This window comes from Pinus tabuliformis, chromosome 2_2 (assembly GCF_031772625.1).
Source record: "Pinus tabuliformis cultivar Carrire ecotype Pingquan chromosome 2_2, CPIR1, whole genome shotgun sequence".
NCBI classification, from domain to species: domain Eukaryota; kingdom Viridiplantae; phylum Streptophyta; class Pinopsida; order Pinales; family Pinaceae; genus Pinus; species Pinus tabuliformis.
This window is the reverse complement of record NC_142300.1, coordinates 417,764,970-417,909,148: the sequence shown is the minus strand read 5'-3', so window position 1 is coordinate 417,909,148 and position 144,179 is coordinate 417,764,970. Positions and strand designations below refer to the sequence as shown.

Here is a 144,179-nt window from a genome sequence, read left to right as displayed (position 1 = left end):
ATAGTCTCGACAAATGATCTTGTCCTCAAGTCTTTATGTTGATCTTCTAAAAAGTTTGTGGCACCATCTGTGGGAATCGAACCCGTATTCACATCAACATAATTCACTTTAGCATCATCATCGTCCTCATTAAACATCAGTCCTTGTTCTAGTTCATAAATGCATACATTCATCTCGGTTATCCGGAGTGTTTCCGCTCCCCTTAACAAAGCTTTCAACTCGTGTTTATGTCTCCTTTCAATCAACAACTAGATTTCCCATCTAGATGTCTTATTCATTATCTATCCACGTTTCTAATTTTCAAGCAATTCCATCAGCACATCAAGTCGTGCCTTCAACTCAACGATCTCATTCTCGAACCCTTCATCACTTACGCCAATTGTTATGCCATCGTTGTGGTTTTTCTCTTAATTATGCAAATGACTATCCATAATCATATTCATCTCCTTTTTCCCTTGTATAATCTTCTTTGTAGTCAGCTTCCTTTGCTGCAAACAACTACAATATCCCTTGTCTTTACAATACATTGACCAAACTTTGGGTATCGAGCTCTACCGATCATGCACCCATTACACTCAATGGCTCAAACTTAAATGCACTTTTGACTTGACTTACGACTCTTTAACTCCAGACTTCTAATTTGACATCAACTCTTTAATGGAGCTTGAGTATCGGATACAACCAAATATGCACTCTTTTTTACAATATATAAATGTCTTCTTCATGACTCAACTATACAACTTAGACATTGACTTCTTGATTAAATTTTCTCCATTGACCTTTTTCATCACCCTTAACACATTCTTTACATAACATGCACTTTTGATCTTAACACCATAAACTCACACTCTATATTTATACACCCTATTCATTATCTGACCTCCTTATTACTCCATACAATACTTTCACGTGCTTTATATTAAAATAATTTAATGTTTTATAAAGTCACTTTATAAAAAGTGATTTACACGTTTCTCTTTTTTTAAAGCTTATAATTTAAGCATGTAAAAGCATTATGCTAACCTTTCATAAACCGAAGGTCAATACTTATAAACTCCACGTCAATGGGAATTTCAACAATAAACTTTTCCATAGAGTTACATGTCGTCTATGTTCCACGAGGGTCCATGTAAGGTACAATTCATAGGTTATTGCTTTATAAGCTTCATACGCAACTTTCACACAAGTTTCTACAAACTTTCTTCACACGTCTTTCAATCATCTACTCAGTTCTGCTCTCTAGTTGTAGACACAAGTTCACGTTTGATCGAAGCATAGGTTCTAGCGTTGCACACATGTATCCATCGTATTAATTATATATAATTGCACAATCCTCATATTTTTCATCACAACCAAACTCATAATGTTTACAAACCAATGCTCTGTCGCTTCGAACCCTGCCTACGCCTAGAAAAACACTTTGAACTTAGCCTTATATGGATATTTGTGGCTTGCTTACAATGCTCACTTAACAATAGATGACTTGGACTCCACCTTGCACTTAGCTTTCAATTAATTCAATATCAACGCCATCTGCATTTTCTTGAGCTGCAAGAAATAAATCCACATGCTCATTTGGCACATCAAATACGACACCAGTTCCATCTACAGTGAGAGACATGCCCTTAATCCCAACAATATTTTCTTATGGTATAACTCTTCTTAGTATGGTAAAATCATATGATGGGGTATGCATAATCCTTCCAGTTTTAAGAATTAAGGTTGAAAAACCCTCTTGAGAGGACAATAATGATCTTCTCTTGCATTCTGTGTATCCTGCAATCTTTGCTAGTGCTTTTGAAATGATATCCACAGGTGAAAGATCAGATTTCTTCACCAAATCCTCAGTTGATTGGTGAAAATGGGAAGCACACTGTCACTGACACTCATAATACTTTCTGCAGCAGTTGATCCAGTAGCTTTAGCAACCTCTCCTGGCTGAGGAGCAGATACATGCTCAAATTTTATACCAGCCTGCCTTTCTATCTGAGAAATCATATATTACTTCTTTCTATCATAAAGCATCACAGAGACTCCAGTGTTTCCTACTCTACCAATCCACCCAGATCGATGAATGTATGTTTCCACATCTCTTGGTGGTTCACACTGAATTATAAGTTGAACATCATTGATGTCCAAACCATGTGCTGCAACATCTGTCACAACTAGGAGTGGAAACTTTCCCGAATAGAATCCAACAAGAATCACTTCACGTTGTGATTGTTGTATATCCCCATGCAAAGCACAAGCATTTGGCAAAGATCCAGCGAGTTCAGATGCGTCATTCTTTGTCTCAGTAAAAACAATCACACTTCCCCCACTACTATAGCAGTGAATAACATCTGGTATAACTTGTGTTCTTGCTGAATAAAAACAAGGAAGAACGATGTGTCTCACACTTCTACTAGCTCTGATACCAAAAATGATGTCGCGGGCTATAGTGCCTGCTAATAAAAACCCACATACACATAAAACTAAAATCCATACACACAATGAATGCATACAAATATTCAGAAATAATTCATTAAAGAAATAAGATATTTACAAGAGAACTATTGGCCTAATCATTAGCCACTCATTCCTCACTCTCCTTCACTTACATGCCTCATGGGCTCACCTAGATTTATACAAGTGGATCTGAACCCAAAGTAGGTTCTAGATCCTAAACAAAATCCCACAATATCTCTCATGATCCATAAAAAATCTCATCTAATCCCTTATCTCTAAATAAAATCTAACTAACCCACAAATCTCTCAACTCTTCCAAAATATTCTCGAACTCTCTCCTATTTACAATAATTCTCGCTCTCTCCTAAAACTATAGTAAAATACAATAAATAATTAAATTCTAACTTAGGAAACTAACTCCTTTAGTAAACATTCAACCCTAGGTTAGATGTTCCTACATCAAATGCTTTCAAAGGCTTCTTAACATTTGGTTAACTAGCAAAAGATCGACTCTTTCGCTAGTAGAGAGAACAAAGGGGAAGCAATTTTGATAAAATCCTTGATGAACCTTCCATAGTGCAAGGAAAACGTCTAACATCCTTTTGTTTCTTAGGGATAGTCGATTGTTTGATGATGTCTACTTTGCTAGGATCTACCTCAATTCCCTTGGAGGATAGGTAATGTCCTGAGACAATCCCCTCACTCATAAAAAAAATGACATTTCTCATGATTAAGTGAGGTTCATATATTCACACCTTTGAAGTACTCTAGTAATATTGGTGAGAGCTTCTTGAAAAGTTTTTCCATAGGGTTTAAATTCATCCACGTAGATTTGTTAGAAAATTAAGTCACAGAGCAATGGAACACATAAAATATTGTGAAAACAAAAACACCGAAACGCATAAAACAAGAGAGACACAGATATAGGTGGACCACCTAATTTGGGCTATGTCCATGGAGAAACAACCAGTCCTTCCTTTTATATTATCTAGAAAAATGAAGAGATACAACCTACAATAGATCTGTTGTAATTTCCTCTTCGCTCTCAAACAACCTCCTCTCTCTTTCTCACTCAAAATAATAATACACAATCGTAATACAATTCCCTCATATAAACCGAGGGTTTCCTTTTAGGGAAAAAAACCATAAAATAACATAACTTCTACCATCACATAATATGCCTAATGAATGACGCAAATTGGCTACGAAATTACAATATTTTACAAGGCGATTTTTCATCTATTTTTAGCTTCAAGGGCGTTGCCTCCGAATCCCTGTCGGGGACCTACTAGGCCCCGAACCCCCCAACAAGGGGGACCAAGTCCCCCCCGGCGTGGAAGGGTGTATAGTCTTCCTAGGGTATACACCCAGCTGAAACAATACCTCTGAATCAGGAAGATAATTAGGCTCCGCACCCAGCAATCTCCCACTTGGAGACTGATTATAACAAATCCATCATTGCTTCACTTGTTTGACAATGCTTCCACATTGGACCTAGTTTTTTCTCATATTCACCATCATACTTGAACACCGATTGAAACTAAGCAGAATCTCAGTTTCTCCCTGATTACAACTTTTGTTAACATATCTACAAGATTTTGGCTAGTGTGTATCTTTTCCAACTTCAATTATCCATCTTACAACACTAACCGTATGAAATGGTACTTGAGTTGTTTATGTTTAGTCTTAGAATGAAATGTTGAGTTATTTGCAAGATGAATGACACTCTGGTTGTCACTGTATAACCTTCCCATCTCCTGCTTCTTGCCCAATTCATCCATAAACCTTTGTAACCAAATCATTTATTTACTAGCCTTTGTAGCAACAACATACTCTGCTTCCATTGTTGAAAGTGCAACAATATTTTGCAATTTTGAAACCCAATTGATAGTTGTTCCATCTACAATAAATGCATACCTGTGGTTCTCCTCTTGTTATCTCTATCACTTTCCATATCTTCATCAACATATCCCTATAGAGCAATGTTAGAACCACAAAAGCATAATGCTTGATTTGTGGTACCTCTTAAATACCTGAGAATCCACTTCACTGCCATCCAATGCTCTTTTCCTATATTGTTCATATACATGCTTACAACTTCCATTGCATGTGCAATATCAGACCTTGTGCAGACCATTGCATACATTAAGCTTCCAACTGTTGATGCATATGGAACTTTACACATATAATCCATCTCTTCCTGAGTCTTCGAACACATATCCTTCCTTAGTTTGAAATGGCTAGCCAAAGGTATACTAATTGGTTTTGCATTCTGCATATTAAATATTTCCAACACCTTTTCTATGTACTCACTCTGAGACAATGTTAATTTGCGATTTTTTTTTCTCTAGTTATTCTCATACGAAGGATTTGTTTTGCAACACCCAAATCCTTCTTCGCAAATGAATTTTCCAATTTTCCTTTGAGCACATTTATTTCCCTCATGTTAGACTTTGCAACAAGCATGTCATCTACATACAAGCTCTTTTTTAATTTGCACACTAATTTTTCCTCCCCTTTGAGCTCATACCCTTGTGGTTGTTGCATATATATATATATATATATATATATATATATATATTTCTTCCTCCAAATCCCCATGGAGAAAGGTTGTCTTTACATCTAATTGCTCAAGATGCAAATCTTTTGCTACCACTAGACTTAAAATAGTTCTGATTGAATTCATTTTAACAACATGAGAAAATATTTCATCAAAGTCTATACCTTTCTTTTGTGCAAACCCCTTCACCACAAGTCTAGCCTTATACCTATGTTTACCTCCATCTTCTTCCTTCAACCTGTAAACCCATTTATTCTACAATGTTGTTTTACCTGCAAGCAACTTGACTAAGTACCAAGTCTGGTTATGCATCAAGGAATCCATCTCTTCTTCCATGGCTTGTTCCCACTTCTTACTGGTTTCTACCTACATTTCTTCTTCACATCTTTCCGGTTCACCAGAACCAGTCGACAATACATAATATAATGAAGGAGAGTATCAGCCAGGGGGTCTACTTATCTTGGTAAATATTCTAACACCACTTTTAGGTGTTTGAGGTGCATGTTGTTGTTGTTTTTGTTGTTGTGGTTATTGATCATTATGATTTTGAGGCATCTTTACTTCTTTTTTTTCTTTTCTTTTTTTACCTCAACAAGCACTGTGTATTTTTTGTTTTCCTTTTCATGTTTCTTTCCCTGCATATGGTCCTTATACAAGGCCTTTTCATTGAATATGACATCTTTTCTCCTAATGACTTCGTGATTTTCATAATCATATAAGTAATAACCAAAATCATTTACACCATATCCAATAAAAGTACATTTCTTTGATTTTGCCTCAAGCTTTGTTCTATTTCCTTTATTGATGTGGACAAAGGCTTCACAGCAGAAAGTCTTTAAAAAATAGTAGTTTACTTTTTTACCTATCCATGCCTCCTTTGGAATACCACCATCAAAGGAACTTGAAAGCCCTCTATTTATTAGATAAAAAACATTATCTACAATCCTGCAATCTTGCATGCAATCTCATGCACCTTGCATGCTCCATGATTGTCCTATTCATCCTTTCTGACACACCATTTTCCTATGGTGTTCCTGGAATTGTCTTCTCTCTATGAATTCCATGCTCTAAACCTAAGTTATCGAACTCTTTTCTATGGTATTCACCTCCATTGTCTGATCCGAGACATTTCAACTTCTTTCCTGTCTCATTCTCAACCAAATCTTTCCATTTCTTGACAGTATCAAATACATCAGATTTATTATGAATACAATAAATCTAGGTTTTTCTAGTTGCATCATCAATAAAAGTAACATAATAACGAGAACCTCTGAGAGATGATACCTGAGTAGGTCCCCATACATTTGTATGCATAAGCTCTAATTTTTCACTCTTCTTTTCCTTCGCAACTCTGATAAATCTCACTCTTTTATGTTTTCCATAAACACAATTTTCATAGAAATCCAAATCAACGTGATTCAAACATGACAACAAATGTATTAAGTGAAGAATTTGCATCCCCTTTTCACTCATGTGCCTGACTCTATGATGTCAGAGTGTCATATTTGCTCTTGTGGAGGTCAAAACATTAACAGAATTAGAAATACCATTGCACAAATACAGTGTACCAACCTTTTCTCCTATTTCTATCACAAGGACTCTTTTAGTGACCTTCCAGGTTTTGTCTGTAAATGTAGTTACTCAACCTTCACCTTCCAACTGCCCTATTAAAATTATATTTTTCTTTAGATCTAGAACATGCCTTACCTCCTTAAATTTCCATTGGTTTCCATCTTGTTGATTTATAAAAACCTTACCCATTCCAACAATTTTACAGGGTTTATGATCACTCAAATGAGCATGTCCAAAATCTCCTTGAACTTAGTCATGAAAATGTTTCTTATCAAGTGTGGCATGGAATGAAGCCCCTGAATCTACCACATAGGCATCAATAATATTCTCTAATGAAAGAATCAAATCATCTTGCAATACATCACCTGTCACATTCACTTCATGATTGTTCTCTTGTTATCCATCTCCTTCTTTTCCCTTTCGAAATTTAAAGTCTTTCTTCAGGTGTCATTTCTTCTCACATTCCCAGTACACTATCCTTGATCTGATTTTGGATCTGCATTTCTTGACTTACTGCGATTTCCTGGGCTCCTTCCTCTTCTGATTTTTCTTCCCATAGTCTTTGCAGTCAAAACATTACCTAATGTCTCACCAGAGCTTTTCCATCATGTTACACAGTAATTTGTCACTGTCTCCCTGTCAGTTACCCTACTGTGTCAGGAATTCACAATAATCAAGTTCATGCCTTCTGAACTGGCCAAAAACCCACTTTTCCAAAGTTTTCCTCATCAGCGCGTCTGTTTCTAAAATATCCGCGATGACTGGCGCTTCATAATAGACCACACGCGCTGCCAGCGCAGAAGCACACGACTTTTCCGCGCTGATCGAATTTCATGACCAGCGCAGCCCCTGTTTGTATCTACCCGCGCTGACATGGCCTTTTCCATTATGTCTTTGCGACGTCAGCGCGCCAGACCAGTTATGCACCCGCGCTGATCCAGTTTTGGCGAATTTGTTCCAACAGCCAGCCTTCCAGATAACTCCAGACTTGGTTGTTGGCCTTGTGAGTATCGACTCCCTTCTATGGCATGTCTGTTCGACCCTTTGCAACTACTTCCCTTGAAGATAAGCTCATCCTTCCACCCTTTTAGGAGGCTCCTTCTCCTATATAAACTTCCACCATTACCATGAGCAGCTAGTTTGGAATAGCTTGGATTGTGCAGAGCTTATAGTGCTCAGATTGCTGCTATTATAGGTAGTTGGTGTGATAAGTGTGGAAGTGCTTGATAGCTTAGGGAAGGTTGTTTTGTGTTGCTTGTGTGAGAGAGAGAGATTTCTTGTCTTGGGAGAATCATTTCCAAAGGTGAATGCTTGAGACACTTGCTGACTGGCCCCTCCTGAGAAGGATACCGACGTCAGAACATTTGGTTGTACTCTTCTCTGCTTGATTAATAATAGATGACTACTATTATTGTTCCATTCTCATTTGTCTATGCAATGGTTAAATGTGAATTACATCCTTTCTGACTGATGTATGGTTGCTTTTATTAGATTTCACGCTTGTGTTTGTTTCCTCTTCGTGTGTGCAGGTGTCTATTCGCGGAGATCGCAGAAGATCGTGACCAGCCAGAGCGGAGGAGCGAAGGTGGCATCTCTTCATCAAACAACAGCGCTGGAATCCAAGTAGGTGCTCTTTGCCTCTCGTTTAATTGCAATTAGGAACTTGCATGGTAGCATTGACTGATTGTTGCTAGACCCGTCCTGGGCTAGTAGGGATCGCCTCTATCCGTAGAGGGGATTTACCTCTCCAACACATCACATTTCCTCACTAAGGATGGGACCAACAACATCATCAAACTTTAAAGTACTGGATCCAGAGACAAAGTTACTAATAGCCATAACTAAGCCATTCCAACTTTCTGGCAATGAGCACAGAAGTAACAGAGCCCTAACTTCATCATCAAAATCTACCCCTACATAACTTAATTGACTCGTAACCGTGTTAAATTCATTTAAATGACAAAAAACAGATCCACCTTCTAACATCTTCATATTAAATAGATGCTTCATAAGAAATTCCTTATTTGAGGTCGAGGTTTTTTCATATAGTTTGACCAATGTCATCATTAAACCTTCTATTTTTGTTTCCTTTGAAATGTTGAATGCCACCGACGCTGCCAAACAGAGTCGTATTGTTCCTAGTGCCTTACTGTCAAGAATATCCCATTCTACATCCGTAATACTCGTCGACTTCTTTGATTTTTCACTCAATGGTAGGTACAAATATTTCTAATACAAATAATCTTCCATCTGCATCTTCCACAGTTGGTAGTTTTGGCCATTAAATTTCTAGACCATAGACCTACCATCTTCTGCCATTGCTCCCATTCGAACTAGGAACCCTTCTCTCCTGCGAGTTTATCAACCAAATAGACCTTTGGCTTTGATACTAGTTGTTATAAAATTAAATCACAGAGCAACGGAACACATGAAATATTGTGGAAACAAAAACAAAAAAAAGCATAAAACAAGAGAGACATAGATATACATGTTTCACCTAATTTGCGCTAGGTCCATAGAGAAACAGTTAGTCCTTCCTTTTATATTATCCAACAAAATGAAGAGATACAACCTACAACACTGTTGTAATTTCCTCTTCACTCTCACATAGTCTCCTCTCTCTTTCTCACTCAGAAAAATAATACACAACCACAATACAATTCCCTCATATAAACTGAGGGTTGCCTTCTGGGGCAAAAAACCCTAAATTAACATTTAGATCATCCGCCTAATGAACGACCCAAATTGACTACGAAATTATAATATATTACAAGGAAAATTTTCATCTATTTTTAGCTTCAAGGGTTTTGCCCCTGAACCCCCTAGCCAGGGGGGATGGTGCCCCCCCCCCCCCGGCCTCACGTGGAGGGGTGTACAGTCTTCTTAGGGTATACACCCGCCTGAAACAAGATCTCTGAATCAGGAAGATAATCAGGCTCCACACCCAACAAGATCTTAATTATATCATGAACAAGATCATAAAATATACACACTTCTTTAGCCCTCTTCCTTCACTTCGCACTTTTTCTGGCTTCCAGAGAGATAAAGAACTTGCTTGAGATTTTCTCTTCCAAATGAATTCAAATTGCTTCTTTTATAGTCTTTAGGTGTGGTCAAATAGCCCTCCTTAATGTTGACTTGATCGTCTTAAGGCCGACATGGTTTAGAGGTAGCATATTTCATTTTTGACTCAATACTAAACCTTTTTACATGATTCAGAAGCCCGAGAAGGGTCTCTTTAAAAGTACAATGAGTTTATTAACTCAGAATAAATCCTAGAAGTCCTCAATGGGGACTTTGACCTAAAACATGATGACCCAAGCATGAAACCCATGCTTTAATAAGTCATAATAATAATAATAATAATAATTTCATTTATTCTTTTGACAAGTACGTTACATGATGACTTAAATACATTAATGAAGACCGAACCTAATTACGTTTTCCAACACTCCCTCTTAACTAGGGAGGTATTCATCATATACAAGTACACGGAAGATCTCAACTATATGAACCATGTAAAAATTTTAGGCACCACAATGCCATGGACTAGATTCCTGACCAGGGGAATCTATCCATGTGGGACTAAGATGGACTCAAGCTTTCAACCTCTCTAGGTACCATTAGGATTACTTACTAACCATCAACCCAAGGATCCAAGTGTGTATCTGAGGTCAAATCTTTATGACCAACACCACCCTCCCAACTTCGGGACCTAGACATCAACACAAAGTTCCGACCAGATGTCCTCTAGGGAAATTCTTCACTCACAAAGCCTCAACACTCCTTGATCCAATAGATCAAGGACAACAAATCTCTCCCGACCAAATTGATAGGTAACCAGCATGCTATCAAAACCTTCGAGAGATTTACATGTACAAACACAACCCCAATCAATAATATACTTTCACATGTTCATAAACAAACACAAACCTTTGAGGTCTTTCAAACAACTGATGTTGCTTCTCAACACAATAGGACTATCACCTAAATCTTTGATAGAATATTCCTCAATCATGCACTTTCCTTTCCTACTTCACATGCAACAATGTATCCTTCAAATTGCATTCTCCAATCAAAACTATGTTATTCCCTTCCTCTCAACCAGGGAGATTTTGTCTATCCAAGCTCCCTCTTAATCTCAGTGAGATTTCTTCTATCTAGGCTCCCTCTTAACCCAGGGAGATCATCTTCTTCTTTTTGGAGAATCTTTCATGGCTTCCATCTTTCTTATCATATTGATTCATATATCATGCTTATCACATCAACTTTACTTGTAATCATCATCTCCATCTTGAAGATGATGTACCTGCACAACTTAGATAGCAAGTACAACCAAAACTATAGAAGCATGAAGTTAGCCATATCAAAATCTTATAATAATGGAAGCATTAGACTTTACAAACATAATTAGCAAGAGACTATACTTCAACTTCTTGCCCAAATTTTGTTACAAACCCTAAATCACATCAACAAATCAAAATATTAAACTCATCTAGGGTTTCAATATTCTTTCAACAATATGACAAGTTCTTTCATATAGCAAACCCTAGAAACAATTCAAACAAGTAATGTGTGTTAGGTCCCTATACTACTAGTGTAACCACTTATTGTTATTAGTACAACCCCCTTATTATATTTTTGTGCCCATGTAGTCCCCATATTGTTATTATTGTGCCCCATAGAAGACCACTATTGTTATTATTGTGCCTTTACATTATTATTGTTATGTCGACTTTGATTATATTATGACCCCTTAGACTCCTATATAGAGAAAGGAGGTCTTGTCATTTGTATCATCCAGGAATTGTTCATTTGTGTAATGTAAAGGAGGTTGCCCCCTCGAAGAGGCTTATTTCTAAGGCATTTATCTTTCTTTTCTATCTTTTTATGAGCTGGTTTCATAACATTTGGTATCAGAGCTTGGATTCTAGGGCTTCCCTGCTCTAAACAGGCCATCGTGGAATTTTTGCTATAATTTTTTTTTCTGCGACGTTTCAGAACCGAAGAAAAAAAAAAAAAACCCATTTGCGTTGAAATCTCTTTGAACTGTGGGTCCGAATTTCAAATCTTGTCTCGCTATATTTTCGGAGATTTGATCTGAGGAAGTTAGGGTTTTTGCAAGCTCCAAAATTCAATCTCAAATAGGTCATCGTGGAATTTGCGCTATAGCTTGTTTTCTATGACGTTTCAGAAGCTAAAAAAAAAACCATTTGAGCCGAAACTGTTCTGAACCTCGGGTCCAAATTGAAGATCTTGGTTCGCTATATTTTCAAATATAAAGTCCAAGACATTTAGGGTTTTTTTTAGGCTCTTGATTTACATCCCAAACAGGTGACCTGGGGAAAATCGTCATAACTATCTCTCTAAGCATCAGATTGAAATTTCATAAGAATTTATAGAAAGAGGATAGACTGTAGTTTTCTGTGTATCTTTTTCAAATACGAAGGTTGAAACAATGACACGTGGCACTTTGTACAAGTTCGCTCTTCTCAAAAGGTATATAATCAGGTCATCTTGGGAGATTGTTCATAACTCTTCCTTGCAGAATCCAATCTTGATCAGACTTGCGGGGTTAGAAAGAGGACTCATAGGGCTACTGCAGGACGAAATTTCAAAACTCGGAGATCTGAAATTATAGAGTTACAGTCGTTTCAATATCGAGCTCTTAAAACGAAGAAAAGACAATATGAGGAAGTTTGATGGCAAGGATCCGGTAAATTGGATACTATAGATGGAGCAATAGTTTAATCTACATGAGGTGCAACTGTTACAAAAGGTACTTATTGCATCTTCATATTTAGAACTGGGTCAATTTTTATGGTATAAATGGATTTGTTCTCATATACTACTTGTTACGTGGTCAATTTTAACGAAGGAAATGATAGCACATTATGAGGATATAAAGAGCAACACCTTCTTTAGCAAATTGATAAATCTCAAACAAAGGTGCTCAATGGAAGAGCACATAGAGGACTTCCAAAAGTTGAATATAAGGGTAAATGATATTCCAGAGAAGCAAAGGATTGATGTCTTCATAGGGACTTTAAAGGATAACATTCAACATGAGGTTCGTCTTTGAGATCCTGATTCATTAGAGAAGGCATTCAAATTGGCAAGAAAAATTGAAAGCAGAATTATGGAAACAAAGAATCCTACCACTCACAACTATAAATATGGAAATGTTTTTGCTCCTAGCCTTCCACAAACTACAAGGTTTACACCACGACAATTGGAAGAAAAAAGAGAAAAAGGGTTTTGTTACATTTGTGATAGCAAATACACTAAAGGTCATAAGTGTGTTGAGAATAAATTATTTTACATAGATTGTGAAGAGGAGGAAGAAAAGGATCAAGAAACATCAAAAGAAGGGGATATACACCAGGAGCCAACCCCAGAGAAAGAATAAATTAATCTGACCATATCTTGTAAAGAATTGGCAAGAATTACCACTCCTCAAACTCTCAAGATAGAAGGACATATCAAGAAGAAAAAGGTTCAAGAAGTGAAATATCACACAGAGAAAGAAGAAATGAATCTGACCATATATTGTAATGCATTGGCCGGAATTACCACTCCTCAAACTATCAAGATAGAAGGACGTATCAAGAAGAAAAATGTTCAAGAAGTGAAAGATCACATCGAACATTAAGAAATGAATCCGACCATATCTTGTAATGCATTGGAAGAAATTACCACTCCTCAAACTCTCAAGATAGAAGGACATATCAAGAAGAAAAAGGTTCAAGAAGTCAAAGATCACATCAAGAAAGAAGAAGTGAATTTAACCATATCTTGTAATGCATTGGCTGGAATTACCACTCGCTAAACATCAAGATAGAAGGACATATCAAGAAGAAAAATGTTCAAGAAGTGAAAGATCAGATCGAGCATCACGAAATGAATCCAACCATATCTTGTAATGCATTGGAAGAAATTACCACTACTCAAACTCTCAAGATAGAAGGACATATCAAGAAGAAAAAGATTCAAGCAGTGAAATATCACATCTAGCATCAATAAAAAGTTCTCCAACTTTTAAAGGATAACGCCACTTTGGTGCAGAATCGAATGAAACAACAGGTAGATCAACATCACAGTGAAAGAAGTTTTGATGTAGGCAATTGGGTATTTTTACGGCTACATCTCAAGAAAGCTATTTATGAGAAGGAAATGTTGGCAATACTACATGCACTTAAGAAATGGCGACTTTACCTAATGGGAAGACACTTCAAGGTAAAAATGGATCATGATAGTCTTAAATATTTTTTAGAACAAAGATTATCTTTAGAAGAACAAAAAAATGGGTCACAAATGTGTTGGGTTATGACTTTGAAATCATCTACAAAAAAGGGAAGCAAAATGTTGTTGCAGATGCATTCTCAAGAAAGGATGAGGATGTGGAAACATTGTTTTATGCTATTTCTATTATCCAACCAGATTGGATAAACAAAGCAAGGGATGAATGGAAGAAGGACGAAGAAGTGTGGCCACTCATTCAAAAGTTGCAGAAGATCCTAGTTCAAACAATATTTCTAGAACTTGACGAGGAAGGAAAAATCATATTGGAACCTGGAGCAGTCACAGAAACAAGAACTCGATAGCTACGAAATCGATCAATTTCAGAGTATCTCATCAAGTGGAAGAACTTACCTGCTGAAGATTCCACATGGGAGGACAATAATTTTATACAGAAGCATCAAGAACTACTTAAGCGTTGAGGAACCCACTTTTTGAAGGAGAGGGGCATGTTAGGTCCCTATACTACTAGTGTAACGACTTATTGTTATTAGTACAACCCCCTTATTATATTTTTGTGCCCATGTAGTCCCCATATTATTATTATTGTGCCCCATAGAAGACCACTATTGCTATTATTATGCCCTTACATTATTATTGTTATGTCGGCTCTGATTATATTATGACCCCTTAGACTCCTATATATAGAAAGGAGGTTTGCTATTATTGTGCCCTTACATTATTATTGTTATGTCGGCTCTGATTATATTATGACCCCTTAGACTCCTATATATAGAAAGGAGGTCTTGTCATTTGTATCATCCAGGAATTGTTCATTTGTGTAATGTAAAGGAGGTTTCCCCCTTGAAGAGGCTTATTTTTAAGGCGTTTATCTTTCTTTCTATCTTTTTGTGAGCTGGTTTCATAACAATGTGTCTAATAACTATTGGAATTCATATGTTATACTCCTCACTGGGATTTCATACATATCCTAGATTTCATACAATAGCTTTAACAATCAACACCGATCACAACTTAATTAACAACATAACTAGCTTCTACTAGGGTTTGATGTACACCCTAGATTTCTCATTTACATAATCTCAACAATCACTATATAGATTCATAGATTCCAGATTGTCATATCACACATACTAGATAATTTAACTACTACCAGTGTTTAGTTGCAAAACCCTAGATTTCATAAACAACATCATCTTATAATATCAAACTTAGACAAGGGCTTATATTAGACCCTAAAACTTATGACCATCAATAATTAGGTCAACACACATATCTAGGAATTCATTATCATGCATAAGCATATCATATGTCAGATAACATTATTAGGGTTTTGACAAAATGGACACATATACACCTAGGGTTTCATTCCTAGGATCTTATTCTAAAGACATAACAAGGGTTTTTCTTATAGGCCCAACCAAACCCTAAAGATTTAGGGTTTCATAACATAGCAAAGCAAACCCTATTATACCAAAAATTCAAAGGTTTGGGATCTTAGACAACATCATTCAACCCTAACAAGTTAGGCTTTCATGATCATACCAAAACCCCAAACATCATAAAAAACTCAAATAAAATTTCCAGAAACCCTAAGAAGGTTAGGGTTTCACACATTATCATACCCTTAAGTTAGGGTTTTCTAGAGAACCTTTCTAGGGTTCTATATAATCAATCAAGAATATGAGGAGGGTAGATTTATCAAATGATGAATCACCCAAAACAAGAATCATTATGATTCAATACAGCTAGACATAATGATGTTAGTAATAGATTATCAAATGAATAAACCTTTATTATGAAGAGATCAATGTTTTGTAGTTTAAGGCATACCTTTGTTCCTTGACAAACCTTGTCTTGGGAGGCCCTCTTCTATACTCCTTGAGGATTTAGCAGATGTTTTCCTAATCAAGACAATAGAGGTAGAATGGTGATTAATATTTAATATAACCAAAGCTTAAAGAAGTACATGAAACCAAAAGCTAAAAATAAATGAGAAGTACATGAAACCAAAAGCTTGAGGGATATTTCTAAACTTACAAAAACTTTCCAAAAACATGTTAAAACCTATAAATACTAAACATCAAAAATAAAAAATAGAATATCTAAGACTAAAAGCAAAGGACTTAGTAGTGTAAGTCCCTTATGTCACAATCTTCAGGTTTGGCTTTCTTTAGGGCTTCTTCTTCAGCAATATTAGCTTAATCTCTTTCTCTATTCTTATTCCTTGGATTGTCTAGACAGTCACTCCTGTAGTGACCCTTCTTATGACATTGGTAGCATTCTACCTTGGACATGTCCACCTTCCTTTTCGGTCCTTTTGATTTCTTGAAGTTTCCTTTGTGACGAGCAATGTATGCATTTGAAACTTCTTCAAGGTTGGAAAATAATGAGATCCTTAATCTTCTTGGTTGCAAGCATTCCATAGTTCTTCAAAAGTGGGAGCTACCTTCCAACTGTTAAGTCCTGCAACAAATTCACCCCAAGAAGGTGGCAACCCTAATAGAGCAGTGATCACAAGTTCTTTGTTTGGAACAACTTCATCAATGGACAAAATATCATCTCTAATTCTTGCTATCTCACAAAGAAGGAGGCCATTGTGTCTTCTTTAGCCATCTTTGTGGTCCTTAGTTCATTATTCAAGCTTACTACTTAAGCAATGTTTTCAATAGTGAATAACTCTTACAAGGCCTCATACATTTCTTGAGCATGGTCAATGTTGGCTATGTATGGGACAAGGTTGTCCTTTATTCCTTCTACCATTAGAGTCATGGCCACTAATTCTAATTCTCTAAACTTCACTTTATCAGCATCACTAGAGTCTTTTGTAGGCTTCTTTACTTTTCCTCTAACCAAGTCTAGTACCTTGTTCTTTTCAAGAATGAGGTCAATCCTCTTCTTCCAAGACCTGTAGTTTGAGGCTCCTTCAAGTTTGTTCTCTCCCTTGATTGAGTTAGACATTGTCCTTGAAGATAGTAGACTTCTTCCCTTGAATAATCATTTTGAATGATTCCTTGATCAAGTACTTGAGACTGCCTTTTTCTTCTTTCTTCACTAAAGCTCTGAAACCATGTTAGAAAATCAGAAAGGCAGAAATATTTTCTTATACTTGATAATTACTTGTGATGTTCTTGATTTCTTATTAGATTTCCTTTATATCTTCTTTCCTTTTAGTTCATCAAGCAATTACCAAAGCAATAACACATAAATCAATGGACACCAGATATAGGCACACAACCAGGGAAAAACCCCTCTCTAAGGGAAAACCCAGTCAATAATTATTCCTTCAATAGTTTTACTAAGATAACCCAAGACTCTAGACCTTGACACAAAATTTCCTCCACACCAAGTGAACATTCTTCTTCCTTTGTAGATGATCTTATTTGACCTGGCAGTAGCAGCAGCGGTAGCAACACTATGCAGAACTTTCTTGGAACCAATAACTTCGACCTTGCTTTGAAGACTTTGATCTTGGTTGAAAGCCTTCGATCTTGACTTAGGAACTTCAATCTTGGCCCAATACAACTTCGTGAGGCAACAACACCCAACAACAACAACTCCGACCTATACTTGTTCTAGCAACATCAACAAGAGAAACTCGATCTTCCAATTTAGGGCACGAGGGAGAGAGAGAGATGCACCAAAATTTCAATTTTCCTTTCTTTTGTCATCTTGACCAAACTCTCACTTCTTTAGCCCTCTTCTTTCACTTCTCACTTTTTCTGGCTTCTAGAGAGATAACCAACTTGCTTGAGATATTCTCATCCAAATGAATTCGAACTACTTCTTTTATAGCCTTTAGGTGAGGCTGAATAACCCTCCTTAAGGCCGACTTGATCGTATTAAGGCCGACATGGTGTGGAGGCAACACATTTCATTTTTTACTCAATAGTAAACCTTTTTACATGATTCAAAAGCCTAAAAGGGGTCTCTTTAAAAGTACAATGACTCTATTAACTTAGAATAAATCCTAGAAGTCCTCAATGGGGACTTTGACCTAAAATATGATAACCTAAGCATGAAACCCATGCTTTTATAAGTCATAATAATAATAATAATAATAATAATTCTTTTATTTATTCTTTTGACAAGTACATTACATGATGGCTTAAATACATTAACGAAGACCGAACCTAGTTACGTTTTCCAACAAGATATTTATAAGCAAATGTCCCCCAGAAGCTAATGAAAGTGGTCTTAGCTTGGTCTTTTTTACTAATTTGAATTTGGTTATACCAAGTAAACCCATCTAGAAACTAGAAGAATTTCTTCCTTGACAAAACATCTTGAACTTAATCAATGAAAGTTAAGGCTAAGTGATCCTTTCTAGTGGATTTGTTTAACTCATAGTAGTTTACACATATTCTCCACTTCCCATTTTTCTTTATGAACAATAACCAAACGGGACACCCACTCATTGTCATAAATAGGATAAATGAGTCAAGCATTCAAGAGTTTATGTAGTTTTTCTTTGACAATGTCCTTTAGTGCAAGGTTCATCCTTCTTTGGGGTTGGCAAATGGGCTTTTGACATTGTTTAGTTTCCCTTTCATCCCCTTATAATCCTAGGGAAAAGAATCAATGTGCTTCCCCAAAGTAGTGGCTAGTTCTTGTTCTTGATCAATAGTAATAGTGGTGTTGATTTTTTACAGTTTAGAGGGGCGAATTTTAATTATTTTAGTGTTATGTTTTTCAGATCCAACACTGAGTTATTGTGTCCAGTCATGGTTCTTTGAATTGGTAGGTTGTCTTATAGGTTGATCACAATTTAGGCCATTGCTTCACATAATATTAGGGTAGTGGTTTAGAAAATTATCAATCAAATCATCTTCATCAACTTGTTTTCTACTAAGAGTTTTTTCAATTGTACAAACATGATGGGATAAGGAGAGGATGAAATTGTATTCTTCTCCATCTTCTACCCAAAGAGGAAAATCTTCCTAAACCAAAGTTTGAGAAAGAGGTTACAAGGTTGTTTCCGAGATTGCCCATTAGTGGTACAAGTTTTTTTTATTTTTGTTCTTCCAAAAAGAAAATTGTTCGTTGTTTTTTTCTATGAGAGAAAAGAATAATTGCAACTTTGACACCTCCTCGGCAATAGGGCCAAAAAGTGATGGGCCTCGCTATTTGAAAAATAATGTTGTAGCCCTGAGGGACTCAACTTTATTATGCTAACTCGAGGTTCATACAAACATAAGAGGTATCATGCATTACATATGCAATTTACAATTGTTTCCTTTCTTTTAATGTACACTAATCTATGTAATATTTGACTTTTTTAATCTGGTGAACGAAGCGGTAATGTTAATCAACTATTACTTTATCTTGTCTAGCCTAGTAGGAGGTGAAGATTCAAGCATCTAAGTGCAAAAATAAAGGTTGTAATAAATCAAGGAAAACAAAGTTGCAGAAATAAAAGTGTTAGAAAGTAGAGCTATAAGAAATCAACTACAATAATGGCATTCTAGAAACTACTATATGTTGCAAGGAAAACAATGCTACACTAATGTTGCAAATAAAGTAAAGCAATCCAATCAGCAAAACTGAAATAAGACAATCCTACAGACAATCTTGTAGTTGCAACAACCTCCTTCTCAGGCCCTACTCATTCATTTAATCATACCAAATTGACTAACTGAGATGTTTTGCAAATAAACAATATGGCATCCTAAGGAATAAATAAAAAACAATGCTTCTAGGTTTGTTCTATAGGAAGCCTCATATATGATAAAAAAGTAATAAATGAATAAAGGAGTGGTGGAATTAAACTGTGAGACTAACAATAACTTATGGAAACTAATATCAACACTCAACAAATTTTATCTATAGGCATCTACATGAACATGAAATTATGTAAATATCATTTCGCAACAAACATAAATTATAACAACTTGAATAAACAAGTGGAAATAAGGTATAGAAAGTACAATAAGTGTTTCAGAGTGCCTATGGGTAGGTCCTCCCTGAGGTGCTCAGGAACCTTAAGCAAAATCAACTCAAGAAACTTGCAAAAAAGGTTTTTTTTTTTTTAATAGAAAATTGTCATTACAGAAAGTAGAAATGTAGAAGTTGGAAAATATACAAAGTAACAATATCCTTTTCTTCACACTTCAGTAGCTCTCCTACTAGCTCGAGCTCCCCTTCTTATGCAAAATGTGAGGGAGCGACTTCCTCAATAGTTGTGCTATGTTTCCCTATGAAAATCCCCAAAATTATGGTGATTGTCTCCCTAGGGCTTACTACACAACCACCTTGCCTTTAACTATTGATAGCCCTAATTTTCTAGCGATCTTGTAGGTAGCTATTAACAGTCGAGGGGACAGGGCCCCTATCTTCATGGTAGGTTGTTGGAGGAACTCATTGATCTTCAAAGAGGTTTCCAAAGGTCACAAAAATAATCAATATGGATAAATACTTTGGGCACACATTTCAACATAAGGAATGACATGTAAATTAACATAATGCAAAATAATCAAGGTTAGAAGTACATGAATTCCTAGGTGACAGAGGTTATAGATGGGCCTTTAGATGTACAATTCAAAGGCCCATCACAATCAAAGGGTTTTAGGATGTTCTTATCAATATCTAGTGATATTAGGGGCATTCTTTAATATCCCATGAACATAGGTCCTATGACATAGGTTGACTAAGTGGAGACCTTGTGGTGGCTAGTTGGTGATTAAATTCCCAAAGAGATAAGTGTTATGGTTTAATTGTAATTATTTGAATTAATGTTATTATGTCATGAATTGAACTATGAACTATTCCACGTGTTTAAGCTTTCATTATAATTGTGGTATCATTTTCCATTGGATTTTTTATTGTGTTTTTATGAGACTTATGCACTATCATGCTTGCATTCATTAATTAGTTGATAACAGGATAATGAATAATACGATATCATAGCTATAAGATGCATATTACAACCTTGTAGATGGCTAGTATAATTATAATATGGTAGAAAAGCAAGAAGAGGAAGGAAATGTATGGTTTCAAGAAACACCCCATGTCCTCAACTATGTACAATGAGTACTAGGTACATTGCATGTAGAAATTAATAAAATTTTGCTACTACTGATGTATTGGAACTTAAAACAAGAGATTACAAATTTCCTCTATTATTCTGTGGAATGGAAATCACAATTTAGAAACACATGAAATGACATGCAACCATTAAAATGCCACAAGAACACAATGATTTACAAGGGAACCCAATTGGGAAAAACCCCTCCATTACTTTTCATTATTAGATGAGAATGAGAAACTATTATAGTGTCTTGCTTCGAATTTGAAGCACACCCTGCACTGTAAACCTATTCTCCTGCTGAGTGTCCTGCTTTGGCCAATACTTAGCCAATTTAAGACCCCATCTTGCTCTTATTTCCTTGTGCAATCCTGAAGGAAATTAGCTCTTAAAAGATAGGAATTTTCTCCCATTTGCTTGCGCAATTCCCAATAAATGATTCACTTGTTTAATTGCTAAGGTTGTACACTCAACTAGTATACAATTGATAATTACATTGTGCCTTTTCCTCCACTCTAACTAGGCAATTCAAATTCCATACATGTATGGGTTATTTTTAGCTTATTTATTAGTTTAAATGAGAGATCGTTGAGTTAACAACAATTCTACTACTCAATTAACTTAATTAGTTGCTTGAGCTCAGTTAACTGAGTCAAACTGAACTAGATTGCTAATTTTTAGCAATCACTACATTCATAACTCTACTTCTAGCCTATAACTCGAATTTATTAAGTAAACAAGTAGACAAAGCCATGTCACACAAGTTAACTGCCATCCAAGTCATCCTGTTGATGTGGATAATCGAATTACTAAATTTGACTAAGGCACAAGTCAAATTTAGCCTTTCTTGCTACATTTTCTAACACTCCCTCTTAGCAAGAAAGAGATTTTTCACCACCCCTATCCTACATCTTTGGAATTCAAATTTGCCTCTTGACAATGCCTTTGTCAACATATCTACATCCTACTCGTCAGTTGGAATGTATTGTAGCATCATAATTCTCCTATGCACACAATCTCACGAGTGATGGTACCTAATATCAATGTGCTTAGACCTGTCATGACATACTAGATTCTCAAAGAGTTTGATACAACTCTGATTATCACAATAAATCATTGTCGGTTCCATCTGTTGAATGAAAATACCCACAAGTATTCTCCTCATCCATATGGCCTCACATGTTGTTTGACTTACAACCATGTATTTAGCCTCTACTAAGCTGAGTGCCACATACCTGTATCTCCTGCTATACCAGGAAATAGTTGTAGACCCAACACTAATGATAACACCTGAAATGCTTTTCCTGTCTAATGGACTCCCTACCTAATCTGCATCGGTGAAGCCTTGGAGCTTCACTCCCTTTGTCCTGCTGCACCATAACCCACACTCGGTTGTGCCTCTAAGGTACCTCAAAACATGCTTTGTTGCCTTCCAATTCAACTTGGTAGGCTTCACCATGGCTTGATTCAACTAATTAACTACATAACATATGTCGGGCCTTGTGTTCACCAGATACATCAAGGATCCCACAAGCTGTCTATAGATAGTAGCATTTATTGCTTCACCAAAAGAAACACTCTCCTTCCTCCAGTTTGTAGTTAGAGGTGTGTCCATAGGTTTGTATTTCTCCATGTGAAATCGTTGAGGTATTTCAGAGGCATACTTCCCCTGACTCACAAGAAGCTCACCATCACCCTGCTATACTTCCAACTCAAGGAAGTAATGCATCAAGTGTTGAAATATGTAACTAGGTTCGGTCTTCATAATGCCATATATAATCATGATTTTATGTATTTAATGTAAAAAGAAAAAGAAAAAATTATTATTGTTATTCCTGAGGCATGGGTTTCATGCTTAAGGGAAATTTACTTTTAGGTGAAGCACCCATTGAGTGCTTCTAGGTTTGTCATAAAGTCAATTGAGTCATTGTCATCTATTGAAGACCCATTTGGGCATGTTACATATTGTAAAGAAAATTTATTTGAGTCAAAAGACTCTCCAAGGCCTCGTGCAAAGATAAAGTCGGCCTACATGAAGGGACATGTCAACCTACAGATAGCAATTTGTACCTGAAACAAGCCTATAAATAAGAAGGAACTGGACCTCATTTGGGGACTCACTCAAGCAAGTTTGAACTTCTCAAGATAGAAGATGGAAAAAGATGAAAAAGAAGGAGAAGAACTAGATCAAAATTTTTGGGCCTCTCTCTCTCTCTCTCTCTCTCTCTCTCGTGTTAGGGTTTCTACATTTGTTGGGCAAAAGAATTTGTTGGACAAAAGAATTTGTTGGGCATAAGAATTTGTTGGACAGAATAATTTGTTGGGCAAAATAATTTGTTGGGCAGGTTGAAGTTGCAGAAGAATTTGCTGGGCAGGTTGAAGTTGCAGAAGAATTTGCTGGGCAGGTTGAAGTTCCAAAAGAATCTGTTGGGTAAGTCGAAATAAAAAAAGTTAAACAAAGTCTTTCGGTAGAAATCACATGACATAATTTTTTGGCCAACGCATTTCGAACCAACAAGTGTAGTTCATCATCAGGACCAGATGAAGAGGCAGACCATGACAAAGGCTTGAATAGAGAGCAATGTAGAGACATAATTTCAAGTAACGACTATATTTGAACAATAATGTTTCAATTATAATATTAATTTATTAATATATTAAAAACAAATATTATTAAGTAACGACTATATTAAACGGCTAATTTTTTGAAAAAAATATCTAAATAATGATATTATTCCATTAATTTATTAAAATTATTAATAGGTAACGGCTATATTAAACAACTAGTTTTTGAAAAATAATATTTAAAATAATTTATTAAAACCAATTATTACTAGTTCTTGAAAAATAATATTTAAATAATGATATTAGTTTATTAATTTATTAAAATATTAATATGTAATGGTTATATTAAAGCAGTTGTCTATAACGCGACTTTTTGAAAGCCTTTCCGGCGGGTTTTTCCGGTCGAAATCCGGTAGGAATTTATTGGAATCGCAAGTTTATAGCTAGTTTCTGCACAATGAAAGCGTCCCAGGGGTTTTCCAGGGTGCTGAATCCAAATATGCAGTTAAAAAACCATTTTAACTGCAACAAATCAAGATTTAGCCTCAATTTCTTCCGCCGGATTCCGTCACCGGAATCTCCAAAAAGTCGCATTATAGACAACTCCTATATTAAATGGCTAGTTTTTGAAAAATAATATTTAAACTGTGATATTAGTTTATTAATCTATTAAAAACAAATATTAATAAGTAATCGCTATATTAAATAACTAGTTTTTAAAATAAATAAATAGTCAAAGTCAAACTTTAAAGGAGGGGAGTCAAAAATTATAAAAACGAGTGACGGTCCTAATCGAGACAAGATCATTTGATAAATAAAATAAAATAAAAGAAATTAAAAATAATTAATGGAAAAATAAATAAAATGAAACAAAAATATACAAAACTCAAATTATATACATATAAATAATAAATAATAAAATAAAAATAAATAAATAAAAACAGAAACATATATATATATATATATATATATATATATATATATATATATATATATATATATATATCCAAAAAAAAATCAATAAATAAAACGAGGTCAACAATAAAATATGGGGCTCAGGCCCATTAAACGAATAACAAAAATACTAAAAGGAGTTAAGAACGAATAGGATGATAAAATACATAAAAAACACAAAGGATCGAGAAAATAAATCTAATGAAGAATAAATCAACACCAAATACTATAAAAAGAATGTTAATACCTACCAAAAAAAAAACCAGGAGGACAAGACAGGGACCCAACTTCTACTAATATTCCAACCATCATCTCTATTCAAATTATTGGGTTTTTTTTTTCATTTTTTAGGGCCTTCCTCAATTTACGATGATGAAAATGACTAACCTTAGCAACAACTTAGCAACGACTTGGGCCTCCTCAATGTAGATGTGATGCTTAAATTTATCTACATGCTTCGCCAAAGCAAAGAAGCGGGTCCTACCATGCTTGATGTCAGCAGCATGCTCACAAATCCTTTGATTAATCGAGCGACCAGTCTCACCAATGTAGGGAGTCCCACAAGAGCATGGGATAATGTAAACACCCTTCATATTCTTAAGGTCCACTGGGTCTTTTACAGATCTAAGGGAGCTCCGTATGGTATTTAAAGGCTGAAAGGTTGAAGCCACCTTACGCTTCCTTAGGATCCTTGCAATCTTGTCAGTAGTCCCTTGGATAAAAAGGAAGATGAACACCAGAAAATCGATCCTTGGTATCTTTCTTAGCACTAGGACCTTTTTTAACTTTGAGGAAAGCCTTAGTACATTGGTGTCTATTATACCCATTATTAAATAAAACACTTAGGAGATGTGCTTTCTCTTCCTTGAGATAGTTCTCATTAGAAACTCTTAAAGCTCTAATCGCTAAGGTGTTGAGAACACCAAGCTTTTGAGCTGGGAAATGATGAGAATTAGCATGAAGATATTGTTCCGTATGAGTTTTCTTACGATATACTTGATGAGAGAAAGAGCCATTATCATTCGTTGAGAGGAGGACGTCAAGGAAGGGAAGACTACCATTACATTCAAATTCCATGGTGAACTTTATAGAACTAGATTGATTGTTAAGATGGAGGAAAATTAGTTCCAACTTTTCTTTACCATGGGACCAGATGACGAAAGTGTCATCCACAAACCTCTTCCACAACTTAGGCAAAAGACAAGAAGAGGCTAAGGCCTTTGTGTTAGAAAATCAGCTCACAAAAAGATAAAAAGATGGATCAACACCTTAGAATTCAGCCTCTTCGAGGGGCAACCTCCTTTACATTACACAAATGAACAATTCTTGGATGATACAAATGACAAGACCTCCTTTCTATATATAGAAGTCTAAGGGGTCATAATATAATCAGAGCCGACATAACAATAATAATGTAAGGGCACAATAATAACAATATGGGGACTACATGGGTACAACAATATAATAAGAGGGTTATATTAATAACAATAAGGGGTTACACTAGTAGTATAGGGGCCTAACATGCTCCTCTCCTTAAAAAAGTGTTGTCCTCAGCGCTTGAGTAGTTCTTAATGCTTTTGTATAAAAATATTGTCCTCCCATGTGGAATATTCAGCGGGTAATTTCTTCCACTTGATGAGATACTTTGGAATCGATCGATTTCGTAGCTGTCGGGTTCTTATTTCTGTGACTGCTCCAGGTTCCAATATGATTTTTCCCACAGTGACCTGTTTGGAGCAGTGAAACCCTAGAATCCAAAGCTTTGATACCAAATGTTAGGAAACCAACTCACAAAAAGATAAAAATATGGATCAAATCCTTAGAATTTAGCCTCTTCGAGGGGGCAACCTCCTTTACATTACACAAATGAACAATTCTTGGATAATACAAATGACAAGACCTCCTTTCTATATATAGGAGTCTAAGGGGTCATAATATAATCAGATCCGACATAACAATAATAATGTAAGGGCATAATAATAACAATAGGGACTTCTATGGGGCACAATAATAACAATATGGGGACTACATGGGTACAATAATATTATAAGGGGGTTGTACTAATAACAATAAGGGGTTACACTAGTAATATAGGGGCCTAACACATTGATTCAAAATCCTCCATGAATAGATTATCTACCAAAAGGGAGAGGGGGGAACCCATGGCAACACCGCAAGTTTGCTCATAGAATTCCCCAAGCGACATCGCAAGTTTGCTCATAGAATTCCCCATCGAATGAAAAGAAAGTATAAGTAATACAAATACCAACTAAATAAGTCGTATCAGGATCTGTGATGCGCTTGATGACTTTGATGCCCTCGTTGATAGGGATATTAGTGTAGAGAGAGACCACATCGAAGCTCACAAGCTTGTCATCTGGATCAAGCTTGAAACTCTTTAACTCTTTAACAAACGATGCAGAGTCCTTGACGAAGGATTTTGTATGGCCAACAAGGGGCTTAAGCTTATGGGCTAAATATTTAGCAAGGAGATAAGTTGGCCCTCCTATCGTGTTGACAATGGATCTCAAAGGAGCCCCTTCCTTATGAATCTTTGGCAGACCACAGATTATGGGGGTAAGAGGGCAACTTTCAATAAGCTTATGACTGAACGGGTTGACTGAGCTACTAGCCTTTATAGAAAGAGCCACAAATTTGGAAATCTTCTTCAGAGGATCCTTGTTGAGTTTCTTGTAGCTCCCACTATTATGGAGGTGCTCCAACATCTTTCAACAATAATCATCTTTATCAAGAATAACCACAGCACCACCTTTGTCGGCTTTGAGAACAACAATATTCTTATTATCGTTTAACGATTTGAGAGCATCTAAGTCAGGTTTGTTAATGTTATTCTTGGGGGGCTTTGCCTTTCTAAGGACAACCACACAGTCTTGACGAATGATATCTTTAGTGACGTCTGGTAAGTCTCTAATACCATATTCAATGTCACAGATGATATCATCGACCGGGATCTTTCTAGGAGCAAGAGAAAAATTTAAACCTTTCTCCAAAAGACTAAAGACAGGGGGGTCAAAAGAAAAGCTAGAGAGATTGACAACCCTACTACTAGAAGAGGAAAGAGAATTAGAACAACCAATATTATCCAAACTTAGAGTCTTATTACCAATCCTATTATTACCAAACACAGAAGTTGTTGGAAGCAAGGTTTGACTTGACCTTGGTCAAGGGTCATAGGTCTTGAAATTCATCAATTGAAGTTTTATAAGAAGAGAAGAATGCTTGTGGGTTTTCCTGTCATTTGGAAAGGTTTTGGCCCTGGTCGATCGCTTACATCTTGTGGCCAAGTATCTCATCAATTTTATTGTTTGGTAGCTATTTGATGATAAATAACACTAATAATAATCAAGTAAAGAAGAATATAATCAAGTTAAGTAAAAATATATCACAAGTTATCAAGTTAAAGAGAAATCATCCACTCTAACTACCCCTAGATTTCTCAACATGGTATCAGAGCTAAGGTGACAAGACAAGGAAAAGTAGCTTAAAGAAGGACACTCAAGGGCCAAAGCTCTAGAAAAACATCTAAGAAGCATCAAGAAGTTCAATCAAGAAATAAAAATAAGCCTAAATACCCAGTGAAGGAAGGAGGAAGGAGAAGCAAAGCATTTTCTGATCTATTTTTGGGCTAAATCTTCTCCACATGTGCGAAGGTTAGGGCATCATCCTACATCAGTAGAAGTTGAAAATTGCAGTCACCCATAGGAGCCAAAGTTTGGGTTAAATAAGGAACATTTAGCAAGATGAGTTGTCAAGGGAAGTATTCAAGGTCAAGTGACATCAAAAGGAGGAAAATATGTCCATATTCTAGCCACACATGTGACCAAGGGTTTCTGCAGGAAAAGCCAAAAATTGCAATCCTGCAACAAGAAGTCAAAAATCTGAAGAAGGGTCGAAACCTGAAGTTGTAAGAAGACCTCAAAACCCTAGCTCATCTAGAAAAAACTACACATTGAAGCATCTAAAAGTCTCTACATTCTAGAGAAGCAAGAAGAAGCGTAATCATCATCATCAAGGGATCAATGTGATCTCTCTCTCATTGAAGGACCACTTTTGAAGGAAGACATCTTCATCAAAAAGACATATTCCATCTTCAAAATCAAGAAGGCATGAAGTTGAAGATATTAACATCAAGGATCATCTTCACTTGACAAGTAAGTATATATATATATATATATATATATATATATTTGAATCTATCAAATTGACTTCATTTTTCAAGGAGAGCAACGAATTGGTTGGGTTGTCAATCTTTCTTGCATGGAAGAAGAGGATAGATTTGATCCTCATAGAAAATGGAGTCGTTGAGCATGTTAAGGGTTCTGTCACTAAACCTCCAAAGAAAGAAGCTCAATTTATGAAAAGGGAAATAAGAGCTCAAAGAATCCTTATGCAGCAAAATTGAAAAAGTCAAAAGACATCTATGACAAAACTTGTAGAATTGTTCTCTGCAAGCACTATAGGAGAAGTGATCTTGTTAAGACAAAAACTCTACAAGATTAAGATATCAAAAGAAGAAGGAGTAGCCTCATACTTTATGAGGGCATCATAAATAAGGGACCAACTATAAGATTTGGGAGAAATAATGACAAATAATGATAAGGAAATGACTACTATAGTGTTAAATGCACTACCAGAGGAATGGGGTAACTCTACATCAAGCATCTATGGAAAGAAGGAAGCTACTCCATTCAATGAATTATGGTCACTATTCAAAATTGAAGAAACCAGGGTGAAGGCAAAAAGTGATGTAGGATCAAACGAGAAAACTCAAGAATATAGAAAATGAAAGTTTGGAAAATTTGGTCCTCATAAAAGGAAGAAGAATATGGTGAAGATCCAATGCTATGGTTGTTAGGAATATAGGCATCACAAGAGAGATTGTCTAAAATTCAAGAAGGACAACAAGAGGGAAGAAATAAATAAAGCTCATATCACCAAAGAAGTGGAAGAATCTGATGAGAATAAATCCAAATGGATAGATCTTAACTATTAGGGTTCCTCCAATGCATAACAAGGAGAAGTAGGAGGTGAAAATACCTCCACCATGGCAATGAATATGAGAAGCATTATGATTAAATGCATCTTAGTAGAAGATGGCATCATATTAGAAACATACCGTTAAAATAAGCGCTCATTAGAAAAGCCTGAAAGGATAGCTGATGTATAAGTCTACATGGTTGTAGATGTTAGCATAGAAAGGAAATATCTATTGGTAACCTCATTGAAAGCATAAGTAGTACTTATGGGAAAAGAAAAGTCATCTAGCATAGAAAGAACTCATTGTGTATCATCATCATTAGGAAGGAGCATTTGCAGGATGAGGGTAATCAAGATCCTCCATTGGAATCTTCATTGGAAGGTTCACCTCTCTTGGAAAAAGTAAGTGCCGTTATGAGACTTCCATCTTGTATGGGATTCATGGGATGGTGGTATGATGACAAAGAAGTGCAACAGGTTAAGATGGTTGAAGTACTCGCAATCAAGGAAGCTGCAAAAGGAAGTCTAGATGACCAAAAAGAAGAAATGAGGTATGTATGCATGTAAGATTGAGTCATGTCATCATATAGTTGCAAATAACATGGATCAATGCTCTATCTCATGAGCATGATCGAAGAAAAGGGAAAGATGCATGAGGGCATGGTTCACATATTGACTAGATGATATCAACATAATATGTCCTCATATGGAATATGTAGTTGACAAAGATGAAGGAACTATGGATAAAAGTTCCTGGGGAGCAATATGTGAAGAAAGAAATAAGAGATCGTGAAAGATGTAACTATGAGCACGTAGAAAAGGAAATCAACATCCGATGGCTAGGAGAATTTACCATGACATCTCCATGGAAAAGGTATGAAGACACTGATGAAGTCTAGAAAGAATGGAGACCCTTGACATTGAATATCTTGGAGATGTGTCAATATGTGTGCAAGATGTTGATGTTGCAACAAGAAGATGTCATGATGAAGGGCCATCACAAAAGGTAACTTTGATTTGATGTTCATTTTTATTTTTGAACAACATCTAGATGGGTTAATGCAGGGCTACTAGAAAAAGAGTTGTGGATGTCACCTACAACTAGCACTCATGTGGTGGGATGGAAGATCCTAAAGAAAACATGATGTGAAAGAGGTAGTTGTATGAAGGAAAGCCAGATGTGGACTAGAAAACCACTTTCCAATAAGGGGAAGATGACATGACTGACTTAAGGAAAGAGATGGATGGTTGATTCCCTACAAGATGAAGGCTCTATAATGTCAAAGATGAAATTCATGACATCAAAGGGAGGAGTGCTACAAGGATTTGAAAGTCCCATAATCTCCACCAATGAATAAAGAGTTGCTGCTAATAAGTCCCCGGTAAAGAGGGATCCTGGAAGCAAGATTTTGATTTAGTAGAAACTTGGAAGCAAGTCCCTAAGCCAAGAGGGAGTTTGGGTACATTCATTTTATAGTAATGGGTACATTCCTTCATTGGAATGGGTATATCCTCCCTAGTTGAGAGGGAGAGATAAACACATCATTCTTGTCTTCACTTGGAAAGAAATAATGGAGGATTGGGTAAGCATCTGACATCCGATACTATTTGAGGATGTGGTAGGGTATCCAAGATAAGAGTAGTCATAAAGGACCGATATTCTTTGAGGACTAGGAATCCAAACTAAGAATAGTACTAAAAGGACATACCTTGTGAACATCGGGTGAGGTATGCTCTTTGAGAGACAATGATGAAGGTGTCTATAAATCATTGGTCTCGCCAACATTGTGCTCTGATCTTGTGGAGAGATAGAGTTGTTAGTCAAGGCCTTGCTATGTGACAATGTTGGATGATATGATGCTATACAGATGGGTTACCAATCCAAATCTTTTTATGAGAATCCTTCAGATTAAGAATTCCCAAGTACCTTGTATGGATTATGAATGCCTCCCTAGTTAAGAGGGAGTGTTGAAATATGTAACTAGGTTCGGTCTTCATAATGACATATGTAATCATGATTTTATGTATTTAATGAAAAGAGAAATATATACATTTATTACTGTTATTCTTGAGGTATGGGTTTCATGCTCAAGGAAACTTTATTTTTAGGTCAACCACCCATTGAGTGCTTCTAGGTTTGTCATAAAGTCAATTGAGTCATTGTCATGTATTGAAGACCCATTTGGGCATGTTACATATTATAAAGAAATTTATTTGAGTCAAAAGACCCTCCTAGACCTTGTCATGGATCAAAGATTAAGCCGGCCTAAAGATAGCAATTTGTACCCCTCACAAGCCTATAAATAAGAAGGAGCTCTGCCTCATTTGGGGACTCACTCAAGCAATTTCAATCTTCTCAAGATAGAAGTTGGAAAAGGATGAAAAAGAAGGAGAAGAACTAGATCAAATTTTTTGGGTCTCTCTCTCTCTCGTGTTAGGGTTTATACATTTGCTGGCAGAAGAATTTGTTGGGCAGGTTGAAGTTGCAAAATAATTTGCTAGGCAGGTTGAAGTTCCAGAATAATCTGATGGGTAAGTCGAAATTGCATAAGTTGTTGGAAGCAAGGTTTGACTTGGTCTTGGAGGATCCTGGTAAAGGGTAATGGGTCTTGGAATTCATCAATTGAAGTTATAGAAGAAGATAAAAATTCTTGTGGGTTTTCCTCTCAGCTGGAGAGGTTTTGGCCCTAGTTGATCACCTACATCTTGTGTCCTATTATCTCACTGATATTATTGTTTGATGATAAATAACACTAGTAATAATCAAGTAAAAGAAGAAGTTAATAAAGTTAAGTAAAAATATATCACAAGCAATTATCAAGTTAAGAGAAATCATCCACTCTAACTACCCCTAGGTTTCTCAACATCAAGCCCATGTCTTTCATCTCAAATTCTTTTGCAAGGTCCTCCTTGCAAGAGCAGATCAACTACCCATCCCCCGTAAGTATGAAGTCATCAACATACAAAACTAAGATAAGCAACTTGCCATCTAGCATAATGTGATAGAGGTTGATATCTGCTTCACTTCTAGTGAATCACAATCCACTGAGATATGTATCGATCTGAGTGTACCATGCTGGGGGTGCCTGTTTGAGACCATACAAGGCTCTCCTGAGTTTACACACATGTGTCTCCCAACCATATGTCTCAAATTTCTCTTCCCACTCTATGTAAATTTCCTCTTCAACAACACCATTGAGAAAGGCAGTATTCACATACATCTGGTGGACCTTCCAGCTCATCTACACAGTCAATGCTAGAATGGTCCTCATTGAGGAATATCTTGTCATTGGGGAAAATATTTCCTCATAGTCCACTCCCTCTACCTGTGAGAAGCCTTTGGCCACAAATTTAGCCTTGTACTTCTCGATGCTCCCATCAGTTGCATGCTTCACTTTGTAGATCCATCTAGAACCAACCACTGACTTGTTCTTTGGTCTCAACACCACCTCCCATACATTGTTCTTCATGATGGAGTCATACTCCACCATGGCATCAACCCACATTGGTTGAGAAACTGCTTCCTCAAATGAAGAAGGCTTTGATTCAATGAGTTCTATCATGAGAGCCATATACCCAGTGTACCTATCTAGTGACCTCCTCTTCCTGCACTGGGATGAAGGAGCTCCCACATGCTCCTGTGCATACTGTACCAATTTTTCAGCTTCTCTGGTTCTCTTCCTCCCCTCTCTTGAAGATTTTGGTTGAGTGGGTGCCTCCACTCGACCTCCTATCTACTCCTCTGTATGTGGCTGCTCCACAACCTCCCAAAGCTCTGTCTGAGGCTCCTCCTTAGGAAATAGAAGCTCCTCCTTTGGTGGGATACTCAGCTCTCTCTCTAGAGAGCATTTCATAGCCTTCTCCTCATCAAATTTGACATCTCTCCTTGCTACTGTCACCCTCAGTGAGTAAAAATACATTGTATAGTTATGTGGTGTCTCTGTGTATCCTACAAAGACTCCCATATCAATTGTAGGCTCAAGTTTCTTCCTGATATCCTTGGAGACATGAAAATACACAATAGCTCCAAAAATTCTGAAATGAGATACATTTGGATTCCTCCCAGAGCAATCTTCTTCAGGTGTGATCATGCCAAGTATTCTATGAAGACTCCGGTTTTGCAAATAATGTTACAACATTATTTGCATGCTTTTGCCAACAGATGTAATGGGAGCCCCTGAGCATGCATCATGGCTTTAGCTACTCCCACTATGCTTCTATTCTTCGTTCCAACCACCCCATTTTGCTGTGGGTTATGGGGTGTTATCAATTCTCTTCTAATACCCTATTTGGCACAAAAGTCCTTGAAGGTGTTAGAAACAATTTCTCTTCCATTGTCACTCCTAAGGGCTTTCAATTTCTGACCAATCTCCTTTTCAACCAATGCTTTGAATTCAACAAATTTTGAGAAAACTTCATCCTTCTTCTGCATGAAGAAGATCCAACATTTTCTAGAAAAGTCATCAACAAAAATCACATAATACCTGTGTTTTGTTGTAGAGGTTGTAGAAAATGGTCCACATACATCAGAGTGGACTCACTCCAAGATTGCTCCCACTCTGCTATCTTGGCCCTGGAAGGTGGATTTGACATATTTTCCTAATGTGCATCCCTTGTAGACATCATGCTGGTCAAGGGTGCATTTCGGGAGACCGGTGGTAATCTGTTGCATGATCTTCAAGGCCCCATGGTGTAAGTGTCCCATGCCAGAGTTCTTTGACATCCCGACTCTGCACTTCTCATGCCTTGCTACTCAGTGCAGTGCAAGCTTCCACCTTCCACCTCAAGTTTGTATAGGTTCTTCACACGAAATCCAATTTGTTTCACCTGCCCATTAGCTACATGTCTCAAAAAGACTTTCCCTTTACTGAAAACAACATCATATCCATGATCCTCCAATACAACTACAAAGATCAAGTTCTTCTTCAGCCTAGGTACATACATGACATCTTTCAGATGAAGATGGGAGCTCAACTCCCTCTTAAAGATTACGGTACCAATTCCTTTGGTACTGTGCCGCCCATCATCCCCAAGTTCAATGTGCATATGGAGATCCTTCTCCTCTAGGCTACTGAAGAATTCTTTGGATCTTGTCATATGGAACAAGGCACCTTAATATAGATACCACACACTCCCCTCATAGTGCAGCGCATGCATGTAATCAGGGTGAAGTCTAATTTGAATTTTGAGGCAAGTGCTTCAACTCCTGCTCCTCCTGAAGGCTTCTTGTTATACTTCTTTAGCGGACACTTTGTTTCATAGTGCTTGAATTCATGGTAGTGAAAACATTTTATCTTGCTCAAGTCCTTCTTTTTGAGATTAATTTGGTCAGTGTCTGGTTTTCTTTGGGCCTTCTTGCCCTTTCCAACCAAGGAAAAATTATCTTCCTCCTCAGATTTGGATGTTACTCCATCTCTAGTGTTCCTCTGAATTTCTTCTTGCACTAGATCATACCACAATCTCTCCCAATTTGGTAATTTGTCCCTTCCATTTACAGAGTCTTGGTAGCTGTGCTAGGATTTTGGAAGGCCTAAGAGAGCTAGGCTCACTAGTTCTGAAGAGGGAATATTTTCTCCAACTCCTCCAAGCTCATCTCGACACTGAGTGAACCTGGAGAGGTAATGTGGAATGGTTTCTCCTTTTTGCATGTGGATGTTTCTGAGCTTGTCCCTCAATGCCAATTTCCTGGCATCACTGCTATTTTTGAATAGCTCAGTGAGGGTCTTCCACATAGCAAAGGGAGTCTCCTTTCCATGTAAATTCGAGACTATGTGGTCTCTCACACCCTCCAGGATGATCATCTTAGATTTTGCGGTATCCTTCTTCAACTGAGTTAATTGTTGTGCATCTGATATTGTTTGCTTTGGAATGTCAGTTTTGGTGTACTCCAACACACCATTATCATCGAGTACTACTTCCATCTTGTCCTTCTAAGCTACGAAATTCGAGGTTACTCAAGGACATACTCCAATCTCAATTGGTTGAAAGACATTTTCCCACACGGAAGAAAACTGCTTCATTGAATCTGCAAATCAAAATCTATGAAGGAGGGGCTCAATAGACTAGTTTCTAGTGTGATTTTGGCTATGATACCATGTAGCAATTAATAGAAATTTTCTACTACTAATGTATTCGAATTGAAAACAAGAGATTACAAATTTCCTGTAATGTTCCGTGGAATGGAAATCACAATTTAGAAACACATGTAATGACATGCAAGCATTAAAACACCACAATAACACAACGATTTACAGGGGAACCCAACTGGGAAAAAACCCTCCACTGATTTTCATTAATCATATGAGAATGAGAAATTATTACAGTGTATTGCTTCGAATTTGAAGCACACCCTGCACTATAAACTTGTTCTCCTGCTCTGATCAACACTTAGCCAATTCAAGGCCCCAACTTGCTCCTATTTCCTTGTGCAATCCTAGAGGAAATCAACTCCTAAGAGATAGGAATTTTCTTCTATTTGTGTGCGTAATTCCCAAGGAATGATTCACCTGCTTCACTGCCAAGCCGATCCACTCAATTAGTATACAATTGATAATTACAATGTGCCTTTTCCTCCACTCCAACTAGGCAATTCGAATTCCATGCATGTTTGGATATTTTTATCTAAGTTATTAGTTTAACTAAGAGATCACTAAGTTAACAACAATTCTACTACTGAACTGACCTTCAACTAACTCAACTAGTTGCTTGAGCTTAGTTAACTATGTCAACCTAAAAATAACTGAACTAGATTGCTAAATTTTAGCAATCACTACATGCATAACTCTACTTCTAGCCTATAACTTAAATTTACAGAGTAAACAAGTAGACAAAGCCATGTCACACAAGTTAACTACCACCCAAGTCATTTCGCTGATGTGGAAAAACAAATTACTAAATTTGACTAAGGCACAAGTGAAATTTAGCCTTTCTTGCTACATTTTCTAACATTATATTTTCCAATTTGGTGTCACTATTTCCCTAAAATATTCTTCTTCAAGCTACTCATTATCAAATTTAAAGGGTGTGGGGTTTCTATGTCTATTTGTAGGAAAGATGACAAATGATAAGATAATCCCCAATTTCCCAAGTGCACTTTTAGCATCTCTATTTCCTCCATCGTTATCTTAGCATTAAACAATCTATCGAATCCCTTTGAAATCCCTACCCTACAACTTTTTGAATTCCTCCAGATGGGCACCATTTGGACTGGTTCCACATCACTAAGTTCAAATCATCAAAGATATTAACAAAATAATTTGTCAGTGGAGCTAAGCTTATAGTTTCCCTTGGATTTGACACACTTCCATAATCATATTTAGATCACCTTTGATGGTCTCAATGTCTTCTCTTAGGCTATCTCGATAAATTAGTTTATCCCACGAACTTTTGTGCCTCCATGGGATGCATATGAATTAATAATTTTGAATTATTCATCTGCATCTTTGGTATGTATTCCACTATTATTACTACATTCAGCACATATATGGAGATTAGGCCAATATTAATACTCTAGCCTAAGACCAACACCATGGACAAACCTTTAACACTAGAAAAAAGTCTAATTCAAGGAATGAAAATAAGACCTCTACAACTTTGTCCCCTTTGCACATGATTTCTTGAATTAAATCAACATTAGGCAAATGAAAAAAATGTCCTTTAAGGGCTAATTCCTTGGAGGCAACCTTGATCCCTTTAATGTTTAAAGCCATGTTCTTCATTAGTGCTTATTTTCCCAAGCCACCCTTGCTCCAAGGACCCTTTCTATTATTAGTTGTTTACCCTCTCTAATTTCCTTCTTTTTGGGCCTTGGGTTGTATTTACTTATAGTGCGATTCCTATACGAAACCTCACTCTCATTCCCTTTTGATTGGTGAGGAATGTAAGGGGATGATCCATTACATTCAAAGATGGCACCATATGGCTTGTCCTCCACAAAATTTTGAGAATGGGAAACACTAGAGGTGATTGGAATCTCCATCAACTCCCTTTATAGGTCTAAGAAAAAGTCACATAGTTTGTATTGTTATTTTTAATTTCTTGAAAAAGACTCAGAGTGAGAGTCAAGACATTAAGAATTCATAGTTGGATTCTTTGAAGCTAGCGGGGATTCCTACACTTCATCCTTTTCTACAAGCTTTGTTTGAGGCTTTGCTCATTTTTACTCTAAGCCATGAGTGGCCTTGAGAGTGACCTCTTGTTTACTAAGTCCACAATCCCCTCCCATCAAGATATGGCCTTCATCCTTTCATCTTAATTACCTTCATAGATCTCCATACGTTACTCAAACATTATCAAAGGCCTAGTCTTCTTCTTTTTCCTCCAACCTTGATCAATGTTGGTATTTTGAGCCTGTAAACTTAATTGATCAAGAAAGGAAAAATGCACACAAAATGGGAAACTAATTTCATAAACAAGACACAAAATATATGTGGTAAAACCCTGACAGTGTGTCAAGTACACCTCCACGGGGCAAGGGATTGGAATACTTTTATTAATCAAGGTCAACAATGAATCTCCAATACAATTTCCTCTTGGTTTACAACATTTTAATTAATAGGCACTGTTACGATCTGCCTATCATTACACAACCACCTAATTAGTAAAATAAAACTTACTAGGGTAAAAATTACATTTACAAAATCTTTTAATTGTTGTCATTTCTAACAATCAAGGCCTTTTTTTAGAGTAGTCTCATTAGAGATGAATTATTTTGCGGTAGGATAGGCATCCAAAGGCTAACTTCCACTAATCTAATACTTGGACATGGCTTAGAATCCCATTCCAAGTCCATTTTATTAGGAAAACCTTCTTGCAAATCAAACCCTACCATGGTCTTCACAATTCTTTTTATCCTCCTTAGACCATAAACCATTCTCTGCCATGATGATTTATCCTCAATTGTTTCCCATCTTTTTAAGGACATGATTAAATTGTAAAGACAAACCTAATATCAATACAAAAAATTGTTGGGTAAACTCGGGGTCAATCCTTGGGTTAAATTATGGTTTTCAAAATTTTAAGGATAGGGTCAAAGGGCCCCAGAACTACTTCTCGTTTTTGACTTTCAACTACATCTTTGGTTGAATTGAACTTGAAACATAACTACTTCCTAGCAATAAATGAAATTTGGGTATATGTCCTAACAATTATGCTCAATTTTCCTCTAGCTACAACCTTGAGAATCCACTCTTGACTAATTTTTTTGTAAAACAACCTAAAAAGTCCTTCTCCATCAATGTCATGACCTCCTCCAAGTCTATATCTCTAGCCAAAACCATCTTTACCTTTTCTTTTTCAATTATTGTACACATAATTCAACATTTATTCCCCACTAATGTTTTTCCAAGTTCATCCTCAATTGGTCTCCCTCTAACTTCCTCCTTAGGATTTTTTATTCTAGATTGACTAAATCTCAGTTTTATCTCCTTGACTCTTGGACTACCTCAATATGACCCCAAACTGAACATTTAGAATGAAAACACTCATCTTCTAATGTTGCTTAACCATTGTAACCCATCAAATGGATTTTAATAAGACTTGTTTCTTCACTTAACTCCCTAGTATGGGTTCTTGGCTCCCTGTCTCCAACAAGCTACAAAACAACGACAAAAGGTAGCAAAGTTTGTATCACATGGCCCTTGTAGGTGCCTTGAATCTTTAACTCCTCAACAGTCTCCTCATTATTTTCTCGTCTTGTTGCATCTACTATTCTAATATGATCCACTTCTCCAAAGTCCAAGCACCTTTGTCTGGTGTCCCCCTTATCTAGCCCTAGGGCAAATTCCTTTGCTCAAACCTTAGAGGCCCACCATATCTCTATTAGGTCCTCTTTATACTTGAAAATAGTTATAGCACTGAAGTACGCCACCCCCCTTGTCCACAATCCATTAGGTTGAGATCCATCACCACACTTAAAACCAATTAAAGATAACTTGGGTCTCTTGTCTTTTATTAGACACAATTTACTTATTTGCGAGCGTAGGCTTACCTTTCACAATGCAATACATGTCTTCTAGTTTTGAGTAAGTTACTAAGCTCAACTGTACCTTAGTTATTAACTTACTAAGTTATTATAATGAATGAATTGTTTTACAATATATTTACAAGTGCTCAAAGTAAATGTCCCATGAAATTTTTTAAGTGGTTTTTATGGATATCCGAAGTCATAATGTACTTAATAAATTTAAAATTACATCAAACTTAATAAGGCTTAGATCAACCTTTCTAACAAAAGGTTGATTTCATGTTAACTTAATAAAGTCTCGATAAGATCCTATAACAAAAGCTTAATTATATGTGGGGTTAATCTAGCTGATAAGTTCTTAATAATCTTGAAAAAGTTGTAAAACCTCCCTTAAACTATGTTTAATGATATAAATTCATCACTTGAGTTTTACAAAGAAAAAACCTTTCAAAACCTTCAATGTTCAAATCTACCTTCAAGACTTCACTTTAAGTTTCTTAAATCCAATCTTGTTAGGCTAAATAGAATCCTTGTCAAGGGGCAATAATTTAAGTGGTGGGTGTGTAGGTTTTGCAATCTCTACCCAAATTCAAATCCCTAATGAGGTTTGGCTTATTTTGATAAAGCTAAACGAGTAGGTACCTCCTAAAAATAAAACTCCCAAAATTCAAATTTGTTTCTAAATATCTTCGTCTTTACTAAATCAATCTAAATGGCAAGTTATTAGATATCCTAATTAGTTTAAATAAGACATTTTAAGAGCTTTCTTTCCCTAAACAAAAGTTGAGGAGGTCGCGAAATTGATCTCCAAGGTCCGGGGACCGCTCCCAATAATTAGAGAAGCGAAAAATAAACGCCCTAAATGGCAGCAAAACCTTGAAACACCTCAAATGCTTATTTGCAGTGTCATTCTATGGAATGATGGCCGGGCACTGAACTTGAAGTCTCCATACACCATCAAACACTTGTAATAACCTCGTCCTATATACACACTGTCAAGCCAATGGGAACTTGCGAGAGATTATGTTATTTGCAAGGAGAAGCAAGTTCGAGATCACCATTGACCCGATGGAATCTTGGCGGCAAATATACTTAAAATCGGGTGGAATTCAATTTCAATAAATACGATGCCATGCTATCCATATAAAAGTCTTTTTAAAGTAATGAAGGAGAAGCGGTGATGCCCTATACTGAAACACATTAGATCGCCTAAGCGTACATACTGAGAGTAAGCACCCCAACGACACCAGGGGCTTTAGGCTTTACCCCACTCCACCCCTACTACACCTACACACCTTCACTTTTAACTGACTGGTTCGCTATATTATCAATTTCTCCATTCTTTGGCTTGCGAAGGTCATTAAAGCCTGCGAGTTACAGCATTTGAATCCTTCCAACCACCATTGGCATGTCGATCAGGGAAGTCCAGATTCAGAACACAGACTGCAGAAGGTAAGCACTGTGTTTTCATTATAATCTGGCATATTAGAATACAAGTTTTTGATATACCCAATGCGTATACGCAGCAGCACCGTTTAAACAGACTGTTCTTTATAGCTATATATTCATGCGAACCATTTCATGTCAGTCCGATATAGATTGATATTGGGATTGGGTTTCTGCCTTATTTTGACATTGGAGAAACTCGATCATCCGAAACCCTAAACAAAATTCCGGAGGCAAAAGCCCTAAAAGGAAATTTGGGGTCTAAGTGCTTCGTTTCCTCTGTCATGCGCTTACCCCAGACCTTTGATTCATTGGCGAGCGGTCGCAAGAGGAGGAGGTCGCAGCCTCGAGCATGTGATTGCGAATGGGACTGTGATAGGGCTACGGCTTGCAACAAACACAAGAAGGTCGAGGATAAGGGTTTGGCTAGCCGGAGCCGAGAAGAACATTCCAGCGAAAAGGGCAAAGATGACAGCAGTAGGACGTCTCCAGGTCCGGTGCAACGCCGGAGCTTGCGGATTCAGGAAATTTTACAACATCACGAGCATTTGGAAGAGAAGAAAGACTGTCCCTCGCAGCCGGAAAAGAAGAATGGAGAGGGGTCAAAACCTTTGAGGGAGGGAGCGAAATTAGAAAAAAAAGAGAGATCGAGAGATGATAAACCAGAATCGAACACCATGTATTGCAGTGATCGCCCTTCTTGCAATGGAGTCTACACAAAGCACGGCGAAAGTTGGGACACTAGACTTAGATACAGGCTTAGGAATTCAAAACATGATTATACTAAATTGCAGAGGCAGGAGGTAAAAGACAATGAGGAGCAGGAGGAGAAGGCTGAACATCCGGAACAAAATCGGGGTGTGACGACACGGGGCAAGAGACAAAGAGAGCAGGAACTATATGGTTGCAACGACTTGATTCTTCCTAAAGAGGAAGATGATCCAGAAACTGAGATATTTAAATTGATGCCTTGGGCGAGAAAATCAAGAAGGAAACCTCGAGCTCGAAAGATATTTAAGGCAGAAACTGATAATGGGGATGCAATTGTAGCCAAATCAATACCTGATCTGAATTTGTCGCAACCTGATATGGCATGCAAGGATTCGGAAATGTTTCAGCTGGATTTGGTGTTCAAGGATTCAGATTCATTGCGTCCAAGTTTGGTGTCCAAGAATCTACACAGGCATAAGAAACGAGGTGCTTCTCCAATGCACCCAGAAATGGCTGATAAAAGCTATGATGAGGGTAATCGGACACCATGGAGCCAGAAAAAGACAGATCGTATAGATGTTCACAAGAGTGTTTCTTTGTCATCTATATATGCGTCAGCTTTAAAAGATGGAGAGAATCTTGCTAGCAAGGCAGCCTCAGACATTCTTCTAATGAAAAACTCCGTAGTACCTGATGTTTTGCAAATTAGAAATGAGATCCCTGTTGCCCAGGACCCAAATGATCAGCTAGAAGTAATGTTGTGTGAAAATACCAATCGAAAGTTCCAGGGTAAAAATCATTCTTTGGGCAAGGATTTGAAAGACCCGATCTCTAGAAATTGCATCACTGATGGAAAAGGTATTCATGGGGGAGATGTGGGTTACAGCAATGAAATTTCTCCCTCTGAAGCTTGTATCAAGGGGCAAGGCTGCCAAGAAAATCCTCCAGAATCTGGAGAATATAGCAGGGATCTTGGTGGCCAAGAAAAACCTCGAGGCTCCAAGGATTCTAGCAGTGACATGATTAACCAAGCAAAACCTCTCAACTTTGAGGATTCACACACCCACACAAAATCCCAGAATTTGAATGGCAGTTCCAAGCCTGTTCTCGAATCAACCATTGTGGCTGCAAATGCGACTGGGTCAAAGGAGGGAATAGCACATGCATGTGATATTAATTCAAGGGAGAGGATTTTAGATGACCACGTAGAAGATATGAATATAGATGCAACACTATTAGAACCTTCAGAGATGGATGCCAGTGTGAGGCAGCATGGAATTTCTCTTAGTGAAGCTATGAAGGATATAACAGAGACTGGTGCCAGACACTTTGAAGATGCCACGGTTGAAGTTGCAAATGATATGACAGAATTGAATAGTAAGCGTTGTAAACTTGCTCAACTTGAAACTGCCCAGGCGACAGAGAAAACAGGTAGATTAGATTCAAGGGAAAGTGTAAAACCTAATAGCAATGTGTCAGCACAAAAGGCAAATGATACTGTGAGTTTCAAATTTGAGAAAGCAGCTATAATTGAAGGCCGTAAGTGCAGCCTGTGCGGTGTGGGCAATGATGGAAAACCCCCAAAGAAACTTTCTCAAGATGGCACGGACAGTGAGAATGAAATGTCTGCCAACCTGCAGGCTGCTACTGAGGAGCCAATGTATCGGGAGTCTGATGGATTTGGACATGATCCAGGTTGGCTTGGTCGCCTTTTGGGTCCCCTCAGTGACAGATTTGGTATTGCTGGAGTATGGGTCCATCGACAATGTGCAGTGTGGAGTCCTGAGGTACTCTAGCATCCTTTGCTACTACATTTAAAAGTCTTTTGGTTTTGTGAGATTGCTATTCATTGTATATCCCATATATTAGTCTTTGATATTGTTGATTGGCTCAGTTTGTGGGTGGTTCTCATTCCTTTCACTTGTACATTCAAGAATCTATTGGCAGTCTCTTACTGAGTGACTATTTATATTCTAGATTAGTGGTATGTATTATTTATCTTTTAGATGAGGGGTATATAGTCGAGTCTATAGGACTTATTGTGTACTAATTCCTCTGCTATTTCTTCGCAGCAGATTTAGCCATGGACCTTGCTATTGCAGACAAGTACCCAATAAATTGTGTCCTGTATTCCTGAAAGGCATTTTGATTATCTTTAATAAAGTCAATGTTAGGCCCAAGGTTACAAGTATTTTTATTCCAATTTCAGTTCTTTTAATTTGCAGTTCTGTTTTTCACCTCTCAATAGGATGTGTTTGGGGTTTTAGAGAGGTTATTTATCACTTCATGTTTTTCACTTGCATTCCTGACTTCTTACCTTTCTTCTCAATGCAATGATGCTTGGGTAAATGTTTGTGGTAAGTGTAAACGTTGTATTTGCCTAGCTCATTGTTAACATATTTATGAGCTTTACATCCTAAATTTTGAAAACAGGGGGCATAGTTGTAGTTTTAAATCAAATCCAGGCTGGATGTAATTTGGCTCTTAACTGATGGCCACGCAGGTCTATTTCTCAGGTGTGGGCTGTCTTAAAAATGTCCGAGCAGCACTTGCCAGAGGCCGAACGCTGAAGTGCAGCCGTTGTGGGCGACCGGGAGCAACGATTGGGTGTCGAGTTGATCGATGTCCACGGACTTACCACCTTGTTTGTTAAACTGTCTATCCTTGTATTCAATTCATTACGATCTTTTTTATAAAGTATTTGTTTCAGACAATTACAAGTCTCAAGAATCTTTTTTAACTTATCATTAAGTTAGTCTATGTATAAGATGCCTTTTAATTTTCTATTTAGTTATATCTTTTAATGCTTTTAGGTTACAGGTAGTGTGTTTGAAAATCCAATATCTGCAAAAATGGACCCGTGTCCAACTCATTTCAGGGAACTTTGTTTTGCTTGCCAGGCTTGTGGTAGAACGGAAGGTTGCGTCTTTGACCATCGGAAGTTTCTTATGGCTTGTACTGATCATTACCATGTGTTTCGTCCACGAGGTAGACGATATCGTCAAGAGATGCGAAAGATGCGGTTCCGGAGGCTGGTAATAGAAAGGAGGAAAGCAAGTGCAGCTGCCCTTAGGAAGGATTTAGAAGCAGAAGAGAAATGGTTAGAGAATTGTGGAGAAGATGAAGAATTTTTGAGGCGTGAGCGTAAGCGGCTTCATCGAGATCTGTCAAGAGTTGCACCTGTCTATATTGGAGGCTCATCATCTGGCAGTGCTACTTTTGCAGAGGGTTGGGAATCTGTAGCTGGCCTGCAAAATGTTGTTCAATGCATGAAAGAAGTAGTGACTTTACCACTGTTATATCCTGGATGCTTTGATAGTCTTGGTATTACCCCTCCCAGGGGAGTTCTCCTGCATGGCTATCCAGGGACTGGTAAGACACTTGTTGTGCGGGCTTTGGTTGGAGCATGTGCTCGTGGTGGCAAGCGAATAGCTTACTTTTCTCGCAAGGGAGCAGACTGTTTAGGGAAGTATGTTGGGGATGCGGAACGACAATTGCGACTATTGTTTCAGGTTGCAGAACAATGCCAGCCTTCTATTATCTTTTTTGATGAAATTGACGGTCTTGCACCAAAACGTTCTCGACAGCAAGATCAGACTCATAGTTCTGTAGTATCCACGTTACTTGCACTCATGGATGGTCTGAAACCAAGGGGCTCGATAGTTGTAATTGGTGCTACAAATCGCCCTGAGGACCTTGACCCTGCACTGCGACGCCCTGGGCGATTTGATCGGGAAATCTATTTTCCTTTACCTTCTGTCAAGGACAGGGAAGCTATTCTGCATGTTCACACCAGGAAATGGCCAAAACCAGCTTCTCAATATGTTCTTTCCAGGGTTGCACAACAAACACCAGGATATGCTGGTGCTGATTTGCAGGCGCTTTGTACTCAGGCAGCAATGATTGCTTTGAAACGACAATTTCCCTTGCAAGAACTCTTGCGTTCCACTGAAAAAAAGCTAGAGAATAATAAACTACCTTCTCTTCCACTAGTCACAGTGAAGGAAAGTGACTGGGCAGCTGCTCTTGTGCAAGCTCCTCCGCCTTGTTCTAGGAGGGCAGCAAGCATGGCGATAAATGATGTTAGTGCATTACCTCTACAGAGGCACATGGTTTCAGCCCTTCTCCAGCCGTTGGTGGAATTACTTGTTTCCCTCTATCGGGATGGGTGTATTGTCTTGCCTCCTGTCCTTTCTGAAGCTGCAAGGTTAATAGAAAATATAGCAAGGTCTAATTTGGAAGAAAAGAGCCCCTTCAAACTTACTTGGTGGTCCCTACTACAGTCAATTTCACCAGGATCAGGAATTGCCAAAGACATTGAAAAATGTCTGTCTTCAGTTGGTCTTATTTCTGATGGGATTGACTCTTCTAATTTCCCATTTTCTCCAGGTGAAGAGAATGCAAGAGATGCCAAAGATTATGGTTTCGATTCCACTGAAGGTCAGTTGAAAAATATGGAGAAATTAAAGTGGTGGGGGAACAAGGGGAAAGGAGTGGGTTTTAGGGTTTTGATTACTGGAGTTCCCAAGGCTGGACAAAAATATTTAGCTTCCTGCATTATTCATGGCTTTGAAGGACATGTTGAAATTCGAAAGTTGAACTTATCCACAATGTCGCAGGAAGGACATGGAGACATAATTCAAGGCCTAACCCATATACTAGGTAAATACTGTTTGTCTCTGAATTTCTTGCCTGCAGACTAGAAGATGATTAGGTTTTGATGCTTTTTAGGCAATGGGAAATATGAAAGTTGTTTAGGTTAGAAAATGATGCACAACTTTCTGAAATATTTTCATAGGCATAAACTATATTACATCCAACATTGGAAGCTATGACCTTTGCATTTCTGTAAACCAAGGAGCTATCATGCAGCCATTAAAGCTTTTTGTGTTGTTTGTATAAAATTTCATTATCAGGAAGTCCTGGCACAGTGCATGATGGCTTGAATTGGAATTTAAAAGTTCTTTTATCCATTTGATGGAAAAGTTACGGTCAAACTACTATGATTCAGTATGATATAATAACAGACTTGTTTTGTAAATGTGCCTGCAAATAAATAAATAGGAGAACAAAAGAACCAACAATTCTCATTAGAAAACACAGAATGGCGTTACACAAACACAAAAGTCTATTTCGTATACATATGTGACCATAGAGTTCGTTGCATGAAGTATTAGAGTCTAATGTGTCTATTCATGATAACAATACAGTAAAATCATAAATGGGGCTTGGGTTTTTCTTGTTGCTCAAATCCTGATTTGGCTTATTGATTGGTCACCCTGAGGACTTGTTTGACTATGCTCGTTTTGAGACTCAAGCTGAGTTAGACTTGCAAGTCCAATTTGACTTGCCTGAGTTTGGTAACTTTGGTTTTGTCTTTGCAATTTTTGCTTTCTTATTTTCACTTTCTTGGTCTTATGGTTTTCAGTTCACACTTGCCCAGGAATATTTGGAATCATTCAGGATGGGGGTGCTTCCGCTCCAGAGTTGCACTCCTGAATGACTTTCTCATTGATCACTCGAACAGGTTCACACTATAACCTATACAAGGTGCCTTCTCTAATCCCAATCAATGATGCTTCTTTTAGGCTAGATTCCTCTGGCTTGATAAGGGCTAGTCGTTTCTTCAACTCTACTACATAGCCCTTATCCTCCATAACCAAAACTGAAAGCAAATTTTTTCTGAGACCTGGAATAAACAAGACATCTTCAAAATCTGAAGAGTTACTTGACTAGAGCTGGAAGGGGAGTGGTATCAGCTCCTGTTTCCAGGTACTGGGCATCACCATGTTCAACCTGGACTCCCAAGTCTTGCTCTGTTAGACTTGAAAATGACTCTTGAGCTGATGCCATATGTTTAAACTTTATATGCTCCACTATCCACACACTAAGCATTCCTCATAACCATACTATTAGAGAGGCAATATATCATTGAGAAAATTTTCTCAAACTTGGCAGCAAACTCGTTCTTCTGAGTTTCTGCAGAGACTGCTACCTGCTTTTATTGCTGCTTCCCTTTGCCGTTCTTCTTTGGACACTGATGCATAATGGCCAATCATATGACAAATTAAGCATTTGATTTTACTCAAGTCCTTCCCTAGTTGTGACGTTGACTCCTAACTCTTTTTCATACCCTTTCTGGGTTGTCTACGTTTGCCCTTCTTGGTTTGACCAGTTAGGGCTAGGTTGTTGTCACCACCCTTCTTCCTGGCCTGTGACTCCATTTGAGCTTCCTCTTAGATGCAATCATCCCAAAGCCTCTCAAAGTTAGGAAGGTTCTCCTGAGCACAAATATCTTTGATAGATGGTTCCCATGAAGTTGGGAATTGATTTAGTGCCATGTTCACCAACTCCGCATTTGCAGCATTCTCTCCGCATCTTCATCATGTAATCGGTAACGGTGTTCGATTTGTTCATCTCTACGGATCTAAATTTGTTCTGCAATGTCGTCTTTCTATTAATGTTCTCACTTCAGTAGAGGCTGACTAAGGCATTGAACATCTCCTTCATTGTTGTCTTCTTGGATATGTGAGGAATTAGGTGATCTTTCATGGCATCCAAGATCACGACATCCTTGATGATATCTCAGAGATCATTTTTTTCCAACAGCAATGTTGCCCTGACTTTCTAGGGCAAAAATTTTGAGGCACCATCCAATCTATCTTCAAGTCTGCAGTTAGCTGTTGCCATCTCTGAGATCAAATGCACAAACATTCCAGATATGGAAATAAAAGAAAAAAAATTGTCCTGCAAGAGTGTTTAGTTCTTCAATCAACAATAATGAAACCCTCTAACTGTTGGTCCTTGATTTTGACGGTTGATCAATTGCTGTAAATCCTCAACGATCTCAATCAGATACCAACTTTGGTACCATGTCAAAATTTTCAAAAGCCCTAGATGATTGTTGTCCTATATTTTTTTAATTAAATAAATTAGATCTGAACTTATTTCTTCACAGAAATGAATATTTCTGAAAATGCAATAATCAGACATATGGTGAAAAATGAACAGCAGAAGCAATAAATGAATAACACACATGTAGAATGATTTTCCCTTCTAATTAGCTTATCATTCCAATGATCAAATCTTACAAGTTACCTCCACAGTGTGCTGTAACTTAGCAGCTGTGTAAACAAAACACTACAGAACATTAAACTTGCTGAAATAAAAGGATGGCTCTGCTGAAGAAGTAAGGCAGCAGCTACTGTTGTACAACTGTACCGTGATCTGCTGCTTTATGGATTCCCTCTTGTTTGCTATGTCTGATTTGCACTTTCTCCTCTTAGATGCACTCTCCTCTTGGTCTCCACCTCTCTCAAGTGTTTTCATATGTGTTTCAACTTCTCCCATCTTGTCCTCATTATGCTTTAAGAGGGATAATTAGTCTCCTCAATCCTAGCAACTAATTTCTTGTATCTTAGCAAGTAATTTCTTTAGTTCTAGCAAACATCTTATCTCAACAATGAGGTGTATGGCTAAGATGATAACAAATCTAATTCATTAATATTCTAGATTCTACATAATATTCCATTTAAATTTTAGATTTCTAAGACGAGAAGAATACATGGAATTTGACTCACTTTTATTTATTTAAGTGAAATTACAAGGGGATATTATTTACCACTTTTACTAAGTGGTCAGTAGAAGTTGTCTGGAACTAGTTCTGGCACATTCACACTTAGCCTGTCAAGAAGCTCCTGCTCGAGCTCTATTTCTCAACAACCCTTGTTGAGGATGGAGAGGCCATGACACATTCAGATTAGTGAATCAGACAAAACAAAAAAAAATGCTGAATCATTGTAAAGGAGTGGATCAAGCATTATTGGTAAATATACATTCAAAAAATTAAGAAAAAGTAGGAGTGGCAATGAAGAAAATGCCAACTACTATCACCAATTTTTTTTGCTGTTCTTAAAGAATGGCCAGCAGCAATCTTGAGCAGAATATACCAGAGCATACCTGGAGCAGGCCATAAATGAAATCTGACTGAGGACACCTGAAGGATCAATGTCCTCAGAGATGTATGTGGTATTTTCGGCAGTGCATATGACAACAAAATGAAATATTGAAGAACATAGAGAGAACAATGTTAAGGCCACTTTGATAACACAATATTATCATCAATGAAAAGACATGGTTTGTTATAATGCAAAGCACAATGATTGCAAATGAACTCTATGCTACTTCCCAGTTGCAGGTTGCTGGTGGAATACAGATCAGTTATGAGATGATTATATGCTAGTGGCCAAGAGAATACAGGAAAGTCTGGTGGACCACATGACAGTTGCTTGCATAATATACAAGAGTAGCAATGTGTCTTGTGCCAATTGTCAGCCAATTTCATGCTGGTACAAAACATGTTGGCAGGCAAAATTGGATGAGTCATACTAATAGTCATATATATATATATATATTGGCATGGAGAAATTCTTTGGTCAAACCCTCTGGGCACTTCCTCACATTCCATGGATGACATCCGGGGTAAATGCTGGTGGTGGACAACATGTACACCTAACCCCAAGAGAGCCAGGGGTATTTGATCTTGTAACCTCCTTGACAGTTGCATGTATATTATACAAGAGTTGCAATGTGTCTTGTGCCAATTGTCAGCCAATTTCATGGTGGTACGAAATATGTTGACAGCAGAATTGGATGAGACATACCAATATATATATATATTGGCATTGAAAACTTATTTGGGCAAACCCTCGAGGCACTTCCTCACATTCCATGGATGGCATCCAGGGTAAATGTGTTGGAATCACGATTGCTGTTAGACCAAAACCTGCAGGCATTAGTCTCCACTACAATCACCAAAGTTAGGATCCACGAGAGGTAGTTAGTCCATGTCGCGAAACACCCGGGGAGTGCTGAATCCAGTGTCCAACAATCTGCCCCCCAGCTTGAGCTGGGTGAGTTTCGAACTTGAGACCTGTCGCTCTGATACCATTTGTTGGAATCATGATTGCTGTTTGACCAAAACCTGCAGGCATTAGTCTCCGCTATAATCGCCAGAATTAGGATCCACGAGAGGCGGTTAGTCCATGTCACAAAACACACGGGGAGCGCTGAACCCAATGTCCAACAAAATGCTGCTGGTGGACAACATGTAAACCTAACCCCAAGAGATTCATGGGTATTTGATCTTGTAACCTCCTTGACCATTACAGCTTTGGCATGGCAATTCAAATCACTTGAGTTAACCCTTGAGGTTAATATCCAGCTGATACTTTCCCACGGGGAAGCTTTGACATTCTGCCTGAAGAATCCACAAGTAGTTTTAAAGTGTTACATTTGCCAAAGTATGCATTAGTTCCAAATGGTGTTATTCATTGGGAGAATCACTAATAAGCTGGGTTTGCTTCTCTTTTAAGGCATAAAACATGAATATTGCTTCTTCTAGTGTGTGGGGGTGAATATTACAATGAGCACACTGATCTGATTCCAAGCAAAGCTGGTTAATGTTACCTATCTAGTCTATCTTTTATCTTGAATGCTTCTATACTTTTCTGTTTTTGTGCTGGAGTAATGATAAATGAGAAGTCTGCTAGGACATTTTTTTGTGAAATTGTAGATATTATAGATATTATATGGCTTGTGGGAATTTGTTTATGTTTTGCTATATCTTTGAAGTGTGAAAGGAGATACCGCTTTAGATTTTGTTTTATTTAACTTTAATTGCTAGATTAGCATACGGGGGGCATTGTTTTGTTTAACTTCAGTTATATATGAACATAAAGCTTGGCACATGACCATTGGCCCCCTGTGATCTCACAGCTGTTTGGATATGTTGTTTCTTTTTGGGACTGGCAGACATTGATAAAATCCCTTTATCTATTGATTATAAATTTTATGAAAGCTTACAGATCCTAGCTAGTTTGACAAAGAGTTTAGTCATTTCTCTTTTGTAGCCATGTCTTGCTAATGATTAGATGGATTTTTTTCTGGAACAGGAATTTGGAGAAATATTGGTCCATGTGTTATTTATATGCCTAAAATTGATGTTTGGGCGTTGGAAAAGGTTGATGAGATTTCTGAGAGTCAGGGAGGCGCTGACCAGAGTGCTGTATCTCGGACATGGAATATGCTTCTTCAGCAAGTGGATTCAATACCTGCAGATGTGCCGTTGGTATTTCTGGTAAGCTTTTTTATAATTTATCTACAACTCCGATTTTGAAAACAGTTAGAAATTGATTAATAATTTAATATAATTATAGGAATTTCATTTTACATTTTGGTGAAATATAATTGGGGTTTTATTTTATCTTCAATTTGTTGTTGGAAAAAGATCTCTATTGTACTGAGAGATAAATATTAACTGAGTATTTTTTTTGAAGAACCATAAATGTTGCTTAACATATGGTACTGAAATTTTATCAATATGCATGAGTAAACTGGAAAAGGCCAATGGGACTGAAAGTCATTAAACATATAGGTTATGATATGGGTGCTTGGTGCATCTAAGTGAAGTTCAGTCCCAATAGGATCAAAGAAAAAAGAGGGAGTGGAAAGAAGCTGATTATATTCTTTCACTGTAGCAGCAAAATAGGTAAAAAGACCTTTATCTACTTTTGGGGACTACTCCATAAGTCCTAGCTATGTGAGCTCTAGCACAGCAGAGGCTTTACTGCATGTAACCAGGATGCAATGACTAATAGCATGTGCTCAGGAGCTTAGGTCGAGAAAATTGGGTCAATGCGTTTTGGGAGAAATCACTGTTATTGTGGTAATTATGTGTCATCACCTGGTAGAACTTGCCCTCTAAGTAATTTCAAACAAAAAAATTGTCATTTCATAAGGTTTGAAAAAGACCAGTGTATATAATAAGAAGGGCCACTGCCATCAATATTCTTCCTCAGAGTGACTCAGATTCAAGACGAGCAAAAATATGAAGCTGCAGGCATGAATTTCATATATGGATATTTGGAAGCCAGGCTGAAAGTTGAATACATTAGACACAGAAATCTCTGTGCTGAGTTAGTTGATCAGGCTCTTAGTAAATCTCATAAACAAAGTGTATATAGTGCTGGGCTGAACTACCCAGGTCCTTGCTCTAAGGTAGCTGAGCAAGAAACCAATGTCTTAAAACTTAGACTTGGCATTGGAACTGGTTGAAGGTTTGCTCGGATTTGAGTTGGACTTGGCTCAGAATCAGACTGGTTTGAGGTTTATGACTTTGTTTAATAAAAAATACTTGAAATATTAAAATTTTAATGGAAAAATATATTTAAAGATTCCAAACCGGTAGAGACAAAATATGCAAAGTTTGCTCATGTATATACCATGTAAGGGTGAATATATCAAAAAGGCACTAAGTGCAATACATATCTGAAACAAAATACTTAATCAATGAGTCTCCAAATAACTTCTAGAGTTTAACAAACAACATGCTACAAGCTAATACCCTACTATGTATCACTGTTCAACATGATCAATCATCCAGCTCATCGCCACTGTTGGAAATGGGATCCTTGGCATGAGGTAGTGCCTGCCATGCCTGATGCCCTCCTACTAGTGAATCCAGATCCAAATGAATCGACCCCAAGTAATCGATATTAGGATGAAACTGTCGGGTGAATCTCCTCTACGCATTCTGAGGTTGGGACAATTTCATCCAAGTTTCCAACACAATGCGATCTGTATTAGGTCTTCTGTTCAGTTACTGGAACAGTCATTTTTCACATTTTGGAACTCCCATTTTTTAGAAATTGGAACTGCTACCTTTGGCATGTCTATCTTTAGCAGCTTTGTATTTCACAAGTGACATGTAGCAGAGTAGCAGGGTGGCATTTGGTGTTTTTTGATGGTTTAGTGGACATATCTTTGGTTATGTGTAGTTCAGTTTTGCTAGAATTCGAAACTGCGAAGTTTGTTGAATTTTGGGTGAAATTCTGATTTCATTGTATGAGGTTCAATGAGGTTGGAACCCCTGTAAAACATCCTGAAACAATTAATGATAATATAAAAAAATTTAGGTAAAAGGGTGGAAAGAGAGATATAAAGAAAATGAAAAAGGGAAATATAATGAAAATGAAGTTGAAATATAAACAAAATGAAAAAGGGAATATAATGAAAATGAAAGCTTTTAATTTAGGAATTTTAAATTATCATTCCAGGTTGGCTTTTGGCTCAAAAATTCCAGATGCTCTCAAATGATCAATGAAGTGTGTTTTTAGGGTTTAGGGGACAGAAACTTTAGTTTGTATTTCCCCCCAAATGGCAGCTTGGCCTGTAGGGAACCACTCTGGTATAAACTTAGCCAAGTTGGACTGGTTTGGTGGCCAAGTCAGTGCTCTTGAGGGTCAACATGGCCAAGTTTTAAAACACTGCAAGAAACCATGTTAAACTTAGCAAATCTGTTGTGCAAAGGTATATTTAGAATAACAACTGTGAAATTCATATGAATAGAAAGAACTTTAGAAAATATTAACGCTGCATTTGAGTGTCAACAAGTGTACAGAAAGTTTCAAAACCACAAAAGGCAAGTCCTTTCATAGTGTGTTTGCATTCTGTAAAGTTTTGAAGATGTTCTATGCTAAGAGCAATTTCACTTTTCTCACAGCAATCATACAAATAGATAAGCAAAATGCAGATAGAACATATATGCAGATCTTACAGAAGACAAATCAGAAACAAAAAAAATGTATGTGTTCGTTTCGGTGGTCAACAGGATGCTTCAACCAGCAAAGTCTCCTATGGTCAGCCAGCCCAGCATGTGTCACAACAATCCTCCAACCAGTAGATGAGTCAACCCAAGTCAGTTCTACAAAAGTCAACGCTGTCCTGAAAAGTCAACGCAGGGGCAGCAAGCAAAAAGTCAACGCAGCAGCAAAACGGACAACCCTTTGACCTCGATTTTTGTGCCAGGTAGTATGGCCTTCAAAAATCGAACCTCCCACAAGTTTTCAGCTTGTTTGGACCAAGCTTTGACCAAAGTCAACGCTGGTCAAACTTCTGCGACTAGCAGCAGAAACCCTAGCAGCAGAAACCCTAGCAGAAAAAATCCTCTTCGTTCTTCCCACGTGTGGCTGAAATTTGTCCTCCAGGTAGCTCGTACTTTTTAGGATGAGAGAGGAAGATGTGAGTTATGTTGTGCTCAAATTCTCTCCAACTTTTCCTGTATATATATCCATCAATGAGGGTGTGTGACACATCTGTTGGGCATGTGAGCCTACATTACAAAACTGGCTGACCTTGCACATATAATTTATTAAGAATAATAAATTCAAAATATAAGTTCTGCTCATCGGATTAAGACTATTTTTATATGGATTTTACACCTCTCAGAAAGAGGAATCCAACAAAAATATTAGCCTCTTAATCTGAGCATCAGAACATGGAGTTTGGACCTAGTTGTCCAAATTTAACACTCCCTCTCAACTAGGGAGAACTCCATCTATTAGTGCAATTAACATCGTGAGTCATCCCGCCGAAACTTGCTTTGCTGGCTTCTTTATTTCAGAACAGAAGTGGGTCAGTCACAAAGACATCATTCCCCGACTGACATAATCAGTCCAGAGGTCCCGGACCTCACAAATCTTGATCCCAGATCAAGTGGTTGGACCATGCCATCCTAGATAGAGAGTACGGCAATCTCTGATGCGTCCATCAGTCTTTGCTAATAGTCTCTAGCTTTTCCACACCTCATTGGCCAAATGAGAGGTACTTCCCATGAGCCCTGAACTCAATGGGTAGGATGCATACGGGGCACAGATTAAATGAGTGGCGAACCAGCTCAATAATCACAAGGGTGGGGCAGAAGCATTATGAGTGCTTATAGCTCCGAGAAGCTATCCCCAAAGCCCCCCAGAGCTCCCAGAGCTCATCGTCCAACAGGACCCACATCATAGGGTCTTTCCACGACACCAAGACTCTCACGGAAGGTTAGGAACTTGACCTTCCCCAGGGGCTTAGTGAGAATATCCGCGACCTGCTCATCAGTTCCTATATGATCGAGCCTTACGGCGCCTCGCTGTACCATATCCCGGATAAAGTGGTACCTGATATCAATATGCTTGGATCGGTCGTGGAACACAGGATTCTCAGTCATACGAATCCCACTCTGATTATCACAGAGTATTACAGAGGTATCTAGCACATGTTGGAACAGCTCACTGAAGAGCTTCCTCAACCAAACTGCTTCACAACAGGCCATACTAGCAGCAATGTATTCGGCCTCCGCGGTGCTCAAAGCCACCGACTTCTGCTTCCTGCTCATCCATGAGATCGAAGCAGAACCAAGATTGAAACAACATCCAGATGTGCTCTTACGATCCACCACACTGCCAGCCCAATCGGCATCAGTATATCCCCGGAGTATCACACTCCCGGCAGTGTATCTCAGCCCATGGTTTATTGTGCCCCGAAGATATCTCAAAAGATTCTTGGCACCAACCCAGTGAAAATGATGAGGCTCAACCATCTGTTGACTCAAAGTATTCACTGCAAAACATATGTCCGGACGGGTGTTCACTAAGAACATCAAAGCTCCTATGAGTTGACGATACTCAGTAGGATTGGCCAAGATAGGCCCTGCAGCGCTGCCACTCAACTTCTTAAAGTTGAGTTCCATTGGTGTCGACACGGACTTACAGTCCACCATCCCAAATCTTTCCAGAAGCTTCACAATATACTTTCCTTGAGAAAGGAAAATCTCTCCAGGTCTCTGCCAGACCTCCAGGCCTAGGAAATAGTGCATCAGTCCTAGGTCTTTCATCTCGAACTCAGCAGCAAGCTCCCTCTTACATTGATGAATGAGAGGGTCATCACCTGTCAGGAAGAGGTCGTCCACATACAGCACTAGAATGAGAGGCTTTCCTTCCACAACCTTAAAGTAAAGGTTTGGATCAGCATTGCTTCGAGTGAAGCCCAGCTTCATCAAGTAACTATCCATCCTCTCATACCAAGCTCTGGGTGCTTGCTTTAACCCATAAAGGGCTTTCTTCAACCTGCAGACATAAGTGTCTCGATCTTGAACTTCAAATCCCAGAGGTTGTTCTACATACACCTCTTCCTTTATTGCACCATGCAGAAAAGCGGTCTTGACATCCATCTGATGAAGACTCCATCCTTGCGTAGCAGCAAGGGCTATGATGGATCGGATGGTGGTATATCGAGCCACAGGTGCAAATATATCGTCATAGTCAATTCCTTCCTTTTGAGAGAAGCCACGGGCAACAAATCTTGCCTTAAACTTTTCAGCACTCCCATCAGATCCATGTTTAATCTTGTAGAGCCATTTAGCGGTGACAACAGATTTGTCCTTCGGTCTCGGGACCACATCCCAGACATCATTCTTCATAATAGCCTCATATTCTTCATGCATAGCATCCTTCCAGACTTGATGCTTGATGGCTTCCTCAAAAGATCCAGGTTCAGATTGTATAATAGTACTCATGGCAGCTAGATACCCTTGGTATCTACACGGCTTCTTGCTTTCTCGGAATGTTCCCCTTGGGGCAGCATGACCCTCAGCATCTTCGAGGGTGTCCCTGAGCCATGATGGCCTCTTTCCTAGAGAAGGGGAAGGATCAATAGGGTCCATTGGCCCTTCAACATCAGGCATAGTCTCATCCTGGGGTTCTTCCAGATTTCCAGGTCTTTCTTCATGGTTTTCTTCAGATCTAGGAAGATCTACTACTTTCTTCAGGGAAGCATCTTCGTCAAAAGTGACATCATGGCTTATCTCTACTTCCCTTTGACCAGGTACATAGACTCTATATGCCTTAGAAGTCTCACTGTAGCCCACAAACATTCCTTTCTTCCCAGAAGCATCCAGCTTACTTCTCTTTTCTTTCGGCACATGAAAATAGACAGGACATCCAAAAATTCTAAAATGTGAGACATCAGGTTTCTTACCAGAGAAAACCTCTTCGAGAGTTTTGGAGTCCAAAGCGGAATGAGGGCATCGGTTTTGAATGTACACAGCAGTATTTGCAGCTTCTCCCCACAGAAACTTTGGAAGACCCTGGTCACATAGCATGGCACGGGCAGCTTCCACAATAGTCCTATTCTTGCGTTCAGCAACACCATTCTGCTCAGGAGTATATGCAGTGGTAGTCTCCCTCTTAATGCCAGCTTCTCTGCAAAAGTCTTTGAACTCATTTGACTCATATTCAGTGCCATTGTCAGTCCTCAAAATCTTGATCTTCTTTCCGGTCATATTTTCCACCAAGGCTTTGAAGGTACGGAACCACATGAAAGCCTCATCCTTTTTCTTCAAGAAGTATATCCAGGTTTTGCGAGAGAAGTCATCAGTAAATGTCATATAGTAAGAACATCCCCCCGGGATGTTACAGGCAACATACCGGAAAGATCAGAATGGACCAGTTGCAATATCTCAGATGTCTTTGTGACACTTGAGGGGAAAGGTCCCCTTGTATGTTTTCCTTCAGCACAGCCCTTACATACACCTTTATGATTATTTCCAAAATCAGGCATCCCTGTCACCACCTTCCTTGCTTCGGGAAGAGCCTTGTAATGAAGGTGTCCAAATCTTCGGTGCCATAGTTCGGTTTGACGGATAGTATCACAAGTCATAGCTCCCAACGGACTCCCTCCAACCTGGTAGAGTGTACCAACCCTAAAACCAATTGAGATAGCTTCCTTGAAGCTCTTCTTCCACATGAGTACCTTTCCATCAGAGAAAGTTACATTGAATCCTTTGTCTTCCATGGCAGATACAGACACAAGGTTCTTCTTCAATTTGGGTACATAGAGTACATCTTGTAGATGGAGGACTTGTCCTTGAGACAAGTGGAGGGTCACAGTCCCGGTCCCTTTCACAGGATAAGTGGCATTATCCCCAAGGATAATATCTAGATTAGTATCCCTTTCAACCATGTCAGAAAGTGCTTCCTTGAATCCGGTGATGTGTCTTGAGGCACCACTATCGATTAGCCAGACATCCATAGTGTCGGGCGGAGATGCAGCTGAGAGAGCAGATATTAGAATATACTCATTTCTTTTTTCAACAACATTAGACTCCTCATACCTGGTATTTCTGGTCCTTTTAGAAGGTGGATTGTTTCCTTCAAAGTGAGCCTTCCTCTTTCCTTTGGATTTGTCATTTCTTCGATTCCCATTCCTTCGGTTGTTGTTGTTGTCGTCACTATCGGGAGAATTCTTCTGGAAGGGGCATTCTCTAGCACAGTGTCCAGTCCTATGGCAGGTGAAACATTTACCCTTCTTCTTTTGAGTCTTAGTCCTTCCTTTGTCCTTGGAACCACCGGAGTTCTTCTTTCGGGAATGAGCAACATAGGCAGCATTTCTTTCATTATCAAATTCCTTCATCCTTGTTTCTTCTTGCATACATTTAGACAGAAGCTCATCAAAGTTAGGGATGGTATTATTGTTGAGAATGGTAGTTGTGAATACTTGCCATTCATATGGAAGTCCTCCAAGTGCGGTGAGAACCATCTCACGATCAGCTATTGTCTCCCCAATAGCTAGCAGATTGTTCCTGGTTTCGGTCAACTTCATAAAGAAAGTTTGAATAGACTCGTCTCGGCCCTTCTTCATATTCTTCAACTTGTTCTTGAGGAATAGCACTTGGTTCACATTGTTTACTCGGAACATAAGTATCAGTTTGTCATACATCTCCTTGGATGTGCCTAGTTCAGATATGTAGGCAACCAGACTCTTATTTATGGATTCCCTGATCAGCAGCTTTGCTCTGATTTCTCCCTTCTTATACTTGTGTTTAACAGCAGCAGAGGCATTTGATGGAGGTTCTTGAATCTTCCCTGTCACATGATCTAGGAGATCATGATCTTCTAATTTGAGATCTAATAACATCTTCCAGGCATGGAAGTCATCACTTCCAGTCAGCTTGTCATTCTCCCTGAATTCAAGCTTAGAGGAATCCATTTCCTTCGATGATGATTGCTATAGATAGAGTTTGTCTTCACCTCAGCTCTGATCCCATGTAAAGTTTTGAAGATGTTCTATGCTAAGAGCAATTTCACTTTTCTCACAACAATCATACAAGTAGATAAGCAAAATGCAGATAGAACATATAAGCAGATCTTACAGAAGACAAATCAGAAACAAGAAAAATGTATGTGTTCGTTTCGGCGGTCAACAGGATGCTTCAACCAGCAAAGTCTCCTATGGTCAGCCAGCCCAGCATGTGTCACAACAATCCTCCAACCAGTAGATGAGTCAACCCAAGTCAGTCCTGAAAAGTCAACGCTGTCCTGAAAAGTCAACGCAGGGGCAGCAAGCAAAAAGTCAACGCAGCAGCAAAACGGACAACCCTTTGACCTCGATTTTTGTGCCAGGTAGTACGGCCTTCAAAAATCGAACCTCCCACAAGTTTTCAGCTTGTTTGGACCAAGCTTTGACCAAAGGTCAACGCTGGTCAAACTTCTGCGAAACCCTAGCAGCAGAAACCCTAGCAGAAAAAATCCTCTTCGTTCTTCCCACGTGTGGCTGAAATTCGTCCTCCAGGTAGCTCGTACTTTTTAGGATGAGAGAGGAAGATGTGAGTTATGTTGTGCTCAAATTCTCTCCAACTTTTCCTGTATATATATCCATCAATGAGGGTTTGTGACACATCTGTTGGGCATGTGAGCCTACATTACAAAACTGGCTGACCTTGCACATATAATTTATTAAGATTAATAAATTCAAAATATAAGTTCTGCTCATCGGATTAAGACTATTTTTATATGGATTTTACACCTCTCAGAAAGAGGAATCCAACAAAAATATTAGCCTCTTAATCTGAGCATCAGAACATGGAGTTTGGACCTAGTTGTCCAAATTTAACACATTCTGAGTTCACACAAAGATGAAAACTTCTCTGAAATCTGCTTCAACATGAAGTATCATGGTGAAAACTTTGGCGTCTACTTTTGGTTTTATGTGTCCAGATTCCATGTCTATTTTAGAATGTCAAATGTCTGGGTTTCTCCCTTTAGTGCTGTGTCCACCTCCAAGAGGTTATGCTAAACTGATATCAGTTGCCTCTGTTTTAGAGATAGGAAAACTCTAGATTGTTTGTAGGGAGAACATCCTTCTTAATGCTAGTCTTCTTTTTTATGCATAGATATTGGAGGGGGCTTTGCCAACTCATATGTGATTCACTTTGCTAAGTTCCAGGTAGTCAACTCATTGGATCTAGAAAGGTGGTGGTGCGCTATGATAAAAACTGATGAGAATACTGGTGTTTCCATTCAAATCCTGCTCACATCTTCTTGAGTTCTCTTTGTGTGGAAATTATATCTGGGATAATATCCTGAGACCCATGTATTCATTATGGAAGCAATTCATTGATGCATTATGATTTGCATATACTTTTCTCCCAAGCCTTTCATTAATGTTGTTTGAGCAAGGGGAATCTACTTGCAAAATGAAATTCATATTTATGTAAGCACTAATCATATTCTCCTGCTTATGGTTAAGGGCTGTTTCACTGAAGCCTTTCGGGAGTGGGAAGCGCAACTTTCAAAAATCTTCTGGGAGTGGAGTGTTTTTTTATATAATACATATTTTGATGAATATATATTCAAAAAAACTTGCAAAATGCAGAATTAGTTACAAATGCTAATTTCCTAAACCTAGCACCCAGCAATTAGTTCCTAGCAGATTTATCACAACTCTAGTGAATAAATGCACAACTTGGTTCTTAACACAATTATTCAATAGAAGCAAAATTACAACAAATCTCAATCACATCTGACACATACAGATTCTGTCCAATCAAATCAGCTCTTCATTATATCTTTATCATAACCTACTTGGGTTCCCGTCTTGGGATAATGGACCAACTAAGAAATTTACAGTTGCAACATACCTTGGATCTGATCTTGTTGATCAGACCCTAGGTCTATCCTTGATCTCTTTGGTTGATATGGATCTCCTTTTTTGCGCCCTTGAACCATCCTTAGACCTGAAACACATGAGTATCACACCTCTCACTTATCCTTGATATCTTTGGTTGATATGGATCTCCTTTGCTGTGCCCTTGAACCGTCCTTAGACTGGAAACATGAGTATCACACCCCTCACTTTAGAAAATCCCTCTCTCAATGGCTTGTGCCGCTGTAAGGTGTGTCTTTCTCCTTTCCTTAGATTTGCTTTTATAATTTCTTATTTAGCTAAATCCCTAACCCTAATCTCCAAAGTGATGGATGGCCTAGATTAGGTTTTGCTTAACTTGAGATCAACTATTGAGATTAAAACATAATCAATAAAGTAAATACTTCACTTTTCCTAAGTTTCCTTAGCTCAGTGGCCAATATAATTAATTATGTGCTTTTCCTAAGTTAGACTTAGGCTAAGTTACAAAAACAACTTAATACTTGAGCAAGTATCCTAAAGAGATTTTGGGTGATTTTTGCATGCCTAAACACTTAGGAGGTGTTAAATCTCCTAATACCAATCCAAAGATACTTTCTCACAACGATTATTTATTCCTAGAAATTTATTTTATTATCCAAATAAATTTTGAATATTTGAAAAATAAAGTCACTGGTATTTTAACTCCTAGAAATTTATATGCAGTGGAAATAAAATCAAATTGAGATCAATCACACAATACAATAGATAAACACCCACAACAATTCCCCTTCATTAATCAATTCGGCCCCATTGGAAGAATCTAGCCCTAGGAATTTTGGCCTACTGGAAATTAGCCTTTAAAGAAATTTGGCTTGGAAAACTCTGTCCACCTCTCACCAACAATTTGGCCTTGTGTCTTCCACTCAAATAGCCTCCTTCCCCTCGAATCGCCTCTATGCCTCAGGAAATTTGGCCTTGGCAAATTGACCTCTCCAACAAACTGTCATCCTTGCTTCAACAATTCGGTCATGCAATTTCCAACAATTTGGCCTCCTAGAAATGTTTTCGAATCAACCGACACTCTTCCTCCTTTGCCAATGTTACTTGGGAGCGGGAGCGAGAGCGACCATTTTCAGAAGCTCCCGGTTTGGGAGCGAATCCCGGAGCGATTTTTTAAAAATATATATATTTTTTATATTTTTTAATTTTTGATACATATATGTCAACAAAAACATGTAGAATGATGAAATAGACATAAAAAACATAAAAAAAACATAAATTGATCATTGAACCATATCACATCAATCATCTAGAAATTATAATCGTCATCAACCATGTCCATGAGTCTTATAAATCATGATTCATCAAATTCAATATTAAAGTTTCAACTTCAAGCTTTCAGAATTGAAAATTCAATAACATTTATCATCATTGATCACCAAAGTAACAAGTTGTACTTGTAAGCCAAGTTTAACCATTACAAGAAGTAATATCGAAGATATTTCTAAGTCCTAACTTCTAACTGTTAACATGATATGAAATGTTAAAAATTTATAAAATGAAACATGAATAATGAGATGAAATGAAACAACTTTAGTCTTTCACAAAGCATCATATTCATAATTCACAATCATTACCAATGAGTTATAATTGCCAAGGCCCAACTTCAAACTTCAAATTTTCATTGTCACAGTGATATAATGTTTACAAAAAATATCATAATGTCATAATGATATGAAAGAGTCAAGAGTCAAGAGTCAAGGACTCAAAACTCAACAGTTATGAAAACTAAAGTCTAATAGAAACTAAAAAAGACAAGTAAACTGTAAATCTACAAGTGGCCCTTGCCACGAGAGTCTCCAGGAGTATAAGCAGGTCGTGGTGGTCTTCTAGGAGTCTCCCGCACAGACCGACGATCAGAACTAGAGCCTCCACGCGAGGGTGTCGATGGAGGTGGCGACAACAATGGAACAAGACTCGGGCCACGAGCACTGCTACTGGATGGTGGAGGTGGAGGTGGCATGGCTGCTGCAGCTGCTTCATTTTCATCCCGTACAAGCTCCTCTTCTAGTTCTTCCATATGTACAATGCCATCCTCCAAATTGTCGTCCTCAGGGTGATTGTCCCAAATTTTATATGTGGGATCTTCATTAGCCCGATCACAGTAATGGCTCAACAACCTCAAGTTGTAGTGCACATAAACCAAGCTTTCTGCTCGGTTTTCGTTGAGCCCGTTTCTTTTCACATTATGTATATAACTGTAGGTGCTCCAACACCTCTCTGCAGAAGAAGAATTTACAACCTGTGAAAGAACTTTTTTTGCCAATTTTGGCAAAAGTCCGTGGCCGCCATATGTTTCCCACCATGTGAGAGAATCAAATTTATCTTTGTCGTCCATTGCATGGAAGTTACCATACAAACCACTGCCACTAAAGTATCTGCCTATTTCAAGGCGCACAGCTGCACATTCCTCCCTGTCAGGCACCAACTTTTCTAATGCTTCCAGATATCCTCTAGTTACCTCTTGATCTAAATGGGGTTTGGTCCTAACACCACCCCCTGCTGCAGGTTTGCCCAACCAAGATTCTGAGTAGTATTTTGGCGTAAGGATATACGCCAAGCAATGTAGTGGAAGGTTAAGCCTATTCCACCGTTCACACACACAATCATGAATCAGTTTGTACAAGTTGGGATCTTTATTATGCACAATGTCTTTTATTTCCCCCAACATGGTATCCATTTGCTCATACACCTCGCCAATCACTGGTTTGTCTGTATCTGCAAACCGAATCATGTTATAAATTGGCTTGGTGAAATCCAATACCTGTCTCACAGTTGTCCAAAACTGCCCATCAAGAGCGGCCTCCTCCACCGTTTCAAAACCTGCCATGTCAGCTACATTTGTAGCCCTTTCCTTTAACACCTGCCAATGTGGACTTGATACCATGCTAGCTAATGTCTCTCTTACCTTCAAAAGGCGCCTGAAGGTGAGGTAATAGCTACCAAATCTAGTCCTCGCAATCTTCAGCAACTCCAATCTCGAGTGACTGCGGAAAAGGCCATGGGTATTGCTATGATTTGTAATAAATTTTATCATTTTTTTTCCTTTCTTGTACAAATCACCAATCCATTGGTATTGTTCATTTTTGTTTTTGACAATATCATGCAATAGAAGGTTCAATGTGTGAACCAAACATCCAGACCAAAATATGTTCGGGTATTTATCCTCAATAATTGCTCCCGCTGCCTTACAATTAGGAGCATTATCAGTGATGACTTGGATGACATTGTATGGGCCAATACGCTCAATTGTTTCAAGCAATACTTCTGCAATGTTGATAGCGGTCTTGAACTTGTCTGAGTAATCATGTGCAGCTAGAAAGATGGGACCACTTCGGGACACAGCAAGAACACTTATCAATGGCTTGCCTTTTACATTTGTCCATCCATCAGATACAATGGACACCCCATTGTCAGTCCAAGAACTTGTCATTTTATTCAAAGAATGTGATATTTTTGCTTTTTCATGATCAAGGCCAACAGTTCTTGCCTTGTCATACCTAGGGCTCTTGTATCCTTTAGGGGCATCATTTATGGCAGAAACCATTTCGTGCCAATAAGGTGAGCGTAGAACATTGAATGGTATCCCACATGCATAGAGGAACCTGTAAACTTTTGAATCCACATCATTCCTACACCCCTCATCAAGGAAATCTGATATGGTTCTACGCCTCAAAGATGATGACCCTGTGCCTCCATGTCCATATCCACTGCCTTGGCCTGAGGATGCTGAAGGAGTTCTTTGTGAGCTTGGTTCAAAGAAACCCCTTGATCTTTTTGTTCTGTATTGGGCTTCCTCCTCTTCCTTTATGTATTTGGCTCTATCTGCTGTTGACACCGCTGCACAAGTTTTGATTCCTATTTGTTTCTCTCCATCCCATGGCCTTTTCCCGCAGAGGTGTCTTCTAGCACGGGTGTATGAACCTGTGTAATCAGTGTTGCAATGGGGGCAATGAAATTTAGTGGTTCCACCCCCTCTCCCTGTTTCAGCCCTTTGAACATATTTCCACAGTGGAGTTTGGTCTTGTTTAGTTTTTTGAGGGTCATGTTCACCCTCCTCCACCTCCTCCTCACTGGGGTTTTCACCCATTTGACTTCCTCCGGCTTCTTCATCCACCTCTTCAGTTTCAGGCCCCCTCCGTTTCCTACTCTCCACCACCATAATAACCATAAAAGGGATCAGGAAGAGGAAAATGCCAATAAATATCCCCAGGTCCATGGTGTTTGATGTTTGTAGGGTTTGAGTCTTGAATCTGCAGGATAATTTAGTTTATTGGGATTAATTCATTTAATTTATTAATTTAATTTATTAATTTAATTTAAATACATGATCTTTAAACTCAAAGAGCTAAATTAAACTAACCAAATTAACTACCTAACCAGCTAAACTAACTAAATGATTAAGTTACTTACCTCTGAAGGCTTGCTCCTTGCTCCTTGGCACTTGCTCCTCGCTCCTCAGCTCTGGCTCCTTGCTCCTCAGCTCTTGCTCAAGCTCTCAATCTCTTGCTCAATCAAGTTGAAATGAAATGTTTTTGGCCCATTGGGCTTATAAAATATAAATTTTTTTCTAAAATTTTGGGAATTTTCGGGTCCGGCGGATTTTTTTTCCGCCGAACCGCTCCTGGCCCGACTAAAATCGCTCCCGGAGCGTTTTTTAATGCCCGGGAGCGATCAGGGAACGATCGATCCCCGATCGCTCCCGGGCATTAAAAAATGCTCCGGGAGCGCGGGAGCGATCGCTCCCTGAAACGCTCCCTATCAGACCAAGGAGCGTAAATTTTTTTACGGGAGCGCGCTCCCGAAAATCGCTCCCGTCCGGGAGCGATTTTGGGAGCGCGCTCCCGACCCGCTCCCGCCCGGAGCGCGCTTCGGGAGCGGGTTCGAAGGGGGGGGGGGCGCTCCCCCGCAACACTGTCCTTTGCGTTGCAGTCTAGCTAATCCTCTCGCTCCAAAGAAAATTTTCTCCACTTGTGTGCCTTCAACTCTTCCTTAGGCTTATTTTATAATCTTCGTCAAGCCCAATTCCCTAACCATAATTTCCCTTCTAGAAGATTTGGGAGATCATTGTTTGAGATCATTTTTAAGGCACTTAAATAATTTCGCTATTTATCCTTAGAAATTTACTTAATAGAACACTAATTAATTGACTTTATTTATTGTACTTTTATAAGATAGACTTAGGAAAGAAGACATAAATCACTTACTCCACCAAACAAGCACCTAAAGAGGCAATTAATCAATCCCCTACATGCTAAGACACTGAGCCTATGTAGAAGACCTTCCGAAGCTACCACAAGCTTCAACTGGAGGTTTGTGTAGAAATACCCATCTGAGCTACTAACATCAACAACAAAAAACATGAAAACATAGAATTAACTATTGGATTGTTAATTTTAGATAACAATGGTATTTCTATGCTTAAGCACAATTTACTTCAATGTTCCTTATCAACCCAAAGACAATTTCCAAAAGTAGCAGTCACATTAACTTAAACACATTGATAGTAAATGCAGATAGAACATAAAAACATGTGTAGAAGACAAGCCAAGACGAGGACACAAGATTTGGCGGCTGTCATGGAAAAACCCCAATGTGGGGAAAACCCTTTGATCAACACCAAAACGTCCTCCAAGCAACTCGCTCAACAACGGTCTAATTCGGCCTTCCAGGAGCGTCAAAGTTAGCCCAAAACAGTGCGGTCAAACCTAGTCAAAGGATAGAAACACTGTTGTAATTTCTGTGGCAAAATATGAAGTCAATTGTTGAAGTCAGCTTGCTTAAAACACCTTGGAATCTGTGCCCATCAACTCGGCCTAGAGAAATTGGAATTCTGCCTTGAAGATCGAAGTCAAACTCGGTCAATGCAGGTCTGATTCTCTGAAATTTTGGTTTGTTTTGTCCCTGAAATATTCAGCCTCCTGCCATACGTGCGAAGAAGATAGAGGCTGTCCCTAAGTTGTACAAACCAATCAAGAGAGGAGAGAGAGAGATGTATGATGTGATGAGTGATGTCCAAATGAGGAGAGAGGTCACTCCTATTTATACAATTTGTTGAGGGTGAGGAGACACATACATTGGGCTTCTTGAGCTTACATTTGACTGAGGCTGACCTTGATAATTTGTGCATGAGAGAGAATAAATTCAAAATTCCACTTCTGCTTGTCAAAATGAGATGATCTTTATATCAAAATTGGACCTCTCGAAAAGAGGAATCCAATGTAATAATCATCTCCATCATGAGCTGTTCTAAGGTGGAATTTGGCCCTAGTTGCCAATTTTAACAGTCCCTCTCAAATAGGGAGAATTGCATCTGCCAATCCATTTGTCATCATCATGCCTTTTTATCATCATGTACCATCTCTGTCATCACTGGACTGCTGAACCATGAAGTAATAATGAATTAGAAGTGATCGAGAGCGAGTCATAAGATCACACCACTCTCCACTGTCAAAAGTCAGTCCTTGATCTCATATCAAGTTGTTGAACACCATGCATCCTAGTCATAGGGAGTACGACAATACATGATTCGTCCATCGATAGTGCTCTGGTCCCTAACGATCTTTTCCCAACTCATTGGCCAGATGAGAGGTACTTCCCATGAGCCCTAGACTCCATGGGTAGGCTGTGTGCTGGGGCATCGACAGAAGAAGGTGAACCACTCATCCTGCTCATATGCTATAGGAGAAGGTGAACCACTCATCCTATGCATATGACAATATTAAGGGAAGGTGAACCACTCACCCTACATACATGTGTCCGCAATCGCATGGGAAGGTGAACCACTCACCCTACACACATGTCATGGAGCATCACAGGGGAAGGTGAACCACTCACCCTGTATCTAGTGCACCACTAGGGAAAGGTGAGCCACTCACCCTATGGTCGCTCAAAGCTCCAAGAAGTACCCCAACCCCCCTAGGAGCTTCCAGAGCTCAATGTCCAACTCATACGGGACCCTCATAGGAGGGTCGTTCCACGACTCCAAGTCTCTCTCGGAAGGTTAAGAATTTGACCTTCCTCAAAGGCTTCGTGAGAATGTTTGTGACCTGCTCATCCGTCCTGATGTGTTGGAGCCTTATTGCTCCCTGTTGTACCATATTCTGGATAAAGTGGTACCTGATATCAATGTGATTGGAGCGGTCATGGAACACAGGATTCTTTGATAGGCGAATCCCACTCTTGTTGTCGCAGAAGATCACAGTGGTATCTAGCACATGCTCAAATAGCTCATTGAAGAGCTTTCTCAACCAAACAACTTCACAATAGGCCAACTCACAACAATGTATTCAGCCTCGGCGGTGCTTAAAGCAACCGGTTTTTGCATCCTGCTTATCCAAGATATAGAAGCAGACCCCAAAGAGAAGCAACACCCAGACATGCTCTTACAATCCACCACATTGCCAACCCAATCAACATTTGAATATCCATGTAGCCTCAAGTTCATGGCAGTGTATCTTAGTCCATAGTGGATTGTGCCCCGAAGATATCTAAAGAGATTCTTAGCAGCAATCCAATGAATGTGATGAGGCTCGACCATAAATTGATTCAAGCTATTCACAGCGAAGCATATGTTAGGATGGGACTTGAACAAGAACATCAGGGTTCCCACAAGTTGACTCCCTTCAGAAGGGTTTGCTAATCTGGGCCAACAACACTTCCACATAGCTTCATGAAGTTTTGTTCCACTGGAGTAGATACAGACTTGCAATCCACCATCCCACATCTCTCAAGTAGCTTCACAATGTATTTTCCTTGAGAAAGAAAAATCTCACTTGGCTTTTGCCAGACCTCCAGTCCTAAGAAGTAGTGCATCAGTCCTAGGTCCTTCATCTCGAATTCGAAAGCCAACTCCCTCTTGCATTGATGAATGAGAGGGTCATCACTTGTCAGAAAGAGATCATCCACATAAAGGACCAGAATGAGAGGCCTGCCCTTTTCGACCTTGAAGTATAGGTTAGGGTCAACATTGCTCCTTGTAAATCCCAACTTCATGAGATAGCTATCGATCCTCTCATACCAAGCCCTGGGGATTTGCTTCAACCCATAGAGGGCTTTCTTCGACCTGCATACATGTGTCTTACGATCTTGAACTTTGAACCTCTCGGGTCGTTCTACGTAGACTTCCTCTTTAAGCGAGCCATGCAAGAAGGCAGTTTTGACATCCATTTGGTGAAGGCTCCATCCTTGTGAGGCAACAAGGGCTATGATTGAATGGATGGTGGTTATATTGGGAAACCATTGAAAATATCTCATCATATTCTACTCCTTTTTGAGAGAAGCCTCAAGCAACAAATCTAGCCTTGAACTTTTCAACACTTCCATTAGCTCCATGTTTGATCTTGCAGAGCCATTTTGAAGTGACCGCTGACTTGTCCTTGTCTCTAGGAACAACATCCTAGACATCATTCTTCATGATTGACTCATACTCCTCGTTCATCGCATCCTTCCAAACTTGGTGTTTCACGACTTATTCGAATGTACAAGGCTCAGATTGTACAATGGTACTCATGGCAACTAAGTACACTTGATACTTGTTCGGCTTCTTGCTTTCACGAAATTGGCTTTGATCAAAGTATCAAGTTCTTCATCTCCTCTAATTGCAAGCTGCAAATGTCTACGTCTCCAGAATGCTTGCACAATATATAGTTACAGTTGTTCCCACCCTTGCATTTGTAGATAATCGAGATTTCAACAGACGATGGATCTGTCCCACAGGAAACTGTAAGCTTGCATGAGATGAGTGAGAAATGGGAATTTTCCTATCATTTGCAATTGCAGTGGATTTCCCCTTCAGCGGGACCTTGAAACCATTACGGGGATTGTTCTTTCCCACAACCATTTTGAATGCTTGGTATATTAGCTGCCTCTTTCTCCCAAATCCTCCCCGGTTGTTGGAGATGCTATGTCCAATGAACTTCCTTTTTCATGTTTGTGGCATTATGCAAACATAACTCTAAATACAAAGAGCTTAGTTTGGGACATTTTGGGTTGTGGGTTTCGCTTTCTTGTGAACTTGTTAGTTGTTAGCTTAGCTAGTGAAGTAAGCTAGAGGTAGGATAGGAAGATCTTACCCCATGGGGTCACTATTTTGATGTAATTACTGTTGGAGAATGTAACTAGATTTAGGCTTCATAATGACTTTTGTAATCATGACATTGTATATTTTGTATAAAAAGAGAGAATATTTTTTATTTATTCAAGCATAGGTTTCATACTCAAAGTCAAGGTCAAAGCATGTTCTTCATGCTTCTAGGGCTTATTGAGTCAAAGAAGAATTTGCATCATGTATAATAGTTCCATTTGGACTTGTTGTAACAAAAGAAAAATATTATTCTGCTTCTAAAATTTAAATTTATCCTCTAAGACCAAGTCGGCCCTATTAAGGAGAAGTCGGCCCATAGGAAGCCTATTTGACCCCTTAAGAAGACTATAAATAGAAGGGATTTCAACTCATTTGGATCATCAATCAGTGAAGTTCGATCTGCAATAAAAGAAGGAAGACAAGTGCGATGGGCAAGAAGGCAAGGAGAAAGACCTAGCGAAGGAAGGAAGGCTGAAATCATACCTTATTTTGTGCACATGCGAAAATCTAGGGTTTGTGGGCTAATTGCAGGGCCTAGAATTGCAGGCCAAATTTGCAAATCTGAAGTGGAGGCCGAGACTTGTTTGGAGCAGACTTTGAAGAGGTTTGATCTTTGTTGACCTTGGTAGACTTCATCTTGTTTGAAAGAGATCTTGTTGAAGGGTTGACTTGGTGCTTGGGAGGAATCTTGGCTTTGGTCTTTGGGTATTGGAAGTCTCATTTTGAATTGATTCTATAAGAAAACATGTATTCTTTTTGTATTTTCTTGTTGGAGAGGTTTTGCTCTGGTTTGGAGCTTGTATCTTGCGTACTGTCTTTTTATGATGTTCATTATTTTGGTAATTGCTTGATGAAGAAGAAATACAAGGTAATAAAAGGCCAACTAATATCACAAGTAATTATCAAGTATGGAAAATCAACTATAATCTACAAGAACTTTGATTTTCCAACATGGTATCAAAGCTAAGGTGCAAGGAGATTGAAGATCACATCTTAGTTGGCACTCTTGTTAAAGATCTAGAAGTTGTCATGAAGAAAGGTTTCAAGTCTCTTGGGAGCCTCCTTGTAACTCTAAAAGGATACATCTTGAAGAACACCTCCAAGCTAGCAGAAAAAGTGATGGATGGAAGTTCCTTCTCCGCTCTCTCAGGCACTTTTAAGGACATTAATGTATGGGTTATCGACAGTGGAGCTTCTAGCCATATGACAGTCTCAGGTGAATGCAGTCAACTCCAGACTTTGTCAAAAGGAACCTCTTCTCATTCAGTCAAACTTGGAGACAAGAAGAGCTATCCAGTGAAAGGAATTTGGTCTACCTCGTTGGAGCTAGAGACCGGTGGAAGCATTCATCTCAATAACATAATCTATGTTCCAGGTTTGAAGAAAAAATTACTTTATGTTTCTTGCCTAGAAGATAAAGGTGATATGATTGCTTTTATTGATGTCAAAGTTTTGGTTTGGGGAAAGGGCTCCAGTATTGAACATGCTTAAGATAATTGGGATTTGTAAGGAGACATTGTATAGGCTTCTTACATCTCTCCCCCAAGCGCTATTACACTTAGATGTTAGCTCTTCTGAATTATGGCATAGAAGGTATGGACACCTTCAAGATTTTTCCATCTCTAAATCAATTGGTCACTAGCATCCCTGAATTAAAGGAAGAACATGAAAGAATCTATAAGGGATGCGCTTTAGGCAAGAATGTGAAGAAATCCTTTGCAAGAAGTGATACACAAGATGGAAGGACATCTTAGATCTCATGCACTCTGATGTGTGTGGACCTATGGCAGTAAAATATCTTGGAGGATATCAATACTATGTGACTTTTATTGATGACATCTTAGATCTCATACACTCTGATGTATGTGGACCTATGGCAGTAAAATATCTTGGAGGACATCAATACTATGTGACTTTTATTGATGACTACTCTAGGAAGACATGGATATATCTTCTCAAGAACAAAGATGAGGTATTTGAGAAGTTTCAATAATTCAAATGAAGTAGAAAATCTGACAGAAAGAAACATCAAGACCCTCATGTTTGATAATGGTGGAGAATATACCTCTAAAGAGCTTATAACATTATGTAAGGAAGCATCTCCCTTAGTTCATATGGGGAGAAGCATCTGTAACAACTGTTTACTTGCAGAATCGAAGTCCTCATAAGATTCTCAACAATATGACTCCAAAAGAAGCATTTACACGAAAGAAGCCAAGTGTGGATCATCTTCGAATAGTTTACATGCACATTCCAAAGGACAAGAGGAAGAAATTGGATCCTACAAGTACAAAAGGCATCTTTGTTGGTTATAGTGCTTCATCAAAGCATACAAAATCTATATTAAAGATGACCATCATATTGAATTTAGCAGAGATGTCATCTTTGATGAAAATGTTGTCTACAAGAAATCCAAAGAGATCCCGATGGATTCTAATGAAGAAGAGGTACCCATTTTTGAAGAAATCTCAAGGGATGACAATGTTCAAGATCCTATATCAATTCAAGAAGATGTTGAAGGACCTAGTGAACTTGTGCAGCAAGTTGATATTCTAGAAACTTGTAAAAGACTTGCTTGGTTGAGAACAACTCTACAAGAGGCAGAGGGACATGCAACAACAAAGGGAACCTTTAGAGAAAGTAAAAGACCTAAAATGTATTCTGGTTATGCAACTTATATGACTAAGCTCATTGAGGTTGAACCTTCCTCCTATGAAGATGCAACTAAACATCAAGAGTGGAAGAATGCAAGGCAGGGAGAATATCAGTCGATTATGAAGAATGACGTCTGGGAAGTTGTCCATAGACCAAGTGACAAATCTATCGTCACTTCCAAATGGATATACAAGATAAAGCATGTTGTGGATGGGAGCATTGATAAGTATAAAGCAAGATTTGTGGCTAGAGGCTTTTCACAAAAATAAGGTATCGATTATGAAGAAACCTTTGCATGTACAACTAGGTATACAACCATAAGATCACTTATCTCTTTGGCTGCCACTATGGGATGGAACATTCATCAAATGGATGTTAAAACAACTTTTCTGAATGGGACCATTGATGAAGAAGTTTACATTGAACAACCTCAAGGATTTGAAGTCCATAAGAGGTAGACACACATCTGCAGATTAAAGAAGGCTCCATATGGCTTGAAGCACACACCTAGAGCATGGTATGCTAGAATGGATGCATACATATTGAGACTTGGTTTTGTCATGAGTTCTGTAGATCCTCACCACTACATCAAAGTGGTAGAGGATGAACTTGTGATCATGGTTTTATATGTGGATGATCTACTTGTTGCAGGTGTAGAGCATCAAAAGCAACAATGCAATAAGTAGTTTACAACAGAATTTGACATGAAGGATCTTGGGCATATGCACCATTATTTGGGACTAGAGGTTAGGCATAAACCTGGTGAAATATATGTTGGTCAAGGAAAATATGTGATTAAGATTCTACAAAAAATTGGCATGATGGATACTAAGCCATTGATAGCTCCTATGGTTACTAATCTAAAGAAGTTAAGGAGTTCAAAATCTAGTTCGGTGGATCCTACATGCTATAGACAATTGATTGGTTCCTTAATGTATCTTGTGAATACTAGACTTGGCATGTGTTTTGCAGCAAATTTCATTAATCAATTTCAGATGGAGCCAAAGCATGACCATTGAATAGCAACCAAACACATCTTGAGGTATCTTTGTGGGACCATGCATCATTGCCTTAGATATGTTGGTAACGAGATCCAACTTTTGGGACACATATTTTGATTGGGATGGCAATGGGACTAATGGAAGAAGCACTACAGGTGGATGCTTTAGTTTGGGATCATCCATGATCTCATGGATGAGCGAGAAGCATTTTGCTTTGAGTAGTGCTGAAGCTGAGTACGTTGCTGCAAGTGAAGTTTGCAGAGAGGTTGTTTGGCTTAGAAAGTTGCTATCAGATTTATTTGAAGGACCATTAAGCCCTACAAGTATAAATTGTGACAATGAAAGCTGCATAAGATTAATAGAGGACCGTGTGTTTCATGTTAGGACAAAGGATACTAATAATAAGTACCACTATATCAGAGGCTTGGTACAAGATGGGGTCATGAAGAGACACTATATTCCTACAGATGAACAAGTAGTTGATATTTTGACAAAGACAATACCAAACAAGATGCTTGAGTACTTAAGAAGCAAGCTTGGCTTGGTGGATATCTCTTCCTTGATTGAGAGGGAGTGATAATGGACATTATATTCTCTTCATGTGTCATGCACTAGACCAGGACGAACAACTGTAAGTCTAAGTGAAGGCCATGAAGAGAGAATGGGGTCCAGAGGATTGGATAAGCATTTGAGACTGGTACTTCTTGAGGATTAGAAAATCCAAGATGAAAGTAAACACATAGATCGATACTCTCTGAGGATGAGGATCAGATAAGTATCTGAGACTGGTACTTATTGAGAATTAGAAAATCCAAGATAAAAGTAAACTCATAGACAAATACTCTTTGAGGACGAGGTAGGGCATCCAAGATAAGAGTAGTCGAAGAGGAAGGATTGATATTCTTTGAGGATTGGGAATCCAAGATAAGAATAGTTATAAAAGGACATGCCTAGCGAACTTCCGAATGGGGTATGTGCCTTTAGAGGTAGTGTGGTATCTCATGTAAAGCCTCCCAACATTATGCTCTCATATAAGTAGAGCATGTCAGTTAAGGCCTTGTTGACAATGCTAGTTGTGATGTAGATGCTTAAAATATGGCTTATCAATCTGACTCTTCTTATGAGAATACTTCAATTTGAGAATCCTTGTACCTCATGATGGGATTATGAATACCTCCCTAGTTAAGAGGGAGTGTTGGAGAATGTAACTAGATTTGGTCTTCATAATGACTTTTGTAATCATGACATTGTATATTTTATATAAAAAGAGAAAAATAATTTTTATTTATTCAAGCATGGGTTTCATGCTCAAAGTCTAGGTCAAAGCATGTTCTTCATGCTTCTAGGGCTTATTGAGTCAAAGAAGAATTTGTGTCATGTATAATAGTCCCATTTGGACTCTTTGTAACAAAATAAAATATTATTTTGGACTCTGATAAGTCAATTTGTCCTCCAAGACCATGTCGGTCCTATCAAGGAGAAGTTTACCCAAAGGAAGCCTATTCGATCTCTCAAGAAGACCATAAATATAAGGGATTTTGACTCATTTGGATCATCAATCAATGAAGTTTGATCTGCAATATAAGAAGGAAAACAAGTGCGAAGGACAAGAAGGCAAGGAGAAAGACCCAACGAAGGAAGGGAGGCCGAAATCAGACATTCTTTTGTCCACACGTGTGAAAATCTAGAGTTTTTGGGCAAATTGCAGGGCCGAGAATTGTAGGTCGAAGTTGTAGATTTGAAGCTGAGGCTGAGACCTATTTGGAGTAGACTTTGAAGAGGTTTGATCTTTGTTGACTTTGGTAGACTACATCTTCTTTGAAGAAGATCTTGTTGAAGGTTTGACTTGGTGCTTGGGAGGAATCTTGGCTTTGGTCTTTGGGTCTTGGAAGTCTCATTTTGAATTGATTCTATAAGAAGAGAAGTATTCTTTCTAGGTTTTCCCCTTGGAGGGGTTTTGTGATCTTCACTATTTTGGTATTTGCTTGATGAAGAAGAAATAAAAGGTAATAAAAGGCCAACTAATATCACAAGTAATTATCAAGTAAGGAAAATCAACTATAATCTACAAGAACCTTGATTTTCCAACAATTACTTGTATGCATCTACACAATTATAGCATTTTTATTAACATATTGTGCAATCATTTGATTTCAAATGCACCCTTTGTTTGTTTAGACACATAACCCATCAAATCCAATTAGTTGGAGGTCTTTTCCATTCCCATAATTGATGCTGGTGCCCATGATGACAATCATTAGTTGTAAGGCATGTGGCCATATGAGCCATTGAGTCAAAGATCCAAAGGACATTAACTCAATGAAGAGAGGGAACTTCATCAATTAAGTAAGAAGGCGTTGATTGGCATGAGTTAGATGTCCCATGTGGATCATAAAATATCTTGCGTGTTCAAGGATTGGTGAGGTTTGATATGAGAATTTTGTTTGGCCATTAATGCCACTTCAAATTCTTCCATCAACAAAGACATGGTCAAGTGAACCCATAATAGTTATAGGAACTATTGATAAATTGATACAAAAGGAATAGTATTTGAGTCAACAAAGATAAATTGAATCATTATATGGCGAAATTTGATGACTATTGAAATTTATCTCCTTCTGTCATTAAAGCACTCACGTGGACTTGGGATCAATCATATGCAACCCATATCTGTCATTTTTTTTTCTAAGAAAACCTTTTAGGATCCCCCCTTTATCCCTGTAATATTTAGATTGAAAGACGAATAATTGTTAACCACAATGGCTACTACTAGCCCTAAGGAGGTCCATCAGATTTGATCTTGTGTCTTATGGCCTCCCCGGTGGCAACCTGCTTTATGTTGATTGATTGAGCTAACGCTTGGGGTTGACTTACATCTCACTTTTCTCCATGCTAGTTGAGTTGGATTTCACCATGCTAGCTAAGGTTGATTTCTTGGTCCGTAGAAAACTAGTTCGGAGGTACTAGTCCGTACACCAGGACACTCGTTTTCAAAGCATTAAAGACATCAACTCCAGAGATATTCAGAGCAGAGCACCTCTGGCCCATCATACTACTGCCCAACCCCAAAAGAGCAGCTAGATATCAGTTGGAGTTTCCTTCTTTTGACCTTAGATGCTAGAAGTATCCCTTACTCGTACATCCCCCCAAGATGATACAATTGGACCTCAGACTTTGATAGAGAGTCAATGCCTTGTTCACCCTTTTTGGCCTTGGCCATCAAACTCATGAGACCTTGACATCATCGACCTCTCTCTCTCTCTCACTTTCTTTCTCTTGACAGATTCTTGAGTTGTCCACCTTTCCAGTCTTGGTCAAACTCACTCAATGTTTTATATCACTGTACCTTTGTCATGGCGAGTGAAAGCTAGGCACTACGTTGGGCCGATTGTTGGGGGTTTTGAGGTGGTGCTATCACCTGCTTGATGTACTCTCCCACCCCATTATCTTCCAGCACTATCGTGATCCTCCCTTTCCAAGCTATGAAGTTCGATGCACCCTCTAGACAGTGATCTGCTCTCAACCTTTGGTAAGCCATACCGTTTCCCCTAAGAACTCTCTAAAACCTGCACAAGAAGCTGTACTTATGGCTCAAATAATTCTGCCTCTCCTATCAGTCTTGTAGTCATTCACAAGGACTGAAATTAGGGCTTCTTCTGGCAGCCCTCTAACAGTCTTCCAACCTGTACATGAGCTGCCCACTTCTGTCCAAACAGGACCTCTACCAACCTAGCATCAACATGATACTTGAAAGGAGGAATATCATACCTGAAGGATCAACTTCTTTCTCAATTCTTCTGGACTTGTGCTTGTACAAGTGTCAGCAACCTTTGGCCCTGGTTAGGGCTGTTGTAGCAGCTGCTACAGCCCTCCTCTCGGCCTTCTATTGCCTTCAACACCTGCACTGAGCCTTCTTCTAGCACCCTTTCCACCTGCGCTGTGCCTGGGTTCTACTCAGCCCCTGTAGCAGCTTCTTTTGAGGCCTTACAACCCTCCCAAATCTCTGTTACAGGAGCTCGGTCTATCTCCAAGAGACACAGAGCTATTGCGACCTGTTCTGAAGAGAATATGCCCACTAATCCTGCACAGAAAACCTTCCAGACTTCAACCTTGTCACACAGCCACCACCTAGCCAATCTTGGCTGCCCTGAAACACAAGAAGAAACACTATCTCGACCTCCTTTCAATTCAGGCCAGCACCTAAGGGACTCGGCTGCCACAGACCTTTTCCTTGTGTGATGCACTGGTGATGATCTTAAATCTGTTCCAAGAGCTCTGACACAATGTAGAATTTCCATGAAATTCTGATATGCTGATAAGAACAATCTGAAAGAATACTTTCTTTTCTTACAAACACAAAATTTCTCTACTCAATTTGCGGCGGAATTAGGAACAGAAATGAAACACAGTCACACAATTCAAGACACATTTTTTTTTAAACTAGGAACCCAACTGGAAAAACCCTTTGCTTGATCGAAATTTTATTGATAGAAAAACTGAGCAATTGATCTCTTACAAATACAACTGTTTCAATCTGAAAACAACCTAGTTTTCCTTTCTTGAACTAGGCTTGAAACCCATGCAAAACTGCTGATCTCTGCTGCCCTTTACCAATCTGTGCACAAGCTTCTCTTGCACACTCTTCCTATCACAAGCTCCACGCACAAACTTGTGCTTCTTGTTGCTGGTCTCACCAACTTGTGCTCACCAAAACAATGATTAAACTTGTGCATATGTTCCCCCTTTTAAAGACAATTTGAATGGTTAAAATTAGTGAGTTCTATGTTTGGAAAGTCAAACTGGTGCTTTTCTAGTTAACAACAGTTAACACAACTTGTTAACTAGTTCCTCCTAAAATTTAGGAGGCTAACTCCACTTGTTCTTTCAGTTTCCAAACTAACTCACACTAGAAAATCAAGAACTCGACTTTCAATTTCAACACATCAGTTAACTGCTTCATGCACTCCTAATTTTTAAGGAAACTCCTAAGTTTTAGGAACTTGACCATGCACAAAAAGGAACCTGACTTTGACTCCTTGAATTAAGGCACAAATCAAGGAATCACTTTTCTCGCTAATTTCAACAGACATTTAATCTGTCATGCAAAATATCTTAAATTAGTACCTTTTAAACTAATGATTCTATGGTTTCCAGCACATGGGGCGTAGAATAGAAGGTGATGGGGTGTACTGTTAAGTCACTCCGTGATGTGAAGTTCACTAGTTCGAAACTCCGTGGGAAAAATTCTAGTCATGTTAAGGGCTGGTGTGGCCTAGCTGGGTGTGATCCCCGTGTGATTTTGACGGCTTAGATGCCCTTGGGTTGTGGTTTCTCAAGCCACAGGTCAACCCTGATGTAATCTCTGATGAACTCAGACCACTTGACAAAAAAAAATGATTCTATGGTTTCCAACAAGGTTATGATATGCCTAATTTTTTTGAGAATTGAGAAAGTTATGGCTGGTAGAATGAAGATGGCAGAAGATGCCAAAATTTAGAGATGAAAAGTGATCCTGTTATCACTTTTGGTTATTGTGCCTAAATGGCTTCAAATTTAGACCTGAAACATGTTTCATTGGCAAGTACAGATTCCTTTGATTATTTTGAGAGTTTGAAAACTGCAATTTCTTTGAGGGCTGGTGTGGTCTAGGTTGGGTGTGATCCGATGCCCTTGGGTAGTGGTTTCTCAAGCCACAGGTCAAGCCTGATGTAATCTCTGATGAACTCAGACCACTTGACAAAAAAAATGATTCTATGGTTTCCAACACAGTATGATATGCTTAATTTTTTTGAGAATTGAGAAAGTTATGGCTGGTAGAATGAAGATGGCAGAAGATGCCAAAATTTTAGAGATGAAAAGTGATCCTGTTATCACTTTTGATTGTTGTGCCTAAATGGCTTCAAATTTAGACCTGAAACATGTTCCATTGGCAAGTACAGTTTCCTTTGATTATTTTGAGAGTTTGAAAAATGCAATTTCTTTGATGAGTTTCAAGGGTATGGCCTGTTGAAGCTGCTCTTGCATGTTTTATAAATGCTGACATCTTTTGCAATTTACAAGGAATAAGATTTGTGGGGCTGAAAAACCTGCGAACCCCATTTACCTTGCTCAAATGATCTGTTACTTCTAAAGGAACCACAACTTTATCTGCGGGGCTCAGAAAGATCTTCGTTCCTTCCATTTGCGGGACCCACTAAGCCACACAGTCCACATTTGCAGGACTGAAGTGACCCACAAGTTTTCAGGCATGGACACCATTCATCTGCTGGATTCTCAAGGGCCTTGCAACCCTTGTTCACAAGACCAAAAATATTAGCAACTTCTGAAGGCATCAAAACTCTCAGTTGCTGGGCTTGTAAAAACCTTAAAACCCTCATTTGCCGAACCTAGAAAGGACTTGCAACTTGCAAGTACCATTTGCAGGTGTAAAGGCCTTACCTTTTTCATCAATGGGACTTCCAAGGGTTGCAGGCCTCATTTGTGAGTTGTGACTTGCAAAAATGCTTGAAGACATTCCTGTAGGTATAATTCACCCCTTTGCTGTGAAATTAACATAACTTTATCAGATGGTATTGAATTCTCGTGCATTCTTTTCTCACGACACAAAATTCCAAAATGCATCTAGTTGAAGTGTTTGTAGGCTATAGTTCAAAATTATTTGGAGTATTTCTGTCTGAAAGTTGATTGATTGTTTCATCTATGTCAAGGAAAAAATCGACTTGTTGCAGTAAAATGGCCATATCTTACTCATCTGAACTAAGAATTGAATGATGTTTGGTGCTTTGGAATGTATTTAGAAAGCTCAATATGGAGGAGAAGATTGCAAGTTAAGAGTTGGTGCAGCCAAGTCAATTTTGATTGAACATTCATCAATTCTACATTATAACCTTGATCCCAAAACTTAAATATTACTGTGCTTATTCTGAAAATTGGGACGGCCATTGTTTTACATTGGTTATACTTTTTAATCCATATTTTCCAGAATGGATTGATGTATTTATAAGCAACATGCTATTTGTCTTTCAAATTATCTACCTCTGGGGGCTTTTTTCTCCTTGTCGCACTTGAACATATTTTGACGGGATTTTATTAAGTTAGCATTGCAGTCATGTATGTTGTGTATATAGCTGACATCAATAACTTTCATGACGTTTCAATTATTCTTTTTTAGTTTTCTATATTTTTAATTCATTTTATTGAATTTCTTTGGTAATGTATATTAAATATTTAAGTAAAATCATTTATTTATTGCTTGCAAGGAAAGCTATATGATGGTTAAGGATGGTTTGATGTTACATATTGAAAGCCAAGAGGAAATGTTTACTATAAACTCATGACATTATGAATGTGCTATTTTCCAGGCTACTTGTGAGCTACCAGGGACTGCTCTTCCCCTTCAGATAAGAAATTTCTTCATGAACCAAGACTGTGATGCATCTCCACTTACATCGAAAAAGAATGTACCTTGCTTTTCTGTGCAACTACCTTCTACCTCAGATTGTAAGTGGTTATTTGACCAATCTGCTAAGAATATAACAAAGGCTTTAATGAGAAGGCACATTCAATTTATTCACAGTATATCTCATGGTGATGCTATATCGCTGAGGAAATCTAAAACTGCTTCGTCTTTTGGAAAGCTGGATGAAAGAGCTGGGAAAAATATAATAAACTGTCCTTCCAAGACATGTATTGAGAGGGAAGATGCCTCACTGGATGAACCAAAGAATATCTGTTCTGAGGATGATGTTGGTGGTTGTCATAAAGGAAGTCAATGTCATTCAATAGGTGCTAAGGATTACCCTGTTCTATCAAACATTGAATCAGAACATTTAAATCTGAAAGATAGACATGATTGGAAGCAACAATGGCCAAGTCATAAGCTGCAAAAACCTTCTCACCGGGGATCTGGAAAAGGAAGAACAGCCATGCAGCTAGCAATTGCGGCCTGTGGTTACCAACTTCTTCACCATCCACAATTTGCTGAACTTTGTTGGGTGACATCAAAGTTGAATGAAGGTCCCTGTGCAACCACAGATGGGCCTTGGAAGCGTTGGCCATTTAATTCTTGTATTCTTGATACAAACAGCTCAACACAAGTTGCATCAGAAGACAGCAGTGCTGAACATAAAGGTATGTCAGCCTCTTCTGTAGTGAGAGGTTTGGTTGCTGTGGGCTTGCTTGCCTTCAAGGGTTTATACAGTACAGGGAAGGAAGTTTCACGTGATATAAGAAAAGTTTTGGAGCTTTTAGTTAAAAAAATCAAAACGAAGATTCAAAATGGAAAAGATAAATACCAATTTTTCCCTTTATTAGCACAAGCAGCTTCTCTGGAGGACATGGTTAACAGTTGGGCATATGCCACACAGAGGTACTTCTGCTTTTCTTTCATCAATTGTTTCTTCTGTATTAACTGAGACGTTGTCTTGTTATTTTGTAGCATGCTTCTCAGGATTGTGTCTCATGATGCTTGGCTGTTTCTGAATGTTTGTAGCTTGGAAACCAATTCCTGCATTCCTGTAGTGGACCCTTCACCATGTGCCGAGGAAAGGTCAGAGTTAAGCTCTCAAGCACTTACTGATATTAACATGGTTGGTCATGGGGAAGTGAATGTTCAAGCAACCTCTGATGCTTTTCCAGTTTCTTATTTAAATAACAAAAAGGTTATTTCTGGCAACACTTTAAGTCCAAATGTTTTCAAGCCTGGTATTTATGGTCCTGCTACATGCATTATTGGGAGAGAGATATCAAGTCCAAGATCTCTGTTAGCAAACAATGCTGTTTTGCAGGGAGGTTGTCAGCCGATCTCCCCCCCAGTTTGTGACCCCAACAAATTTCCGTTGCGCGGAGCCTCTGTAGCTCAGAATAATGTGGACTTAGGTGATGCTATTGAAAAATCTGCTCAGGAAGCAACTGCAGCAAGGTCAACTAGTTTTTGCAGGATGATCAATGGAACAGTATCTAAGGCTGATCCATCTGATGGTTATGAAGTCCAGTCAGATATCAAATGCTCAGAGACATTATCAACCGACCATCATTTTCATGACTCTGAGACAGGCATTCTACAATCCCATGGTGCCTCAGCAGACAAAAATGGTGGTAATGTAGATGCTACAAATAAAATAGAAGATAGTAATTTGCCCAGTTCTCAGGTGCAGTGTGTCTACCGGTGCTGTTCTGAGTGCATACACAGACTCCATTTATTAGTGAAGCAGTTTGTCATGAATTGTTGGAAAGCTGATGGATGCTGTGACAGATTCGAAAGTGTCCATGATCTAGTTGCTTCATGTACAGCACGTTTGCTTGCAGTTGTAGCCCAATTTGGTGTCTCAAAGAGCACAAATGAATCAGGAAGTATGAAAGGGTCTGTGCTTCTTGGTCAAAGCTTTTGTTCTTGTGAGGATACATGTGATTTTCATCCGGCGCAGACTTTTTCTAGAGGGGACGCAAATATCAAGAACGAAGAAATCACTATAAGAGGATGTAAATGCCATGCAAGTCCAAGAAAAAGGAATGCAAGGTGGAGAAATGGGCAGGATACTTCTTGGCTAGAAGCAAATCTTGAATTTGTTATTTTTGATCATGTATGTAACTCCAACATGAAATCTTTGAACCGGACTGAGGACCTTCATATTCATTGTCAAACAGAACATGTTTGTTTTTGTTCGCTTATACAAAAGTTGTCAACCATCAAGCAGCCTCGATGGTAGCTGTCTTTGTAATGGTTTAAATGCTCGCATAAGCTGGAAAAACACTTTCTATGTACATGCAAGAAAGCTTCGCCCCTGAAACATGTAAGTACCGAGCTATGTATCTTTTCATAGAGCCATGTGACAGTGGTTAATGACATTTGCATGCCTTGTGCATTTTTGCCTTATGAAAAAACCGAAGCAACAGGCCTGTAATTCTTTGCTTTCAAAGAGAACACATTGATTCTAATTGTAAGTTCTTCATGTGTCCAGATACTGGACAATATTTTTGGCACATACATATATGGAAATTGATTCTTTTAACATGTCACTTGTGAGTACTTTTACTGGAGTGCTTATCATGCCCTGGCAATGCTATTTTACTGCTGCTGTATCACAGCAAGAATCAACCCCTTTGTCTTCACTATGTTTGTTAGTAGCCTGTAATACAATAGGTGCACGGGATGTGATTTAGCATTTCCATACAGTTATCAACTCTGAGTTTGTCTATTTCAATAGTTTATATACCAAATTCTTGTGTTTGTTTGTCCATGTTGAGACTTAGTTTTTTATTTTGATCAATTTTGTGGTGCTGTTGTCTGTAATATCCCTCTTGGGGAGATTATCCTTAGGGTGCAGTTCTGAGCTAGGGTTTTCAATGAATCATGAAAGAATTGTACTTCATAACAATAATGCAATATTGATCAATCTATGAAACAGTGGCACTCTTTATTGAATACACAAATAGTTTAGGAAAGAACCCAAGCAACAGTAGATTCCACAAGCAACCATTATAAAATAGGGCTGATTCAACACATAATTAACAGACTTACATGGTCAACAATCTCCCAACAGGGATGTCAAGTCAAACAATGGTGTCTAGGCTACAGACTGTAGCTTCCCCCTTGCTGCCAGAAAACCCTATCAGCAGTCCTTAATGCTAACTTGTGCCCTTAATGATCATGTGCATTGTCCTGTTTGTGGCCCCTTGGGTCACCGGCAGACCCAGAAAATAGTCTCTTAACCCTCAGCTACCTCAGGAAGTTAGTCCACTGCCACAGGAAGCTAGAAATGAGACCATTGTTACCACAGACAACTGAGATTCCAGCCCTTGCTTGCGTCAGAAGATGACTCGCTGCCTCAGAATGATTAGTCCAGCCTTGCTGCCTTGGAAACTAAGGTTCCAGCCTTTGCTTTGCCTCAGAAAAATGATTCTTCAATCAGAATTTGGTCCTGTAGCCAGAAAGGTAGAAGGATTGGCTAGGGTGGAATCTTTCTCCACCAAAACCAATCAGAAAAAAAGGGGTTTTGAAACCCTCCAAGAGCCTGAGCCCCAATTCAAAAAGAATAACCAACCATGATGATCATAATGAATCTCCTCCCTCCCTTTTATAGATTCTCTTTGGGGCGTTTCTCTCCTAATTTTAATTTTTTGAGTGACTAGTAGGTTTCCTTACATTTGCCCCAGATTTAATTATTGTATTCTAATGTTACCTAAGTAGCTTTAAATAATGATTTTCCCCTTTTTAAATGAATATAGCCTGGAGGGTTAAATAGGTTACTACCTCCTTCCTTGGGCAATTAATTTGAAGAGGATATTACATACTCTGTTTCATAGTTGCCTGTAGTACCTTTGGTGCAAGGGATGTAATTCTGCACTTCCATACAGTTATCAACCCCTAGTTCCTGTGCTTGTTTGTTCATATTCAAACTTAATTTTTTTCTTGACTCATTTTGTGTGCTGTTTGCTGCCTTTCTGGACACCTATGTTTCAGATTTCTTTGCATTGGTTGTACAGGCTTGCTTCAGGGTCTTCTATAGCTGTATGCAGTTGGTCTAAGCCTTATTCTATTAACTTGATTTTTTGGGTTCCATAAAATATTAATTGTTAAATTTCTGACCCCAGTCCATAGGCAAATTATTTCCTATTGATTTCCTTGCTAAAAATAAATGTTAAATTTAGCTGATTGAATAAATTGCACCAACTGGAATTTTTAACTGTAAAAATATACCGGAAGCAAATGAAACCAATTTTCACACATGCACACAGAAATATTTTTACCTTGCAAATCAGCTTCTCATTAAAATAACTTCAAAGCTTACAAGGTTTCCTTACTGGGAAAATGGCCCTCTCAGAAAAATAATACAAGTTGCAGCAAATTTCAAAGTTTCAATGGGCACCTGTATGGCCTGGATGGGTCTCTGAAATTTCTTGAATCACCCCATGACCCTTGCTGGCTGCCGTATGACCTGTGCGGCCTCCCACGTTCTTCTGTACAGCCACATGTATGACCCACATGCATGTCTGCTGTTTGGCCTGCTTGTGGCTGCTGTACATTCTGCATGCAACTGCTGTATGGGCCAGGCCTGCTTGTGGGCAGATTCTTCCTGCTGTGAATCAGTCCTACTTGTCTTCTCTGGGCCTATACAGTGGATGGAATTTCTTTGTCATCATTGCTGAGATTTCCTTGAATCACTCAATGTGCCTTTCTTCTTCATGTAGCCTTGCCTTTATAATTTTGAGTTTTGATTAAATTAAATAACCATTGACGACTAAGTCTCCATAATCCTAATCTCTCCATCAGATTGACAGGTTGAGATTAAGTCCAGCTTAGTGGTCTAGATTCATATAAATCACTATTGTAAAAACTTTAAATTTCAATAGATATTAAACTCATAATAATAGGCATTTCACTTTAATAATTCCTTTAATTAAAGTGAATTACTAAGGTAAAGACTTTGGAAGAATTCAACATGTTTTGACACTTTGACTTGTGCGAAAGTATTTGTTCGAGCTACAAACATCAAGACTACCTCTTAGCGAGGAACGTACTTTACACAACTTCAAGCCTGTCCCTGCAAAATACAAACTTCCCTTTGACTGAGGGTTTGATCAAAATGTATGCAACCTGCTCATCTTTGGAGAGATATTAAAGCTTTAATTGGTCCCTTCTCTCTGACGAAGTTATACCTGATCTCAATATGTTTGGAACTGTCATGGAACACTGGATTTTCAAAGAGTTTGATACAACTCTGATTATCATGGTAGAACACCGTTAGATCCAGCTTCTAAGCTAATAACCCTGTAAGCAAATGGCTTTAAAACTCGCCATACTTGTTGTCATATACTCTGTATCAGCTGGAATGAGTCCTACTAAAGTCTGTTTCTTGCTGAACCATGATATCATCATTGATCCAAAGCTGAAGCAACATCTTGAGACATTTTTCCTTTTTGTCACACTACCTACCCAATTTGAGTCTGTATATCCTTGCAACTTCATTCCATCTCCTCCAAGATACCTTAAGCCATACTACACTGTATCTGTCGAGTATTTGACCACATGCTTTGTTTCTACTCAATGTGCTTGCCTCGGCTCCACCATAAATTAGCTCAGGTGTTCATAGCAAAACAGATATCTGGTTTGGTGTTGAGCAAATATATCAAGGAGCTTAACAACTGTCTATACCTATGTTGCAGGAAACACCCCCAAGGTGGCGTACCCATACTCGAAACTCTTGGAAATGCCGCTGAAGCGTGACCAAAATGCGGCTGAAATGCCTTGGTGGCGTTCCTGATTTGGAAATGCCACCGAAATGTTGCGGGGGCGTTTTGGCCCAAATATGCCCCGTTTCCACTCAATTTTGTCTTGTCTCTGTGCAATTTTGTTAGGTTCACCAAATTCCCACAGAGGGTCCAATTGCCTTGGCATGTTTGTAACTTGGTTGAACTCTTGAGTTTTAATGTAACATGAAATTTGAAGTTGAACCTAAGGTACAATAAGAATTGCAAGTTACAAACATTAAAAAAAAATTACATACATGACACAACACATTGAATTTTTGACAAACAAACAAAAAGACTTCAACTCAATCCAAAATGACCAAATTTGGTGCTCATGCCTGGAAACCACGGTTTGCCTAAGAAATTTGATCCAAAGATGAAGTTCTCTTGTTTGGGATGCTAAAATCTCCAGGCTTCCTCCTCTTCTGCCCTAGTAGATGCCTTCCAGGCTTCCTCTCCTCCTCATTCTCAAATCACGCCGCTCTCTATTCAAAATGACAAAAAAGATTCATTTTTTCCCTTATAAAATGCGCTGTCCGGGAGCCCGACAATTTTTACCGATCGAATCGCGATTATTTCGAAAAAATCACGATTTTTTCAGCGAACTTTTTGAAAAAAAAGTTCGTAATAATCGGGCGATTTTATCGGCGAAATGAAAAAATCGCGATTTTCGCAACATTGATTTTCACAGTTAGCTCAATATCTTTTCCAGATTAGCATTCAGATCAGCATTAAAGTAAACTGCAGATAGACCATAAACATAAATCGCAGAAGACAAGCCAAGACAAAAGGACACAAGATGTGGTGCTAGCCAGGGACAAACCCCAATGTGGGGAACCTTTGATCAATTCTTCTTTTATGTTCTTCAATAGTTCAACAGAGAGAGATAGTACTAAACACTTTGATTTATCTAGATAAGAGCATAGATCATATTTAAGAAGATGATATATGAGATCAGTTAAAGACATGCTGCTTCAATTGATTCTCCAAGGTGAATCCTTCACCTATCATCGTGCTGCATCTCGTCATCATGCTGCACCTCACCATGCTGCACCACAATGCTAGACCTCATGATTGCTGCACCGCTCTCCCATGTGCCATGGTTGAACCATTTTATCCATGCTTGCTGTCCCATTGTTTGCATGTTGTACCTTGAATGCTTGTTGTATCTTGCTTGCTGTCCCTTGCATGCTTGCCGTACCTTGCATGCTTGCTGTCCCACATGCTGCACCTTATTGCAACACTCATCATCACCATGCTGCAACCTTATTACAATGCTGTCACACCTTATTATATCATGCTGCTGCACTTAAATCAGTTCATTGTTAGGGGATTCTTTGATTGCCACATTGCTGGACTGGTAAGGGTATTCTAACAGCTGTTTGGACAACCTTCACAACATTTGTCCCAAGGCTATGATCACCCTTCTCCAGCATTCCTAAACCACACATTGGCTTGTTATACCCCAACAGTCACAACTAGCCCTTACTCCCTCCTTGTTAGCCTTAATGTAGACCTGTAGGTGTATAAGGGACTGTGGCTTGCTACAACAAGCCTATCCCTTGCTGCGGTAGCCCTTTCCAAGGGTTCTATCCCCACGAAACAGTTCCTCATGCCTTTGGCCCTCAAGAGCAGTCTGCGGCATCCAAGACAGCCTCTAGGCCTCCACCAAAATGACCCAAAAAAGGCTACTGCTCCAGTAATTAAATCAGCTTCCATTGAGGAACTCGAGCCTCCTCCACACTATCTAAGATCCTTCCTCTTTTGCTGCGGTTAGAGCTTTCATTTTTCCATAGATTGCGTTAAGGTTCTAGGGCAGCGTTAGCTCTTATCCATAGGGCAGCGTTAGCTCTTCTCCATAGGGCAGTGTTAGGGCTTCTCCATAGGGCAGCGTTTAGATCTCTCCTCCATAACTGCATTGAGAGCTAGCTCATCCTCCTTTGGACTGCGTTAGGGCATCCTCTTTAAGATTGCATTAGGGCTACTTCCTCCTAGATTTCTCTCACGCTAAAACCCAAGACAAGTGGAGATAAATCAAGAGAGAAGTTGTGGGTAAAATGACTCTCAAGTCATCTCCTTTTATACTAAAATGTTGGTCACATGAGGGGTTTATTTGATTGCTGGCTGACCTTGACGAATTATCTTATGACACAAATAAATTCATAACTCCATGAATACTTATCGGAATCGGATGATCTTTAGATTAATCCTACACTTCTCGATGAGAGGGATCCAAGCAAAATATCAGCTACCATAAATAAGATGACCCACATGGAGTTTGGTCCTAGTTGCCAATTTTAACAATTGTACTTCTAAAATGTCATTTATGTGTCTCTTTCTTTTCTTTTCTTGCAAGATGCATTATTAACTTATTTGTAAAATAAATATGTACACACACACACATATGATGTTTCGCTTGATGTTTCCATTTTTGGGGGGTCATGTTTCTAGCTATCCCTGTTTCGGAAACTTACATACGTTTCAGTGTTTCGTGCAACTTAGGTCTATACATAAATCACAAATACACTGAGCTTTCTAACCTAAATCACAAATACATTGAGCTTTCTAACCTAAATCACAAATACACTTGAGCTTTCTAACTTAACATGCACATTTGAAAATAAATTAGAAGACAAACACATCAGCCATGGAACGCAAGATAACCTAGGAAACTCCATCTCGGGGGAAAACTTGCAACCGTGTGTGTTTTTATTATTTTCTTCAACAAACGATTTTCTTTTGAGAATTACAACAAGGGGGAAACTTCCCTTTTATCACAATAAACCACTAGATCACCCTGCAACTAAATTGATCTCCCTTTCTGCGCACTGGATCTGCGAAACTCTTGCACAAAACAACAATTTGACCCACATGTGTGAGCGCATTTCCTCTCTCCTGCGCACATGTGCAAATGGAATATTGCGCTGGGCTATAAGAGCTCGACCCTCACTCGATTTCCTCTGCTTGGATGCTAAGTCTTGCGATTTGCTGAAACCCTCGACTCTTCCTTCATTGATTTCTCACACCTACTTGCGCTCAACTGATTTGCCACTGACTTTTTTATTTATTCATTTATTTATTTTAATGCTATGGCGGTTCACGGACATTGGGTGGCCTCTACATCCACGGAAAAATCTGGGTAGATCAACCCCGGAGGGTATAAAATCCCGCCGACCAAACTAGCAGGGCCTAACCCCAAGGGCATCGAGGAGAATTGACCCTGAGACCTCCCAATCGGCGAGGTACTTAGCAACGAGAACTCGACCAATTGAGCTAACCCTTGGGTCTAACTTGCCACTGACTTGTTCGATCTCCTCTTACAATTTCGCTCTCAACCCTAATCTCCCTCTCAACGGTTGAGATTAAATCGTGATCAATGGTTGAGATTAAATCATAAGTTCACTTAGGAATTTTTCATTTTTCCTAAGTCTAACTTTAGAAAATAGTTAAATAAATTAATATTATGCTAAAGTGGCAGCCTTTTGGGTTCTTTTGCTAATCTTAGCACTCAAACAAGCATACTGCTTACTTCTCTACTCCAATCAACTTAGTCCATCTCGAATCTCCTTAGTATCTCCACTGCATACTTCCCTTGACCAAGGAAGATTTCTTTCTGCCTTTGCCAGAATTCGAATCCCAAGGAGTAATGCATTAAGCCAATGTCCTTCCTCTTGAACTCTATAGACAAATTAATTTTGCACCTTGTTATGAGCTTCATTGTACTAGTGAGAAAGAAGCCATCCACGAACAACACCAAGATATACTCTGCCTCTATTGAATCGAGTGCTACTGAAATCTATGTCTTGCTAAACTTGAGTTTTGTAGCTTGGAAGGTACTTCTAGTCTTGTGTCTTGACTAGAAGGACCTTGATTTGCCTCTTTAGGAGCTTGCATGTGACATGCAAAGTGTGCAAGTGAGTTGCACACATGCGAATGTGTTACATGTGACATGCATGAGATGTGCATGTAAAGCAAGCTAAATTTATGACTTGTACTTGAGTTAAAGTAGAGAAAGCTAAAGATAGGATAGTTAACTAAAGTAAAGTCACTTATCTTTAGTTAACTTGACAAGCTAATTTTGGTCGTCAATCTTAGCTTAGGAAAGTTATAAATTGAGCCTAAGTGTTGAGGCCTAAGACACAACAACAACACAAGATTGAGAGAGGCTTCTCAGTGAGCGTGTGCTGGGTCTGAGAGAGTGCAGTGAGGCTGGTGATCAATTTTGTATTTTCTCAATTGGGCCATTATCTTAGGATGGGAGCCCAAGTAAATTCCGTGATTAATTCATTAATGAAGAATTGTTCATTGGGCAAAGACCTATTTATGTGTATGTGTTTCAGAGCGAGTAATTTTTCCTCCGCTAAATATTTTTGGTTAGGAATTTAGCCATGTATTCGTTCAATCAATAATTGTTGTGAACCAAATACTAGGTGCTAGGTTCAGGAAATTCTAAAAAAACTATGATATCATTGCTTTTCCAAGGTTGAAGAAACACTTTGAGGTGCTTTTCGTGTTTGTCACACTACCTACAATTTGACTCTGTATATGCTTGCAACTTCCTTCAATCTCCTCCAAGGTACCTCAGACCATACTCCACTATACCTTTGAAGTACCCAAGGACATGCTTCATTGCTACCCAATGCACCTGCCTCGACTCCACCATGAACTGGTTTGGATGTTCACTACAAAACATATTTTTGGTTTGGTGTTGACCAAATACATTAAGTAGCCTATCAATTGTATGTACGATGTGGGATGCACCAATCTTGATTTTGAAATTACAATCTTTCTCAAATTGGTGATCATAGGTCTAGGCAAAGGCTGGCAATCTCCATCTTGAATCTCCTCAGGATCTTTATTGCATACTTCCCTTGACCAAGGAAGATTTCTCTCGACCTCTGCTATGCCTATAATCCCAAAAAGTAATGTATCAAGCCAGTGTCCTTCATCTTGAACTCTATAGCGAAATTAAATTTGCACCTTGCAATGAGCTTCTCAGTACTAGTAAGAAATAATTCATCGACGTACAACACCAAGGTAAGTGGATCAGTGCCAACAAGTATGAAGTACAAGCTAGGATCTGCTTCAATCTTGGTGAAGCCCATCCTTTGCAAGTAACCATCAATCCTGGAATACCATGCCCTTAGTGATTGCTTGAGTCAGTACAAGGCTTCCTTAACCCTGCACACATGAGACTCCCCCCATGTACTTCAAAGTGTTGAGTTTGTTCTATGTACACCTTCTTGATGATCTTGTTGAGAAACATTGTCTTCACATCCATCTGATGTATCCTCTGCCCCATGACTGAGTAAATGGATATGACAGAGTGAATGGAAGTATATCTGGTGACTGCAACAAATCTATCCTCATAGTGCGCTCCCTCTTTCTTGGAGAACCCTCTTGCCACAAACCTTGCCTTGAACTTTTTGATGCTACCATCCACAACGTGTTTGATTTTGAAGAGCCACTTGGAAATCACCTATGACTCCCCCTTTGGTCTTAACACTTTTTTGCAAACATTATTCTTCATGATGGAGTTGTATTTACTATTTCCTCCACCATGGCATCCCTCCAAACCTGCTACTTCCTCAGAATTGGAAGGCTCATAATCAATGATGCTACTGATCAACTCCATATAGTTAGAAAACTTCTTCGGAGGCCTGCTCTCTCTGAATGTGTTCCTTGGAGCCTCAACATGCTCTTGAGCATCCTTCAATGTTTGTGTGGACCATCTAAGTCTCCTAACAGAACTGGAAGGAGCCATTGACTCCTCTCCACCTGAAGATTGACTCCCTCAATTGGAAGCCTTTAAATGTTGTTCAACATTCGGAGCCTCTTGCTTCTCATCCTTTGTCGCTAGTAGGGGCTCATGCAACTTCCTAGAATTTCACAGCTCAACTCACAATTGTCTTCCTTTGCACTGGAATGAAGATCCTCTATGCTTTTGAAGTCTTGTTGTACCCCACAAGTATGCTCTTTTTGGCCGAGGTCCCAACTTTGTCCTCTTCTCCATTGGCACATGGATGTATATTGGACAACCAAAGATGCATAAATGTGCTATATCCGGCTTCACTCCAGTGAATGCTTCCTCTGGAGTGTTGTCTTCCAAGATCCCGTGAGGACTCCTATTTTGAATATACACAACCTTACTACATGCCTCTGTCCAAAGAAACGGAGGCAGATCCTGGTCATGAATCATAGCCTTGGCAGCGCCGATGATGGATCTGTTCTTTCACTCCACAACCCCATTTTGTTGTGGGTTGTATATAACTGTCAACGCCCTTTTGATCCTTGCCTCCTTGCAGAAATCCTTGAAGTCATTGGAAGTGTACTCACCCCCACTGTTGGACCTCAAGAACTTGATCCTTGTTTCTATTTTTTTTAACAAGAGCCCTAAACTCTTGAATCTGATTGAAGACTTCATCCTTGGTCATCATAAAGTAGATCCAGGTTTTCATAGAGAAGTCATTAATGAATGTCGCATAGGACAAGGCTCACTGTATATATGTTATTGACATTGATCCGCAAACATTTGAATGAATAATATCCAAGTTCCGTTTGAACTGTGCTTGCTACTTGGGAAATCATCCTTGGCATTCTTTCCAAGTGCACACGTTCTTCACACTTCTTGTTGCTTGATGTTGAAATCTGGAAGACCAATGACAGTCTACCTCCAAATCGAGAATGCCTTGTACTGCAGGTGTCCCATCCTCTTGTGACGCAACTCAGACAAGTTGTTGTTATGCACAAAGGCTTGAACTAGCTTACCGTGTAACTTGTATAGTTTGCCCTCTCTTACCCCAGTGACCTTTGGTGTGTTAGGGCTAGATCCTCTTGGACAAATGAGTACTTTACCTTTTTGAAACATAACAACAAAACCCCTCCCATCCATAAGTGAGACTGAGAGCAGATTTTACGTAACTCCTGGTACATTTGGCATCTCCTTGGCTTCCAACAGATCACCTGACCTCCCTCACTGCGTACCTAGCATCATTGCCAACCTCCACATGATTGAGCGCTTCTCCATCAGATTGCTAAATAGCTGTAACGTGATGAGATACACAACTGTCAAAGTACCATGCACTCCTAGTGATTTTGCTAGTAGAAAGGCAGGAGATTAGTGAGAAGTCTTTCTCAAACTTCATAGCAAACTCATCCAATTGAGTTTCTGCTGATGTTGCTACCTGATGTGATTTTCTCTTACCCTTCTTCTTTGGACACTGAGATGTATAATGTCCATTCTTGTGGCATATGAAGCACTTGATGCTTCTCAAGTCATGCCTCAGCTGTGAGGTTGATTCTTCACTTTTATCTTTTGTGATAGAACACTTTCTTTTGCTATTTTTTGCCTGCCTGACAAGGGCCAGGTTCTCATCTCCCCCTTGCTTGCTGGCTTTGGACTCCTTTGGGCTCTTCTTGGATGCAACCATCCCGAAGCCTCTCAGCAGTGCTATGTTTCTCCCGAGCATGGATACTCTTGACAAATGGTTCCCAAGGCTTAATGAAACCATTCGGTGCTGTATTAACTAGCTTTGCATCCGTCACTTTCTCCTCTTTTGTTGTAAGCTGATGACGTATTTGAGTGATCCTCATGAGGTGGCTGGTAACACCGTCAGATCTAGACATATGCTTGGATCTAAGATTATTTCTTAATATCATCTTCCTGTTCATGTTGTTTCCATGAAAAAGACCTGCTAGAGCGGTGAACATTTCTCTGGCTGACAGTTTCTCTGACAAATGAGGAATCAAATGATCTTTCACTGCAACCAAGATCACCTTCTGGGCTCTGATCTCCTTCTCATGAGTAGCTAATTGCTACAGGTCTGTCGGTGAAGGAACTACCTGGTTAACTATTTACCATAGGTCATTTTCTTTTAAAAGTAGAGTTACCCTTGTTTTCCAGGAAAGAAGTTGGATACTACATCCGAACTGTCTTCGAACCTAACACTGGAAGCTGCCATTTTTCATATCTGAACAAATTGCCTTGGATTTGTGCTTAGTCCTTCAAGCACCGACAATATTTACTGCTGGTAGGCAATTTACACCCTAGCGATTTCGTTGCTAAAAATAAATATTAAATTTGGTTCATTGAATAAAAGTTACCAACTGGAATTTTAATTTGGAAAAACATAACGGAAGTAAATGAAACTAATTTTTACACATGTACATAGAAATTTTTTTTCCCTTCAAATCATTATCTCATTAAAATAGCTTGAAAGCTTACAAAGGCTCCCTTATTGGGAAAATGGCCCTCTCAGAAAAACAATACAAGAGACAACATATTTCAGAATTTTACTTGGCACCTGTATGGCTTGTACAGCCCGCCGAAATTTCCTGAATCACCCCACCCTGGCAGGCTGCTGTACAACCTGGGTAGCCTTCCTCGACCTGCTATACAGTGCTTGTATGACTTGCTGTACGGCTCACATGTGACTCTTGTACTGCCTGCAAATCTACTGTGCTCTATGGCCTGCTTGTCGGCTGATCATTCCTAATGTAAATCAATCCTGTTTTTCTTCTCTGGACCTTGATGAAATCCCTTTATCACCCTTGCTGAGATTTACTTGAGTCATTATTCTTTATGTCTCAATCACTCAATGTGTCTTTCTTCTTCACCTAGCCCACCCTTTATAATTTTTAATTATGGACTGAATCAAATAACCATTGATGACTAAGTCTCCATAACCCTAATCTCACAATGAGATTGACGGTTGAGATTAAGTCCAGATCAACATTCTAGATTTATCTAATTCACTAATGTAAAAACTTTACTTTTCATTAAACATTAAACTCATTTTAATAAAGTACATTTCAATTTAATGATTTCTTTAATTAAAGTGAGTTACTAAGGTAAAGACTTTGGATGAGTTCCACACGTCCTGACCTGTGTGGAAGTACCTGTCCAAGCTACAAAGTTAAAACATCAACATTAATTTTCTTAGCATTTGTTGTATAAGCTTGTTTCAGGGTCCTCTGTTTTGTTGCTGTTCCAAGTCATAGTCTTCTGACTTGTATTTTTTGAGATCCAAAACAATCAACTTACTTGAGTGCAACGTGATAGGATCCTATTTCCCTGTACCCAGATCAATCTGAGATCTGTAATTCAATCTAATGGGCTGCCTGTTGCTGTTCTAAATCTTACTTTTCAAGTTTGCATTTTATAGGGATCCAGAAAAAAGGAATTTACTTGAGAGCAATGCAATGGCATCCTATATGCAAAATCTTATCTTTCCCATACCCAAATCAGTCTGAGATCTGCAATATTATCTCATGGGCTTGTTGGTCAAACAGGGTATGTTAACGAGTGATTATCTGTCCTGGAAGAGCCATGTCCAGATTGGAAGAACCTTGAAATCCTTAGCTTTAATTTTCTGCAGAATATGTCTAACCACTCTACTAACAGAGAGGGAAGCTAGTGATTGACTTTTTCCTAAATCTGACTTTATGTCAATAACAAGCATCTAAGTCAACTTTGCCATCTTTGATTACATCTGTGGATGTCTTTAGTTCTGAAAATAGCATAAAGGACCATTTATTTGCAACTTATTGCTTGCAGTCACATCGATCATCAATTCTTGACGTTGGACTGAAATTAAGCGCCTACTCGTCTGCTATGTCAACTGCCAACCTTGAATCTTGATCCATTGTTCCTTCCATTTGGCAGGTCTAAAATAATTCATATTAGCTAATGGATATTCTTCAGTAGACTATTTAACCAGATAATTTACCAGTTGAGGGTTGGAACTTGAGATAAATCACATCTTGCCAGACAATGTCACAGGGTTTGCCAAATTTGAACCTTCAGGTTCAAATTTGGTGAACTTCAAATTTTTTTTAAGGTTCACCTCTACTACTGCCTCATGATGTTTCTTTGTGAGGATTATAGTAGCAAGGTCAGTATGCCTTGAGTTCGTTGTATACCTGTTACTCTGATCATGATTCTTATTCATGTTTATTGATGATAATTTCTTATTATTTTATGCCATATTCAATTTCTAATGATTTTACGCTACATGTGCATATTGAAAAATTTATATAGCCAAATTTAATGATGAACCTCAGAGTCCAAACCTTATTATAATCGGAACTAATTGTTGCCGAACCTGAATTTAAACCTGAACTGTCTTTGGTGCACTATTTACCATGAGATTAGAGGGACATATACTTATTCAGATTGGCAGCTCAAGGACAAATTCCTTCCTTTGGAAAACCTTCCTCATCGGGTGAAGACCCTCTTTGCCCTTGGAAGAATTTAAATTGGTCAAGGAAAATTATATTTTTAATGTGAAAACCTGTGCACAAAAGTTCAGGCCAGCCTAGAAGTCAAATTGAGTCTCCTCCAACACATATAAATAGACCTAATGTCATATCACTTTGGAGCATCACATCTCAAGCATCTTCTTCTCTCTTCTTTGGATTGGTTTATGCAGGTCTGAGCTCACACGTTTGAAGGGAAAGAGGCAAATTTTGAAATTCTTCATTGACTTTCTGTTTGGGTGACTGTTGACCAATTTTGACTTGCATAATTTCATCTCTGGAGGCTGAATTTTTTTGTGGAGGAGCTGAGATTTTTTGGGCACTTTTGGCTGCTGCTGATTGTTGACTTTGACCTCTGAAATATGAAGTTGGCCTCAGTTTTCTCTCTCTTTTGACCGAGTTGTTTGAAACTGTTTTGACTAGTGAGGAAGGCTGAGTATTTTGACTGCTGACTGAGCTCCTTTGAGGCAATTTGACTGTTGACTTTTGGATTGGTTAGGGCATCTTTGACTGCTATTGACTGTGGCAAAATTGCAGACTTTGACTTGTTGACCAGATTTGATTTTGAGGCTCATATATTGGATATTGGTTGGTTGATCTCTTGGATAGTCAAAGAATTGACTTTGACTCTTTTGTTGATGAATTGAATCATTGTATCTCTCTGCTGAACATTTGATGACAATCTAATAGAAGAAGAATTTGAAAGGGTTTTCCCCCTTGTGGGGTTTTTCCTTGGTTTTTGACCAAATCTTGTGTCTCTTGTTATTGCTCTTGATTGTCTTCTATTGTACATTGCATTTACTGTTCTATCTACAATTGCTATTTATCATTGGAAGATTAAATTTGATTGCTAATTGAAGAAAAGATTGGGCTAAGTGATTGTAACAGCATAAAACAATGGAAGATTAACATGGTTTTAGAGCTGAGGTGAAGACAAGCCCAAAGGAGACAAGAAACAAGAGAAATCATCTTTGGAAGAAGCTAAAGGAGCCTATTTGACTTGGTCAAGATGTCTACCTCTTACTTCAAGGACACAGAGACGCTGGGTGACTCATCAAATTTTACTGCTTAGAAGATTAGGTTGGAAGTCATACTAGATGACAATGATGTTTTGGAATATGTGAAAAGAAAGGTACTTGAGCCTCCAGAAAATGCTCTTGCTGCTACCAACTCCAAATATAAGAAAGGTGAGCTCAAAGCCAAGGCAATTCTTAGAGTCTCTGAACGATCATTTGCTCACTTATGTTGGGAAATTGAAGAAGACTAGGGATATCTTTGATAAGTTGGTTGGGATGTAAGAGGTCAACAATTTGAATCACATCCTTTCCTTGAAGAATCAATTCAAGGATATGAAATTGAACAAAGGGGAATTTGTTGAATCCTATGTCATGAAAATATCCCAATTAAGGGATCAATTGCAAATTGCTGGTGAGCCCATTTTTGATAGAGAGTTGGTGTTGGCCACTTTTCAAGGTCTTCCTCGTATTTGGGAAACCTTCATTACTACTAGAAGCAACAATAACAAATTTCTGACATTTGACGAGTTTGTTGGCAAATGTACTCAAGAAGAATTTAGGATGATCTCTAGAGGGAGGATTCAAAAGCATGGAGAGCCCTACACATTTGTTGCTTGAAACAAGAAAAGGAAAGGAAGAGGAGGACCATCTAATTCAAGAAAGCTTGCTCCAACATCTAGGGACTCTAATAGAAGATCAAGAAGGGATAAGGATATGTCAAAGATTGAATGCTATAATTGTCACAGGTATGGTCACTATGCTCAAGATTGTCTAGAAAAGAGGAATGCTCCAAGGTCCAACTACAACAACAATCGTGGCTTCAACAACAACAGGTTCAATGATAGAAGAAGAGGAGATGATAGAAGAAGAAGAGATGCTCCTGATGATCATGAAGAAGGCCATCATCCTCAAAAGAGATCAAGGAACTTTAGGTATGAAAATAATGTTGCTGCCACTCAATCTGAATATATACTTATTTTTGCTCTAGGTACAAGGAAGTCCTCTCAAACCTGGTTGAAAGGGAGACCGATCTAAAAATCATCCTTGGGGACAACTCTACTCATCCTATAAGGGGCTTTGGTTCTGTCAAATTTCATTTGAACTCTGTGGAATCTGTTCTTCTTCATGATGTTATGTATGTTCTGGGACTAAAGAAGAATCTAGTATCTATATCTGCCTTGGAAGACAAAGGGATGGGAGTTGCTTTCATAAGAGTAAAGGTCCTTACTTGGCCCATGGAATCTCACATGAGGGATGCTTTCACCTTAGGATCTAGAATTGAAGGATTCTATAGAGTCAATGGAAGACCATTGCAAGCTATGGTCCATGATATCAATCATCAAAGTGAGCTATGGCATCGAAGGTTGGCACATCTACATTATGAAGCCCTGCCTAAAGTAAGAAAGTTGGTTTTTGGGATGCTTGATGTTCAAGCTAGTCATGATGGAGTATGTTTGGGATGTGCCAGTGGAAAGAAGACAAGGGAGCCATTCCCCTTCAGCGAAAGCAAAAGTAGGACTAATGATATTCTGCAACTCTTCCACTTTGACCTATGTGGACCCATGCTTGTGCACTCCTCATCCAGCCCTGGGTAACAAGACTCCCGATGAAGTGTTTACAAGTGTGAAGCTAGATGTTGGACATCTAAGGATATTTGGCTGCCCCATGGACAAGAGGAACAAGCTAGAAGCCACTAGAAAGAAAGATATGTTTGTTGGATATTGTGAAAATTCTAAAGCCTTTAGAATATATATATATATTTGGTCAAAGGAAAAATGAGTTGAGTAGGGATGTGACTTTCGATGAAGATGATGCCTTGGAAAAGCAAGGGACCTTCCCCCTCCATTTTGTTGAGAAGAAGAATGATGACATTGACCTGCTAGAAGGTCCTTTTGTGCCGGAATCTTAGAAGGATATTGTTGATGAGCCCATGGAGCCTATGGACCCCTTAGATCCTCTTGCCAGGAAGAGGCCACTTTGGCTTTCTGATACTTTACAAGATGCTGAAAGACATGTAGCTGCCAAAGGAACTTTTAGAGAAAGCAAGGAGCCATGCTGGTACTAGGGATATGTTGTTGCTACAAGCTCCATCATACTGGCTGAACCTCCCACTTTTGAAGAAGTAGATAAAGAGCAAGTTTGGAAGGATGCTATGGTTGAAGAGTATAAATCCATTATGAAGAATGGTGTGTGGAACGTTGTTCCGAGAGTCAAACGGAAGTCTGTTGTGACATTAAAATGGCTATACAAGATCAAGCATGGAGCTAATGGAAGTATTGAGAAATATAAGGCAAGGTTCATGGCTAGAGGTTTCTCCCAGAAAGAGGGAGAAGATTATGATGACATATTTGCACTTGTTGCCTGCTACACCACCATTAGATCGATTGTTGCCCTTGCTGCTAGTCAAGGATGGACACTTCACCAGATGGATGTGAAGACATCATTTTTTCATGGCATACGAAGAGAAGGGGTAGATGTTGAGTAACCACAGGGCTTCAAAGTTCAAGACATGAACACTCATGTTTGCAAGTTGAAGAAAGCACTATATGGTTTGAAGCAATTCTAGAGCCCAGTATGCCCACATTGATAGGTACCTGGTGAAGCTTGGATTCACAAGAAGCAATGCTGACCTGAACCTCTACTTCAAAGTGGTCCAAGGTATGCCTTTGATTTTGGTTTTATATGTTGATGATTTATTCTTGACAGGTAGTGAGCCTCTGATGCTTGAGTGTAAGAGGGAGCTGGCCTTTGAGTTTGAAATGAAGGATCTTGGTTTGATGCATTACTTCCTGGGATTAATGTTAATTTTCTTTTAAGGCTATATTGTTCTTTGCTTTGATAATTGTATTACATCATTTACACATTGAATTCACCCCACAACATTATTACATCATTTGCAATTATGTAGAAAGAACAACATCATCAGTAATGCAACGGAACAATGAAAGGAACAACAAAAGAAAAGCAAGCACACATTGCGACACCAAGATTGGTTAAAGACCAGGGCAAAACCCCACTAGGAGGAAACCCATCAAATCTTCTTCTTTTATTAGATTTCATCAATTGTTCAGCGGAGATACAAATTACATCATCGTGAGAGATCATATACATATCATCCTATCCAGGGCCTATACAAGACTTGTTCACAACTTCATTTGCAAACAAGCTACATCGATAATACATTTGTTGTTATTAATAACCTCATCATACTATTAGTATAAACGCTGCCACTGAACATATACCAATGTTGCTCTGCCAGGTCACACTGTTAGGATTACCAAGGATTTTTGCACATAGCTCAAGAAAATATAATATGGTGCCCCTAGTGTTCTATGCTCCAACAATGACATAACACTTTACACATATTGCTCAATACTCATATTATACTGAATACAATACCATACCAATATAAAACATTCTGAGATCATACCATACATAAGTGCAAAGACCATATTAGTGCGATATCAACCGGATTATAGAAGAACAATCGCCGCAGAGGAATCAAACACATTAGTGCGATGTCAAGACCATAGGATCATAATCATAACGTTGAGGGTGCTATTTAATTAACTCAAAAAAACTGTGCGTCAATACCATTCTTACAGTGTATAGAAACTGTGCATATTTATGCCATATCTAACTGTGACAGAGAAGCTATGAATATAACCGCATAGATGCTAAGACGTAACGCCGAAGAATCCAATATATTATGATGTAACGCTGAGAAAGACAATATAATCCAGTGGTGAGATCAAACATATAATGTAGTATCGAGACTAACCATCCGTATACTGATGTGAGTTGAGACATACATACATGGATGCCATATATCCATTACAGTGAGACCATACTAGCAATATGACATAGAATACTGAGATAGTATAGATGTAGTGGACAAAGAAATAAGGTAGAGTATTGTGGTCAACATAGAATCAATGCCTATGCCAAATGCTACATAGGATCATTGAGATGCCATGAACAAGTTGAATATAGTAATGCTCATAAAACGATGCCCATTCTATGACATATATGAAAACCCTAAAGCGAGCCACAACACATTACTATAGGCCATAGAACATACCATACATGCGAGAGCCAGAGAACGACATTATATGCATCGTTGGAAGCGAGAGTGTAGTCTTGAGCGAGAGTACTGCAATGCCATCGTCTCGAATCATTAAGTGTGAGCTTCGGGTGAACACCAAAAAACGATTAGTGTGGCAAAAGCCCGAAGAGATTTTCCTTTCTTAAGGAAAATATGTTATGAAAGTATTGGAAAAATTTGGAATGCTAGAATGCAAGTCCCTGGCTACTCCAATGGAGATGAATTTCAAGAAGTTATGTGGACATGCTGTAGGACCTGATTTGGCGAATCCTTTTGAATATCGGCAATTGATTGGGGCTTTGATGTTCCTTGTGAACACCTGTATGGACTTATGTTTTGTTGTTAAAACTTTGAGCCAATTCATGACAAAGCCTCTTCTTGCACACTGGGTTGCTGCCAAGCACGTACTGAGATATTTGCATCAAACAATTAATCTAGGTCTGAGATATACTACCAAAGATGTGAGGCTACATGGATACACTGATGCTGACTTCACCGGAAATGTTATCGACAGGAAGAGCACATCAGAGTGCTGCTTTAGATTGGGGTCTTCCATGATATCTTGGATGAATAGGAAGTAGAAGTCCATGGCTTTGAGTACAAATGAGGCAAAGTATATCGCTGCTAGCATGGCTAGATGCAAGCCAGTTTGGTTGAGGAAGCTCTTTGGAGAGCTATTTGAGCAGGTCCTAGATATGACAGTGATATATTGTGACAACAAGAGTGGGATCTGATTGGCAGAGAATCGCATATTTCATGACAAGTCCAAGCATATTGAGATCATGTATCACTATATTCGAAACATGGTGCAAAGATGAGCTGTGAGGCTCCATCATATTTCGATTGATGAGCAGATAACAAATATACTCACCAAGGCTTTGCTGAAAGGGAAGTTCTTGGTCTTCAGAAAGCAGCTTGCACTGATGGATGCGACCCTCTTGGGTAAGGGTTTTGGCTGATCGAGGACACTGAGCTATGTTCTTCCCCATTATTTGAGCTCACAAGGAGAGGAATTGAGCTTGAGAGCTCTTTGGGTTTAGGGATCTTTGGACAATTCGAAGGTTGTGATCCTTACCTTTTGTGGTAAGTAGTATCTCACCTATTGTCACGATAGGGTGTGTGTGATCCTTGTCATTTATGACAAGTTGGGTATCTCCCACTATCATGATTAAACTTGACTAAGTATACCCACGTATGCATCCTACCCAGACGCTGGGCTTGTTGGGATCGTTCCTCCCCATCTGGCCAATGGTTTGAGATGACTTGAGATGGTTGTAATTCTTGCCTCTCATGGCAAGTGGTATCTCACTCAAGTGATTAAGATGCAAGTGTTCTACCACTTGACTCTTGAGGGTCAATGTGGGAAGATCGACAGATGATGAAATTGTTGGAAAATCTGGAGACTTGTAGATTTATAAATGATTTTCCTTAACTTGGTAATTACATGTGATATGTCTTGGCCTTTTATTAATTTATTAGATCTTGTTCATGGAGCAATTATCAAAACAATGAAGATCACAACAAGACAAAGTACACAAGATGCAAAACCAAGGGGAAAACCCAAAAAAATGCTCTTCTTCAATAGAATATGCTTACAAAGAGACTTCCAAGACCCAAAGACCAAAACCTACAACTCTACCAAGCACCAAGTCAACCCCTAACAAGATCTTCTCCAAGGCAGTTTCCAATCTTCGACCAACTACAACTTCATCCCAGAATTTTGGTCCTGCAATTGCTCCTCAGAATTTCGACCTTGCAATTTTGGCCTCCTACAATTGCAGCTTCACAAAAACCCTAACTTCGCACATGTGGATAGAGTGAGAGAGAAAGATTTAACCCAAGAAACTTTGATTCATCCTTCCTTTCCTCGTCCTTCAAGCTCTTCTTCTGCTTCACTATTGCAGATGCTTCTCAAATGATGTCAAACTCCTTGTATTTATAGCCTTTCTTGAGGGTCGAATTTCCCTCTAGGTTGATTTGATTTGCTCTTGGGCCGATTTGGTCTTGGGATACAAAATGGCTTTTTCTTGATAAAATAAATATCCTTCTTTATTACAATGAGTGAAAATGGGACTATGCCACATGACCAATATTATTCTTTATCCTAGAAATACCTAGAAAACTTAAAAGCATGAAGAACATGCTTTTGACTCAAACTTGAGTATGAAACCCATACTCCAAAATAAAATATAATTTATTTTTCTTTCTTTATAAAGAATATACAATGTCATGATTACAATTAGGTCATTATGAAGATCGAACCTAGTTACAATTTTCAACACTCCCTCTTAACTAGGGAGGTATTCATAATCCCATTACATGGTACAAGGAATCTCAATCTTGAAGCATTCTCATAAGAAGAGTCAGATTGATAAGCCATCTTTGTCAAGCATCTTTATCATAACCAACACTGTCCTTAAAGCCCTTAACTAGATAAGCTCATCCTTATTCGAGAGCATGGGAGGCTTTACGTGAGCTGCCACACTACCTCTTAAGGCACATGCCCCATCTGGATGTTCATCGGGTATGTCCTTTTAAGACTATTCTTATCTTGGATTTCCATACCCGAATCCTCAAAGAATATCGGTCCTCTTTGACTACTCTTATCTTGGATGCCCTACCTCATCCTCAAAGAGTATCGGTCAACAACTTATTTTTCCTGGATTTTCTAATCCATAAGAAGTTCCAATCTTTAGATGCTTATCCAACCCTCTAGACTCCATTCTCTCCTTATGGCCTTCACTAAGACTTCGGATGTTAGTCCTAGTCTAATGCTTGACCCATAATAAAGACAAGAACTATCCAATATCACTCCCTCTCAATTAGGGAAGAGATATCCACCAAACCAAACTTACCTCTTAGGTACTCAAGCTTCTTGTTTGGTAATGCTTTAGTCAAAACATCTGCTACTTGTTCACCTGTAGGTAGATAGTGCAGCTCCACGATCCCATCTTGTACCAAGCTTTTGATGTAGTGGTACTTCTTGTTTATATGCTTCGTCCTAACATGAAACATTAAGTCTTCCGTCAATCTTATGTAACTTTCATTATCACAATGTATCCGTGTAGGGGTAAATGGTCCTTCAAACAAGTCTAATAATAACTTCCTGAGCCAAACTACCTCCCGATAGACTTCGCTTGTAGCAACATATTCAACGTCAACACTACTCAAAGCAACTATATCTTGCTTTCTGCTCATCCATGAGACCATGTTGAAAATGTAACTAGTTTCGGTCTTCATAATTGTTGTTGTACTCATTTCAATATGTATCCTATGTAACAAACAAAAGAAGAAAATAAAAAGTTATTATTATTAAAGCATGGGTTTCATGCTTCTTATTGATGGTCTTCTAGGTAAAAGCATGTTCTTCATGCTTCTAGGGTTTGTTAGGTCTTAGGATTTATTGTCATGAGTCAAAGGAGTCAACATCATGTTTATAAGACCCTTTTAGGCAAAATGTAATTGGAAAAAGAATTATTTTTGAGTCTAGAAAGTCCTGGAAACTCCAAAAGTACAAGTCGGCCTTGACAGCTTCAAGTCGGCCTAAAGGAGGGAATTCGACCCCTTAAAAAGGCTATATAAAGGAGCAATTCGACCTCATTTGGCATCCACTCACCAACAAGTTCGATCTCAAGAAGGAAGTTCATTTGTAGCTAGGAAGCAAAAGAAGAAGAGAGCGAAGGTCTAGATGAAGAAAGGAAGGACAAAAACCCTGTTTTTGGGCCATTTTTCTCACAGGTGTGAAAGTCTAGGGTTTCTGTAGCTCCAAAGGATGCTAGAGTTGTAAATCCATGTTGCAGTAGGACGAGGTGTAATCTCTTGTTGCTGAAAAGAAGAATAATCTGTCTTGACCTCGTTGACCTTGGGAGGATCTGTCTAGCTCAAGGAAGGTATCAATAGGACGTTGGATTAGGGTTTTAGCAACTACTACAAGGGCTGAAGTTGCAGGTCGAAGAAGCAGTGCTGAAGTTGGGAGGTAGAAGTTGCAGTTTGAAGCTGGTTCGTACTAGCTCAAGGAAGCACTGACTTGGTACTTGGAGGAGGACTTGGTCTAGGGTTTGGGTCTTTGCTGTCTCATTGGAAGCAAATTCAATAAGAAGAGGAGTTTTTAAGGCTTTCCCCTTGGAGGGTTTTTGCCCTGGCTGAGAGCCGAATTTCTGTGTCCTATGTTGTTGCTGTTTCTGTTCTTGATATTTGTTTGATGAAATGATCAAAATAAAGAACACAAGAAGAATAATAAAGTTCACAAACAAGTATTAAGGTTAAGAATTGGAATTAATAGTTGCCACTTTGCATTTTCCAACATGGTATCAGAGAGAACAAAAAGGTAGTTGAAAGGATTATCTTGTGGACACAAAGAAGGGTTTGCTTGTCAAGGGGAACAATTTGTGGAAGAAAGGAAGTAGTAGACCTATCGATTTGGAAGAAGGGTTTCTACATTAAAGAAGATCAAGACTTCATCAAGCTTTCATCAAAGGAAGGCTTGATAGGAAGACTACAAGAAAAGTTGTCTCTTGAAGAAAAGGAGATCTATTTAAAGGCTCATTGAAAGTAATCTTTGAAGGAATTATCAAAAGGATCTTAGTATCATTCATCACTCTGGAAGGATATTGTTAATGGAATCCTAGGAAACATCTTTCAAGGATATTATTGAAGTTTTTTCAAAGGTCTTGATGGCTTCAAGAAAAGTTGAAGACATCATCAAAGAAGAGGAGAATCTTGGTTATCAAGTAAGTATCATATTGTTACTCTTTGTCTGAATTTGCAAGTCAAATGGGTTCTTTCTACAAGGAGAGCAATAAGCTCATTGGAACATCAAATTACCTATCTTGGAAGAAAAGGATTGACTTGGCACTTAAAGAACATGAGGTAATGGAGTATGTTACTGAGGAAATCACTGAACCAATGAAAGACATGACTCAAGATGTAGCAAAATACAAGAAATGAGAAGTAAGGGTACAAAGGATCATCGTTGAATCTATTAAGGATCCTCTTGTTCCATTTGTTGCAAACTTGAAAAATTCCAAGGCTATGTATGACAAGCTAGTAAACTTGTACTTTGTTAGCACATCAGGATAAATGATGCCTTTGTGGAATAAGCTATATAAGATGAAGAAATCAAAGGACGAGGACATGACATCCTTTCTAATGAAGATATCTCAATTAAGAGATCACTTGTAGGGCTTGGAGAGACAATTGAGACAAGTTTTGATTCAAAAAAGACCATTTGTGTCTTAAATGCATTGCCACCAGAATGGAGCAGCTTTGCAACAAGCATCTACTCAAGAAAGATTCAACTCCCCTTGATGAGTTGTGGGCACAATGCATTTTGGAAGAATCAAGGATGAAAGTAAAAGATGACATTGGATCAAAAGAACATTCTCAAGCCTTTCTACCTGGAGTCAAGAAGCTAATGAAGGTAAAGTTCGGGAAGTCCAAGACGAAAGATATGTCCAAGATTCAATGCTTTAAGTGCAATGGATATGGACACTTTAAGAGGGATTGTCCAAGCAAACAAAACAAGAAGAGAAAAGAAAGAAGCGAGGCTCACATAACTGAGGAAATAGGAGAACTTGAAAAGAAGCCAAAGAAAGAGGTGAAAGATCTTTACTATTGAAGAAGGTACACTATTTGTCAGGTTCTTTATGAGTATTAATCTTTCCTTTAGAATAGCATGCATTGCTGTTTATTTTAAAATAAATATTTATTTTGCATAACATCATAGAGAGAAGCATGTGAAAGTAGCATATGTAGAGTTTGCTTGGTTAAATTGCTTTATAGAAACCATCTAGTCTTTAAGAATAGATAGATAGACAATTTTGCATATTGTTCATCATCTAACACTATGATAGAGGCAATGATCTTGCTTAAATGGATCATCATGATCTTGGGAGGACCATCATTTTGAAAGGTCCTTGGGAGAAGCATTATGACAAGGTTAGTATACATTCCATGTAATGTGGGAACAAAACTGTTTAAGGGATGAACGAATGCAATGGGTTAGGATGCAGGTTCATTATGAGCTATATATAGCTATATGATGGAATAAGAAGCATAGGAATACACATTGAAAATGACTCGTGGATAAGATTCATTTGAGTAGAATCTTGTAACATGCTTTATATGATTATGTGATGTTGGCTTACTTAAGGATGATTAAAGAATTAAAACCTTCTCTAGATTATGATTAACAACCAATATAATCTACAAAATAAAAAGTTCTAACTTGGTAATCAAGTTCGATCCTTGGGCACTCTGATGCATGAAGGAAGATTCATATGGAGATGGACCATGAAGATGTTGATGGAACAAGAAGGTCATCACGGTGAGGTAAGTCTGTTTTTAATTGTTGTTGGTTATCTGGTTAACATATTATTTTTCTATATGAAAGGATGTTGTAGGAATACATGATTACAGTTGAGGCAAGTTCAACTGTATGGATGAAATGTATGAAGAATGTTGAGGAAGATCAATATCTGATACCTGAAAACTATAAAGTTAAGATATGCCTCAGTACAATGCCTTTATCTATGATGTCGAAGATGAAAGTGATGAGCAAATGATCTGGAATCCTGTCACAAGATTGAAGAGTGAAGATGTCTCCATGATACCTCAAAGGGAAGCAAGCTTGATACAATGAGATGCAAAGAAAAAGAGGGAGTCAGACAACTATGGAGAACTGATAGCTGATACTCTTATGAAGACGAGTTATAAGGCTTGTGGTGTTGACTTCCCAAATAGAAAGGAAGTCTGGAATCTCCACTAGATTTGAGAGGGAGCAAAGGAGTCTCCTTAATTGGAGCACATATCTATTCCCTAGACAAGCGGGAACAAGGTGATCCTCCATGGTTGAGAGGGAGTTATTTTGGACATCACATGTGCATTCTCATCTTCAGGTAATGAAGAGAGAATGGTGGGGGATTGGATAAGCATTTGTGGTTTATTTGAGGATATGAAATCCAAGAAAGGAAAGGTACCGACACTCTTTGAGGATAGGATAGGTATCTAAGAGAAGAGTGGTTGAAGATGATTGATATTCTTTGAGGGTTCAGGATTTGAGATCTAAGATAAAAATAGTCCTAAAAGGACATACCTTGTGAACATTTGGATGGGGTATGTGCCTTGTAGAGGTAGCGTGGTCTCACACATAAAGCCTCTCAACATAATGCTATTAAAATTTGGCAGCTTACAAATGAATTTCTCCTAGAAGAAATCATATCTTTTAGTTTTGTTTGAACCACCAATAATAAAATTCTACATTTCTAACAATTCTAATATGACTTTCCAAAAATAGTAAGTCACATCTCGATTTGGAAGTAACTTTCCAAAAATAGAAAGTGATGTCTAAATGATCAAGGATGATCTCGACACATGGAATCCATTTTAAAATCAAATCAATCATGATTATACAAGTCAAGTTAATATTTTATTCTTGCTAGTCTTGTTATTATTATGACACTATTATTTATAAAATAGTCTAAAGTCATTCACCTTTAATGGATTAATAAAAACGATTTCTCAATAGTCTCATGGAATAAGTCGATTAAATTGAGAATATCTTATTTGGAAAATCGAACCTCTCTCTTGGAATAAAATAGTAACTCCTCTCTTAAGTGAATGTAACTCTCCCTCACTAATTCGATGTATGGCAAAAGTGTAACTCCTCCCCATTAAATGCACTTGTAACTTCCTCACTCAATTCGATTTGTAACTCTCACCAAATATTCTCTCATGTCTAAGTGTAACTCTCTCTCTCCCTAATTCGAATTGTCATTGCTCAAGACAAGTGTACCTCTCTCTTTATTCTTGGGATGAGTTACACTTCTTGTCAAGTAATTCATCCTCATGGAATTCGATTCTCGTATTGTTTGCTCAAGACATGAATTCATTTTTGGTAACTCCTCTCCTTTCTCAACTATTTAAGCAAGAGCAAGTGAGAGTTGAGTGTAGCATGTTCATTGTGAAGAAGGATAGCAAGTGTCTAATGTGTGCAAGAGAAGTGTGAGAACAAGTGAAGATCTCGAGCAAGGGAAGATCTCAAGCAAGTGTTAAAGACAAGATTTGATCAAAAGAAGGAAGAGATCTTCAAGCAAAGAGCAAGAACTCTTCAATTGCAAGTTGATCAGACATTGGTGACTTTATTCATTCTCATTTATTTTATTTTTTCTCTCTCTCTATTTGTACTTTGCTGAACAATTGAAGAAATCTAATAGAAGAAGAATCATTTGGGTTTTCCATGGTCATTGTACCGAAATCTCAGAGTCTCATATTTGTGCTTGGCTGTCTTCATATGATCCTTAAGTTTATGTTTTATCTACAATTGTTGATATGAAAAGTTTCGAAGAAGAAATATGTATTCTAAGTAATTGTAATAACATAGAACATTTAGTTTTCTTCGCAGTACTTTCAAGGCCTAGCATAGAATATTCAGTTTTCTGCAAAGTACATTCAATTTTCTGTAAAATACATTCAAATTTCTGCATAGAACTTTCAAGTTTTTACATAGAACTTTCAAGTTTCTGCAAAGAATTTTTAAGTTTTTTGCCTAGAACTTTTAGATTTTAACATGGTATCAGAGCCTTGGTGAAGACCAATCCAAGGACACTGGAGATCCCCTGAAGAGACCCCACTCGATGCCGAAGTTTTTTGATCAAGATGAATTCGTTCTACTTCGAGGTAGAGGAGAAGCTGAATGATGCTTCAAACTTTAGTCCATGGAAAGCAAGACTAGATATCGCTCTTGAAGAACACGAAGTTTTAGAGTATGTTAAAGACAAAGTAGTTGATCCATCAGAGAATGCAAGTGCTACTGTCAAATCCAAAAGTAAAAATGGTGAAATCAAAACTAGAAAAATGAACTTTGATTCTCTTGGTGATCATCTTATTACTTATGTTTCTGGTTTGAAGAAAGCTAAATAAATGTATGACAAACTAATTGACATGTTTGCAATTAGTAACTTGAACCAGATTATTGCCTTGAAGAATCAACTGAAGGACATCAAGATGAATAGAGGAGAGACGGTTCAAGCATACTTCCTAAGAATGACCAAAATCAGGAATCAACTGTCAACAGTTGGTGAAGTTGTACCTGACAAAGAAATCGTGTTGAATGCGTTTGGAGGCCTTCTCTTGTTTGGGAGGTCGTTTATCACCACCATTAGTGATATCAACACTATTCCACATTTGATGAGCTCTTGGGAAAATGTATTCAAGAGGAGGCCAGAATGATCTCCAGAGGGAGAATTTCACATCATGAAGAAGGAGAACCTACTGCATTTTTAGCCTATGACAAGAGAAAGAAAGGTAATAAAGACTAATCATTTTTCAAAGAAATCTGCTTTCAAATCAAATGATTCCTTTAAAGGGAATCTAGACATGTCAAAAGTTAGATGCTTTAACTGTCAAAAGCATGGTCACTTTGCTCGTGACTGTAGAGAAAGAAGAAGAGCACCTAGATTCAAAAACAAATTTGATTATAGAAAAGACACTTTTGAAAATCAAAGAAAAGACCATCCTAAGAAAACAAGAAATCCAAGGTATAGAAATAATGCAACGGAAACTCAATCAAAATATTTTCTTGTTTTTGCTCCTTCCAATTTTTCTTCTACATATTCATGTCATAGCTAGTTAGTTGATAAAGGTGCTTCCAAACATTTTACTGGTTACAAAGAAGCACTCTCTAATCTAATTGAGAGGGAGACTAATTTAAATGTTATCCTTGGAGATAATTCTACTCACCAAGTTAAAGGTTATGGTTCAGTTTCATTTCAGTTAGATGATGACAAATCTATTTTTCTGCAAGAAGTTTTGTATGTACTTGGTTTGAAAAAGAATCTTGTATCCATATCTGCTCTAGAAGATAAAGGAATCAAAGTTGCTTTTATTAATGGAAAAGTTCTGACTTGACTTTTGAATTCAAGTATGAGAGAAGCCTTCACATCTTGATCCTCACTCTTGGATCAAGATGTGAAGTGTTTTACAAAGTCAATGGTAAACCCATTCATGCACTGGTCCATGATATCGATCTTCAATGTGACCTATGGCACAAAAGGCTGAGATTATGTTGCTTATGAGTTTAATTAAGTAGATTAAGCAGTTCATTTTGTTGATTCTGCAGTTTACCCAGTAGCTTATTTAGCAGTTCATTAAGTGGATTATGATCCAGTAGCAAAAGCAAGGGTAATAAGGGCATATGTAGATCCAATTGATGATTTAGTGGATCCACCCATTAGTATCAGTAGAAGCAAAGGATACTGAGACATATGCCATAGCAGCAGAGTAAGCATCCTAACCAGATCGAGTGCCAGATACTATAGTAATAGAGTGAGACGCAGCTAGAGTAGTAGCTTCTTTCCTAGCATTACTTCCTGTTCCTACTTTTGGTACATAGATAGCTGTTCCGGGAGCATTGACAGTTGAAGCAGCAGTTTTTTCAGTTGAACCACCCGCCTCAGTTTATGGACTAATCACATAGTCCTTTAGTAATCGCAGTAATAAGCCTATGGTTGAGTGTCTCGGTTATTGGGATAGGTCCCTGGACCAAGAAAGAAGTATACAGTTCTAGGTTAGTTAATTGGCAAGTAGTAATTATAATCGTTTTCTCCTAGTTTGTATTGGTCGCATTTATTAGTCTACAAGACAATGACCACGTGAATAAACCTGTTAGCGGTACCTTTTCTTGGAGATAGTGATGGGACTAGTGTACGTAGTTGGTCCATTGAACTAGGTATAAAGGAGTCGATTGGCCCAGGTAAGGAGGAGTAACTAGTAGTACAGTAAGTCCAATCGCAGTCAAAAGCCTATTAGTCTTATTAGTGATTTGAATTGGTAAATGAATAGGTTAAAGGAGAAGGCCCCTACTAGTAAATAGGTGTATTGAGTTAGTTCATTGGTTTAGGTGCGTAAGAAGTAGGTCTGTCAGTAATAATCAACCTATCCATTTGAGGGGCGGATAGGCAACCTATGGCACAAAAGACTGAGATTAGAATGGATCATGAAGGAGTTTGCCCAGGATGTGCAAGTGGAAAGCATGTAAAGGGACCATTCCCTTCAAGCCGAACAAAAACTAGTCAAGTTAAAACTCATATTTTGATTTATGTGGACCTATTCTTGTAACTTTCTTGGCGGCTACTTGTATTTCATGATTTTTGTTGATGTTTTTTCTCACAAGTCATGGATATTCTTTTTGAAAAAGAAAGGTGAAACATTTGACATGTTAAGAGATTTCAAGGCTCTGACTGAAAATCAAACCGGAAAGCTAATCAAAGCTTTCAGATTTGCTAATGGGAGAGAGTTCACCTCCAATGATTTTAATTATCTTTCTAAAGACGCCGAGATAAGAAAAGAAACCATCGTGTTGTACAATCCATAACAAAATGGTGTGGCTAAGAGGAAGAACAAAACCATCATGGAAGCAGTGAGAGCTATGTTGCATGATCAAAAACTACCAAAGTTTATGTGGGGAGAAGTTGCAAATACTCTTGTTTATGTGCAAAATAGAACCGCTCATAAGGCCTTAAACAATAACACTCCTGAAGAAGACTTCACTGGTGAAAGGCCTGCAGTGATTCATTTGAGAATCTTTGGTTGTCCTGTGTACTTCCATGTGCCGAAAGAGAAAAGGAACGAACTTGAAGCTTCAGGTAAGAAAGGTATGTTTGTTGGTTATTGTGATAATTCAAAAGCTTATAGAATTTGTCCATGGTCAAAGAACTATAGAGTTTAGCATAGACGTAACATTTGATGAAGATGCAACTCTTGGAAAAGTAATATACTCTCTTCCTCTTGCCATTGCTGAAAGAGAAGCTCCTAATGAAAAAAATCTTGCATATGAGTCTGAATCGGAACCTAAGAATGAGCTTACTGATAATCCCATGGGTTCCATGGATCCTCTAGATCCTCCCCCACATGATCCTCCTACCAGAAAGAGACCACTATGGCTGCGCGATACCTTGCAAGATGCTGATCAACATGCTACCCTAAGAGGAACGTTCAAAAAAAGTAAGAAGCCAAGTAGGTATCAAGGTTATGTTGTTGCCATGAGCAACATCATTCAGGTAGAACCATTCACCTTTGAAGAAGCTACAAAAGAACAAGTCTGGAAAGATGCCATGACTGAAGAATATGAGTCCATCATCCAAAATGATGTCTGGGAAGTGGTTCCTAGACCTCAAGGTAAATATGTTGTCACTTCCAAATGGTTGTTTAAGATTAAACATGGTGCAGATGGTAGTATTGAAAAATATAAGGCTAGATTTGTAGCTAGAGGTTTATCTCAAAAAGAGGGAATAGATTATGATGAGATTTTTGCACGTGCATCTCTATATACTACTATTCGATCTGTTGTTGCCTTAGCTGCTAGTTAGGGATGGACTCTTCACCAAATGGACATGAAAACTGCTTTCTTGCATGGATTCCTCAAGGAAGAGGTATTTGTGGAACAACCAGAAGGCTTTGAAGAGCATGACATGGAAACTCATGTATGCAGACTGAAGAATGCCTTATATGGGTTGAAGCAAGCTGCAAGACCTTGGTATGCTCACATTGATAGCTACTTGATGAGGTTTGGTTTCACCAGAATTATTGTAGACCCAAACCTCTACTTCAAGATTGTCCAAGGTATACCTTTGATTTTGGTATTGTATGTTGATGATTTATCCTAGATAGGGGGAGAACCTCTTATCCTCTAGTGTAAGAGGGAGTTAGCTTTTGAATTTGAAATGAATGACTTTGGTTTGATGCATTAATTTTTGGGTATAGAGGTATGGCAAAGACTTGGTGAAATTTATCTCTCTCAAGAAAAATATGTTGTTAAGCTTCTTGAAAGATTTGTTATGGTAGGATATAAGTCCATGCATACTCCTATGGAAACGAACTTTAAGAAATTATGTGGCAAATCTGCAAGCCCTAATCTATCAAATCCCATAGAGTTTAGACAACTTATTAGTGCTTTGATGTTTTTGGTAAACACTAGATCTGACATATGCTTTTCTATAAACACTTTAAGTCAACATATGATTGATCCCTTTCATGCCCACTGGATTGCTGCAAAAAATGTACTCAGACTTGCATGGAACTATCACTGCTAAAAATGTAAGACTTCATGGATATAATAATGTTGATTGGGCTGGTAACTTTGCTGATAGAAAGAGCACTTTTGAGTGCTGCTTTAGCTTGGGATCTGCCATGATCTCTTGGATGGGCAAAAAGCATAAGTCTATTGCACTGAGTACAACTGAAGTTAAGTACATTGCTACTAGCATGGCTAGTTGTGAGGTAGTTTGACTGAGAAAGCTTTTTGGGGAACTATGTGAGCAAGTTCTAGACACAACAATTATATATTGTGACAATAAGAGTGGGATTCGTCTTGCAAAAAATCCCGTGTTTCATGACAAGTCCAAACATATTGAGGTCAAATATCACTATATCTAGGATATGGTGCAAAGAGGAGCAGTGAGGCTCAATCACATCTCCATTGATGATCGAATAGCTGACATTCTTACAAAGCCTTTATCGAAAGGAAAGTTCTTGGTTTTTAAAGCGCAGCTTGGACTTATGAACGCGACTCTTCTGGGAAGTTGTCACAACTAATCGAGAACATTGAGTTGTCTCCCCCCCTGTTAGAGCTCACAAGATTAGGCAATGATGCCAGAAAGCTCTTGAGGATGAGGAACCTCTTGTGCAGTGTGTTCCACAAGAGTAGGCTTCAATATGCATCTGACCCATAGTCTGGGACATGGGAAGAGCCACCTATTTGACCAATAGGTGTAGTGAGACTTGTCTAGGATGCAGGTGTTCCACCACTTGACGTTTAATGAAAATTGGTTGAGTGTAATCCTTGTCTATGTGATATGTGATGATCCTTTCCTTTCCAAATTTGTGTCAAGTGGATGATTTTTTTTTAGATTGTGGCTTCAATGTTACAGAGCAAAGTTGAACTGAGATGAATCAAAGAGATTAGAGGAAGCAAATATCTTTGATGCAAAAAGAAATTCCTTCCTCGCTGAAAGGGAGTGTTAAAATTTGGCATCTCAGGGATGCATTTCTTCTAGTAGAAATCATATCTTTCAGTTCTGTTTGAACCACCTATAATAAAATTTCATTTCTAACAATTCTAATATGACTTTCAAAAATAGTAAGTGGTATTTCAATTTGGAAGTGACTTTCCAAAAATAGAAAGTCATGTCTAAATGATCAAGGATGATCTCAACATATGGAATCCATTTTAAAATCAAATCAATCATGATTATACAAGTCAATAATTAATATTTTATCCTTACTAGTATTATTATTATTATGATACTATTATTTATAAAATAATCTAAAGTCATTCACCTTTAATGGATTAACAAAAAGGAATTAGACGTTGTCATCCTTTACTATGATGAGGATTGTTCCAACGATGATACATTGGAGCAGTGGTATGTGTAAGAGGTCCAAACATTGTGGCCTAATGTATTTGTGACAATGAAGTATAAATAATGACAACGTTGACTTGACAGTAAGAACAATCTACATATGGCAATGTAATTCTAGTTCATTTGTGACAATAAGCTTTGTGACTATAACATATGTGCCTATGACAATGGAGAATGATAGTATGATGTATAGTGACTCTTAGGACAATAAACTATAATAGTGATACTTATAATATATGCTGGGAAAGCTTTTGTGTTTAATGGAAATGATGTATGGCCCCATGACAGTGTGGTTGTGATAGCGATATATGTCAAAGGTACTTATGTATATCAAAGACCCTTGATCCATATGACAATGATGAATGTCCGTGATCCATATGACTGTGACTCTACAACAGTTGTGACAATGCCTATGATGATAGTGATGTGATATATAACCATATCCTTATGACAATGATGTGTGATAGTTGTGACAATGACTCTATGATAGTGGTGACAATGCCTCTATGGCAATGATGTGTGACAATTGTGACAGTGACTATGATAGTTGTGATGGTGCCTCTATGACAGATGTGACAGTGTTGACATAAATTCTCGTGACAAGAATAGGAGGGCTTGTGAATACCTACTGCTATCTTATGAGGATCTAGTATAATCCAAGATTGGCCCTAGGTGGCCTAATGTGATGTAAGGCTTATGTCTCATGATAATTGTACATTGTATCTCAATTGAACATTTGATGAATATCTAATAGAAGAAGAAGAATTGATGATGGGTTTTCCCCCTTTTGGGGTTTTGCCTTGGTCTCCAACCAAATCTTGGTGTCTCTGTTGTGTATGCTTTTCTTCAGTTGTTCTTTATTGTTTCGCTGCATTGTTGATGTTGTTGTTCTCTTTACATAATTGCTAATGATGATATGATATTATGGTGTGTATGTAATGTGAAAATATTGAAAAAGTTTTAAAATGTAATGATCTACAACGGAGAACAATCTAGCTCTAAAAATTAGCAATGCTTGCTGGTTATCTCTCTAATTGTAATCCAACTCCTATTGAACAACTTTGTTGCCAAATCTCAACTTGATTAGAATCAACATCTCTAGCCCCAAACATTGTTTCCAAGGAGAAATTGAAGAAATCAAACTTGGATCACAATCATACAAGGTCTTGGTTTTCCAATATGATGCAAGAAGCCAATATCAAGGCATTGCTATACTTGGTCTCCTCTTCAAGTATGCCGATCTAACTCGGATGACTTTAATCACAGTAGAATAGGCTCAGCTGACTAAGAAGAAGGTTCGTTTCATAGAATTTTGTTTTGGAACCACAAAGAAACAAGCAAAAACTTTATTCTTAGTAATATATCTCAGAATCTCGAATATAGCTCAAGATTTCGTGCTTACCACACCCAGATCTATCTTAGAGAAGGACATATAGCCTTTGCCTTTGCCTCATTAACTCATATTATGGCTTCAGACATGAAACTCAAATTAAGTTTTTTTCATAATTAGACCTTCAAATCTTCAACACATTTGGAATATACCTTAGACTTAAGCCTATAATATGTCTTAGGACTTCAGACCAGATTCTCCCCTTTGATTGAGAGATGAAGAGAGGTCATGGATAAGCTTAGATAGGTCTTCGTCCCTAGATTGTTCTTTAGATAAACCATAAATATTTCAGACAAGGAACAAGCTTTTCAGTCTTCGGTCAAGCCATCAAGAGTAGAAGACTTCAGAAGACTTCAGATATTTTCACAAAAAGATACACCACAGAGACAAGTTTAATACCTCAACCTAGTTAAGAGGTATCCACAGAAGACATGAGCCAAAATTAGGAGTTGCCACTAGCTCTCGGCCTAGTTAGTCATCAAGAGTGACTTTAGATCGCAGAATAGTACGAGGTCTTGACCTAGTTTCACTCATCAACAAAACTTAGACAAGCCTCTGTTGAAATATGTAACTAGGTTCAGTGTTCACAATGTTGTAATCATGATTTTATGTATTTATTGTAAAGAGAAAAATACATTTATTATTGTCATTCTTGAGGCATGGGTTTCATGCTAAAGGGAAATTTATTTTTTAGGTCAAGCACCCATTGAGTGCTTCTAGGGCTTGTCTTTGAGTCAACAAGTCATAAGAAACATTGTCATGTATGGAAGGCCCTTTTGGGCATGTTACATATTGTAAAGAAAAATTTAATTGATTCAAATTAGAGTCAAAGACTTTCCAAGACCTTGTCATGGTGCCTCAAGCAAGTCGGCCTACATGAAAGATCAAGTCGATCTCAAGGAAGAAATTCGTACCCATGGAAAGCTTATATATAAACAGAACTCGACCTCATTTGGAAACGCCTCAAGCAAGTTCGATCTCCTTAAGAACGAAGCTAGAAAAGGAAAAAAATCAAGGATAAGAAGAAGAAAAGCAAGATCGAAGTTTTTGGATCTCTCTCTCTCTCTCTCTCTCTCTCTCTCTCTCTTGTGTTAGGGTTTCTAAAGTTGCTGGGCAAGTCGAAGTGTTGGAAAATTGCTCGGCAAGTTGAAGTGCTGGAAAGTCGCTGGGGTTGAAGTTGCAGAAGGAACAACCGGTTTTGAAGTTATAGAAGAAACCGTTGGTGTCGAAGTTGTAGAAGAAACTGCTGGAGTCGAAGTTGTAGAAGAAATCGCTGGGGTCAAAGTTGCTAAAAGAGTTGCTGGGGTTGAAATTGCTGGAAAGAAAGCTCATCAAGGAGAAAGGTTTACTTGGTCTTGCAGGGGTCTTTGTTAAGGGTCTTAGGTCATGGAATTTATCATTTGAAGATTTTATAAGAGAAGAATTTTTGTGGGTTTTCCTCTTAAGAGCAGAGGTTTTGGCCGTACCTGATCGTCTACATCTTGTTTCCTCTTGTCTCATTGTTCTTTATGATTTGGTAGCTGTTTGATGATAAGAACACTAAATATAATCAAAAGAAAGAAGAAGCTAATTAAGTAAAGTAAAAATACACCACAAGCAATTATCAAAGTAAGAAAAGTTACCTAATCTAGCTGCCCTAGATTTCTCAACAGCGTCCACAGGAGTAACACTTTGGCCTCTTTTAATGCCACATAAGGTTAAGACTGATCAAAGATACAAACACATAAATTCAAACTTTATCTCCACAGAGCTTTGCACTTATGCATCAGAAAATAATCACTCTCTTCATTCTTGTTCACTTTCGCATTGGATCACAGAGATATACTTATTATGAGTCATCTGAATTAGCCTTGGTGGAGGATGATCAACGCTGCTCTTCAATGCCCCCTAGCTTTGATACCATGTGGAATTTACAAGGGCAATGCTAGAACAACATTTCTTATACATTTAACAACTTTAAATAATCATCATTAGCATTAGATTTCATGTGACATTTACTTCATCAAGCAGTATAAGATAATTAGTTCATTAAGCATGAAAGAGCAGTAGCACATCACAGTAGAAACACCGACAAGGGACACCATAAATTAGCTCTGAGGCCAAGGCAAAACCCCACAAGGGGGAAAACCCAAAATGCTTTCCTTTTGAGAGAATATCCAGTTCGTCAAGCACATAAACCAAAAATAGAGTATCAAGAAAAATCTAACCAACAACGTGTCCTCCCACAAGTGACAATAGTTCCTCCAAGCCCTCCTTCTCCTTTGCTAGAACAAAGATCTTATAAGAAAAATTGAATGCCCTTTAGGGGTGGGGAATATGGCATATGTTAGATATACCCTTTAGGATCACTTCAAAGCCTATTACCAGCAACAAAATGCAATTTACAGCAAGCTGAAATTGATTTGTTGAGGTCAAGGGATCAAATCCTGCTGAGTACATTGCCTAGAAAATTTTCAGCAAGAAATTGAACTTATAACAGGTGGAAGCAACACTTTTGACTGTAAATATGAGATATAAACAAGTATACATAATATAGAGCCTACCTATGAAGTTTTAATGTAAAATACTTGGAGAGCGCTTGGAACCTTGAAAACCCACCAGATTTGTTATGTTACAGCAAGCAAACAACATAGATCTGCAACAAGCTAAGTGAAAACCCACCAGATTTGTTATGTTACAGCAAGCAAATAACATAGATCTGCAACAAGCTAAGTCACCATGTTCGCCTAAGTCGGAGCTTGAAGTCTGAATTATGGTGAATTTGAAAGCAGTCTAAAAAATTCGCCGAACGTTTAAATCAGTTTGGCACTGTCTTCAATGCATTTTCAAAGGGTGCAAAATTGACTAGTGAAGTATTCGTGAGGATATGTGAATTAAAGAGTAAAAATTGAGGGTGAATTACGAAGAGAGTCCACGGGTGAATTTCAAAGATAATCAAAATGAATTAAGCATTGGATAAGACGATTCATAAGAGATTAATATATTTGAGTGCAATTAACTGGTAATAGAAATAACTCATAAATTAGTGTAAAGAAAACTTTCCTTTCATACAACGACTCTACTACATCACAATCAACCTATTTTGGGATGTCAGGGTTACTTTCAAACCAAAACCAAAACCCATGAAACAGCATGAAGTAGATGCTTTCATGATACTTTCACATTCACTTCGAGGTTGAAATTGCAAGCGAAAGTGAAACCCTTTGTAAATGCCATCAATGCCCTTTAGAGACAACCCATAAAGTATTGGCACAACATGGCTTGGGCCTTAGCTTTCTAGTACTTTGCCTTAAATTCACAGTATTAAAAACCAGAACCGGTGATCGGACCGGTCCACATAAGAAATCGGGTTTCAAATCGGAACCGATCAAACTGGGATTGGTCAGATCTCAATGAACCGATTTAAAAAAAAATACATGAAATAATTAATTTTTAATGAAAAAAACCATTTTTAAGTTTTAAAACAATGATTCCAAACCAGTAGAGACAAAATATGCAAATTTTTCTCATCTATATACCATGTAAAGGCGGATATATTAAAATGGCACCGAGTGCAATACATATCATCGACAAAATACATAAGCAATGAGGCCCTAAATGGCTTATAAAGCCCAAAAACAATGCTACAAGCTATGGGGCCATTGGCCTACTACAAGACTACAAGTCTAGACTCTACAGGTACATATCAGTGATCAACATGATCATTCCTTATCATGATCAAACTCATCACCACTACTAGACATAGGATCATCAACAAGAGCTACATAAACGTTACTTGCATCAGACTCTGACGTTGCCTCAGCCTCATCTGCAACCTCCGTAGTAACAACCAATGTTGCACGACTTGTATTCGTATCAGACTTGTCACGACATTGATTCGTTGACTCGTATAAGACTCGGGAACGACCCTTATAAGACTCGTCAAAATACAAAAAAATCTTAAAATATGGTAAATTTTAAGCATAAAAATTAAATTAATGACAATTCCAATCCTTAAACATAACATATTTGATTTTTGTAAGCAAAACATTTAGATACTGAATAAGAAATGGACTCATGATTCCATAATTAAAATAAAAAAATGTCTGCAAGTTCAAAATTAAAATACATGTTATAAATGATAAATTATTGTCTCATAACAATCTTGAGTCTCATCACTCATGGACGACCACGCCTACAATAAGCCCTCATGGAGCTAGTGGTAACATCAGAAGGCTAAAGCAACTGTGAGGTAGGTGTATTTGGAGTCTCCATTTGAGATGACAAACTAGAGAGATCCTCAGTCTCTTCATCAAGCCAACTCAAATCAGGGGCCTCCTCCTTCACAACCCAATTAGACTCTAAATCAATAGTATCCAATAAAATTGGATTTGTATCCTTTGGTTGCACTTGTTTTGTGAGCATTCAAAGGTTGTAGTTGCACTTGTTTTGTGAGCATTCGAAGGTTGTAGTAGATGGAAACCAACTTCTCCAACCTCTCATGCTCCAACTTGTTTCTCTTTTTGCTGTGGATGTGCTCAAACATTGACCAATTGCGCTCACAAGAAGAAGCACTGCAAGTTTGACTCAAAACTCTGATGGCGAATTTTTGTAATTGTGGTGCCTTAGTGCCACAATCTATCCACCAATGAGCTGTAAAAAAATAACAACAAAGATTATCAATTTGCAATGCTAAACATATAAAAGAGAACTAGCAAAATTGCAAGCTAAGTTCTAACAATTTGCACTTACAAGGCATTTTCTTGTCCTTTAGACATTGGCTTGAGCTAAATCCAAACATGTCAGATGCTTCCTTGTACATATCTCGTTGTATGTTGATTTTGTCTTGAATATCTTGATCTGGGAATGTTTTCTCAATGCATATCATGACACCTCTCATCACCTTGGGATCTCTTTGAATGCTAGACCCCTCATTATAGAATAAGCTCGAATTGAGATATGCTCCCGCTGCATCCAATGGTGAATGTAGTTGCCTGTCCCTGCGAGAATCAATAATTTTCCATATAGAGAGATATTTAGATTCATTTCCCTTATAGAAAGTGTTGATGTCCTCTTTGGCCCTGTCCATGCCCTCATAAATATATTCCATTACAGGGTTCTCTCCATTCATCAACCTCAGGACTTTCACAAGGGCTTAGTGAAGCTGACAATCTTAGTGACTTTGTCCCGCAAACTATCACCAAAGGCAGATGCTTTCACAGACAATGCTTCTGGTTTTGTGCTATCTTTCCAAAATACCCATCACTGGCTACAAAATATTCTTCTCAAAGCTTGGTACTCATACAAAAGGATTTGGATGGAAAGAAAGTTTGTAGCAAATTGTGTGACAGCTGGGTGACTAAGCTCGCCCTATGTGAATTCCCTCATAAGGTTTAACACTCAAGCATGATTATAAATATACTTGGTAATTTGCTTGCATTCTTGCACAACATCTTGCACCCACTCCAACTTCCCAATTTCCTCTAGCATCAAGTCTATGCAATGGGCACCACATGGAGTCCAAAAAATGGTGGGATATTTGGCACAAAGCAACCTTGTAGCTGCCACATAATTTGTTGCATTGTCTGTGATTACTTGGACAACATTTGCAACCCTAACTCCCTCCACCACATCAGCCAACAATGAAAAAATCAAATGTGCATCTTTTACATTTGCAGATGCATCAATGGATTTTAGGAACAACAAAATTTATTATTGTTCTACCCCTTTGATCTGTCCACCCATTAGACATAATTGTACACCCTGTAAATTTCCATGAGCTTTTAATGCTTTCCAATTGTTCCTTGATACACTCAAGCTCCTCATCTAGCTCTTTCCCCCTAAGTGCAATATACGCTGGGGCTTTGAATCCAGGGCCAACACTTGCAATGGCATCCACCATGGGTTGATAAAAATAAGACTTTACATAGTTGAATGAAACACTGTTATGGTACCAAAAATTCCTCACTGCCATGTCTGCCTCCTTCCTCTTCTTTTCATTAAAACTCTCAAAGGGTGGTTGAGATCCTAGAGTTGTACGAGGATTGAAGAAAGAAGAGGTTATACACCTGTTTGCAACAACATTTGAAGAAGAGTTACCAATACCTAGACTTTGAAACTGTGTTTCACTCTGAGATGAAGATCCACCTATCCCAACAATCTCATCCTTCCTTCTTGACCTCTTAGAACTTTATTCTTTAATGGATTCCCAAGCATCTTCCATTTCAGTAGTGACTTCATTAGGGCAACTTTGACAACACCCCACACCATTCCCAGGAATTTTGGCTAGGTGGTATTTCAGCTTGTTCACGCCTGCATGCATTGTGGCATTGCAATAATTGCACTTGATATGGTGGTCATTACCGGCAATGATTCGTTGACCTTGTGGCCATGCCAGATCATGAGATTGTCTAGAACCCTTTGGTGGCATGGTGACAAAATTTGGAAGATTTTTTTTTTTTTTTTGGTTTTGAATTTTTTTGGCTCTGTGGCTGAGTTTCTCAGCCACACAAGGCCGCTGTGTGGCTGAGAAACTCAGCGACATGCAACCCCACATAAAAAAATTTAAAAAAAATTTGCAAACATAAAAAAAAATTAAAAAAAATAAAAATAAAATTGAATACATGGAAAACATTCAAACAAGGTTCAGGAAGCCTACCTAAAGCTGAGTTTAATCAAAAGAAGCCTCCTTTAGCCTCCTCCAAGAGCTCCTTCAACCTCCTTTAGCTTCACTGCTCAACACATACAAATTAGCCAAACACTCAAATGACAAGTGAATGAGAAATGGAAGGGAGAGAGGTGCTTATAAAGCATTTTTTTCCAGGTCCAGGTCTTAACCGCGGGTTCTATGCGGGTGGCCTGACCCAGTATAAGACCTGTGCAGACCCGTGGGTACTCACGGGTCTTATGCGGGTCATTCTTCATTGGTAGCACCAATAACAATATAAGTGGACCTAATGGAAACACGAGTTGGTCGAGCTACACTACTGGTGCCTTCCATTGGTTGTTTGCCTTTGCTTGATGCGGCTACTAATTCTGGTTCCAATGGCACTACCAAATCTGTATTTGGATCAACGCCCCCCCCCAACACTGTGTCGATATCAAAATCAACATCAAACTTAGGATCTTCAGTCTCCTCCACCCGTTCCGATGTTGGATCAATATCATCCAACACAATGGGATCTAGATCAAGTATTCGGTTCATCATTTGGTTGCGCCTTAGTTGAAGGTTGTATTGCACGAAGACAATATCATTTAACCGTTTTTGTTCTAAACGGTTTTTCTTCTTTGTGTGTATGCACTCAAAAACAGACCAATCGTGCTCACAACCTGAAGCACTGCAAGTTTGGCTGAGGACTTTAACTGCAAACTTTTGCAATTGAGGACATTGGTCGCCAAATGACTCTCACCAACGACTTGCAAAGAAAAATACATTAATTAGTAACTTAAATCATTTCATTACTTATTTACAAGTATTTATAGATAATTTGAATTGTAAATTTGTAAACAATTGAACTTTAAAAGAAAAAAAAATTGGAATTGCTTACCTGGTTGATCCACATCTCTTGCCATCTTTGCCAAGTTTTTGCCAAAGGTATCTATTGACATACTGAAAAGAGTAAGTTGTCTATGTATTTCCAACCGGTTGGAATGGTTAGAGACCATGCACTCCATGCAATCATACAATCAGTCTTTGATCTCCCCAACATGCAGATCTCCTAGCTGAGCTTTATAATGATACTTTGGGTTTAAAAAATACCCAGTTGCATGTATAGGACGATGGAGTTGATTGTTCCATCTGTTATTAATGATCTCCCAAATATGCCCATATTTAGCTAATTTATCCTTGTAAGTTGCTCATATCTGCGGTTTTGCCTAATCCATAGCTCATAGATCTAGCCCATGGCTAATTTTTCCCATACACCATCCATAGCACTTTAACAAGGGGCTCGATAATTTTCACAAGCTTTGCAGACCTTTTCCAAAAATAATGTCAAAAACTTTCTTTTTGGTGTATTTGCCATCTTGTTTACGAGCCCACCGAGATGAAGTCCAATCATTAGAAGCAAACATTTCTGCAAGTTTTTTTGTTGAGAATTGAAACATTGCAATGTAAGGAAATGAGTTGCAAATCTCGTAATTGCAGGCCTAACAAGCTCTTTGCCTCTAGTGTTTTTTCTCATTAGGCTCAATACCCATGAGTGGTTGTAGATGTATTTTGTAATGCACTTGGCATGCTCTACAATGTTTTTTACCCACTCCACTTTGCCTATGTCCTCAAGCATGAGGTCAATGCAATGTGTAGCACATGGAGTCCAAAATATGGTCTTATATTTGGACTCTAGCATTTTTACAACAAGAACATAGTTTGAGGCATTATTTGTGATGACCTGCACAACGTTCTGCTCCCCCACTTGCTTAATAATGTCATCCAAAAAGCTCAAATAGAAGGTTTGCATCCTTCACCTTATTAGATGCATTAACTAATCTCAAAAGCATGGTTCTTTGAGGGCAAGAAACAAGAAAATTAATAATAGTGTGGTTCTTTCCATCAGTCCAGCCATCTGAATGATGGAACAACCTATTTTGAGCCATGATTCTCTATACTCAGCGAAATACTCATTAATGGAAGAAATCTCTTTTTGCAAAAGAGCTCCCCTCAAGTCATGCATAGTAGGGCTTTTGAAGCCCTTGCCTATAGCGATAACAGGGTCCCACATAACTTGGTAATAAGGTGTGCAGGCAACATTAAATGGGATATCTGCCTCATACCACCATCTAGCAATGTATTAAAAAGAAGATTCTTTGCATTTCTTTTTCCAATGGTCATCCAAAGTGGGTTGACGTCAAGTTAGACTTGGTTGGGAGGAAGTGGGATTAACAAAGGCAGTGGTGGTAGATGTTGAGAAATAACTCTGGATGTTCACCCTCTTCATTCCTTTAGATTGTTGGCCTTGATAATAAGACCCAAGATTAGGAGGAACATAGTGAAAGGGGTCATTGGTTAAAGGGATAGAAGATTATTCTTGAATCTCAAAATCATCATATCCACCTTCTTTAATGGCTTGTAAAATTTCTTTCTTATTTGCAATTTCTTCTTGGATAGATTTCTCTGTAGCCTTATTCTCCTCAAACTTCTCCGACTTGGCAAGGTATTCCGCCCTAACAAGACCTATCACTTCGTTTAGTGCATCACATGGCTTTACTTGGCCTCTTATCCCAGCGAAGTGTTGTTTCAACCTGAGAATACCCCCACCTCCAATAGATTTATTGCAAAATTTGCATATCATTTTTCCGTCAATCACATCACAATGAGGCCATGCAGTGTCCTCGACTTTTGGAGGCATGGTGGCTAGAAATATTTGAAATTTGCAAAGAAATCTTCCATTTAAAAAAGTTGCAGCTAATTAAAATGGAAAACCTAAGATAAATTTGGGAAGAAAATGGGGTATATTTAGCTTACAAAATATGATAGCATAGAACTAGAATTTGATAACAATGTAGCATATAGAACACATAAAAAAATTAAATACATGGACAATAGTGAAATAAGGATTTTTTTTCTAGTGAAAATCCTTACATGTTAATGCAAACTAGCTTCCTTTTGAAGATGCCAACTCCACTGACAACTCCAAATTATCTCCAAAATAGATCCAAGTCCAACTCCAAGCTTCCAAGATGAGTACTCCAACAAAAATTCAGCACTCTCCAAGCTCCCAATGAAACTAACAAAAACTGCAAATGAGATGTGAGGGAAATGAGAGGGGAACCTCCTGTTATTGGATTGGAGAGGCTGTTTTTGGAAGGAGACAACCTTTAGTTTCCCTCCAAACCACCTCACAACCCATGTTGAGAACTGTTTGAGGAATACTGCACCATAGCCAAGTCCACATATAGACTTTATGACCCATAACCATGCGGTAAGACATGTGCACCTTGACACTGTTTGTTATGGCCCAAACACGGATGTTCTCCTCTACATAAACAGGCTCATCTAAAACCATGAGTTCCTCCAAGATCCATCCAGAATTCTCCGATCCTATTCATGACAATGAGACCAAGGACTTAACCCAAAAGGACAAGCCATGGCTGACCATCAGAAGGTCTAGGACACCTAATACAATGACTCACATGATTGTTGCACGGTTTTTGATTTGTGACTCTGGGCTTACAATGGTGGTAAATGCAATGTGAAAATATGTGTACTCCTGCTGACATGAGGGGTAACAGGTCTCTAGTGGACATTAATATAAATTTCAATTTCTATGCCTTCAAATTTAACCTTGATTGGCTGAGGTAAGAATTATAGAGATGTACTTTGTAATTTAACTTTTAAATGTATAATTATGGAATGAGCACTTACAGGTTTTCTTGAGATTCATAAATGTTTTATGTTGACTTAATTTTTTGGTCCATTGAGATCAATCGATCACCACTGAATATTCCATGCTTTGAAGTCTAACCTTGATGAGACAACGTGAGTATTATAAAGGTCCGCTATATAATGTGGTCATAGATTATATACGTAATCAATAGAATGCAGCGGTAGAGGTACACCTACATGCCAAGCTTCTTCAAGCTTTATATAATTGGATTATGGAAATTTCAGAAATCTACAATTTGAAACAAGTTAACAAGTTTCACCTCTTTTACTTAAGGTTCTTTGGATATATTTCATAGAAATTTCTGTCTCGTGGCTGACTCTGAAATATTTATCACAAAAGCGAGTACTTAAATTTTGTTTGACGTTTTCACTAGGAAAGCTCAAGAACATAGACTCCGTTAAATATGCTCAAAGGAGAGATGAATTTCAAAGCTCTTAGGGCACAATCTCAGCCAACATACAGATCTGAAAAATTACTTTTATTACAACAGATTTGCAGCAGCTATAAATTTGATTTCTAATTTCATCTAAGCATGTTAAAACACATAACATTTCAGTCTCTGTGTCCTAACAAATCATCCCATCAAGATAATCATGAAATTGCTCATAATGATAAGAAACCAAAGTTCATTTTTCAGTTCTGAAGCATGTATATTTAGAACAGCAACAGCACCTTAACATGTTTACACAAATGAAGATATAGTACAATACATCATCTCAGCTCAAATTGGTACAAGAAGTCCCTAGAGCAAAGACTCTCCAATTGCTACCCAAACCCTAGCTAGGCTATCCACCATCAACAACAAACTCTAACCAGCAATACAAAAGCCCATTAAGGCATTCCACCAAGCTATCTAGTCACAATGAAAGCTCCACAGTAAGCTAATATAAAGACCGAGCCCACCCTTGGATTTCCCACTTGCATCTCACAAGCTCTAAAAGAAATTCAACAAGTATACATCACACAAACTCAACTTGCATCTAGGCACTACAAATCTTGCTCTATGGTTTCATCCCACAAATGTTAGATATAGCTCTCACCAAGGCAAACTTTATTGCTCCAAGTTTTATCTATGGTTTGCTTCACACAAATCTCGAATCTTCCAACTCTTATGTCACACAAGCACAAAGTCTCAATGATAGTGGCTTCAAGATTGCGTTCTTGAATAGTTCATTATGACAAAGGCTATGCCCTTCTCTTAAATAAGATAGACGTGGGAGGCCAAAAATAGATTTGTGGACTAGGTATATGCCAACCTACTATAGAGTCTAACTCACTAGACTATGTCCCCAAATGGAATGTTTGTCTACCTAGAGAGTACAAATGCAACTAGGTATTTGGGCACTACCTCTCAAGTGGAGCAGTTTCCAAGCTAGGCCTTGACATGTCAAGAACTCCACATCATAGGGTAGCACCTTGTTCAAGACATGCTCCCAAGCTGAATGCTTCTCCATCGCATATGTAACTAGGTCCACAAGCAACCTTCACTGGAGTACCCTTCAAGAAAGACTCCCTCTAGCCAAGTACTCTACCTCCACTTGTATGCCACATGCTTTTAGTGCTCCTAGACCCAAGTGCTCTTCATTCTAATTACTCCGAGAGGTGCTCTACAACCCATTATGGGAGAGATATTGTCAAGTAACGTTAGATATTGTTGTAATAAAAATACTTGCATAAAATTATCAAAAAATATAACTTGACTTCAAAGTTATATATAAAAAAAGTACAAGTCGATTGTGGAGTACATTTAGCTTTATATTTTTGAGTTAAAACTAAGAGTAGAAAAGATTGTTAATTTTTTGTGTAGAGGGGTGCTTTACAGTCCAATATGGAGCTTGTTAAGTTACATTTAAAAATAATAAAATGATACTTATATTAACAAATTAAAAAAATATTAATAACAAAAAATATTTCAATGTTGGCCATAAATAAAATTAATAAAATAAAATATTTCAATGTCCAACTTAATTTTTCATCAACTTTATATAGAGGGAGAAATTAATTGAATATATATATATATATATATATATATATATATATACACATTTTTAATTTAGTATATAATAAATTTCTACCTTTTATTTTCAAGGAAATGTCTTAAAAAATATTAATAACAAAAAATCTTTCAATGTCGGGCATAAATAAAAATACTTCAATGTCCAACTTAATTTTTCATCAACTTTTATATAGAGAAATTAATTGAATATATATATATATATATATATATTTTAAATTTAGTATATAATAAATTTCTACTTTTTATTTTGAGGGAAATGCCTTTTTAGTTTGAAGGATATTTGTAACTGATTCCTTGCTCAACATATCATTCACATGTTGTATTTATAAAAAAATATTAATAACCAAAAATATTTTAATGTTAACTATAAATAAAATATTTCAATGTCCATATTAAGTAACATAATTTTATATTGATTTTATATAGAGAGATAAAGTAATTGAAAGTAAAAGACATTTCAATGTTCACTTTAAATAAATGTTTCAATATCCATGTGTGTTTCTATTCAATGGAGATATGCTTTACTACTTCCCAATATGAGGGACATGTATTTAAAAATATATTAATAACCATTTTTTTTAAATGTGGAAAATGTTGGTGATAAATAAAGTATTTTGGTTAAAACTTTTTATTGTTTTGTTGCTCAAAATGAAAGAAAAAGATGTGTAATTCCTTCCATGCTCGCCATGGAGTTGACAAATGGCACACGCGCACACACACACACCAACATAGATCCATCTTAACCCCGTATCTATCAAGTGATGAGAGGGATCTATTTTTCACTTCAAAACATGTTTGCACCTCAAGAAATTTGATCCCTCTCGGTGCTTGATAGATCCTGGATTAAGGTGGATCTATGCTAGTACCTATCTCTATTCCACAAGATAGTTGGACTTCCTATGCTAAGCCCCCATTGCTCACAACATTCATCCATGAAGAAGATGCCAATTGTCAGATATAATAATCAATGTTCCATGGCGATGCACGTTGGAAATATAACTAGTGTCAGTTTTCATAATATAATTCAAATGTGCTATTGATGTATTTATTATATTCATTGATATATATATATATATATATATATATATATATATATATATAGTCAAAGCATGTTCTTCATGCTTATAGGGTCAATTGAGTCAAAAAGATAATTTATTGTCATTCAAAAGAATGTAATTGAGTCAAGTCGAATTTGGACTTGTAAGAAATGGGAAAGAGTCAAAATGTCATTCACAAGACCAAGTCGAACTTCCTTGGATAAGTCATCCCTAGGGGCAACTATTCGACCCTCTTGGACATGTATAAATAAGCCAACTCGACCTCAATTAAAGACCATCGATTTCATTGCAAGAAGAAGAAAAATTAGTGAAAGTCAAAGGAGAGTCAAGAAAAACTATTTCTGCCCAAAATTTGTCGACGTGCTATTTTTTTGCAGTTTTTCAAAGGCCTTCATTGCAAGACTGAACTTTTTTGTGTTTTGACCAGAAATTTAAAGATTTGACCAGTGTTGAATTTGACTTAGTGGAGGTGACTTGTAGGAAGGTTGTCTTGGGAATTTGTGATAGTCTTGTTCTTGGCTTTTGGATATTGGATATCTCACTTTGATCTGATTCTATAAGAAATAAATTGCTTGGAGCCTAATTTTTGTGTCCTTTGTCTCTTTATGATCTATGTTTTGGTAATTGCATGATGAAGAGAATATAAATTTAATAAGAAGCCAAGAAACATTCACAAGTAATTATCAAGTAAGATAAATCAATCATTATCTACTAGTATCTTGGTTTCTCAACAATGTGCCCCCCATGTTTCACATGTTAGATTTTGGGCACTAGATTCACTCCACAAACACCAGGTCTAGTAATACTCTCAAATTACCTAATTAAATGAAACATATTGATGTGCTTAACTTCTACATATAGATCATGCATATGAACATATTACACACAAGTTCTACTTAATCAACAATTCTTCATTAAATTCTTCTCAAAGCCTGCTCGAGCTCCTTGATGGGGATAATGATCCTTGAGGAAATTACATATACAATAATTAACTTGGATCTGATCCAATGACTCAAGCCCTAGATTTGTCCTCGATTTGGTTGATCTGGATCGCTTTTGCTACTTCGTGCACTTTCCTTGGACCTGCCACAACTGAGTACCATGCTCTTTCTTCAAACCCGTCACAACTTAGTATCTCACTCATAACAAACCTGCAATAATACTGATGCAAATCCCTTGCTTGAGAAAATGTCTCATGCCTCTGCATGTTCTCTGTGCTTTTGTTAACCTCCCTCTTGGCCCAACTTGGCCCTCTCGTCTACTAGTTGCTCTCTTGTTGACCATAAGAATGAATCACTCACCTTATATTTATACCTTTCCGAAAGGTGCAATACCATGGGTTATATAATGCCACGTGTCATCATAATACCATCGGTCTATAGGTGCAAAGCTCTATCACTTAGCCCACTTGCCCCACACGTGAGAATACTCTTATGCTACCCAAAACATCAACACTCCCTCATAGCGAGGGATGGATTCTCACAACACCATTTGAAAGTGGCTATGCCTTCGAATCTGGAACACATTTCCACCCTTAATCCACTACCATAACTACTCCATATGACAAAGAATCAATTTGTGTTGTATGACAAGGACCCTCCTTCGAAGACTCCTTGCTCCTAGAAGCCTCCCACTCCTGAGCATCTTGCATGGCCATCTTGTACCATGACTTCCTGAACTTGAAGGTTGTCTTCCTCTGAGCTACTGACTCCCTCTAAGCCTATTGATTTCATTTGAAGACTGACTCCCTACTAAGCCCAGATCGCAGGTCTTCTCGACCCTCAAGGTCTCTACTTAGCCTTCAATCCAACTTTCTCACTTGGGTCTCCAACGACTATCTCAACCATTTGACCATCTTCCTTCCCTCTCGACCCCTCTCTTATCACAGGAACATATCTAGCCTTTCTTGTCCCATCCAAGCTTAGATCTCTTCACAAGACCTTCACACTTGGATCATAATGAATCTCTCATTCTCTTGTGTTGATCTCCTCTTAAGATCCTAGCACATCTGATGAATGAATCTCTCACCCATTTCTTTTTATCTATGCACCAGGATACAACTGTCCACAACTCCTCGTGTGAATGATCAATGATCTGCTCCATGTCTCACTAGCTCTGCTAATCTTGGCCTTCATGACCTATACAAACAGTATGCCATACTTAGCCAACTCTCTTTGCATGGTTCTTTAACACACTACTACTACGTGTAGTTCTTACAACTCCCTCTCAGAGCTGTCACTTGTTGAAATTTCAGATCCAACTACCCTCCTCAGATACCATGCTTTGATATTATGTTATATTTTGGGCACAATAATCAGAGCGCACACACACCTAACTTGGTAACAATCTCAAGTTAACTAATTCATTGAAACACACTGATGTGCCTAACTTTTACATAACATAAACTTTAGAACTAGCAATTAGATCATGCACATGAACATATTACACACAAGTTTTGCCCAATCAACAATTTTTCTTTAAATTCTTGTTAGAACCTACTTGGGCTCCCTTACTGGGATAATGGCCCTCAATGAAATTACATATACAACAATTACCCTAGATTTGTTCCAGTGGATCAAGCCCTAGGTCCATCCTTGATTTGGTAGATTTGGATCTCCTTTGCTGCTTCGTGCTCTTTCCTCAAACCCAACACAACTAAGTACGATGCTCTTTTCTTGGACTCGACACAGTTGAGTATCTCACTCATGAGAAATCTTCGATATTAGTCATGTAGATCTGTTGTTTATTTGAGAGAATCTCTCTCTTAATGTCACGTGCGCCCACACGTCTCTGTGCTTTTGCTAACCTCCACAAGCCCTCTCGTCTACAAGATGCTCTCTTGTCAACCACAAGAATGAATCACTCACCCTTGTACTTATACTTTTCCAAAGGGTTCAATACCATGGGTCTATACCCTTGGTTATTAGAATACCATGGGCCTATGGGTGCAAAGCTCTATCACTTAGCCCACTTTCCCCACACGTGATAATACTTTCGATGCTACCCAAAACATCAACATCCCATATCTTGGGATGGGGAGACGCCTAGGGAAACATTTCCCCACATTCCCAATGTGGGGGACATGTATCCCTAGAATGGGGACTTCTTAGCATCCTTTCCAAAAAGGGGTGCTTCTGGGTGTGTGCCTCCCCTCGCCCCCAACAAAAAAAAAATAGCCTATGAAGGCCTAAAAAGTTAAAAAACAAAAATCAATTATATCTATATCTATATCTATATATATATATATATATATATATATATATATATATATATATATATATATATATATATATATTCCCGAGGAAATAAATCAACCTCCTCAGCTCGAGGGCTAGAGTGAGGTCGCTGGTACCAGGGCAACCCACAAGTATTCTCACTTAAGAGTTCACAAGGCACGTAGGCAATACAACAATATACATAGGTACGAAGCCATTACAACAATGCCCATCATGTCACTAGCGAGGATTTGAACCTAGGTGGGGATGATAACAACCATTCCGCTCAATCACTCGAGATAACCCCAATTCACACACACACACATAATAAAACCTTACCTCACTTTCTTTTTTATTTTCTTGTTATCCACTTTCACTCCTTGATGCTCATTTTGTTTTCAATGTTCATTGTCCATTGTTAATTTTTAGTTTTAACCTCTAAGTCTTGTCTCTATATACGAGTAGTCTTTAAGTGCGACCTTTTGTAAAGTTTTCTAGTTTATTTTCCGATCTAATTTCTCTAGAATTCAGCAAGGATTCATCGAAATCACAAGTTTGATGGGTGAAATCTTCATAATCGAAGTGCCCTAGGGGTTGTTGAGGGTGCTGAATCCATATATGCAGTTAAAAAATCAGTTTAAACAACACAAATCAAGATTTGGCCACAATTGTTTTTGCTAGATTCTGGCTAGAAATCCCCAAAAAACTCCAAAAAGTCACACTTAAAGATCACTCTAAAAATAAAACAAAGATGTCCAAAAATTTCAACCTATCATCTTGGCAAACACATTGTAATGAATATAAATATAAAATATCAATAAATAATCTTTAACAAATAATAATTAGTAATAATGGAAAAACATGTGTCAAATGACATGACTATATTAGAGCGATTGTCCATGAGGGGCTTGGGCAAAAATTTTGTTGTAGTTGGCCACACGTGTGATTCTTTTGAAGCCTTTGAACACATTTAGGCTTTTGGCCGCTAAAACATCAAAATATTTGTTGAAGAAAGAGTAGGCAGCTGCCCACAAAATTCGAAAACAAACAAGAAAAGAAGGGAAGAGAAAAAAATTATATAATATTAAAAACACATGTAGAGAAAAATGGCTTTGGTTGAAGGATTATAGAAGAAAGATAGAACCAGAAATTAAAAATGAACTAGGGTCTGTCCCTATAGTCATCATTTAAAGTACATTAGCAATATTACTAATTAATTGCTGAAAGTTTATTGCAGCGATTAGATCACCATGCAACGGCTTAATTGCTATAGCATATGCAGCCATACACAGCCACTAGAGCCGTACAAGTGGGTATGCCGCTACGGCAGAGGCTAACCAGCCTGCCATAGGGCATTAAATTCCCGGGGAGATGCAGGCTGAATAGCCCGATAACACACGAATTCCCATTTCTTATTTAATGCCCAGTCTCCCCGCTCGCGTGTTATCGGGTTATCCAGCCTGCATCTCCCCGGGAATTTAATGCCCTATGGCAGGCTGGTTAGCCGCTGCCATGTTGCTACCCTTCTTACCTATTGGTGGGACCCTGCTATAATTATACATTAAATAAATCCAAGGGTTGTGGTTTGAAGAAAGGTAAATGCCATTAAAAAGGGGATATTCAAGCATCACGGTGGCACTAATAACATCAAAGTTTTTTACAGATTAAAAAAAATGAAATATTGAAGAAGTATTTTGGAAACAAAAATAATAAAGGATTGATATAAGTTACTTAAAAACATATACAAAAGGTATAAGATGAGAAGGCCAATTTATTCATATTCTTTATCATCATAAGATTAAAATTAAAAGGGATACAAAATGAAGATTAATAATGAAAGATTTCCTAAAACATGTTAAAAAAAAGTATACTTGGGAAAGATAAGAAGGGTCAATTTATTCATACTCTTTATTATTATAAGATTAAAATTAAAAGGGATACAAAATGAAGATTAATAATGAAAGATTTCCTAAAACATATTAAAAAAAGTATATTTGTGCGATTTAAAATTAAAGGAATACTTGTAGGGAAGGATATTATTATCTTTATTATTCATGTTTACGATAATATTTATGTTTTTTTTTTTTGTTTTTTGTTTTTTGTTTTTATGTGGGGTTCATGGACACCAAAGATTGGTGATTGCTACGTACACAGAGACTCCGGGTAGATCCACCTCAAGGGTGTTGAAATGTGTAATTAAGTTCGGTCTTCATAATGTATTATGTACTCTTGATTTTTGTATTTGATGTAAAAGAGAAAAATAAAATTTATTATTATCATTTCTAGCATGGGTTTCATGCTCTAGGTTAATTTATTTATAGGTCAAGTACCCATTGTGTGGTTCGAGGGCTTTGTCATAAAGTCTAGGAGTCAAAGAGTCACTGTCATATGTAAAAGACCCATTGGGCATCTTGTATCATGTAAGAAGAATTTATATAAGTCAAAATTGTGTGATAAAGTCCCTCCATGACCAAGTCAGCCTACAAGAGACAAGTTGGCCTACAAGCAGTGAGGTTGGCCTCATTAGGGTTGTTTGAGCCTCATAGAATACTATATATAAGAAACCATCGATCTCACTTGAAGGAGCATCCAAGCAAGTTCATTGTAGCACAAGAAAGACAAGGATAACTAGCGAAGAAGAGGGAAACATAAAGAGAGAAAAATCAAAGGAGTTAAGGACTGTTTTGGGCCACCATCTCTCACACATGCGAGGAAAACTAGGGCACATTCTGCTGCTACAAAACAAAAATTGCAGTCACCTTAAGGAGCCAAAATTTGGGGTCATAAGGATCAAGTTTGCAGGCCAAGTTATCAAGGAAGGAGAAGCACCCTAAGTGAAGGAGAGAGAAGGAATATTTCACCATCTTTTCCCACACGTGCGAAGTTAGTTTTTCTGCAATAGAGGCCGAAAATTGCAGACCTGAAGCAGTGATCGAAAATCTGAAGTAGAGGCTGAAATCTGAAGTGTGAAGCTAGTTTGACTTGGGTTGACTTTGTGGAAGAGAAGGCTCATCAAAGAAGTTGACTTGGTCTTGGAGGGGTCTTTGTCAAGGGTCTTAGGTGTTGAAATTCATTATTTGAAGATTCTATAAGAAGAGAAGAATTCTTGTGGGTTTTCCTCTCAAGAGGAGAGGTTTTGGCCCTGGATAGCAACCTATATTTTGTGTCCTCTTGTTCGTTTGATCTTCATAGTTTGGTAGTTGTTTGATGATAATAACACTATAATAATCAAGTAAAGAAGAAGCTAACTACAAAGTACTTCAAGTTAAGTAAAAGAACATCACAAGCAATTATCAAAGTAAGAGAAATCACCCTAATCTAGCTGCCCTTGATTTCTCTTACTATATATATTATGTCTTAATCTACCATTCAAATGATTTCCTTCTGCAAGGAGAATAACAAACTTGTTGGGACATCAAACTACCTTGCATGGAAGAAGAGAATAGATTTGGTTCTCTTAGAAAATGAAGTTAGTGAATATATCTCAGGATCAATCACCAAACCTCCTCAAGAGCAATCTCAAGCACTATCAAAGTATATGAAAGGATAATTAAGAGCTCAAAGAATCCTTATTGATTCAATAAAGGATTCTCTCATTTCGTATATAGCAAAGTTGAAGATGTCGAAAGAGATCTATGAAAAATTGGTGGAATTGTTCTTTGTAGGTACTGCAGGAGAAATTATGTCGTTAAGAACTAAACTATATAAGATGAAGGTATCAAAGGAAGAAGGGGTAGCCTCATACCGTATGAGCGTATCTCAAATAAGAGATCAACTACAAGAGCTAGGAGAAGTAATGTCTAATTGAGAAATGACCACCATTGTGCTCAATGCACCACTGGATGAATGTGGTAACTTTGTATTTAGTGTCTATGGAAAGAAGGAAACTACCCGATTCAATGATCTATGTTCATTACACAAAATTGAAGAACCCAAATTAAAGGAAAAGAATGATGTTGCATCAAGTGAACAAACTCAAGCATCTGTAGCTATGGAAAGGAAGAAAGAAAAGTCTCAGAAAATATTTCAAAAGAAAATTGACATATTCAATATTATGAATGTAATGAATATGGGCATTTCAAAAGGAATTGTCCTAAACTCAAGAAGGACAACAAGAAGAGAAAGGAAAGAAATGAAGCCCATGTCACTGAAGAAGTAAAAGAACCTAAAAAGAAGAATTCAAAGAAGGAAGAAGTGAAAGACCTTTACTATGACTGAGATAACATCTTATATTTAGTTCTTTTCAGTTTGTAGAAGATAATAGTCACGATGAAAAGCATCACTGGTATGATAGGATGCATTGAAGCAGTGATTGAGAAGGAATCATATTAGAAGCATGAAAGGAGATCAAAAATAGAAATTTATATGGTTGAAGCAGTCATCATGATAAAAAGGAAGTAGCTCATGGCATCATCATTAGAAGCATAGAAGGATAATCGAAGTAGCAGTTTGAATGATTGAAGCAAGTCATCTAGCAAGATAAGAAGATAAAAGTTTGTCACACCTCATCATCATTAGAAAGAAGCATTTGTTGAATGAGGATCATTAAGATCCTTCATTGGAATCTTTGTTAAAAGGTTCTCACTACTTAGAAGAAGCAAATGTCTCATAGATAAGTCTACTTAGTATGGAATCTATTGGTTAGAAGGATAAAGGTATGGTGATAGAGAAGTGCAACATCACAAATTGGTTGAAGCATTTTTATCATCAAGCAAGGAAAGGAAGCCTAGATGAACACATGAAGTAAAAGGTATGCATATATTTGTTAACAACTTAACATTAATAGATGGATAAAATCATGTCATCATATAGTTGAAGATGGAATGGTTGAATTCTCTATCTCATGAGCATGATTGAAGAAGAAGGGACTCTTCCTTATGAATGATACATGAAGGTATGAATACAATGTGCCTTGAACTCTTCTATATTGACAAGATGAAATCAACATTATATGACCTCATAAAGAAAATGAGGTGGTTGGAAACTATGGTTCCTATGATGAAGGAACTATGTATAGAAGATACTAAAGAAGTAATATGTGAAGAAGATGAAAGAAGAGTTCATGAAAGATGTATCTATAGTCATGTAAGATAAGTAATCAACATCTAATAACATTGGGAAGGATTAGTTATGACATCTTCATGGAGAAGGTATGAAGACCCTGATATGTATGCTGGAAAAGGAGAACTTTGATATTAAATGTCTTGGAGATGGATTCATACAGTATGCAAAAGGATGTGGATGTTGCAAGAAGAAAATGTTATGAAAAAGGGCCATCATAATGAGGTAATGTTGATTTTATGTTCATTTTTTATTTTTGAAAGAAAGCATTTGGTTGGGTTGAAACAGGGATAATAGAAAAGGGTTGTAAAATTTCATCTACAACTAGTAAAATTTGATGGAAGATCTTGAAAGAAACATGACTTGGAAGAGGTAGCTTGGATAGCCAGAGGATGACTAGAAGATCACTTTCCGATGAAGAAAAGGATGACATGGCTATTGGTTCAACACTATGTTTCGTTGAAGGAAAGTGATGGAGAAGATGGCCGATGCCCTATGAAGAAGTTATGAAAGATGATGACTCCATGATGAAGATGTTGAAGTTCATCCACGACATGATGATACAGAAAGTAGGAGCTCTACAAGTAGCTGATAGTACCATGATCTCCACCAAAGAGCAAATAATTGCTGTTGTAAACAAGTCCATATTTAAGAGGGAACTTGGGCAAGTCACTAGTTAAGAGGGAGCTTGGTATATTCTTTTTACAATAATGAGTATATCCTCCCTAGTTGAGAGGGAGAGATAGACACACCATTCTTGTCTTCATTATGAAGAAAGAATGGAGGATTGGGTAAGAATCTAAGAATGATACTGATACTCTTTCAGGATGAGGTAGGGAATCCAATAGGTAAGAGTAGTCAAAGAGGAAATTCCTTGAGGATGTGTCAATCCAAGATAGGAATGGTTCTAGAAGGAAATACCTCGTGAACATCACGATGGGGTATGTGCCTTGAGAGAAAATGATGAAGGTGTCTATTAGTCATTGTCTCCCCAACATTGTGCTCTAATCTAGTGTAGAGATAGAGCTATTAGTCAAGGCCTTGCTATATGACAATGCTAGTTGATATGATGAGATGCACTGATATAAGCTGAGAAGATAATTTATGAGATGGCTTAGCAATCCGGATCTTCTTATGATAATTCTTCAGTATGAGAATGTCCATGAACCTTGTACATGAATACCTCCCCAGTTAAGGGAGTGTTGAAATATGTAACTAGGTTTAGTGTTCATAATATATTATGTACTCTTGATTTTTGTATTTGATGTAAAAGAGAAAAAGAAAATTTATTATTATTATTTCTAGCATGGGTTTCATGCTCTAGGTTAATTTATTTATAGGTAAAGCTCCCATTGTGTGCTTCTAGCGCTTTGTCATAAAGTCTAGGAGTCAAAGAGTCATTGTCATATGTAAAAGACCCTATTGGGCATCTTGTATCATGTAAGAAGAATTTATGTAAGTCAAAATTGTGTCATAAAGCCCCTCCAAGACCAAGTCCGCCTACAAGCAGTGAAGTCGGCCACATTAGGGTTGTTCAAGCCTCATAGAAGACTATATATAAGAAACCATCGACCTCAAATGAAGGAGCATCCAAGCGAGTTCGTTGTAGCACAAGAAAGACAAGGATAACCAACAAAGAAGAGCGAAACATAAAGAGAGAAAGATTGAAGGATTTAAGGACTGTTTTTGGGCCACCATCTCTCACACGCGAGGAAAACTAGGGCATATTTTGCTGCTACAAAATAGAAATTGCAGTCACCTTATGGAGCCGAAATTTGGGTTCATAAGGATCAAGTTTTTAGGCTGAGTTATGAAGGAAGGAGAAGCACCATAATCAAAGGAGATAGAAAGCATATTTTGCCATCTTTTCCCACACGTGAAAAGTTAGGGTTTTTGCAGTAGAGGCCGAAAAGTGCAGACCTGAAGCAGTGACCAAAAATATGAAGTAGAGGTCGAAATCTGAGGTGTGAAGCTAGTTTGACTTGGTTGAATTTGTTAAAGAGAAGGCTCATCAAATAACATGTTGACTTGGTCTTGGAGGGGTCTTTGTCAAAGGGTCTTATGTCTTGGAATTCGTCATTTGAAGATTCTATAAGAAGAGAAGAATTCTTGTGGGCTTTTTTCTCAAGAGAGGTTTTGGCCCTGGCTAGCAACCTATATTTTGTGTCCTCTTGTTCTTTTGATCCTCATAGTTTGGTAATTGTTTGATGATAAGAACACTATAATGATCATGTAAAGGAGAAGCTAACTACAAAGTACTTCAAGTTAAGTAAAAGAACATCACAAGCAGTTATCAAAGTAATAGAAATCACCCTAATCTAGCTTCCCTTGATTTCTCAACAAAGGGATCACATACTGCCGGCTCATTAGTAGACCCTAACCCCAACAATGTTGAGGAGAATTGATCTTGTGACCTCCCATTAGCAAGGTGCTTTAATGACAAGAACTCAACCAATTGAGCTAAGTCTTGGGGATAGGATAATAATTATGTTATTACCAAATGTGCTAAACAATTATTGAGTTCCGAGTCAAATATAATTGACATAATAGATTCAAGAGATCAAAAAACAATTTGACATAAGCAATTGACAACTGAGCATTGAGACTAATTTTTGTCTCTCAAATCATTGCTAAATCTTTATTGTGTGATGATAGTGACGTAGTTAGTATTTCCCTGGATGGAAGCACTAGGAACTTTAATACTAAACACAAGGATGAAATTCTTAACATTTTCCTATAAGAAGAAAAATATAACACTACAAGACACTACATCAAAGACATATTCCATAAAACTAGAGGACCTTAAAGACATTTGAAATGTAATCCTTCAAGAAAATCAAAAGTTAGAATCAAAGATGTAGAAGGAAAAAGATAAAATTATCATAGATAGAAAGAAGAAGTTTCTCACTTCAAAAATCATAGTTAGAACTTGATCACATATATTAGGAAGCTTAAGAGTGATAATAAGTCATTGGAAGACAAGTTAGAACAACTTATCTAGGAGGAAGCATTGAAGTCTTGAAGTAAAAGAATCCAAATTGGGGAAAAAATAACAAATATAGATCTAGTTAATATCACGATTCATGACGATGACAACCCGGTTGCAACAAAGACAAACTGAGATGTAGGAGTACAAACAATGGAAAATTTAAGTGTAATTACTAATAAAATTTTAGTGCATGAAGAAGATAATATGCTAAATGTAAGTCAAGAAAGTACTACAAGCATAAGGGGGGGACATGCTACAAAGACACCTTATCGAGATCCAAATCACAAGAGAAAAAACCTCAATCAACTAGTGTATCAAATTGATAAGAAGGGAAGCAATTAAATTATTTTCTAAGGAAAACTAATCAGTGTCAGTGAGTTTCATAATGAATTTTGGAAATCCTATAAGCGTAATGCTCCACAAATGATCAAATTAGAATGATTAGATCATTTTACAGTTCGACAATTTTGCTCAGCACTTTGAAGTTCATATCATCTTGTATCATCAACAGTGACAATGTCAAAATCATGCAAATACATTACAGTTAGGGAAAAAGATGTCAAAACTTTCAATAAATATTCTTTGAGGACAAAGAATTTTCTTAAGAGAAAGGCAATGTAATGAATATAAATATAAAATGTCATTAAATAGTTATTAGTAATAATGAAACAACTTGTCTTAAAGGACATAACTCTTAATAAAAGGACATTCCTTCTTAGGTATATATACATGAGGCTCTCATTATAATTCTATCATATATCATTTTCTCACCACTTATTCAATATTATAGTAGTTTGTATATTTAATTTGTGAGCTAGGTTTGGTTGTCTCTCACACATCTAGAATTCATTATCAAAATAAAAAATACTTTTGATCATGTAGTGCGCAAACCTTTGTTTAGAAGCAAGATCATCCTTGTCATTCTTGGGTGGCCCACCTGAACCTTGGGTCAAC

At 38.1% G+C, this 144,179-nt stretch overlaps 1 protein-coding gene across 1 annotated transcript; it reads left to right on the top strand.

Moving 5' to 3' along the window:
• Window positions 1-40,393: 40,393 nt before the first annotated feature.
• On the top strand, window positions 40,394-84,121 carry LOC149193037 (uncharacterized). The gene is made up of 6 exons (XM_089404770.1): window positions 40,394-43,289; window positions 44,006-44,146; window positions 44,403-46,164; window positions 51,456-51,640; window positions 81,450-82,456; window positions 82,580-84,121. The coding sequence occupies exons 1-6, from the start codon at window positions 41,076-41,078 to the stop codon at window positions 83,793-83,795; spliced, it is 6,525 nt and encodes a 2,174-aa protein (XP_089260896.1). The 5' UTR covers window positions 40,394-41,075; the 3' UTR covers window positions 83,796-84,121.
• The last annotated feature ends 60,058 nt before the right edge of the window (window positions 84,122-144,179 follow it).

What these genes read in the sequence shown, in the direction of transcription:
- LOC149193037 (XM_089404770.1), top strand. Translation starts at nt 41,076, where the DNA reads ATGCGCTTACCCCAGACCTTTGATTCATTGGCGAGCGGTCGCAAGAGG. An exon ending in AGGCCTAACCCATATACTAG is followed by an intron (nt 46,165 to 51,455) that starts GTAAATACTGTT and finishes TTTCTGGAACAG; the next exon opens with GAATTTGGAGAAATATTGGT. An exon ending in ATGTGCCGTTGGTATTTCTG is followed by an intron (nt 51,641 to 81,449) that starts GTAAGCTTTTTT and finishes GCTATTTTCCAG; the next exon opens with GCTACTTGTGAGCTACCAGG.